The sequence below is a fragment of the Sturnus vulgaris genome, chromosome 4 (genome assembly GCF_052056855.1).
Source record: "Sturnus vulgaris isolate bStuVul1 chromosome 4, bStuVul1.hap1, whole genome shotgun sequence".
Taxonomy (NCBI): Eukaryota; Metazoa; Chordata; class Aves; order Passeriformes; family Sturnidae; genus Sturnus; species Sturnus vulgaris.
Window position 1 is genome coordinate 67638993 of NC_142246.1, and position 144179 is coordinate 67783171.

The following is a 144179-nucleotide window of genomic DNA, read 5'->3' on the forward strand; positions in this document are numbered from 1 at the left end:
CTTTACCAGTCATCAGTTGAAATGTTTCATTAAACTACTCTCATACCTTTGAAGCTCATCTTAAAATAAGCCATTGTTATAAATACTAATTACGTAATATATTTTGAGGGAAGGAGTTGGAAATGAGTACACAATTTCCACAAAAGCAAAAGATAAATGGTCAATTTACATTCAGCAGGAGGTGATGCTTGATGTTCCATTAAGAGACATTAAACTTCTTGGCTAATTGTAAGAATCAAGTGAAGGAATAAATTTTTTAGTGAGCTCAATGGGACATTGATTAAACCAAAATACTAAGATCTCTGTCCCCAGTGCGGGTGAAGTATTTAATTTCAAGAAAACGAGTGACTCTTGTTTTATTCAGCTGGACTCCAATAGATTTAGCTGGATTTCAATAGATTAGAGTGAAAATATTCATTCTGCTACAATTTCAAATTTAAATATATTTTCTTTTGTCCTTTTACATCTCTAATTAATAGGAATAAAAAAAACCTTGCAATTAACAGCACTTCTCTATTAAAAACTATGACATCAAACTCTTCTGCACAGAAGCTGTTTTGTTTAATCTAAAATCCTCTCTGTTTTTGGTTGTTTGTATTTCTATACCAACTCTTTATTGTATTTTACTCTGAAGATATTAAGATGCAAGAAATATGCCTCTTTACATTTGGCCCCTGCACAAATCCTTCAAAATATATCTAGAAGATAGCACGAGGGCTCCAGAAATCCCACTTTTCTAATGTTTTCTTTTAATTAGGATACATGAAATCAAGTTCTATAACCCTCAGAAAGTGAATGAATGGAAGAAATGAAAGGAAGAGCAGGCATTATATCTTGAAATAGAAAAGAATATTTAAAGTGTCTTTAATCTATCATTATGTTCAAACTTCAGGAAAATATTTTGTCTTCAAAATTTTGACTCTTTTCAAATATAGTCCTTAAACTGTTCTTTGTGGATCCTACAAAAAGCAAACAAAGAAAGTTTCATTTCCTTTGGAGTGACTTTCCTTTTCACTCTTTAAATAGCAGAGGAAAAAAAAAACCAACAAACTACAGAAAAGTATCTTGCTGAAAGTATGAGCAGAAAGCTTTTACAACTGGAAACAAAATGAGTACAAGTTTGGTTTTTTAGATGAAATGTCAGAGAGGTCAAATTTATTTTGTAGAAGCATGAGTGGATTAATGAAAAAAGAGTTCTTGCTTTCAACAGGTTTTCACCAAATGGTTTCCTAAATGCTACATTAGCATCACTAAATGCACAACACCAGCAGTAGTGGTGGCCATTTTAGGAGAAGTTGTACATTGATTTTTTTTTTCCTTCTAGACTTCTTTTACATTATAAGTGTGAGTAGGTCTATAACTGAAATATTTGAACATAAGGCACACAGGCATCACCTTCCTCTCTTACATAGAGACATAGCCCTACAAAATTTAGATGCTGAGTAAAGCAGAATGAGAAATCAGTAACATTAGTCTTATTAGTACAATGCAAATGTTAGCTGCTTAAAATGATCCAAGTGTTTACTTCCCAGACAGGAAATAAGTTTCAGCCTTTAATTATAATGATGCCACACCAGCAATGCAAAAATAAAAAGACAGGAGAGACCTGCATAGCATACACCTTTATTTTGACTTCCAATATCTGTGAAGATTTAAATTAGATGACCTCTTTCAAATTAAAAAACTCTTCTCCATTGGGAATATTTTGCTCATTAAATTTTTCTCATAAGACATCATTTTTGAATTTCTGTATTTAACCAATATTGGCTGTTGGCTGCCATAGATGTTACAAGAACTTCTTTTCATGTGAGGTTTTATTTTCATCTTGAATATATTTGGATAATCCTTCTAGGAATCCCACAAAGACCCCAAAAGGACATATAGAAGACATAAATCTTCCTTTTTTCTAACTGAGTGAATATTCTGACCACAAAAAAATCATATTCTCTGACAATCTATTAACTTGACAGAAAGAATAATATTTTTTGAGGAAGTCTCTCAAAAACAGAATGACTTTGAAGCTTCTGTCTCTGACCTCATTACATGAAAACAGGATATATTTCTCTGAGACATGCATATGGATTTTATCTTTCTCCCCTGGTAATCATTCAGAATTACAGTTTGCATTATCTACTGTAAATGTAAATATTGGAGAGCTTTGCTGCTCACGATAGCAAGAATTTAAAATTTGACATTTTATTCCTTCTTAACAACTTGAAAAACTCTCGGACTATGACTTAGCAAGACTTGCTTTTAAATGCTCAACATCTGAGACTTCCTACAGTAGAAAACATAGAGCAGAGACAGCTGTTAACAGATGTATAGAGTGAAACAAGTTGTAAGACTTGGAGAAAGAAGAAAGATGGATGAGTAATGGTTTATTTTGGATGTCAAACTGGTACAGAAAAGCAGAAATAAGACTGGGAGATTCTGGTGCTAGTGGTGATGGTGAAAACAACAATGGGTGTCAGGTGAGAGATGTAAATAAAGGATGCCATAAAGAAATGCTTTAGATTTGAATACTATACTCAATTTATTAAATTGACTCTAATGTTGAGATTTTTTGCCTTTTGAAGAAAACCATAATAATGGCAATTTCCCTTCAAGAAGAGGAAAGCACTGCCATCAAAATAAATGCTCTTGTTACAGAAATTATTGATTATAATAGCTTTGTCTAAAATGCCTTCTTATTCAGGACTGACTGATCAATAAATGTACCCAAACCACGCTAGTTCCCTTCTTTTGCTACTAAATTATTCATTTCAGACATCATGTTCCTTACAGAAGTTCTCATTTTTATAAAAGCCTTCCCTAGGACATTATCTGCATTGCAGAAAACTCTTCTGGTAGCCATGTGGTTTAGTTATTTTTATATTCTACATAGTCTAAGTATTTTCTCACACAGACATTGCATTACTTTATTTTCTGTTTGTTTGTGGGTTTTTTTTCAGTTTCAATACATTTAGATAATTCTTTCAAGAATATTAATTAATTACCCCTTCAGATCTCATTAAAATCCTTGTTGTGCCCAGTTTTTATGCCAATAGTGGTTCTGTGGATCGTATTTGTAATGATTTACATCCAGATATTTATATAATATATGCTGCTGTCAATCTACTTCATTTTCATATACTGCTGTTTTAATCAATAGATAAAATACAGATGTTAAAACATGTCAACTTGGACACAAAACACATTCCTAATTATATCCAGGGTTTCATGAACTCACCACAAAAACAGAAAAAGATGTATTCAAGGGGAACCATAAACAGTACATGAGTACTGTGGTTGATGATAGGAAATAAATGCTCAACTGAGTCATAGTCCTGACTCAGGTCACAAACGGATTTTGCTAAAAATGAAAATATTCCAAGAATAAAATACAGATTTAACAGAGAAAATAGAGAATCATTTTATACCAGGATACTTTTACAGAGGCCTGCTGGCTGAGGAGGGCAGTTAAGACTTTACAGCAACTGAAAGAGACTGCAGAAACACTGCTGGGTAATCATAGAATATCATGAGTTGGAAAGGATCCATAATGATCACCAATTTCTAATTCCTGGCCCTGCACAGGACAGCCTCAAGAATCACACCAAGTACCTGAGAGCATTGCCCAAATGCTTCTTGAATTCTGTCAGACTCGATGCCATGACCACTTCCCTGAGGAGCCCAAATAGGATAGATATAGATATATGTAATAGATGAAGAAAATATCAATAAGCCTAAATAGACAGAAAAAAAAAAAAAGCCAAACATTGTAAGTGCTTGGATACCTGTCTAGTCAACCTCTGACCCCAAAAAAGAGAAAGATATCCTTACCTCTGAGCATGACTGATGAACCATGGAATGTCAGCCAGCTGAGGGTGGCCAAAAAGTTATGACATTAATCAATAAAAGAGATCAGGATTTAAATAGTGTTTATTCTCCAGTTCAATGCCAAGCACGCTGAATTTTTTTGGTTGGTTTTGCTGCTTTTCAAACAATTTATCAAGACAAAAGTATCAGTAACAAAATCTCAATTTCACTAATAGAAGAAAAAAGTAATATTAAGGCTATAGATATGTAAAAGATACATAACACATTTTAAATTAATTGCATGTAAGATGTGAAACAATAGAATTTTAATTTTTTTGCCTAACAGATAAAAGGTTTATTCACATGAAAATCCAACATTGCAGTTTCCTTCTGAATAAAGAAGAGTAGTATTACAGCTTTTATAAAAAAATCTTTTGAGACTCTCAGAATCAGTAAGCTATCATTACGCAAGCAATTCAATTAAAGTAATCTTTTGAGATTTAATAACTATCTTCTGTAATAATCATAACTGTGAGAGAGAAAGACACAAAGTGTTTAATTTTATTGCAGTATTTATACTCTGTCTCACTCTGCTGCCCCATTAATTTATAACCTATATGTTCAAGACAGAATAAAAGGAAGCAAACTCAATTATAAACTATGCAGCACAAGGCATATTCTGTTTTATATTTATTCTTGTCTAATTTCAAATATAGAAAATGGGTTTTATATTCTTAAACATATCACACTCACCATTTAGGGCCAGAAAAATCTATTTTATGTAAAGATTGGGACTAGCCTTAGCCCTGTATTTCAACTACAGTTCTTTGTGGAAACTGTTTCAAGATCAGCAACCCAAGAAATCAGTTTGAAGAGAAGCCATGTGTGAAAATGATTCTCTGCAAGTCCTTAATACAGAGGAACAGAGCCTTTATTATAGACTGAGGTGGTCTCTGCAGTAGTTCTGGCTCATTCTCCAGAAGGAAAGATGAAAATATTATCTTATCTGTAAAAACCTATAGTTAGTTAGTGACCAGTTCATACATCACCTAGCCTAGAGTCAACAATCTTCTACATCTGGGATGTATTTTTTTCTCAAAACTATATGTGTAGAACGACTGCAATTAGTAAAGAAAAATTACATTACCATCTCAATACTGCTCACAGTTTCCTATGAAGCATTGTTACCTGAATTTGCCTTCCCGTGTCTCCTGCTGTGACCTTTTGTCCTTCTGTCCTTCACCTCTTGCTTTACTTGTGTCTCCTCAACCATAATACTCCTGTACCCTTTCACTCTTCAGCCTTCACTTTCCCAGGGGACTCTGTCCAGAGGTCCAATGGTGCTGATTTCTGATAAACCCCTCGTGCCAAAAGCTTATCCCAACCAGACAAATCCACTTATCCATCCTCACTGGACACATGGGATCTGTTCTAGGAACTCCTGCAAGCAAATGCAGCAGAATCACAGGACAAAAGCAGTCCCACAAAAGACTGTCACATTTAAGTTAGCCTTTTGACAAACTTTACTCTTGACAAATATCACAATTTCAACTAGACAGAGTCTGTGCTGCACAGAGACTTCTGGAACAGTATCTCTCATCCCCAGAATGGTTTCAGGGAAGATGAGGAGGAAGGCTGACGAGAAGAACTGATAATTCATTCAGACAGGGGAAAAGCTTAAAAGGTTTGAATCCAGTGAAATATTTGAAAAACAGTCCCTCCATACTGCTCTGTGCAGCTGTGAGCTGGAACAGAGGGTCCAAAGTATGGTGCATTCATCAACTCCTTTCTGAGAGCAGCAGTATCAGGCAGTTCTATGAGAGATCATCAATAAAACCCTTTGATGTGATGTCTATTGCCAGCAGCTCACTTAAGTGACTTTCATTCCAAATATCCAATAAGGGTTAGATTAGAATTAGATGTAGATACAAGAAATTACAGCAATGATTTTTGAGTGCCTGCCAAAAAAGAAATAACTGTAACTCAGAGAGGAGACAACAAAAAGAAATATGAAGTAAGGATTGCTCTCTATATTTTGTAGTAGAAAAAATGGAAGGTGTGAAAAAACATGGGATAGGTTCAAAATAAAATACATGAGCTGCTTCACGAAGCAGAATGTATCGCACTGTGGACCTCAATTCAGTGTTAGAAGTTGGCAGGGATTCAAAGAGCAAATAGACAAACCAACAGAATGTTTATCTGGGAAAGGGTGTTTAGGACAAGGGCATCCCCTCCAGCTCCAGAAGCCTTGCAGACAAGAGACTATTCTATGAGCATCGTTGTGTTTTGCTTGACTTTACAGCCTTCCCCAAACTTCCTGAACAGTTCGTTGCTATAGGAAACAGAATAGCCCAGAAGAAAGTCATTGATCCCATGTGCTGCTCTCACACTTTGAAATTCATCAAGATGAACTTACTATGTTTTGCACATTTGACACTAACAAGCTTCTCACACAGCAAACAAGTGCCCAAGTAGTTAGTAGCTCCTTGCCTTTTTATATTACATTTGCTCAATGATTTTGAAGCACGGTGATATTCTGTGAACAAATCACCCAATCTGGTTATCTGAGTTTATATAAAGTTATGCAAAATCAGGGCTGACTTGGCTTCATTATGAGACTGATGATTTACTTTTCAGAGCTATGATGGTACATAGCTTGCAAGGAAGGGAAATTCAAGACATCTTGTGTATCATCCCAGGTGAAGGATGATCTGCAAAGATAAAAAAATAATAATCCTACCATCAAATGGAGGGCAAAGGTATCAAAGAAGATCACAGGAGGATATAATCTTTATCACTAGGAAGAAGATATAATCTCCAATTATAGCAAATACAAGTTTAATGCAATCCATATGATTTCACTATCATTACCCCAACAAAAACAAAACCAAAGAGTAGCAAGGAAAGCTGAGGTTTGCCAATTTTGCTAAAGTTGTCTTTTCCCCTAGAAAATTCTTCAAACCTGCTGGCAAACAGCAAACATCCCTTCTGAAGAATTTCAAATGCCTCACACAGGAGGGACTGGCAATCCCCCAAAAGCAGGCTTACTTCTATTGTACTGGTTCTCTTCATTTCTAAGAGCAAAACATCCAACCTACAGACTATGTTGAAATCAAAGGGGCACTGAATACCAGGGGAAACAACCCCAGCTAAATGGAAACAAAAGAAACTGCATTTTCCCTCCTCAACTACAGGCAGAGAAACCTTGCTTTTCTCATTTAGTGTTGACTGCTTTCAGAAGTTCCCTGAGTCTTCTCAGCTGGTTTTGTGAGCATTCAGACCATCCTTACAGACTCATGTGCCACGTCAGGAAAGCAGACAAGAGAACCAAAATGGACAGAAAAGTGAGGCAAATCTCCAACGCTAAACCACGAGCATGCTATTTTACTTGATCAAGTTTGTCAAATCCTGGTGCTCCTGCATAGGTACAGAGTCAAACAGTGCTCCTTGCAATGGCAAAGGAAGTAAATGTGACCTGGTGTGAAGCTTTGGGTCCTTTCAAAAGTTGCTCAGACTATCAGTTCCTCTAAAGAATCAATTATCAATCTTCTTTGTGCATTTTTAATGATTCATCTAAATAACATATTCTGTAATTTAATATTTCATTTAATTTTGTGATCAAGTTACATAATGCATACATCGAATCACACTGTCAGATGATTCTTCATTGATTCATGTACAGATTTTTCTGTCTAAATTCTTATTCATACAATAGCTCAAAGAGTATATTTTAATTAAAGGATGCATAGAATTTTGTTTTGCAAATTTTAGTTACAAAGACGTGTGTTTTGTTGATACTGTTTATTTTTAAGACTTTCAACAGACTACACCTTAAAGGATGAGTTACACATTAACTGTTGACATTTTAGAAACCTTTATTTAGCAGAATGCATATTTCAGGATCTGGATGTCTCATGTTCTTGTTGAGCTGCATATCTCACCAGTTGAGCAGAGTTTACTAGTGGAGATTTCCAGCACAAAGTTTCCTGTACTTCACTGTGCAAATGCATGCTCCAGATTAAATTATATGTAGTTTAGGTGGAGACAGACTTTGTCAAGCAAGACTTGAGCTGAAAATTTAAATGCTATGTCATAAATTCAGAACAGAACAAGCTAGTTCTCATTAAAGCAGTGTTATTTTACTTATTAGAAATGGATTCCATCATCCATAAACCCATACAACCAACAGAGATTTTACTTGCAGGTGTCTTTTTTTCTTTTTTCTTTTTTGATTTGTGGATAAGTATTTCTCTATTGGTGAAGATACTTTTTGCTTAAGGAACACATGATGCAGACCAAAATGGTAAGAACAGCCAGCAATACTTCACTTTTATGTGGCCCACAACTGAAAATCTGCTCTTTCTCACTGATACCTTTGTTTATACATAACAAATTAATGCCTTTTTCCCTGAACATGGAAAACAGGAAATCTGAAGTTGGAATATCTTAACACCCCATACTCATCAGAAAAAACATTACCTCTGGTCCTGATCCAGCCTCTTCCCAGGACAAACTTATGTTTTCCAGTTTTTAACTATGAACAATCACTGCAATAGAAAAAAAGTTATTTCAAATGATGGTATCAGTAGGTTGCAGGCAAAGCAGTGGCACTTGAGAATTTCTGTAGTTTATTCATTTAGCTAAAATCCTGATTCATAGCATTTAAGGGATACTTTCTACATTGTTTTATATACCTGGTGAAAAAAAAGGAATTTCTTAGAACAAAGAGAAATGGCCTAATAGAAACAAGCACAAGCAAGCACAAAGAGAAAAGAAAGATATACCAAGAGTGAAATCCTCACTGTATCCTAAGTCTGCTTGGTAAACCTGGCCTAATAAATAATTTTTAGAATTAGGAACAGCTTCCACCTTCGAAGGAAGTCTGCAAAGCCTCAATTGGTACTTCCTGAGATCAGAGGAAAGGCTCTTGCTGACTTCTAGAAGATATTTTGGAGTGCCTGTGATTCTCTTTTCATGTTCTAAAGGAAGAGCCAGGAAATCGCTCTGCTTTTACCTTATGCTGGGACCAGACATCATCTAATGAGCACAGCAATTCTTCTCTTTTTTGTGCTAGCACTATGCCATGTACAATAGTGTAATTTAGAAAGAAAGCAAACTGAAGAATAACACCTCTCTTATTCTTCCACCTTGCACCAAATAACCCTTGCTCAAGCCCAATCCTTCCTTTCCTCAGAAGCCCTGCAGGTGACTGCAGCTGCTTTGTGCATTTGGCAGACAGCACAGTTACACAAGTCTGTGCACAAGCCTTCAGTGTACCTTCAGCTGGAACTGAGCTTGGCTGTGACACTCACAGGAGCTCATTCCTATTCTGTAATTGTTCATAGGGCTTGAACTGGGCCTTGGTAAATTTGTCAAGAAAAAATCCTTAAAAAATAAAATAAAATAAAGCACATTGATATAAGTCGTGCAGATATCTGTATATATCTTCACAACACAGTTCTAGTTTCTAATTCTACTAAATTCATCCCATTAATCTTTAGATAAAATTGATTACAGTTTTTTTTACTTTTTGTGGACTAACCCTTGTGAGCAACAGTGTTTTAAAAACTGCTGAATTTTTACTAAATTCCACTCCACCCCAAATCATTATAATTTTAGAATACAAGAGAATAATTTAGGAGAAAATCAGAACAAAAGGTTACCCAAACAAAGGTTTTGTCTATTGATTTTTTTCCTTTTAAACTAAGGGTACATTGAAATGCATCATAGAAATTGTAAAGAAAAAAATTAAAAAGCAAGTATTTTTTAAGGTTGTCAATATTTTTATCATCATATTTTCAAAATATATCAAATGTTTAAAGTGTGAGATTTCCCTCCATCCCCCGGCACCCAATTTGTTTTACGTTTTTAAGACAAGCTTCAAGACATGGACGATAACTTCTTGTGTAAAAATCATACAGACAAAGAGCAGGCAGATGACATCACAATTTCTATCTTTTTTCGGTGCTATTTTTAATTAGGTGATGCTCAGATGATGAAGTAGCACACCATTTTATTAATTAGGCTTATACATCTTTCTCCAAATTATTTGTCTGCACACTGAGAGGGCTATTAAATGTCTTTAACAGCCCACCCCATCATTGTATGTTGAGGGGAGAAAGAGAGAAAGCCTTCCCGAAAGAAGAAATGGGATGACGAAATATGAAATGTAAATGGAATTCCATTTTTAGCACGCGGTCAGTGATGTATGAGCTCAGAACCCAACTCACGCTGCATGAAAAATAGCAATGGCTGGAAATCAGCTGCACTACCAAATGGAAAATCTCAGAAGAAAGCACCACTATTGCTCAGCTCAGCTGATTTACATCAGGAGGAAAACATCTCTTCCTTCAGCAGCTTGCATCTATTTTGCTCAGCCTAACAGTATGCATTAAATATTTCGACCTTGGTGCCAAAATCACTTGAAATAGAAAACGTGGATGATAAATAACAAAAGGAAAGAGAAAAATTAAGGCCAAAGTAGGAGCCTATCTCATTTAAATAAATCAAACCACCATCTGAAAATAAAAGCATGCTCACTGGCTAAATGTGTATTGAGATATCTTAAATAACGTAGACTTGTTTTTAAAAAAACTGTAAGGATAACCTCAGCTGGAAAATTATAACCTAGATTTTGACCTTTGATTACTCAGCCTGAAAAATTGTGTGTCCATATTTATTGCAATTTTTCTTTGGAATCACTTCACAACCATTTTTCTCTCAATGAATGAAGATTATTTTAAACCTTTAGTCAAAATACTCATATTTCTTTATAAAAATACTCAGCATGAAGAATTCCTTATTAGCACTTCTTATTTTACTCTAACAATAATACCAACTTCTCTTTTTTCTTCAAAGGTTACAAAATACAATGCCTAACGGATCCTCCTGGCTGTTTTATATTTGACTGTACTTACATTTATCCCTATTTCAATACAAAGCTTGAAAGGCCCAAACAGGAACCTCTCTTGAGTTAATTTTAAACTGAATTTCTGTCTTAGGTTTTCAGTGTAAAACTGACAGCTTCACTCATCTTCAGAAGCCAAAGTTGAGAATTTATTTTATCCCCTCTAGAAAAAACTCTTCATTTCCATGACATTTATTTTTCTGGTTGCAGTCATAGCTTTCAAACGAGATTCACTATTCCAGGCAATGGAACCTTTGCTGCACACTAACCTGTACTAGAGTGGCTGCAAAACACATTTTCTGTTTGAAGCAGCAGACTTTAAAATATTGGTACATTTAACCATATAAATCACATGACTCAATACCTCCCCAAGATTCTACTAGAATCTAATCTCTAAATGAAGTTTATGACCTCTGTATTTCCCTGTCATAACTCATAAAGTCTTTTTTTTATGACTATAATTTTGAATTACATCATGATCTTTAATAGAGGACATGGAGAAGCTGCATGACCCTTGAACAGTGAATGATTTAAGAGTTTATTTTAGCTCCTTGGAAATGCAGAATGTATCAAAATACTGAGGTGATGTAGCATACATGTCCCCGTGCAGTTCTCTACCAGGAAAATCATCACTTCCCAGCATTTGCTGTAATCAGGGACTTGCAGCATCACTGATTGCTTAGCATGCAGAAGATCAAATACAAGAGGAGCTAAAAGACAGCAAGGGCAGCTAATCTGAACATGAAAGTGCACGTGAGATTTTATTTTTTTTTTTATATTTTCTAGGTTTTTACAAGGGCTAGTTGTCATCTGACATTATTTTCAAATTAAGTGATCAGTTTTTCTGTCGAAAATACCCCAGAGGAAGCAGGCAATACTTTAAAACTATCTTTCAAAGGAGCAAAAATAAGTTATACACATTTCAAAATTCTCAAAATGAAAGCAAATGAGGAAGCAGAAGCCCAGTTGCACTGGGTGTACTTACATCACTTTCTACAATTATTTTGTAGTAGTCTGTTTCCATTATATTACCTTTATATGTTAAGGCACTGTGCAAACAAAAGCTTTATTGGAGGACATCTATTTTAACATTTTTAAAGGGCTGTGGTACTTTTTTGGACCATTGTTTTTACTATCTGCACAGACTGAGAGCCTGTTTTTCATTCATATGTGGTGCTTACAGTGTCATAAAAATGACTCATGACAAGTCTTCAGAGCTATACAAAGAAATGATGTAAGCAAAAAAGGGACTACTAGAAAGAAAGTTTATTTCCGAATTCTTACACTGCTTAACAAAAAAAAAAAAAAACCAACAACCCTCCCCCACCACCACTTTACCCATGTAACAAAGAAAATAATTCAATATTTGCAATATCTTAAACTGCTTAGGACAAATTTCCAGATGGAGAGAAAGTAGAAACTAAATTTGATGAAACTTTGCAAATGCTATGTAATATTGAGAACAAAACAGACTGTAAAGGTGATATTCTGTTACATACAGGATCATTTAGAATTTAATGTTCAGCTCTGCAAATTATTTACCAAGTTATTTGATGAGCAACCTAAGTCACAGATTGGATTTCATTCTACCAAATCCTGCACAGGTTAATAAAAATTGAGTATTAAATGCAAGTCCTCTGAAACAAAGAATAATCAATCCTAAACTTGGTGAACAGCAGAGATGGAGTCAGATCAAGAAAAATCTGAAATAGTTGAAGTTCTGACTTATTTAGAAACTGTCCATTATCCTGAATCAAATGTTTTATCTGTGAATCATAACATTAAAATAATCTCAGCTCAGACAGAATATGCTATTATCAGAAAATTATACATATTCAAAATTTATACTCTATTGGTAGTTGTCATGCACTTCATTTCACAAATTTAATAGCTGTAGTTTCTCAGTCTTTGTTTTCCTCTCCCTTTATATAATTTCACTTTTTTTCCCCCCCAGTTCAGTTCTCTGATCTGTGGCCCATCCCTGCTCTCCTCTCTTCCATAATTAAATTCATGACTGAAGCATGACTATGTTTTCATTAGTGCAAGACTTTTCTTTTTAACTTTGCTTTTGTTGCAGATTCATGAAATGCCTTTTGAAACTTGTCAAGATGACACACACTAGAAGAACAGATTAAAAGCAGAGGAAAATGAACAGTAATGAGCTGATTTCCAGAGAAAATATCTCATTAGCATGAGGGCTATTTGATTTCTCAAGAAAACCCAAACTGGTCTTGGGTGCAGCTCCTTGCCTTGCATTCAGGTAATGTCCTGCTGTTGGGAAGGAGGATTGGAGACAGGGGGAGGAATAGAATCTAGTAAGTATCTTTTTATTACAATATCACTTTACCACTGAAAACTCAATTTAGAGGTGAATTAGGGGAAAAAGTTATATTACTGCTCCTGGTTTTTCTTTTTTCTTCCTGTTTCCAGAATTTGTTTTAAAGGATGACGTAGCAAAGGGTTTCATCAGCATTCACAGCAGGACAAAGAAGAGCTAATGCTTCTGTTCTGCTACTGGAAAAGTCATGACCTCTCCAAAATGTCATTAGTGTGTTACTTCAGATCAGTCAAGGGTCGAGTGGCTGTGCTCCTTAACCTGGATGCAAGTGTAGTGCCTGCCTGATACAGTTGGATTTTGGGTGGCTCCTTTTCTTCATTTAGATGAGAAATTGGTTTGTTTTTTGGTTTTTTTTTTCCCTCAATGTGTGCATCAATTTTGAATGTAGCACTAAAACAACCAGAAAAAAAAAATCTACAGCACCAGACCACAGGAGACCTTTTCCTCCTCATTCCACACAACAGTTCCCTCAGCAGCCCATGTAGCTGTGGGATGTTTCGTTTTCCTCTAAGGAAGGGAACATCCTATTTGCAGGAAAAAAGAAATCCCAAGCACCCTATTTTTGATGCCAAATACAGAAACATTCTGCTGAATTCTTCTACCAGATCTTCTGCCAGATGGATATTTTTTTCTCTAGGTTTTAAACATCAGACTGCAATCTTTTCTATTACCAGCAGAGAGCAATGCAATTAAACTGTTTTATAAAAGGCTTTACAAGGCAGTTGTGCAAGCTCCTCCAGAATGTCCCAGGTTCTGTTTTTGCTTTGGCCTTGGCCTCCCCATGCTGAATGTTTTAAAATTAAAACTTCTATTGATCTTATAAAGGTTCACACTGTTTATTTCTGTTTTACTGTCCAAAATGCCTAAGTACATTCTTAATGCCTGAAAATCTCTCTCTGGAAAATCAAGACAAAACCCTCTTTGCTACCATACTTTTCTTGGTCTCAGTCCCCCATCTGAACATAAATGTGGTTATGGTATGCCTTACACCCATTAAAAAAAATCTACACATTAATAAATAGTTTTAAAAAGAGTCTCAGAGGTACCTCTTGAAATGAATTAATGGGCAAATTGGAAGGAAATCAACCGAAAGTACATGATAAATGTAATTTAGTTCTTTCTACGGCTTTGCTGTTCACTCCTATTCATCTGTGCAGGTAGGCAGTCACATCCATATGAGAAGAAACCTCACTCTCAAAGTGTTACTGCAGAGAACTCTGCACTGAGAGCACACAGTAAAGTGTTATTTTACAGTATGCAGCTTTATGGGTCATGAGAGCCCACGAAATGTTTGTAAAGATTATCCCAACGATAAGGCTCTGTGGTTTTATTTGCTGAAGTCTAGATACATTCAGACACCTAGGAGTTTTTTTAGACAGATAACCAAGGCTCAGAAGAACAGAACAGCCATCTGTCAAACTCATAAAATCTCACAACACTACAAACTGCATTAGAGTTTCATAATTCATGAAGGAGTAATATCCCCTACTGAGATTATAACCAGTCAACACCAAAAACAACTGGTAAATCTGTCAGTGGGAGTTCCCTCTCCTTGACTGTAAGGAGAAAAAAGTATGAAACAGCTGGAAAATGAATTCAAAGTATTATCAGCACAGAATAAAAGACTCCATAAGCTGATTGGAAGTCAGTAGCTTTTGTTATTTCTCATCTAATTTGCAACAAGATCTGCATGAGTAGGGAAACAGTAAACACAAAGTGATAATTAATTTCTCTGTATCTATACACAGATGCCAAAAGGCAAAAAGAGTAGTCTTATGCCAAAAGTACTTAACTGTAGTGCAAAAAAAAAAAAAAAAAAGAAGTAAAAAATATATATATAAATGATTGAGACTTTTTCTCATTGTTTTTAAAGCAAAGCATTTGGTGTCTTCAGTTCACTGTGTAGGACACAGTATTTCCTGTACACCTGTGTATTTGTTGATGGTTTGGGCAGGAAGACAAGAAAAACTCACAATAAAAGGCACCCCTTGCCTGCTTATCCTGCAGAGAAACAAGTAGCTTATGCTTTTCAAAGTTCAGCTATGAGTTTTCAGTGGTATTGAAATGTAACCAATAAACAGTAAAATGCATCAGGAATCTGATATTATTAGAAAACAGAAAAACCTTTGCACAAAATGCACATTTTCTAGTAGACTACAGAAACCTGAGGGTGAGTGTTCCTACTGGTACATCACAGGATACACGAAACCACACAGGAAACAACATTCTCTGTCTCTTTGCTTTTCCAATTCATTTCCTCCTAAGAGTCAGGAGAAAAGCTTATTAAGAGAAGACTGGTATCATCTGCTTCTATGTCACTCCTTTGCAGCTCACAGAATCTAACTACCACTTGCAACTAGAAAATAGGTTATTTTTTTTCCATGTAAGTAGCTATTATAGAGGCAAAATCTCTTCCATACCCCTTTTATCTGTCATGTACTGCTGGCTTTTGTTCTCAAGAAGTCAGAAAGGATCAGATGACTCGGTGCATTAGAAGTTCATAGTGGCAAAAAAAATATTTCATCTTCTTTTACTAGAGAGTGACAGACAAGAAGACAAAATTACCAAAATGCTTATCAGAGTACCTCTCTAACAAATAGGAGTAATGGTGCCTGAGAGTTAAAAAGTTCTTGTCATTTGAGAAACAGTGAAGCACAGGAGGGAATGGTGACACTTTTATTCTTGCAGACTATTTAAAAGTGTAAATGGTTAAATAAACTACTGAGAGGAAAAAAAAATTGATTTAAATCATCATTTTTGTGGACAAGAAGATTAACTTGTTCTAAAAAGGACCAGTTATATCTCTCAAATTCCCATAGATCTGTCATCCAGCTGTATTCTTCTTTGATAAGATGCTAACTGAATGAAAAGTTTTTGGTTTGCTCCTGCTGGATACTCACAATTACACTCTTTCCCACAGAAAGATATTCTAGTATGTGTAACAAACCTTTTGGAAACTCAGTAATAGTTCAGACTTTAGATACAACTGTGTGCAGTCAACAGAGAGCCTCACATTTTTAAGTGTCATTCCTCTAGGAAATAACACCAATTATTCTTTAGACAAAATACTTTAGATTGCTGTTGAGTTGACCCTTTTGTTTCTAACATTTCCTCTGTGCTATCAGATGCAGTAAAAACTACTGCTAGATTTGGTTGTGTGTACACATAAAGATGATTAATGACTTCTGTTCACGTGGCATTGCCAAAACTCCACTTTCCTGTGCAGTGCAGCAGCAAAAAAATGATATATTGCAAGGAGTTCAGAGTTCAGAGAATGCCATCTAAATTAATTACCACTTTGGAGGGACTGATTCATCAAAAAAACCTGAAATATTTAAATGTGCACAGATTTACCTCAACAAGAACTACTACAAGAGAATAAATGAACAATCAAACACATCAACATTTTAACATCTATAAAGTGATCCCAATTAAAAAGTCAATGTTTGCGTATCTTGACCACATCATGACATCATAGGTTGTGACATTTGATTTTAGAGAGACCTAACTGCAGCCTAGAGGGTAGAACTATGCAGAAATGGACTGAGGAAACATCATCTTAGCATTAAAGAAATGCTAGTGTAGTTCTGATTGTGGCACCTTGGAGCTGTTCAGCATGAACAGTCACACAGCACCTGCCCATGCTTGCAGAAAGCAGCGGCTCCAGCTGAATTCCAGAAGCATTAAGAACAAAACTCTCCCTGCCTCCCCAGAAAGCAGCAGGGTGTATGATTTAAAAAGCCATCCCATTTTCAACATTTGAAAAAACACTTCGGATTACAAGGTAGAAAATTCACCAGCAATTCAGTGTGGACAAGGGCAAAAGCAAAAATATCTCTCAAGGTGGATGCCAAAAAAAGCACCCAAACCCCCAAATCTGAAAGAGCTGGCAAAACTTTCTTCAGGTATGAAGCACTGCTATGAACTCAGAAATATGAAAGATAATGAAAACATCTTTGCTATTATATTGTTTTTTTACTGAAATAAAGTTTCATGCGTTCATACCACAGTTTATTTTTATTAGCCTTAAAATGCACTTTTTTTTACACTGAACCAATATGATACCTTATATCTGATAAAATTATCAACAACAATGGTAAGAGCTAAATACACACCCAAACACATCCTTCTGGTACCATGGGAAACCATCCATCAACATTCAAAACAATTAAGTGTTTATCTGATTTGCTGCTTCATTGCATGTTTTTTTCCCCTTGTTCAGACACAAAATGTTTTTTACCCATGTTCATTTAAGTGATCCAGAAAATATTGCTCTGTTTTCTGCTCCCAAAATGGCCTAAGCAACTAGTGATTTTGTTTCATCAAACCATTTAAGTTAGAGCAGGAGATTTTGTATAGTTCCTGGTTAAACCCATCATTGCATTTGATGTCCATATATTTTTATTTTACAGGAGAACAAGTTGATAATTTTTGTATGTTTTCACTAAGTAATGTAACTTGCTGAAGTTTAATCGTTTGCAGCTTTTTGCATGAAGGAAGTTTATTTCTTTTGAAGAAAGATCTACTCTCAGTATTATAAAGACACACAGAAACTACTGTTGTTTTAAACAGAAACTTGGATAGTATTTTGAATATTAGAGTTGCAAGATTTGGATGCCTAGTTGCAGAGGAAGGTGGTAGCATTAAAATACTTAATTGGGAACATCATATGAACTTATTTCAGAGCATAAATTATCTATGGGTTATCTAACCAATATCAAGACATTCAGGTGTCCAGCTAGAGAGAACTTTGCTCCAATATTTCCCTCATTGCATTGCTCATAATTGTTAAAGCATTACCTAGACAGACAAGAAATTGTGTTCCATATATGCACACACACATATGTGGAATGTCACCTGCTGACAGCAAAAGCTTGAACTTAACAATCATAAACATCAGAAGCTTTTACTCATTTGCCCAAGTGCTCTCTAAAGTGGCTGATAAGAGGCACCTTTTAAACAGCATTCAATCCCCCCCTAAAATAATAAAACTTTGTTTCCCTCTCCAACCATTTTGATGTTTATAGAAAGCGGTTTATGCTGTGAATTTCCCTTCTGCATCAATTATCCACTGGAATGAAACAATCTACTGGAGGGAAAGAAAAGAACACACTTCAGAGTATTCTCCTACCATCTGGCCTTTCATAGACATGCTGTCAAATCACCTTCACTGAAGTACTGAGATGTATAGCAAAAGTGTCATTTTTTTTTTTTTAATCTTCACCTGAGATTAGAATGAAGAAATAACAGAGGGTTCATCAATAGATAACTCATCTCACAAGACTCCTCTGAGTGCACGGGTTTTTCTCCTTTCTCCACTGCTGAAGAATGGCATATTTGTTGAGATCATTGTCCTTGTGACAGTTACATGACTGAAACTTGTAATACCATTTAACTAATAACAGTAATGCTTTGGTTGTGATTCTTTTAAGCATCCACAATATGGAGAACTGGGCCAGGGCAGGCAAAGCAAAAATTGCCCTTAGAGACTAAGATCACAGAATGTCATTCTTTTGAAGTGTTCCAAAATAGACAACTAATAAAGTGTCTCTCATAAAGGCCAGAAAAATATTGGGAAGACATGAATTTTGAGGAAGAACACTACTGTCAGCATAAAATTATTCCGAATATCTAAGACAAAGCAATAGTATACAAAACACTCTGAAAGGATGCCATGTTCTAAACTGGAAAAATTGAATAAAATGTAGAACAAACAAGTACCAGGCAAGGAACACCTACATAACTATTTCAGCTGTTCAACACATTAAATTAGATGAAGCAATTGCCTATAGCACATGGAACAAAGTGATACTCAGCATTCAAAGAGTAATATCTACCAAGTAACAACAGGATTCCATTAAATAGTCAAATTCATATCTCAGTTATAATTCTGTAAATCTGGGGTGAACCTCAGAAACCAAATTACCCCAATCATTGTGATTGCATTTAATTGAGTGTTAACTGACCATATGTATTCAGTCAGCAATGATGTTTGAATATATCAGCCAATACACAGCCAGAGTTATAACATATAATAAAATGATTGAAATGTTACTGAGAAGAGATTGAGAATGTAACAAATGTACAAGTTTATTAATTTCATGGGCTAAATCCCTTATTAGTATAACTGAAAAGACAACTGTACAGGACATGAGCTTATTTTTGGGTCTAGTTGTTGCTTTTGGAAATGCAGTAACATGGTCATTGCTACCATTCTTTAGGAGGCTTGTTGGCAAATGCATTAACTTTGACAATAAAACCAACAGGGGACAGGCAGAAGAGGAGTTCAAGGAAATCTTCCCACCCCAAAAATTACTTTCTTAGCTTCCCACCAGTAGTCAAATACCTCATTCTTACCTCAGTGTTTCTCTTTTGATTGCCAGTTGTCTTTTTTCTTCTAGACAGGAAAACCCATAAGTGGATTCCAGTAACTCTGTCGTGCAGACACTCATCATTTCACAGCCTGCATTGGCATTACAGTTCCATTCTTATTTCTGTGACAGAAACTGTAACAAGAATAGGATTGGTAAACCAGGAAACTCTTATGATGGTGATTGTAATGAGGAAGGAGGGAAAAAAAAAAAGGCAATTTTCCCCTATTCTTATAGTCTAAAAATTACCCTTGTGCTTCTGCAATGAAATCAGTGATGTTGTTAAGAAGCAGAAATGTCTCAGAATATTAATTTAGGAAAATATCACTCCTCTTAAACATAGATACATATGCAACCAAACTGATTTTTAATTAACATTTTATATCAGAACTCATCAGAATAGTCAAAGTGTTAGTAATGTTAAATTTTCTCCAACAAAAATTCAAAGCAGAGCATCATCAGTGAAACTGTTGCAATGGAGCAGAAACAGGTTGGGTATCTTTTCCCCAGTGCAATTTTCTGCCTTAGTGAAGAAGCACACATTAAAAGCTGGTTCACAGCATTCCAATATCCTTTGTAATATTGTGAGTCCTTTTAAACTTGGTGTGATGCTTCTTATGTCTTTTTTTTCCCAATGTTAACAGAAATTATTTTCAGCCTAAAAAGTAATTGGGTATTGTCTCTATCCTGTGGCTTTTCACTTGGACTAGTGGAATAAGACAACATACTATGAAAAATCAATTGTAAGAGAATCAAAGAAGGATGTTTGATAAAGATCTTTGTTACAAGTTGGACCATCTCATGTAGCATGGAGTTTTCCCTCTGTTAATGAGCAATAAACCATTTTCACTCAACACATCTGATTTCACTGGTGATTCTCACTTTTTCAGTTTATAGAACTTTATACATTGCAGTTCCTCCCCTGAAACAGAGCACTGAATCAAATCAAGCATGACTGGATAAGTGTTTTCTAAATTTAAGAAACAGATCATGACCATTTGAATTACCAGCAAAGCAGTTACAATAATTTATTGTCAAAAGTTAGAAACATCCGTTCTCAGTCAGGTAATTAGCAACATGAGCATCAAAGAGTTGTCAGCTGCACTTCAAAAATGCAACTACCCCTTCAGGTATCTACCACGGGCTGTGATCTCATGAAATGTGATAAGAATTGAACATCAGATTCAATTACCACCTTTTAATTAATTACCGTCGGCAGGATTTTTAGACTTCTCTTGATGGATTCCTGAAAAAGATTCAAAACAGCAGGATTCATCAGAGAATCCAGCTCTGACACATGGAGAAGCTCATGATGCATTGTTCATATTTTGAAACCCTGTGTTCTGAAATAAGATGCCCACAGCACTGATTCTGTGCACGTAATTCTAATTTATGCTAGAATTTTGCTGGGTTTCCTGAATTAAAAGCTGCTCTCCCTAGGAGCTTGATCAAAAACATACTTTTGTAACCCATCTCCATGACCTCACAGAAACAGTTAGTATATCATCTAAAAATAGCTTTCTGCTACTGTCTCCTCACCTGTATGGTTTTGCTCATGAATTCTCAGATGATGGATATAAATACAGCCTGAATTTTAGATATATCAGATCCCACATCTACACTTCTGCAGGAGGCATCATATTTCCTACCAAAGATCTAAGGAAGAGACTCTACAGCCTATACAGAATTACTAAAATAAGTGGAAATCAGGAAATAAATTTGGATAGTTTTCATCTAGTGCCATAGGATTTGTTACCAACATAGTTGAAAAACTACCTAATAAAATCAAGATATAGTTATAAAAAAATAATATCTGGGTTTTACAAAAATACCCTCTTACCAAATTAAATAATTTGACTCTTCAGTATCACAAGTTGGAAGAAGGTTATTTTTCTGTTAATATTGAAATCATCCATCAGATACCTCTTATAGCTCACAAAACCTTTCCATGAACTACTTGAACATTTGATTTTTTAAAATCTCAATGCATAATACTTCCTGCCAAAACAGAAGAAAAAAAAATACAGTAGCTTTCAAAACATAAACTCTGAAAAATACTCAAATGTTTTTGTATTCTGTCACCTCCCCACATTGCCCTGAGCAGTTTATTTTGAACATGGCATCTGTAAGGAGTGTAAGAAAAAAACAGAATGGATTCAACTTGCCTCACTTTGGACAACAATTCAGCAGCAGGGAAACTTTGAAACTTTTCTAAATGATATTAAGATGGATGATCACATTTTTACCCTCTTGTCTCTTTCTTTTCCCTTCTTCAGGTATATTCACCAGAGCTTTTTTGAAAGTCTAGACGAAGTGTATGTAATATTTCATTCCAGTATCTATCATAAAAATGAACACTTTTTTTTTAAAAATCATATATTATGATCTGTTGTGTGGACATGAAAGTCTTTTGGAATAGATTTTACTTCTCCTGAAGTTACATGTTACCTCTCTTAACCTTGGAAAAGCTGTATGCTATGTATCTCAGAACAAATAAGAATATATTAGTTTGGAAGCACTTTAATTAGAAAATTAGTGTTTTTAAACCCAGAGGCACTGTAATTAATTACTGTTCTCTACACGTTTGAAAGTTTTATTAATTTCTTTGGTTTCAAGTGAATAAATGCATGGGGTTTACCACTTCAAAGCTAAATGAAAATATCTTAATTTTTGAATAATTAAGTTACCTTACCCAGACATGTCAAAACTTTCTAGGGTAAACATGTTTTGTGCAGATGCATGATAAAAGCAATGGTGTACCTTAAATATTACAGTAAACATGGAAACTGGGGGAAAGCTACTGGAAATGAGGTATACTTCACATGGAAGATCATTAATGTTTTTCAGTTCTTTTTTTTCACAGAAATAATATTTCCATGATATAATGCTAGCAAATTTAGTAACTATTGGCCTATTACACCTGGATTTATTTTTATTTTTTGCTATATTTTTCATTAGACTGTGATTTTCACAGGTTTATAGAAAAACATTACCTTTGCAGATTCTGTCCTGAAACCCAAACTGTTTTACAACTAGAGACAAGAAGAAAACAAAAAGTAGATTTCCCACTCTTCTGTATATGGAGCTATTTGATTCTAATTCTTTCATTAAGACAAAATTTCATTGAATGGAACAAAGAACAAACTGACAAAGATGTATAACCAGAAAGCTTCTGTATCTTCACAAATGCTGTTTTCACACTAGTCTGACAATTTTGTGCTCTGCAATTATTTAAATTTATTTTTTAAAAGTGGTAAAAATTGGTTTGTTGAATGAGCTTAAACACTAAGGAGCAGGACATCTGTCTCCATAAGGTTAAGACAGGCTAAACAAAAAGGATAAGATAATTCATTTATAATCACTAGAGCAAGATTCACAAAGCTCAAGTGTATTATTTATGCTATTTTTGTAGCTTATGGGTCAGTACTTTCTGATTATATTACAAGCTGTTTAGATACATTGTACACCATGAAAAAAAAAAAATGAACCTGCTGCTTCTAAGGATTTTTGACCAATATCAGATATCAAGATTGCAAATACTGCTCCTCTAATAGAATTTTTTTCAACATACTACACAATCAAGTAAATGCAGGCTTTGTTTCTTCTTCTCTCAAGAGACTCAGAATATTGAGACATCAGAAATTTAAATCAGATGTCTTTTAGGTTTACGCTTGCATTTTAATATTCACTCAGTGCATCCTGATGTCGACACGATGGGGAATTTCTTACCCACCATACACCACCTACACCATCCTAATGCAGGACTCCCTTTGCCAAGCTTTCCATACCCTTTTACATTCACATCATGGGTGACTCAACAGATTATCCACTTTGCTGCTCCACTCAGCAAGATCACTGCAGTTTTCTCCTCATTTGTCTGCACTTTATCTCAACTAGAATAATGAACCAGGGCTGTTTTTCTCATACAAGTTGCAAGCTCCTGCACACACATTTCATAGAGTTTAACGTGGCAAGAAGGTTTTGAAAGAGTTGTGATGCAGAGATAAAACAATCCTAGAGAAAAAAGACAGAACTTGACAGACTGTTGGTTAAAGATACTTTATAACAAATATATCCCAAATGTAAGAAATACCCTGCATAAAAATTATCAGTGTATTACTGAAAAAGTGTTTTATTAAAAAAAAAAATCAAATACTAACAAAATCTTTTCTTATGCTCAGACACTCAGAATGTGTCTTCTAGGATCCTTTCACCTATGAGAAGAACAGTTCAGGGAAAATTAGTGGATGGTGGAATAAAAGTTTATTAGCTAATGAACCTAACTTCCAAAACTGAATATCATGTCCCCTTTGCAAATAATTTAGAGCATGATTTAAGAGTTTTTTCAAGGCAAGGCATGAAGAAGAACAATTGCATAAAGTTACTCAAATTGCATGCAATCTTATTTTCATTTGGGAGTACAAATAGAACAAGTCCTATTTCCAAAAAGGCTGTAGGGCAAACCAACGTGATTTTTAGAAAATCGTGTAGAAGAAGATGATTTTATAGGTGTGTCTTTTAACTTCTGTGTAACAATAACACTACAATATTTATTTTGCAAAATACATGAACCAGGATGGTCATTAGAATAGCCTGCTGACACTCAGTCTTACTAAGAAAGAAAAATCCAGATATTTTTCTATTATTATGGGCATTATTTCATTTTTTTTTACATCCTTCTTTTGGTTAGAGAGAGAAATATCCTGTGAGTTTATAGGCTTTAGAAAGAGCCAGACAATATCCTCAGGTGGTTCTAAAGAATACATAGCAGTTCAATCAACAGTATTTTTCTCCTAGAATACTAAATAAATAAAAAAAAATTATCCAAATAGACAGAGAAATACAAACTCACTTTTAAGAATGAAGGTTTTAGTTGACAAGGGAAAAAAGAAACTTTTCAAATACTTCCTAACATGACTTCTTTCTGGAGCATATTGGTTTACCAGAAATTTTACCCAGAAGGTATTTTTAATGAGCTACTCAGAAGATTTTTGTGCAAGAGAGGTTTAATACAAAGGCAATTTGTCTTAGTAATTCACATCTGTTTTCTATACACTGAGACTGAATTCACTTAAATATTTATGTGTCTTTTATATTTCCTTTTGGCTAGAAATAAAGTGGGCTAAACTTATCTAAAATGCAACTTTACTCAAAATCTGGGTTTCCACCATATGTAAGTCTCTTGTTCCAATACCTCTTCAGAAATGGTTCCTCAACTTCAGAATTAAACACTGTGAGAGAGATACATAAATGATAAATTTTAAAAAAATGTAATGGAATCAAGACAAGGAAACAAACTGCAGTAGGAAAATCAATCCAAAAGAGACATTTCTGGCTCCCAGGACACTGTTGAGCTGATTCTCAAAGAAAACACTTAAATTTTTAATATTAATGTAGATGCAGAAATGGGGACATCTGGAATAAAAGCAGTAAGTAAAAGGATATGATCTTTATTTTTTCTCTGTACAGGTTGCAAGAGAGGAAGAGTAAAAACATAGATATTGACCAACACAGAAGATTTCTATTTTATCCTGTTCTTTTGCCAACGAATTTGAGACAGGAAAGCCACACTAAGACAAATCAAAATGTTGCTATTGCTCTGGTAGCCAGAGTCTGATCAAGATCAATTGGCTGTAACACCACAGTGCATTTCAGGAAACCATAGGAGACAACTGAATTTGCTTCTGTTTTAAGTTGAGAACAAATCACAGGAGTCTGACCAATATAAATAGAAAATTTCTGCCTAAATATTATCAGAAATGAGGCTCATTCAGTAGAGGTAGGGTTCTTCTGCACATATAATTAAAAAAAGAAAGCCACCAAGCCCATAGCATTAGAAGAATATTTTGGAAGCATTATTTATCAAATGGTAAAATGCATATTAAGTAAATTTACCAAGCTGTAAAAATTAAGGAAAAAAACCCAAATCATGCTGATTCATTAAGCTCTGTGAATGTGCATGAAAATTTAATTATGAGAAACTGAAGGAAGTCGTCATACTAAAACAAATCATACAGACAAATCGCTATCAAATTAACATGTATAAACATGTCTAGAATTTATGCTATTGGCCCATTCAGTTTCAAGTTTACCCAAGGGAAACCCTTGAAATTTTGTAGCCTGAAGAGAAGATAACAATTTTCAATGCATGCACTGTGAAATTTTCAAAGATGAGGTGTTCATTTTGCTTCAAGTTTTACTTTGAGCTTTGGAATTTAAAAGACAAAAAATTTGTATTTAAAATTCAGTAAACATGAATGGTCTAATGTTAAGAGCAAAAAGCCTGCAGTTCAGTTTTCAACAAAACTTGCAGTTATAGTCAATCAGCAGGATTATTTTTGCATGCAAGATTATTATAGGAAATGAATAAAATTCAATTAAAATTCTTAAGCTCTTCTGTTACGAGACAAAGCTCATAACGTTACTGAGGTATAATCAAGATACATCATTTAATTAAGAGCTGAGTAAGTGCATTTTTTTCTAGATTTTTTAATCAAGTACACACTAAATAATAATTTATCCTCTGCAGTTTTACAAATCTAATTTTTACATGTCAGATTTTGATAGCAAATAGAAACAATCATAAAGAGGACATCTAATCCTAGATTTTGGGTCTCATGAAGTCCTCTGTGTTTCCTTTGAGCAGCACGAATCTAAAAATATTACTAAAATTCTACAGATTACCAGGCTAACATATTTTCTTGATAAACCATGAGTAGAACCACAATATCTGGAACTACTTAAAATGGCAAAAGTTATTATGATTACATGCAAGTAGATCATATATTCTAGAAAAAAAAAGCATAATGGGGAGTATGAGTACATCATCAGAAGTAAACAAAGGACTAGAAGTATTTGCAATAGCATATCCATAGATGTGGTAGAAATTTCTAATTTGCCAAGAAGCTGATTATCAAGAAGAATGAAATAAAATGAACCTAGTGCTAATCAATTAAATACTCCAATTATATGATAAAAAAAAAAAGCAGACCCATATATTAAAGGCATTTACAGTGCTTAAAAGATTACAGCCTGTGCAAGAAAGCATGTCTGATGCTTTGTTTGATTTAGGTAAAGAATATCAAAGGATCAAAGATTCTGAAAGGTTTTAATGGAATTGTAAAAGATCTGTCAAATGCCACAGGAAAAAGCCAACTTCTAGCTGTACATCAGCAGCACCTGATTTTTAAGGAGGTGGCAGACATGTAGAAACTCTACCTGTGACCCTACACATTAATACAAGTATCCTCATATCCTAGACCAAACTGTCATTTGATATTTATGCCACCAGACCCAATCTTATAAAAATAATACATATGTGCAATCCAGATATATTCATGTAATTAAGAGTAATAAAATATCTTACAGTGAAGAAAACAGTAAGTTAAGCTAAATCCTTATGGATTAGCAATAAAGACATCATTTTCATCTCTGAAGAGGTGTTAAGATATTTATGGCACTTAGAATGCAACTGACTGTGCACTCAAGTACCCCAACACAACTGACCAAGATGCTCTATCGATTTTTTTTTTCTCATCTTCAGTTAAGGTTTGCTTCACTGGCTTTGTTCCATGTCATTAAAAATTACTGGGCAATATTATGGGGTTTTTTCATCATAATGGTTATCACCCAGCAGTTCCACCTACCTGGGATCAATCAATACTCCAGTTTCTATTAAATCCTGAAGTACATTAGTCACCCCAACTAGAACTATATGCTGGGCTTCTATACCCTTACATACCTTCCTAATACACATCGAAGGATACTCACTAAGTGTTACTCAGAATTTCATCCTTGAGATGCTCATCAGTGCTGGTGAAGCCAGGAGCAGATGATATTTCTTAAATCAGAGAACCAATGCAGGCCTTTGCTTCTTCTGGCCCATGGGGCAGCTTCATAAAATGCATCAAACAATTCTTTCATTGGCTTTATCTGTATGATTTGAGACATCAGCAGCTATGTCTCCTCACTGCCTTGCAGTGCACACATCTTTTTCTTACCTTGCCCTTTCCTGACCCTTTCAACATCTGATAAAGAAATGTTGTCTTCATTTCCTTGGTCTTTTCCAATGAGGCACCACCTGCTTTGCTTCTTTTCCTACCTACTGTAGGGTCTTGACTAAATTCAACATGCCTGTCTCTGCAGCTCTAGGATATGACCATTTTATCACCCTGGGAACTGGCTCCAAGCTCGAATGCAGACAAAGCTGGGGGGGTCTCACAGGAGCTCTTCTGCTCTGAATCCAAAGCACTGCTCTTCCCCTCCTTTAACTCACAGTCTCTTAACTGGAATTATCTGCTAGGCTGTGTTTCTCTCAGGCATTGTGTATCAGCAGCCCTTTACACTGGGTTTAGTGCTTGTGTTTCTTTTAAGGTCGAGTGTTTTTTTGATCAGTAAAACACAGTTAATGGTCAATGCAACATTCCTTCTAATTTAGTGTCATTTTTTCAAAGTTTGGGCAATTAAGTACAACAAGTCTGCTCCAAACATTCCAACACAATTGTTGAATAATAATTCTTGCATAACTGCAAGATTAGGTTTCTATATTTATGAGTACTGGGTTTTTACCCCAAATTATTCCCTATTTTTCATTTAAAAAAATACTTATGCTGGTTTCAGAAACCTGAACAGGTATGGAAACCCCTTTCATGTTCACTGAATAGCTATACTATTTCTCTCTTGAAGGAACACAAAGAAAACTACAACCTTTACCCTTTGCCTGTTCTTCATGAATTCTCTCGTGCTGTGAATTCAGCTGTACATTTATTGTGAAATACAAAAGTCTTCTACAGCACTGCTTCCAGGCATCTTTTAATAACTGAAGTGTTTGTCTGGAGAGGTACTATGCCATAAACAGTCCTTTCCCTTCACCTCCTAACTTTAAATACACTTTTCAACCTTAACCCACACTACTCATGAAGTTTGGTTTAATTGTAAAGATATACATGAGATCCAAGGAAATAATTGTCTTAAGAGAAGCGAGATTTCATTTTAGGAGTTAGCATCTAAATGAATTTTATAAACAAAATAAAACTCTTACTAGCTAAACATTATGCTAAGAATGGGGTGGCTACATAGACCTCTTATCATCTTCCAAATATTATCAAGGGCTCCATCAAACATACTTTATATTAACCAAAATTAAATTTATATTAGCCAAAATTAAAAAATAAATTACCATTTCTCTATTTTATACAAGTATTGTGAAGTTTCACTGAATTATATTTACAAGGCAATTATTTACAATGTTAGTGTTCCAGTGCTTTAACTTATAGAGCTTTATTCATAATTTATGTTCATTACTGTTCTTCAATACAAATTTTAGTGACATGAATAGGTATGTTTTTATTTTGAATACTACCAAAAAATATAACTGTACAGGAATATTTTTGCAGAAGCAAAAAAGTTTGTAAGGCTATTTTATAGTTTGCATTTTTCTTAATATCCTGTAGTGCAGTAATTAAGAGTTCTTCAATCTCTAATTATAGCTACAGCAATTCTGGACAGTTGGAATTAATTTTGGTGACATTTAAGAGACCACGTACAAATGCTGAACCTATTAAACCACTATGAAAAAGGACATTGCACATACTGTATCCCATAATGTATCCATATGATCCATCCTATAATAAAAGGGACTTTTTATTTGACAGGGATGGGGTGAGGGGTGTCTAACTTTTCCCATCATAGGTTTTTCTTTGAGATGTTCCATTAACTGGTTTCTACTTTACAGCAGATACTCTGAACGATGTTCTTTGTAAGCTCTGCTGTCTGACTAGAAGTTAATCCTCAAGAAATAAAACTAATTCAGTGAAATACCCCTCCATCTCTCTGTTTTTAAGATACTGATGCTGAAGATTTGTTTGTTTGGTTTAAAGGTTTGGTTTTAAAACTGGATATTCAAAAAATCCCACATCTCAATGGCAGTATTTTTAAAAACTACCAGCAATGACTGCACATACACTTCATAAAAAACATTCAATGCATTTACCTCTTCTAGTCAAGATACTTTACCATCTTGATATAACAAGAGTTTTCACTATGTCCTTATGTAACCCAGTCCTAAGTAGGTTGTATGACATTTATAGGATGGCCAAGATGGAGACAGATATTTGGCCATATGGATGTGTGCATCTTCTAACTGCATTTTTTATTCTCTATAGGAACAAGAAATAAAATATTTAGTATTACTAGAAAATATATCTATAGGTTTCAAAATAACAAAATTTCAGAAGAAATACTTTCAGAAAATCACATAAGAAAACGGTATTAAGAAAAGACAGAGCTCATTAGACAGAAAAAGGTGATACAGTTCTTAACTTGCTACAAATATCTGACTATGATATACTCATATACTATGATATGATATAGATGATGAACTAAGTTATAAATTTAAAACCAGCACAGCTGAACATACTACTTTGCTTCAGGCTGCAAAACAAAAAAAATAACTGGCAAAAAAAAAGAGTTGAAGAGAAGATTTTTTTTTTTTTTTTTTTTTTTGTAGAGAGACTCTTCTTTTGATTTTGTTTCCTGCTAATAGCATCTTCATGTAGTGCACTATGACTGTTTATTTGTAGCAGGTGTCTCTCTAGTGTCACATTTGACCTCAAATTTATTGCAAATTGTACCTACTAGCTTTCATTCTTGAAAATGAAAGGCTACAAAAGGTTCATTTTCTAAATCTGGATTTGTACATTAGAAGTTATTGAAACTACTGGTGAGGAAAAAAGGAAAAGTTCTTGTCAACAAAGCCTTCCTCTGTCATCACAAACCCAAGGAGGGTGTTTAGATTAATCGAAGCAAAACAGAACTTTTAGAATATATATTGATTTCTTCCTCTTTAATGCTCCCATAAATCATAATCATCATGTGCCCTTGATTCTGCCAGCCATAATCTAATCTTATAACTCAAGCTCCCCAGAAAAGAAAATTTTTCTTAGGTTTTTTTTCTTCTGATAATATGCATTTCCCTGCCACTCTCCAGGAACATAGCTGATTTGAGTTAGGGTGATAAGGTCATTTCAAGGTCACCCAAGTGGATTGATAAATAGCAGGATTCCTGTGAACTCTAGGGTGCCTGTAGAGGCATCTTTAGAGGGCTTTTTAAAAAAGGTGGTTAGAAATACTTTTTTTTAAAAAAATTCTTTTTTTTTTTAATTAACATACTTAAGTCTTAGCACCTTTTAGAGTGAACAAACCAATTAACAATCTGAACCTCAGACAGATGTAACATTATTTTTTATAGTCTGAACTTACATGTTTCAGCTACCCAAGTCCACGAGAATTTGAGAGATTTCTTCTTTTTTTTGTTACAATATATTCCATTGGTTTGATATTGATGGCAGTTGTGAGCTCTGTTTTTGGCAATATCATGACCTTCCTCATATTCCTTGCACAAAGAGAAAATCAAAACAGTAGGTGCACAACAGTTCTCAATTGTTCTATTGAGAAAATTAGACTCTCAGTAAAGTGGGGGCTAGACTATTTATCAGCTTTACTGTAGAGAAGGTTTTGATATATGGTATATTTAGGAACAGAAAAAATGGGAAAAGCAGGACATGCTTAACCAAGAACACACTGAGATTGTTAACTTCTCGAATGCATACTTTTCCCATCACCTAGCTCACTTTCTCCAAGAAATAACTGATGTTTAAACTTCTTTCTTTCACTTATATGCTCAACTTTTTCCCAAAAGCCACTGCAATCACTGGTACCCTCTTCTCCATCAGCCACCAGTGCCAGAACGTGCATTTGGAGTAATGGGAATTGCAGTTTTTTCTAGTTTGTGGGTACTCTGGACAAAGAGCTCCTGGATCCTGGACCTTATTCACCAGCGCCCCTTAGGGTGTGTGAGGAATCTGCCAAGCCTCAGGCTCATCACTGCAACTCATCTCAATTGAATTCTATCAACAGCCTGACACATTTCTTCTCACCAACTTTGAATTCTTTAATGGAAATATCATGACATTATTCAAAAGCATTCGCTAGCTGAGCTGAATGAAGTAGATGGAAGCCAAAGACCCCACAGGAATTTGAACAGAGTAAAGGCTTCTAATTTATGCAGAGATTAAAGTATGACTTGCTAGGAAGTCAAATTCACCAAAACAATTAGGATTTGATTTTATTCTAGTCTGCAGCAGTGCCATTACCTTTCCATCAGGCTACAGAGATGTTCAGCAGAGAATTGCTTTTTATTTTCCCTCAGAATAACAATTGTTGCATTATGAGTTGCTTAAATATTCATTCAGGTTCAAGAGGTAGGAAAAGTTCCCAGACTTAAAATAAAATCTGATGAGGCTCCTTTCATTTTTGTGGCAGAGTAATCAAAGATGTAGGGGAAAAAAAAAAATCAACCACCTGACTGCTAAAGAAGGGCAGAGCCAACAGTGTGAGCCAACACAGATCCACAGGCTGAAACAATAGAAATAGAAACGTAACGAAAAATAATTATCTCTGACTTGTTCACATTATTGATTCATTTTCTAAAAATACAGAAACAATTAGGTGCCTATACTTTTCTTGCTAATTACAGAATATTAAACCATTATAAAATAAAATGGTGTGTTTTCTATTGTCTAAGGTTTCAAACTTGATATTTACTCTTGAGACATACCTTTTCTTGAAGACAGAAGAGGCACAATTCATTTAGTATTTCAGGATCGAGTCTCCCAGTGCCTAATATCTTTTGTGGCTGCTCACTTCAGTTGAGCCTAATATTATTCAGATTCAGTAACATTTTCAGCCTGCTCTCCACTGATAAAAAAACTCCACTCAAGAGCCTGTACAAGATTTCCGAAAGGAGAATGAGAATGCTCATGAACAAAAAAAATCATTGTTCTGGTAATAGAAAATCCAGGTCACACATTTAGAAATATTTCATTCTTGGTGTTCATAGGCATTCTCTATCACTGGTCTGGTTTAAGGATGAAACATATTTCTGTGCACATTGAGGTCTGCCTGGCAATTTTTTCCTGTGATATACTCCAACTTGAACAAAATGTATTTTCTCATATATGAAACACGATGAATTAGAGAGAGAACTCAAACAAGCCATGTATGTCACACCCTTTCTCAGTTTTATCTCATCACAACTACTGACAAGATAAAAAGTGCAATTCCAGAACAACACCAAGCACACCAGAACACATGAAAGGAGAAACAATCTCACAGTCATGGAGCTGATGAGGAAAATTCACCCTTGCTTTTCCATCTATTCTCTTTTTTTCTCTTCTTTTTTCTTCCCCTGACTCCAAAGGGCAAAGGGGAAGAGGGAAGAAGTAAAAGTGCTAAGAAGAGAAAGCAGGATTAATCTCAAGGTTGAAAGGACTGGAAAATTTTCTCTTTCTTCCCCTCACTCTTCCTTTTCTTCTTCCCTGGGTTTTCCTTTGTTCCTCTTTCTTTCCTCTCCCCACAATTCACCTTCAGTACACATCCCTAACACTGTCAGCTCCCATTACCTCAGGAACTGTTCCTCCATGCACTGTGGCCACGATGGCTCCTCCACACCAACTTTTCAATGACACCCCCATGATCCTGGGAACAGAGGAACACAACAGTACACGGTGTGGGGATAATCTCACCTGAGTGAGGAGGGCATGGATTTAAACCAGGCTCATTAAAAACCAAACCAAAAATAGCAAATAAAACATCTTCACGTGATATGCAGTCATGTATATTCTCAGGACCATTTGAAACAGGGCTGGGGTTTAATCCCTCATGCCATCTATGAAAGACAACAGATTAAATCACTGCTTTGCTTTAAATAATTCGGGGTTTGATTGGTCCCATTATGCTTAGCAATTAGGAAAGTTATAAATTAAAGAACTATAAAATGGATAGATCAATCAAAATTCAGTGTGTAAACAAAGTGGGAGTACTTATGATATAATTTACAGAGTATTCAAGACATTATAATGTTGACAATTCATTCAAATGGCAAGGAATGTAACAAAATATGAAAATGGCAAAACATCAATCAAGTCTCTTGAAAAGACTGTAGCTGAATAAAGGGAAACCCATTAATTTAACCTCATTTGGCCATTTTTCTCCTGTCTGAAAGAAAGATCTACTCAATGATTTCACAGGGCACAGCAGTTGAAAAAGAAAGAGGGAATTAACTAAAATAAGCCTCCCAGGGAATCTTTGAAATAGATGATTCCATTTGATTCCTTAATTTCTTCAAATTAAACATGCCACACCTCAGTATCTGGAGATATTTTTAAAAACCTACAACATTTAAAAAGGAAGGACACATAGCTGTATTTTTTTATAGCCCAAAAATAAAGACAGCATTATTGATCCAGGCAAGTGTTTGCACAGATATCATGTCAAGGCTGGAAACAGAGCCCACTTTTTTTTTTTTCTTTTTTACAATATGAGCTAAAATATATGCACTGGTAAGATTTATTTTTCATCTAAAATCTTCATCATAAAAAAAAAGTCTCAAATAAACTCCTAAAAAATAATCTATGTTAAGTTTGGAAATCAAAGATTGATAATCCAGGAAACAGGAGAACTGATGCTGTCAATTTATGTTTTCAGCTGTATTTTAATCATTTTAAATGAACAATTTGTACTACTTTTGCTCCTCAGTCACGACTGTATGTGAGAAGTAGAACTTAACCAGCACCTCCTGACAAGGTGGAGCAGGTGTTCTTTTTCAAAAATGACTGAGATAAAATGAAAGAAAAGGAAAAAAGCACATTTAAAATTATTGCTGGAAGTAACCCGAAAGCCAACATCACCACCCTCGATACACAGAAGAATGCAGGATTCTGGAAATCACTGCTCTCACAACTGCAGGAGAGAATCTCAGAGTCTCACACCTTAAACAGTCTCTGCACACAGTTTAAACTGCTAAAATTCAGGTTTCACTGAAATCATGTCATTTCCTAACTTTGGAGAACTTGACTTGCCAGTTTCATTTTTTTGGAACATTGTGGCTACTGACATAATTTTTAAAAGTTTTAAAAGAAATTTTGACAAAGCCTGTAAAAGATTGAACGAGCTGGAGATATGAGTCTTTCCAGTGTCCCACCATAAATTAGCAAAATTCACACTAAGGGTTTCAAATCTTTAAGGAATTGGATCCAAGAAAGAGCATCAAAGAGATGGCTTTGAAGTCACTCTTAAAATGTCATTAAACAGGAGGCTACAAGCTTACAAATAATTTTTGTCAACCAGGATAAATTAATTTTCTTAGTTTTTAATTTTACTTCACTATTTTTGCATCAGAATACTCTATATGATTTTTCATATGATCTTATTGAAATTTAAGCACGTACTTATACATGGTGGAGCATCCCAAACACAAGTGTATAAATCAATCTGCCTAATAAGAACTAAGTTTATTTGAACTGAGGTTTCTAAAGTCATAAACATTTTATCCAGCTAACCCTCCTCTCTTCACCTCCACTTTTTAGCCATGCAATTGTACCCTGGAGCTACAAAAATGGCAAATTACAACTCTGTTTGACTAGAGAGCACTTATTACACTTTGGCATAATTTCTCATGTTTTTCAGATGGCTACAAGAAGTTTTAAAGGCATAAGGAATCTCTAAAATTTATGTAACAACAGAAACTGCTGCCAAATGAGGAAATTTTTACAGATTTTCAAGTATGGTTGCTAATAGAAGGGATAGCAGTGCTACCATGGCAATTCCTGAAGGAAGAGAAATAAGACAAAGGTTAGGCAAAAGTACACGAGTTTATCATATGAAATTATATTCTTCCCTGATTATGGACTTTTTATCAGATAAAACAAATTGCTGGCCATGTGTGCCAGTGCAGAAAGAGCTCTGCAGAGGAGAGATTGAGCAGATTGGGCAAAAGGAACATCATCAGCCATGAAACTACTACTCACTAAGCCTGCAGAAAATCAAAAATCATCCCTTCTCTTCTGCAATATTAGACGAGATTATTTATTGTGGCCATTTAACATATATTAATGAACTAGTTCATTATGTTCACTTATGTGAAAAAAAAAAAGAATCCAGATTGTTTTCCCCAATAATAATAACAGAAACAATAATAATCCTTACACTTAATTTTTACATGACTTTTTTTCTTATAGGTTCAAATAAAAACTGAGAGTTTAGAATTATGTAAGTTTAGAAAAATTATTTTGACCGAGGAGCAGATGATCCTGCTATGGTATCAGATGCACAGCAAAATACTTGCAGTGGAGTCTGTATAAAATAAATTTCACTATTTTCTTAGAGTTACAGGATTTCATAGAACAAAACACTGACCTACTGTGGATTTCAACATTTTGTTCATGTTGAACTTCTTAAAAATTTGCAAGCATTTAAAATACTACAGGAGACTACGCTGAAGTGAACACAAAGGACACTGCCATTTCATTTCCTAGTTCTGAAAACCAACATTGGGTTCTGCAGCAGTTTTATCATTTTTCTGTTGACTGACACTTCGAAACACCCACTTCATTCCTAGCAGCTTCACTCACTGAATCATTTTCAATTGAGTTGAAGAAAAGTGCAGTGAAAGTCCATAGATGAAAAATCTTATCTGACTACTGTGTGACTCCTTTTTCTTTTTTTCCTGTTCTTTTTCCACCTTTTTTTTTTTTAATATATTCCCTGCACTTCTGTCAGACTCGGAATTTTTTGTAAGGAGTATGTGCAATTTCTTTCTAATAATAATTTTGAATGTATAAGGTAATTTCAATATTGAGTTCTCTTCTTATAACAAGTTCTAGTGTGACAATCTACATGCAAAAATGTTCATACAGCTTTCATTGTCTGAAGTCATACTTAACAGTAAACTATAAAAGGAGTGGTTGTCTGCAACAGATTTTTTTTTTTAATAGCAAATGCAACATATGCCAAAGCCTCTAAAAACATTTGGATAATTTAACAATTATCCAAAATTGTTAAATTCAGTGTTAATTTTCCATAGTCACAGTGCCAGAAATATGTTTCGATTTTTCTTGCCATATTTGTGTATATATACAGCGTGGGAAAAATAAATGCATTCTTTTTTCTAAAGTAAAAGCAAATAGGATTCCTCAACGATTAGGAAATTGGAATCCATTTGTAAAATCTGTTAATTGTATACATCTATTACAAGTATATGGTGGGTTGAGCACTGGTCAAACACCAGTGCACCCACTAAAATTATTTATCCATTTTCTGCTGTAAGATAAGAATTAGGAGAAGGGCAAAAGTAGGTTCTAAGCCTTAAAGGATATAAAGAAAGCTTTGTTAACAGAACTAAAAGAAGAATAATAAGAAACAGAATAAATCTTTAGAACACTTTTCCTCCCCCATCTCCTTTTTTCTTTCCCACTGACAACATAAAGAGACAGAATCTGGTATTTTCAGTCAGTTTACCACTTCTAAAATGATCTTTCTTCCATTCACTTAGGGAGAGGAGTCTCTCTTGCCATGCCATGGAGATTTTTCCAGAAAAAAACAATTCTCTCATGGTTTTAATTTTCACAAATAGCAGCCACCCAGAAATCTGCAATCATGAAGTCCTTCCCAAGCATTGGTAGCATCCCAAACTACCAACTACCACCATGGGTCATCTCCACTTACTGGGGTGTAATTTTTAAGGATGAGCTGTTCTGGCATAAAAACAGAAGTTCTCTTCATTTATCTCTAGGAACAGAGGTCTTCTTCTATCCCTGGGGCAAGGTCTCTCATTTCTCTCATCTTTCTATTCCAGCTTTTCATCAAATCACAGCTGCTTCAACATCTGCTTGCTCCAGCACGGGTGCCTCTGCTCATGGCTGTGGTCAGAACATGACATCCACCCAATGCATTTCATCAGTTACAGGGGAAAAAAGAAGTCTGATATATCTGCACCATAGCCTTACAGGAGAATTTCAGCCCAGGACTAGGGTACCTCCTCATTCTCCTGCCATCTGGGATTTGACTCCTCCTTCACTGACCTTGGTGTCTCCATGTTCTCTTCATGGGCCTTCATTTTTCCTTTCCTCTGATTTGGCAGAAGGGTAGGGGGAAAGCTTCTCTCCTCTGCAGAAAGCAAGAGAGCTTTTTTGCAGTTTTCCCTTCTCTTAAATAAAGTGATTTGTAGAGGGGGTTCTAGCTTTTCTAATTGTTCACTTGCAATATCTGGTTTTTTTTAAGCCAGCCAGTAATTGGCCCTGCCAAGCACACAGGAAGGGCATTGCTCCTGTAAAAAGGAAGCTGTCAATGATGATACTGCAAATGTGCACAAAGCTCCCATCACTATGTCTGTGCCTATTTTTCAAAACTTAAAAGTAAAAACCAGGTTTTCAGATCTGAAGACTGACTTAGAGCTTTCCTCCTTCATTTTGTCATTACACTTGGGTAATTCTCATCAGTATTCCTCATGAGTGAAAACAGATACATGCTTGTTGAGCCTTTCCTTTGGGGATTTCCCAATAAATGCTGTGGGAAATGTTGTATTCTGAGTACTGAATAACAGCCAGTGTGGAAAGATGAAAAAAAAAAAAAAAAAGATGAAGAAGATGCCTGCCATTTTCTTCTCAGGGAATTCAGAAGACTTGTAACTGTGTTACACTAAGCTTCAGACTAATCTACATGTTTAAGCCACAGAGACACTGTTTTATAGATTGCTTCTGCCAGAGGAAACCATCAGCAGCTGTGGAACAAATCCACATTTCAGAACTGCAACATTTTTGAGTAGGTGACAGTAAAAGAGACTAAATAAATCTTTTTTTGTAATAACAGATGTCCTCGCCTTTCTTCACCATAGTGACAAGTTTCTCGTGTGTTATAAAACTTTGCCAGACATTTCAAATATTTCTCTTTGGCAATAAACACATGCTCCTGTTCATCAAAGGGAAACTTAAAATTAGGAAAACACCATGAATAACAAACACCTGAAAGTCACTTGGGTATGGCTTAATCCTAGCAATCAATTATATCTCAATAACTCTTAAAGCAATAGCATTAAGAAAAAAAGGAAAAACATGTTTGGACAAGCTGGAAAAGAATTGAAGCTGTTACACACAAATAAGCAAAATAATCTATTATTAACCAGTCACCTATCAGCAAAATACATCCCATGTAAACTGAACAAGACCAAGCAAAATATAACTTAAAAGAACACAAGCCTGGTAGTGATGGTGCTCTCTACTTTTCCCTCTGAGACCTACAAGAGAAACTTCCATTTACTGGGTTTCAGCCTTGAGTTTTAGTCCTGTCACTTCAGTACACACCTTCTCCCCCTATAACATGTCTTCCCTCTGAACTGAAGCCACTTCTGAAATCTCATCTTCTCTGAGACACCTGGAAGATATTGCCATACCTTATAACAAAACACTCTTAGTTGATTTTTTTAGTATTTCTTTTACAAGATACAAAAGTTGCATTGGATGGATATGCTCTTGACCAAAGGAGCATTTTGATGTACTTTATTTACTTACTAGAGGTGTAGAAACCAAAGAATGTGAGCTGTGAGTATTCACTAAGTGTAATAGTTTCCATTCTTTGAGTTTTTAAGTCTCTCAACCTTCTCCATTATTTAAAAGACCTTTTTTTTCCCATCTGATCATGTTGAGCAGCATAAAGATACTATGAAAATTTCTGTGGCATCTCTACATGTGAGCAAATACTGCCCTCAGTGAGTGTGGCCATAGATGCTCCTATTAAGTTTTCACATAAAAATCCAATAGCATCCATTCTTCTGATTACAGATATTGCCATAATCAGTATCATGGACATAGCTCATGTACTACAATACTGAATCTGCCCTTCCAAGCCCTTTCTAAACTAAAAATTTCTTTTTTGTTGTTTTAGTATTAATTAATACTAACATAATAATACTAATACTAGCAGCATCTGACCAAAGAATATGTCAGTTTACGTGTATATCCCAACAAACTGGGGAAAAACTCTCCCTATTACATTTGTCATAAACATTTTATCTGCCTTTCCAATTAGAGTGTTGTTTTCCTAACACTGGCACTAGGGCTTCTTCTGTCTAGTATAAATACAATAGAAGAGGGAGCAGATATTACTGCTATCAGAAACAATGAAAGTGAAATAATTTGCCATGTTTTAGAGCAGCATTAGAATGTATAATAGACTTTTTAATAACACAAACTGAGACTGATTTAGAAATCTCTAAAATGACATCTGAGAAGGACTTAGAGAAGCTGGTAAAAACAAATGACAACTAATGTATCTTTCACGTTGGCTGTGGCAGTGATTTAGTGTATTGCCTGTGATGCTAAATATACATCATAAATCCCTCCAGCAGAAGTGTTATTATATCCATCCATCTCTACCCTATGAGCCAGTCATTTTTTTTTCTTTCATAAGCTTGATTGTATAAAAAGGAACTCATTATATAAAATAAAATGTAGGCCAGTGATCTTATATTACCCTAATGAGAATTTTATCTCAAGGAAACATCCTGGACAGACCCTGTGGTCACGTTTTATAGTTAAACACTATTTATTGAGTGACAGTGGGTAAGCCCTTTTGTGGAAGATAAAATGATACAGTGGTCTTAATAAACCTACATCAGGTGCTCAGTTTTCTCCTTCAGTATAAGCTATTGTATACAGTTTATCAACAATATGAACTGGAAAGAAAGCCCTCAACAGTTTGTAAAAGAACATGACAAAAGCAGGCATCATTTTGCTGCCTGAGACTATATGAAATAATTGAAAGATAAAAGAAAATCCTAAGGGAAAATTAATATCAGTGTGAAGAGGGTCTCCTTTTTAGTCAGCTGATAATAAAAATTCAGATAATTCAGGCAGTTTGGTGGTTTTGAAGTACCTAGTCCACAGTTCAGCCCACTGGCAATAGCAATAAAGCACTGTGGTGGGGATACACTCACTGCCTGGATCTTCACATGACTTCAGGATTCAGCCTGAGAATAATTCAGATGGTGAAGCACTGCACTGAGGATTAGTATCAAGAATATTATATATCTGAAAAATGCAACTGTCCATCAGAAAAGTCAGCGGGCAAGAATCAAAGTGAACATGGGGCTATAGTTTCACATGTGGTGAGTTTTGGTTTTTTTGATAGTCATGGCATTTGAATTAAGTTATTCAATCATTAACAGCCACTGAAATTTGCCTGCACATACAGAGATGCTTCTGAAACTGTCATGATAAACAGTATGACTAGAAGAGGCAAAATTCCAGGTTTTGAGTGATTTGCAAGGCCAGCTTTAGCAAAAAACAGGGCATTCCCTGTGAGAAGCTACACAGTGGAGATAAAACACCATTTTCTAATGAGAAATTAGAGGGTTTGACCCAGCTTTAGTGGCATGTGGTAGAAAAATATTAGAATAGTTGTTAAAACATCCTTGTTGCAAGTACAGGGGTCAGGAATGAAGAAATATAAAAGTTTGTTCAACAATTGGAGGGAATGGAAGTTTGGCAATTCTGTGTTTCATTTATTCAATTAATAGTGTGTTGTGATTTATCTCTTATAGCAGATATACAGCCACCCATTTAATCTAACACGAGCTTTGAATGCACTTTATAATTGTATAATTTATCAACACTTAGCTATTTGAATAATAAAGCCAACTGATTGGTTTTAGTAGAACATCGATTATATGTCACCTCCAATATCTCAGTTTTGAGAAATGTTGTCTTCTGTTGCAAAGCATTAGCATGCCTTTGATTTTATGATCATTTCTTTAGCAAGATCAATGAACCTGGGAAAGCCTACAAAATATTGGTACTTCAGGAAAGTCCACCTTGCATCATTTGGCAAGACTTAATCATCAATGCAAAATAAGCAGCTTTCTGTGCCAGAGTAACAGGTATTTCCTACATGGTAGGGCATGGGCAGCCATCCTCACAAGGGTTTTCAGAACGATTCCTGTTGTTATTTCAGCTGATGCTAAGTAGCTCAGTTTACCTGCTGTCACACAATTCTGTGGAATAACATGCAACACACCTCAAAAACAAGGACAAGGAGTTTGGTTTATGTGATTCCCACTGAGAACTAGAGCTGGAGGTGTCAGGCTTTCTTACATGATCCTTTATATCACAGAGGTCAGCTAAAAACCAACGAGGTACTTCACATTTTGTGCATTATGTTTACTGAATACATTTTTTTATCATTTAGTCCTGTGACCTGAGCGTCAGGGACACACAAACCTGCATGATTTTAATTTTCAGAGTAGCAGCTTGCATTAGCAGGATTTAGGGGAAATGCTCCAAGACTTATAGCAGAGTACCAGAGACTTCTCCCACTGTTACCCACCACTGTTTTGGGACTGTAGCAGTGAAATTATGCAGCGAGCAGGAAGGAATTTGCCAGCCAAACTGAATTCCAAACTAATTACAACCACCTGCTACATGGGAACTTTGCTCATGTTCTAAGAGAGGTGAAAAAATGTGCTGTCTTTTTGAATGCAGTCAGCAATAATGGGATTTTACTTGCTGCTGGCTTATACTAATAAATTGACAAAAGCAAGTTTTTGGGGAATTTTTTTTTTTTTGAGAGAAAAAGAAAACTAACACTGCTCACGTAAGAGAGAAAAATCCTTAAGAAAATCAATGCAATAAATTGATGTCACTGAAGCAAAGATTTTGCATCAGAAAAGGAAAAAAGAAAGAAAAAGTTAAAAGGAATAAGAGTGTAAACTAGCAGCATAAAAAAAAATCCTGACACAACAGGACACAAGGGATTCTTTAAATCACTCAGCAAGCCTTTCATTTATGTAGTAAACGCTGAGGGTCAAGATTTTTCATGCACAGGATGTCCATTCCAGCATTTAGCTGCTACATTATTTCAAAGCTGTTAAAAGCATGTAGACATCTGTGTCCTCCTGCAGACAGGGCAATCTTGGCAGATTCCCAGAATAATGAGGAAGGAAAAGTTGGGAGCAAGAAACACGAGCATTGTGACTATTCCTTTTTGCTCTTGCCTCTTGCTGCATGTTGGGCTGGACAACAAAACAGGTTGTGACCACATGGAAGCAGAAATGGAAGAATGTTAAACAAACCATGCCGAATTCGGGTTCAGTGAACAGGCTGCAGAGTTTGTCAGCTGTGGGTCAGGCAGCCAAGGTGCACCAAACAAAATCCATCCTGGTTTGCAAGGTAATGCTCCTGCCACTGACTCAGTGGGAGCCCTCTCTGCATGACTGGAGATCTCTCCTCAGCCCACACTGGGAAGTGACCCTGAAAAAAGCTCTACAAAAAGACGATCCAAATATCAACTGGAGCTGAGGCATTTCGAGAAACCCCCGAGGCGTCAAATTAACCAACATACTTGGAATTTCAAGTCTTGTTTTCACTGTGAAGCCTTGTAAAACAGAAGAGATTTCACAACAAAATTACAAAAGTGCTGACCTATCTGAAAGGTGTATATGCAGACATTATGCCCTTGTACATCTATTTTTTCCTCTCCTTTTTCACTGTGACGTGTGAGCTCAAAACAAACAATCACACTAACCACAGAACAAGTGCATAAAGAAGCTACACATTAAAATCGGCACATTTTATAACAGTTGAAGAGTAAAAAGTTTTTTTAACAAAGAACACAAGAAATATCCCATTAAGAACACTGGTTTATCAAGAGCACAGTTCTGACAGAAGCCATAGAAGATTCCATTTAGGAATAGCACACATTCTCAGCCACTTTCCCTGATATATTTCCCTTTGCATATTCGTGGTATCCACAGCTGTTGGATTTGTGATGTTATGGGGTTTGTATACACTTATTTACCTTATATCCTCATTCAACTGCTTTAAAGTTTACTGACTATAAACATGTGTATGTCTGAATAATCTGATACATATTGCTTTGATAAATGATGTTTAATTCTGTAACTGATGATCGAGTTGTGCATTAATTAACTCCTTTATGGCTAGTGAGAAATTAAGTATTACCCCATCCATGTATTAAGAAATTAAAAGCTAGAAATGATGGTTGAGGTCTTTCATAAGCATTCATAACCTTTGGGATATAAATATTAAAACATAAATGGTCATTCCATTCCACGTTCTTCTGGTTTAATTTAGGGGTTTTTTTCAGATTAATTTTAATACATTCATTCAAACAGATTTTACTCCAGTTACTTTGTACCAAAAATGGGTGTGTATTTGATTTTTTTATGAGGAGAAAGTTGTTAGCTATTTTTCATAGAGGGCTGTGACTAATTTTATATTATAGCCTTGGCTAATAGATAATTAAGTGTTTCACTCAAATTAGCTATCACATAGCTAGAGGCAAAGTGGGAGGAAGAAAAAACTTGGATTTTGCAATAAATTTTGTACTACCAGCTTCTGAACACCTCTGTGAAGCAGCAGTTAAGAAATGTCATACTGGATAAGCATAACCTATGTTTCCATTTTGTTAATAGCAGTCTCAGAAGCTTAATTAAAAAAAAAAAAAAAAGGAGAAGTTTAGTAAGAAAATGACAGGCAGAGGAGGAGGAACTTCTACAAACATCACTGAAGCTGTACAGATTTCAGAACAAGTTTCCTGGGTCAGGCTTTTCACTCTCCCCATTACTGTTATTACTGAAATGGAATCTCCTCACAATGCATTGCCTTGGTCCATCTCCCTCCAGATCAGCAGAATTATTGACACCTGCCTACACACATTCAGCTGCAGGATTCCCTTTCACCAAGCACCTGCCTTTGCAGGATTGTGCTGGGTGTCCCCAGGTAAACTACCACCACAAGATGTCAATAATCTGTAAGAGCAGTTCTTAAGGCACGTGAACCAAGAGATGGGCTCCTGTGTAAGGTGCTCAGCACGGTCCCTTGGGTGCCAACAATGGGAAGACACCACACCAGCACAAGGCCTTGAGCAACAGGGCACTCAATGGCATCAGCTCTGGGAATAAACCAGAGTCGCTATTTGCATAAAGTTATTAATATCTGAAATATTTATTCTTCAACTATCACTTAGAAAAGAGAAGCACCCATATATATCATCACAATTGCTTTACAGTGGTGGCCTCAAAACCTTACCATGATACATTGGAGCAGACAGCCAAGAAAGAAGCATCTACATTTTCCTGCTATTTATCCAATGAATAGAAGCTTCCTATCAGAGCTGAAGGACATACTGTCTCTTTTGTCTCTTGTCTGCCATTTGGATTAAAGATATTGCAAGTTTGTTTTTATATTATATTGACATGAGCATGAGGACTTCAGCTGAATTTAGAAAGTTACTCAGATGCCAATATACAACTTCTTATTTATGCAGCAGATTATATATTGTGCTGATTTATCATGCATTTTCTGTCACAGCCTGGTAGCTTCTTCACTAATTCTTTACTGGTCTTCTGCAACTCCTAATTCTTTTCTTACCATGTCTAAAGACAAAGTATTATTAGTTTCCTAGCAAATACAATAGAGACTTTAAAATTAAATAGGGAGTCAATACATCAAAAAAAGGCACCTAACCAACACAAAGAAAAATAGAGGGTAATCATGATCAAGTGCACACTTCTATCTAATTGGGAGAGACACAAAGAATGTGAAAGCAGATGTCCTTCACTCAGTTTTGGCAACCTGGTAATTTCTGCCTGCTCAGGAAGGCAGCAATAATGCAGATAGGGGGAAGCCTCTCTTCCACAATAGGTGCTGCTCCAGGTACAGAATTTGCAATACCTCAGGGTTTTAAGGTTAGTATATTATGTAAAGTGGTGTAAAGTTTCTGTATGGTCAAGGTGAGAGTCATGTCTATAACCAGCAAAATATTCTCTGAATTCCTTTCTGCTTTCTGTACCTTATTTGCAGTCAATAGCCCAGTAAGGAGGAACCCAATGTGCAAATGCCTCTTTCTCAACTCTGTTCATATGTATCCCTGTTCTACCTTATCCTGTTTTGGATATTCACAGAGCCAGAAATTTTCTATCAGAAATATCTCAAAACTTACAGCAATGCAATTATTCACTGGATGCAACATTAATGATACAGGGAATGAAGTGTTCATCTTTGAACTGTACATTATAAAAGACTGACTAAGAAATCTCAGCTGTCTAATCCCTGTGTCCAACTTTGGTATTGTTCCCACTGGTCCCAAAGGGTGTAGCCTGAAGGGTCTTTAACCAGGAAACACTGAAGTCACCAGAGGGTGAGTTCTGACCATGATCATACTTTCTACTTGGATATAATTACAAAACAAATTTAAACCTACAAGATTCTGTTAATGAGTCTATGGTTCTAAAATGCGAGAGCAACACTAAAGAAAGAATTTCCATTGTTCATGTAGTGCTGAGTCAATAAAAACTCTGATTGTTCTGGATGGACAAAATTAGATAATAATACCATCACTGTTTAATTAAAAGCTTATCCAACTTACTGCTAAATTTCTTCATAAGCTTAATATAAAAACATTTCATGTTTTAAATTTTTTAAAGTTAGAACACTCTTAAATGTACTTCTAAAAATTGCAGTAACTGTTGTCAAGCCACTATAGGGTTTTGGAGCTAACACAGTCACACAAATATTCCTGTTAGAATTTAACTCATCTTATGCTACGCACAAAAAGAACTGAGCTGCTAAAACACCCCTTGTAATAAAAAAATCCTTCCAGAGAGAAGAGGTGAGTACCTCTCTACATCTCCTCCTCAGGGAGCTGCAAAGAGCAAAGAGGTTGTTTTCAGCGAGGACAAACACAGTATCCTAAATCACTCCTCAGAGTTCCTCTGATTCCTTTCAGCAGCTTTGTTGCTGTCTTCGAGGTACAGTCAGGCATCTCAATGTACTCATATGCTACTTTAAAGTATATTTTGGTAATCATTCTCTTCAGTCTTCCCATTTTGCTTAATTGAACCCCAAAACCCACAGAATTAGCGAGATGAGGAAAAGAAAATCAACTGCACAAGTATAAAATAAACATTATCAGACTAGTGTGCCCTTTGCAGTTGGAAAATAAGTGGATTATGAGTTGGGAATAAACTGCTCCTGCAGGAAATCAGGAGTCATCTTAGCAGGAATATTACAGGGAATATATTTCGGCAACTCAGGACTTTTAATCCTACTTAGATAACTATGCTTCAGCTGGGTAGGGCATTTCAGGAAAAAAAATAAGGATCGGGCCACAAACAAGCATTTTCAGGAATACAGTAAAACATATAAGAGATGTTTGGTTTTTACTCACATATGAATAAACACGGAAAGATTTGGTCTAAAGAAACACACCATCAAAGGAGCATCCACAAAAATATCCCATCATTGAAAGCCTGTTATAAAAACTGCAAATTTATTGTTCTCCATGGCCCCTGGAGAAAAAAAAAAAATACACTGTGACTATTAGAGAGGCAGTACAGCAGGCTATCATTATTTAAGGGTATGGAGAACAGAGTGGACACATAGGTGGTAGGGATAGGGTTACATTTAAAAAATAAATCCTGTTTAATACTTCTGCAGAGTGGGATGCACAACCCTTACTACTATATATTTCAGTGAGTTGCATGACTGCAACACGAGTAAAAAAATATTGTGCAGAAAATTACCACAATCCCGGCTTTGTTTTCAATTTTTGAAGTAGCACACTGCACTTAAAGTGTGTACTTCGTTTTCCAGCTATTAGAGAAGAAAAGATGGTAATATATAATTTCTCTGAAGTCTACACAAGTTGACCAAATTATTTTGAAACAATTCTCTGTTTTTCCATGTCATCAAATCACATATTGTTATAGCATGGAGTGTCTTGGGGACAGAGTATATTTTGCTATAGTAACCATTATTCACACTTTTAAATTTTTTTTTACACTGTTTTCATTGGCACCTTAAAAAGGCCTCTGAAATGTGACCACTGTATTACTTGTATTTATTTTAATACTCTTAAGAATCCCTTCAATAAATGTTTTTGCAACCTATGTGCACACATTGACAAAAGTATTAAACTCCCATTAATATTAATACCAACTTCTAAAAGGCTTTCTGTTATGTTTTACAAGAACTCTGGGTGCTATACTATAAACGTTCAGTTCAAGATTTGTTCAGATTCTGAATATTCAGATACAACCTACAGAGAAAGGATGACAAGTAATTTAAAGAGAATCACCTGAAATCAGATGTTGGCTTTGTTAAAGACTACTGGCACAACAATTTAAACACACAATGCCATTGACTCACATAATCAGCTGGGCATGAGGAAACACAGCTCATGGAAAGAAAAGCTAAAAGTGTTTTCTGTATTTTTTTTTCTGCTACACCATTGAAACCAGCTGCAATAAAATGCAACAGTTCTAAGGCAGGATAACACAGAATCCCAGAGAGGCTCGGGCTGGAAGGGACCTTGAACACCCCTCACTGCTCAAATCAGGGCAAACTCAGGGAAGTTCTGAATCTTCAAGGAAGGAAACTCCAAAACCAGCCTGGGAATGTTGTTTCAGTGTTTCACTGGGCTCTTGGGAACATTTTTTTCCTCAGATTAAATGGTTCTTATAATTGAGTTGATGTCCCTTCAGTGGATACCACTCCTCTAACTCCACCCTTTCAGCAGCTGTTAGGAGAATAAAGGAGATGTGATTTCACATGCACAATCATTTGTTTTCAGCACGAGAAGAGTTGAGGATGTTAATCTAGAAAATTATCTTTATGAATTTATATGTCTGAGTCAAAAAACTCCCATGATATACAAAGACAGCACTGCTAGGCTGAGGCAAGCAAACAGAACCATCATTCCCATTAATAATGAATACATAATTGAAAAATTAATGGCACGAGTTTCAACCATAAGCAAGAGAATTTGATTTGACTCCTCATATATATTGCTTCCTAGTTAATGTTACCATGATTAAGCTTAAAGAAGTTGCATCTACTGAGCTTTAATAATTTTTCTGAGATATATAAACATGGGCAAAATACATCACAGTTCGAATTTATAATTCCATACCCAGCTGAAGTCAATCTATATCACAATGGCAGGATTTGTATTATTTCACAGACATTTCAGAGCTATCAACTTGCCTTGATGAAAGAACTTTAAGATCTGTATTTGGCTAATGCATGAAAATGCCATTTGTATTCTAAATGTGGACTTTGACCAGAAACACAAAAAGAGCTGTCTCCAGATGCCAGCTGGGACAATCAAGAACCACTAGCAACCTGTGGAGATTTCAATCACTGAAGCAATTGACAGGTTAGTTGGATCCTAATTATTTCTGAAATGAGAATAAATTTCTGCAGTTTAAAATGAAAGAGGTAGTATTTTTTAAAAGGAAAAATAATCTAGATAGAATTAGGAAATTGTTCATTTTTATCCAGAAATCATTCATAATGAATAAGGTAACATCAGACTAGTGACCCTGTCATTAGTGGGGTTCCACAGAACTTCATTTTAGGCCCTTTGCTCTTCAACATCTGCATAAATGACTTGGACTGAAAGGGATACTGAGCAAGGTCACAGATGACACAAAGCTGGGAGGAGAAGAATCTCTGGAAGGCAGAGAGACCTCGACCAATTAGACAACTGGACAAATGAAGTTCAACAAGGAAAACTGCCAGATTCTACAGATAAGCTTGGACAACCCTGGATATTTGTAGGCTGGGCAATAAGAGGCTGAAGTGCCAGAAAAAGGAAACTGGGGACCCTGGTCCATGGAAAATGGAATGTGAGCCAGCAGTGCCCTGGCAGCCAGGACAGCAACCCTGTCGTGGGAGGCATCAGGGACAGCATCACAGCCAGGCAGGGAAGGGGATTGTCCTGCTCTGCTCTGAGCTGGAATGGTCTCACCTGGAGTGGTGTGGGCAGTTTGGGGTGCCACAATATAAAAAGGACATTAAGTGTCCAAAAGAGGGCAAGGAAGATTGTGAAGGGCCTTGAGGGCAAGTGATCTAAAAAGTACCTGAGGTAATTTGGTTTGTTCAGAAGAAGAGACTGAAGGGGGAACCTCATCACAGTCTCCAATTTCCTAGTGAGGAGAGAAGGATGGGCAGACAGTGATCTCTCCTGTGCTGACCAGTGACAGGACCCCAGGGAACGGCCTGAAATTGTATCAGGGGAGGTTTAAGTTACATATTAGAATGAGGTTCTTCACCCAGAGGGTGTTTGGGCACTGGAACAGGCTCCCCAGGTTCATGGCACCAAGCCTGAAAGAGTTCAAGAAGCTTTTGGACAACTCTCTTGTGCACATGGGTGTCATTCATGGGGATGGTCCTGTGCTCTGATTGCCTCCCTGGGGAGCCTGTTCCAGTGCCCATCCACCCTCTGGATGAAAAACCTTTTCCTGATATCCAACCTAAACATCTCCTGACTCAGCTCCCTGCCATTCCTTCAAATCCTGTCCCTGGCCATGGGAGTGAAGGGATCTGTGCCTGCCCCTCTGCTTCCCCTTGTGAGGATGCAATGTCTGCCCTCAGTCTCCTCCAGGATGAACACAAATCTCAGCCACTCCTCACATGGCTTTCCCTCCACATCCTTCACCATCCTCCCATTCCTCCTTTGGATGCTCTCTAATAACTTCACATCTTTCTAATATTGTGCTGCCCAAAACTGGATGCAGTACTCAAGGTGAGGCTGCACCAGTGCACCATGGACAGAGGCAATCAGAGGTGAATAAAACATGATTGGGCCACATACACAAAGGAATACATGAAATGTAAGACCTTGAAAATAAAAACTAGAAGTCTGACCATGACAAAAAGCACAGAACTTTTTCAAATTTCTGAAGAATAATGCACTTCTACAGCTATCACAGACCACCTGATCGAGGTACTCATTTCTCCACCCAATGTTTTTGATACTGGTACTGCACTCCTCCCTGAGCTTCATGTTTTTCAGCTTCTGGCTCCGAGTTTTCTGCTCTCACCGAACTAAAATAAAGAAGTAAATCCAAGAATTGCTCCAAACAAAAGCTACCAACAAAAGGAAAAGAAATGTGGCTGGCCTTTACCTCCCCAGACACAAAAATAAATGGCACAAGGAGTGTTTTCCACACTCAACAGGAGATACCCTGATGAAAGAAGAACAGTAGTATTAAGTCAACTAAAATAAATGACTTTACTTTCTGTTTTGGTTAAACCCAGTCATACAAGAACAGGTAAGTTCTTAGGGTACTTCAGGTTCTACTTTATACAACTGGGTTTTGAGTTTGTGAGTGATACAGGTCAATGGCTCAATAATGTACTTGACAAATAGAAGTATCATCTCAGCAAATTCACAAAAGCATAATTATAGATGTGCCAAGAGGAGAGATAGCAAAAATATGAATCAAATCCAAACCAAGTATTCATCTTGTTTGCAATTGTCTTTTCCACTTTGCAAATCACCAGATTAAAGTACCACAAAAGAAATTAGTGGTGAGAAAAAGCTTATTAGATCATATTGTATTGGCCCTTGGCAATATAAAATTGCTCTCCACAGCAGGTACCTCAGTGCTCAGTTCCAAATGACCAAAGAGAAAGATGTTACTGCTCCACTCTGGAAGAAAAATGCTTTTATAGAAATAAAAGAAAGAGTTGTGACTTTATATTTCATCTAATGTTTCCTTTGCTCAGCTTAAACCTATCTTTCACATCTCCTCTGATTCCTCTGACTTTCCACAATATTTGTCTTGCTTTTGACTGGCATTTATCTGATGTAAACAGTTTCCATCTTACCCTCTTACCAGATGAAATAATTAAGTATGTAGACTTTTTTTTTGGGGGGGTGCCTATTAATTTTTAGACACAGATGGATCTATAATAAGTACAATGGCAAATACAATTTTTTTCTATTATCTTAACATTTTAACAGGGGAAAAACTATTAATTTAGAATTCGAATATCTGTGTGAATTATAATTTCCTCAACATACATTTGAATTTTTTGTGATCACATCACAGTGGTAATGCACAGTCATCCTCACCCACCCCTTTAGTTTTCTAAGGTACTGACTGCATTCAGTCAAGGCCACAGAATGTTATCTGATCTTCCTTCAAGTTATTATTTTTTCCATTAAAAACCATTTTTAGGCTTGCATTATACTAAGATCAGACCACCAAGTGTGCAGTTACTCAAACCTCATTGACTCTTTCATAGAGTTAAAAAGGTTAGTAACATGAGAGCTGTATTTTTACAGCTTCAAGTTGTTAGATTTTTAAATCTAGTTTTTAATTTTACAATTAAAATATAGATCATGTTACAAACACAAAGTAAGGTTGGCAAAGTTTGATAATCACCACATAAATCATATGCATAATCACATTATATTTTAATAACTAGCATATAATTACTTTTTAACATAAATTTCCGCTGGTTGCAAACCATTTACTGAAGTAGGACTTGAATTTTAACAATCCAATAAAACACACAGATTTTATTGCTCATCCCATTTTTACCCTATAGAAGCTCGGCTCAAGGAAAAGATGTTATTTCTTCAAAGTGGAAATATTTTCCCCATCAGCTATTTTTTTTTTTTTTTAAGATGGGGCAATATGACTAATCTACTTTAAAAAAAAAACTATTAGCCTGTGACTATCCTTAAAGGGAAGGGTTTTGCCCTTCTGTCTCCTCAAAATGAAGGTTAAGAGAGGAGCTTTTGGCAATGCCCACGTTACTAGGTCACCATCAGATGCTGAGTGAAGCATTTTAACCCCAGTCCTCCAGAAGGGTTTGTCTAAACTCCTTGCAAGGATTTTGTCTCCCAACTGCATGTCCAAGGCACACACAGTAACAGAATTTTACAGAGTCTATCTCCCATCTGTCCTTCTTTACAGAGCTTTGCCTTGGTCTTACATTTAAAAACCTATTAAAAGGTTTTTTTCCTGTAATATTTTTGAGTATAAGTGGAATGATTGGTAATGGCATGCTGTTCAATACTTTGAACACTATTTTTAAAAAGTCATCCAAATTATAGAAATATCAGTAAATACTGATGAATCACCTGTATTTTATAGCCAAATAAACAAACTATAGAAGGTGAATAGCAGTTCTTAAAGCATCAGTGCAATTAACAATATTTGTAGTTATTTTTCTCACTGAGACTGCTTCTGTATCCCCATTTTACATGCAGTCAGGCTAAGAGAAACATTTGGGAATTAAGAGAGTTCTAAGAGCTCTGTAGGTAAGTCATACCTTATGGGCTCAGATTCTTGGAACAGCTAAATTCTACTTGAAATAATTGTGCCAGTACATACCCAAGTGTGTCTTCAGTCTGGCCCACTTCTCTCCTGTCCTGGGTGTTCTGCAGTGTAAAGTATTTTCTGTCATTGCACACAGCATTGTCTGTCATTTCATCTCTACAGAACTTGGCATACATATACTGAGCCCAGCTTCGTGTCTCCTGCCTATAACCAGGCTGCTTCTGACAAATCTGACCTCTGGGTAGTTAAAACTGTCATCAAATGATATAGAAAGAAAAGAAAAAGAGTCTATTAGAAAAATAAGGAACGTTTTTTTCTTCCCTATTCAAATATGGAGACACCATTCTATACAACCATGATGAGAACAGACTTCACTTTACCAGCATTCTCCCATTACCTGGGAAAAGACCCAAAAAATAAAAAATCACATCATGGGTTATGGGTTTTTAAACTGAGAAAGAGTAGTTTAATTCAACTGGGACTAGGTACACAGCTCCTGTCTTAGTGAAAATCTCACATCAGAGCACTCAGCTGGAGAGTCCTCGAAAACAGAGACAACTCTCATCAGCAATCTGCCAATAATATGATCACTCTGACAATTTTTACAACACTGCTCTTATATTTGGAGGCGTTACTAAAGCATCAGCTCTAGGAGTTAGATGTTTGGTGAGGCTCTCAGCTTTTATTTTTAAGCTAAGTTTTCAAATCTCACAATTCATGCACTAAAAAGCAGAAGGGACTGATGTGATCATTTGTACTCCTCGCACATCATTACAGGATTTCCCTTAACTTGTTCAAACTTGAATCAGAGAATTATTTTTGAAGTGAAAGTGGCTGTGATGGAAATTCCATCACTGCATAATTTCAGACACAGTTTTGAGAAGATTGAGTTCATCTGCCCAATAAAGAAATGAGAAAAATAAATATGAACATGCAATTTTGAAAAACAGAGTGTTTTTTAATCTTACATATAGATATTTATTTTTGGAGGCCGATAAAGTTAGGGAGATTTTATTCATAATTTGTTAGTGTTGCTAACACCAACAAATTGGTTTGGGTGAGAACCATGTGCTTTAAGCTTTTAAGAAATATAGTCAAAATATATTGGCCCTGTGTCTTAGTTCTTCTCACTAAAATATAGGCAAGAGGCATAGAAAAGATAAAGATTTTTTTGCAAGTCAAACCTTTCTGCATTTGTGGATTATCATATTGGCTACTCTGGTGTTAATGAGAGTATTTGATTGCTAGCAAAATTATTTCTAGACAATTGACAGAAAATGGAAGAAATTTCAGGGACTTGTATTTTCCTCATTCAAATCTAACAGGTTATGATGATGAAGAAATCGACTCAGATATGTGGTAAAAGATTCAAAGCAATTAACAAATATTCACTAAGTGAGGATTTTGCAAACAGTTTCTGCAGCTCACATCACAATTTAAAGAAACAGATGTTAGAAGAAATCAAAACTTGGAAGTAATTAAATCCTTGATTTGAGCTTATGTGAAGTCAGGAAAACATCATTGAAGCAATTGGTTTTTTCCTCTATATTTGGTCAATACCAGGATTCTGTCAGAGCCTTACTTAACAATTCCCAAACAGATCCAAGGATCTACAATACTGACACCTTCTTGGTAACTTTTGATCTCTTCCTACATAGGTTCCAATCTCTTTTTTGGTTTGGACTATTTTATCTAAGTCTAGAAGTGTTTTTTAGTCTTGCAACTCGTGGAGCTTCCTGCATAGTTGCCTGTGATGGCAGCAGATTAGATTCTATAATGGCTTTTTTTCCTCCACCAGTCCAATATTATTAATGCAGACAGGACTATTGGGATAATGAAGGTCCTAATATTTTAAATGGTTAGTAAAGAAGAAACTTTTTTTCCAGTTTGCAATTAACTGTGAACATATTTTGGTGTGAATTATCTATTCCTGCATAATTTGTCATACAATTGTAGCAGGTTTTCCTTACACAATAATTTTCATCACAGACTCTGACAATCCTTTAAAGTACAAATAAAATCTTAGTGCACTGAAATTTCTTCTGCTATTTTTACCCAATACAAAGAATCTTTCAGTCTGTGTTCTGAGCATCCTTCTCAATAGACTATCTTGAAATTAAAATTAATGCTATATAGGTACATGAAACTGCTGTTCAAACAAGGCAACAGCTGTTTTGCCAGATTACAACAAAGGTAGGATTTCAGCTTGTGTAAGTACAGCAAAAAAGTAACTCACTGATCTCTAATACAGTTAACTTCTCACATTTAGAGTTAAATTAAGAAGAAATCACAAGAGGAATACAAAGAGTATCTCTAGAGAAAATTCTAACAACTCAAACATGAAAAATTGCTTTTCATAATTCTAGACTTTACCGTATCAGCTACTTCAACTTTATGCTCATTAAAAATATATAATTCAATATTTCACAGCACACTCCACTCTGTTCTTTGACACATAACCTTTTGTAAAAACAGGAGGACAAAAATCTGAAGATATTAAGGTGATGAGTCAGGTGTTTCTCTATTGGAGAGAACAAGATGCAATTCTTCACATATATTGGACACTTCTAATATCTAAAAGCTTCAGAAACTGGTGTTACAGATAAGAAAACGTGACAAATTTAAGCAAGTAATAATCCATCTCAATTAATGAGAACTTTAATTAATATTTAATAAAGTCCACACACTTGATGACTTAACTAGATCTTCTGCATCTTTTCTGTAACAATTAGTTTGCCATGACAGTGATTAGAACACCAGCAGCTCAGTTATTCTAGCTATGTTACTGTAAGGCATTTGTGAAAGTCATGCTCTTCAAATGTATATTATAAGGGCATATAATTTAATTAAAAGTCAAATTTAGACTGAGGGAACATCTTAACACACAGTCAAGCAAACTGTGTGATAACTGCGAATTTCATATAAATATTAAGACTTACTTATCTTAGCTTTCCTTTCTAAGTATTTTTTTATGTATAATGTTTCATTAAAAGGTATTAAAATAATTACACCTTCCTAAAAGCACACATAACTGCTGAGTTTGTTTTCATGTTGTCACTCCACCTTTCCTATGATGAAAAAATAGTAGTCTTCAGATCAAGATGAGTACTGACTGGAAAGAACTTGATGCTAGGAGCTAGTTTATAAGCCTTTGGATCACTGGAACTATGTAGAGTTGGTTAAAAACCAGTTTCTGTAATCTGCTCTGTAGAGTTTTGTTATATACACACATAATATACTGTCCAAAGTTGCTTGCTTTTTTTCTTTTCCACCACTCCTGGAATTTCATCAAAATTTATACAAGTTCTCCTTATCTATATGAATGTGAGATGCATGCAGTAATACCTCAAGTATTTCAGACAACGTGGTTTTCTTTATTCCATAAAATCACAGATCTCCATCACTGGTCAACAGTCTCAAATAAAACAGCTACTTCTTTTTTTATTTTGCAAAGAATGTCTGAAGTAAAAAAAAAAAGAGCGTTTGGAGCAAACACCTTTCATCTTGAACCACGGGCTGCCGGGAAAACGAAACCTGCACCATTTTCCTTGAGTCACTTAAGTAAAAGTGAATGCTCCTGATGTGCCTTTCAGCCTTATGAGCTTTAATGATGCCTAGCACAGCAGTGTAATTAACAGTACCATTGATATATCACAATTCTCTGCTTTGGCAGTGGCAGAAACAGAAGGCTAATGCCAGATTGCTTATTAAAGGTACACCCGGGCTGCAAAAGTGTACCAGATGAAACAATCCCCCAGCAGCCATGTAATGAGGTACAGACATCTGTAAGATTATTTCACAACTCTGAATGTGAAGATTAAAATCTGGTGGTGCTGCAGATGTTTTTATCATCTTCCCCACAGTCGTTGTCACTGAAAATAGATCAGCCCTCCAATGAGGCTGGAATGCAAATGGCTCAAACCTTGTTTTTCCTTGAGTGCTTTAGTGCATGGTTATCCCTAAATTACTCAAAGGCATTCAGACTAAGATGGCAAAAAATAAAATGTTTTATGAAATTTTTCAGAAATATTTCAAGACCTAAATATTTTTAAATATTTTTAGAAAAATCTGCTAGAAGTGCACATTTTTTGGCTGTTTTTCTTTCTGGCAGTATCAAACCTCAGTGTATTGGCAGAGGAAGAGGAGAATCTATTTCTCATTTGAAAAATATCACATGTTGCATCAGCTGTGGTAGAATAACATATGCCCTTTTCCAGACCTCTTCCTATAGGCACTGGGATGTAAAGTATCTCAGAGCCAGCATGGGACAGGGATACAAAAATGTTTCCCAAGCAGGTAGGAAACTTTTACAGGGTTGTAGAGAAAACCAAAGAATATCTGACAACAAATGAAGTTCCCGATTCTGGCCTCTCTTTCTTCTCAAACAGGTGAGACAGTTTTCAGCTAAATGAACTGCTGACACTTTTTAATACTTTTTAATGCTGGAATGAAACATAAGCAACAAAACCTTTCTTTAGGAAACCACTGGACTCTTCCTTGCTTTTTGTCCTGTAAAAAGACAAAAAATGTACCTTTTTTTCTTTTTTTTTTGGTCCAGCCCCTTGACGTTATTTCCTCCTGATTGCACAGGCCCACATGCATCAGCTGAAAGTAATGAAACAGCTTCATTTAGCTAAAAGCAAGAAAATGCTCGTGATTGCCTCAAGCAAAATTTTTTTGTTGAGGCACGAGCAAAGGGACCCCTTCAATCGCCAGTGCCAGGAGCAACGTGAACAATCACATCATCAATTTCTGGGCTTTCACTCTGGAACCCATTGTGTGTCCTAGCCCAGGTACTCCTTTGACTGATTCAGGATGCAATTCCTGAGAGAGCTAAAATGCAGAGCTCTGTTTTGCATTAACAAAAATATTTTGTAAAGATTTATAAAAGAAAACCTTTTCATGACAGTGTCTACAAAAGGACTCAAAAATAATGCAAGATTTATCATATCAAATACCAAAATTTAGAAGAAACAACTGTAACAAAATCCAGTAGCATACTAGTTTAAATAATTGCAAAAGAAGATAAAAGGGTTTTTTTGCTTTTTTTTTTTAAAGGGGGAAGGGAAGAGAACAGCAATTTGTTAGCTACTCTAAAATACTAAAATTGTTACCTCTGATGTTATCCCTTCAATTATTTTTATATTGCACCCATCTCCCATAATACCTTCTCATCTGTATTCATAATTTTTTGGATCATTTTAACAGAATTTTCTCCTCCAATGCAAATTTCATTTTGCAGAAGAAAAATATTAAAAATATTCAAAGCTGTATTTTATCAATATTTCTATATTTTCAGAGGAGTTTTTCTTCATTAAAAAAATTAAATGTCCACATATTTCAAGTTTTGCACAGAACATTATGGAGTGAAATAAATAAAAGCCAACAACAACAACAAAAAAGAGAGAAAAGTTCATCACCCTGGATGTTACTTTCAGTTTTTTAGTGTTCTGAGACCTGATCAAATCTCAGCAATTTTTAGAGCTGTGGAATTTTTATGGCTTGGAAATTTCCTTATTCGTCAAAAGAGGAGCAATAATGCAAAAAGCCTCAAAATAAAATCCTCTGACTTACCTAACAAAATTCACTTTCTTGAAATAAAACATTGTAAAAGTTCTATATTGATTTTCTGAGACAGACATTTCCTCATAGTAAACATGCTGATTTTTTTTTGTTTAAATCTACAATTTTATTTTCTCTTTTCCAGAAGTTTCTGTTTCAAAAGGGGAAAAAAAATAGCAGTAAACCCCAAAAACAAGTTGGCAGAGGAGAAGAATCACATATGGCTCCAGACTGCAGCATTCATCAGGGAGTTATATTTTGGTGTCAGAGGAACAGAAAATTATCAGATAGCCTATCCCAAATTTCAGTGCTGTGATATTCCTGCTTCTGTAAGAACCACAATGGAATTCATTTCTTATATCACTGGGACTAGATCAGGTCTACTTACACCTCACAGCCTGCACATCATTCTTGGTTTATTCACATCTATTTTTCATAGCAAACCAAAAAAACCAAAACAAACAAACAAAAACCCCCCAAAAAACCCACTCCAGAGAAAAGTTACTTAAGATTTATAAACGTGGTCCTTCCACCGTGTTCAAACTCAGCTGCACTGAAACCAAACTTTGATTTCAGGTGTTTTTATCCAAAGCAATTAAAGCTCTACTGCACTTTTGAGAACAAATATGTACATATCAAAATACTTAAAACTGAAGAGAAAAATTTCCTCTTCACAGTAACAAGCAATTCTAAATTGCTTTGCCATTTAATGCTGCCTCAGTTGCACACCAAAATTAAGAAATCTACTTTCAGACATCCTTGTTATTCTTCATAACAGTCCCAAAGATGTCTCAGTGAAACTGGAGTTAAAGCATGCTTAGTGCTGTACAGGAGATCTGATCCCAAAGACACATCCAATTAAAGGCCAAACAATTCCTTCAGGTGTCACCCATGTAAACCATACAAGGCCATGGAGATTTTTGCAGTTGAAATTTAATGCAAAAACCCCCAACATTCGTTATTTGATAAATCACAAATATACTCTTTTTTTTTTTTCCTAATTGAGTTCTTCTCATTTTGAAGTTTATCCCTATGCAGCAGGCTGAATTACCAATGGAAAAAAAAAAAAAATCTCTGTAAGCCAGGAATTGGTGAGGGGCATGAAGGATGAACAGATTTTTATTGTGGGATTAGACAGACAGAAAAACATAAAGTCATTCCAAAACAAACTGTGGTCTAGATTCAGAATGCCTTTCTTGAGACTTCAGTTTGTGTTTCCACCAGCTACTGTTTTAATAAATTTCCTTAACACAGACAGATTTGCATACAAACACAGTAAGAGAAGTATTTTGCCTCTGGTTTTTTAACTCACCAGGGAGTCTTAAATATTTGTTGCCCGCAGATCCAGTATTGAATTAGCTCGAGAACCCAACAGAATTTCAGCTTAAATGCTGACTGATCATCAAACAAATATTATGCACAATAAAAGTTGATTTCTAAGATGCTAAAACCCAGCAAGCTATAAATGCCTAGTCATCCCCTCTTTTCAACTGCTTCTTAAACATGTCCTTGTGAAATTAGGAATTGCTCAAGTGTTGAGTCTTGCATGGGGTAGCAGCTTTATCACAGCTCTGACCATCCCTGTCACCTTTGGTTTTCTGAAAGGGATTCTTCCAAATGCCATAATGAGCAGCAAGCTGCTCACAACCTGGTTAAACCCTTTTCCAAAATCCACTTTTTGATTAGTGCCTGATCTCTCAAGCAGTATCTGCCTTGGGCATGGACAGTGGGGAAGGGTTTCAGTGATATTTGAAGTCTTTCAGTTTAGGATTTCTAACATTTCACCTGGAATTTGTCACCAACTCCATTACATAAAGATTAAACACAGCTTGAAAAATTATGAGTCTAACAGGCTACCTGACCTATTTAAACATCTGTAAGAAAACAAAGAAAACTGCTTTGTACTTTACCATGCCATTATGAAGGAAGTCTATGAAAGCACTGCACAGAGGTGTCAGAATAACTCACAAGGAGAGTTATTCTACCAAAGCACAACCAGAAGACTGTTCACAATGAAATCTGCCCCTTACAAAAATTCCAGCTTAATTTCCGGGCCACAGAAGTCTGAGTAGTTTTTAATAAGGAATGAAACCCTCGAGGCACCATCCTTAAGTGGGTGCTACCGAAATGAAGGTTGTGTCACTGCAATTTCCAGCAATATCCAAATGGTAAGCATATTCACTTTTATAGACATATTTAGAACAAAAAACACATTAAAATCTCAGTACATAGGTTGGGCATATTGGAATTAAACTGCAGGAATAATCCTCTAAAAAAATTTTGATAAAATTTTGGTCTCCACTTCTGAGTTTGCATAAGAAAATTGAAATCCATTTATGTTAACTAAATAGACTCTGCATTTTGTTGTTTTATCTCAGTTCAAAGCCTGTGCGACAATGCACAGCCTGTAAAATAAACCACTTTCTCCATGCAGAGATGATTATTTAGCTTTTTGTTCCTCTATTTTCTTCTCCCTTTTGTATCCTATCCTTTTTTAACTGCAGGAAAGATGAATCATATCAGGCATTCTGCACTTCTGCAAAAGCAGTGATAGCTATGCCCATTCTCACCTCCTCAACACTCAAACCCATGAGTGGTTGTGGGGAAAAAATTACTCTTTGCAGTTTTCTCTGTGAGGTTAATAACTCTAATTCTTAGGGAACACAATACCTTGATGAAGTCCTAGTCATTAAAAGGGACCAGAATTATTTTAGGTCACTTCCATAGAGAGCTAAAGAATTTTAACATCTGTAATATCAAAGCACAAGTTCATTAGCATAATCAAATAGGCTAGTTCAAGTAATTACTGTTCAAAAACCATAATAACAATCCTTTAACTAAATCTCAATACCTCTATAACCCACACAGATACAACTGTGGCTCTCTGTCCTATTGTGGCTGGACCATAAAAGTCATTTATGGGTCTTTTGCTGCGTACAAAACATAAAATTCTAAGTTGAGCTACAAAATAAAGTTTTTTAAACAAGTAAGAGTTCTACAATGCTATCATAAACTGAAGCCATGATTTCCAGCTCACAGTCAGTGTCCACATTTAATAAGCATGGTGGCTTAGTTGAGGCAGTGGAAATGAGCTGCAGATCTCTTCATTGCTGTCAAACAAAATCACTTCAAATTGCAATGCAATATACGAGTTAAAAAATTCACCTCGTTATTGTACATAAATCTCCATGCTCCAAATTTTAGGGACACATATAAGCCATACCTCATGCAATTGATACTTATACTGTTAAAAATCTGGCATTATTCTTAGATTTGAAGAAGGCATTGGAAGAATATCACATTGCTCAAGAGAAGACAATAAATGTACACTTGAATGATGGATTCTTTTACCAACTCCCAGTTTATATTTGGTTGGATTTTCTAATTCTCAATTCATTGGAAGAAAAGTATACGTCCACACAACAAAAGTAAAATCTTCTCCCACATCAATATTAATAAAAACCTTAGAAAAAAACAAATTAACAAAACATAAAATTATTTGTCTTACCTAATCCTCCTAATATTTGGTCTACAAGCAAGTTGCTCTCAATGAACAGAAACAAATCACAAATATTTATAAAAAAATTTAAAAATCAACTATGGGGACAGTTAAAAGTTCCATCTGTTCCTGTTATCAGGTTCCTATGAAAGAAGAGTGAAAACTCAGTGTTCATTTTGTTCTTATAACACAAAAGTAACCACAAGTTAAAAAGTGCTTAAGGGAAAAATTATTACCTTGTGTTTCTGGCTGTTTTCTGTGAGTTTTCTCATGTAAATCTGTCAGCAGCTTCCCCGTTTGCAACTCATTCCTTTGATCTTGTGTGATGGAGGTGCTGGCACTCCTGGAAAAAGACACCACCACCAGCTTCCCTGACAAGTTATGCTTTAGTGATTCAAATTGTTTAACAGCTTGGGATTTCTCAGGTGGTGTCCCAACTTTTTTCATGTTATTTAATGCATGCCCCACTGCTATTACTTCCCCTATTTTCTTTCCAGGGGGGTTTCCTCTGGTTTGAGGCAAGCACAACAGTAGTTAATTAGAAGTGTATTGCCCTTTTCCCACCATGCAGGTAAAGGCTAATTCAGCCTTGTCAGGTTTCTGGCATGGAATCATAAAAGACACTTTGTTTTCACAACTAGGGTAGCCATCCATGAGGAAGAAGCTCTCTGAATTCTAGTTACCAGTTCCACAAAACTTAACTCAGCAGTGTTTAACAGCTAAGTATTGCTATTCAATTTCCTGCAATAAATTGGCCAGATAAGATAATTAGAAAGGAAGTGTAGGACCATCCCTCTACTGTTGAAGCAATGTGTGCTACTATGAGGAATTCTAATGTTAGGTTTGCAATCCTTAATACTGCAGCTCTTAGTAGGTCCAAATCAGCCATTACTTTAGAAATTCTATTTTGTGTTGCAACAAATATCCAGCACTTTGGTAGCAGAATCTCTGGGTTTCCTTTAGGGTTAAGATTGGCAGATTTCCATTTCTCACTTGAGAGCCATAAATATTGACCTCAGCAGTTTGTCAAATAATCCTTGCTCTGGTGGTTTTAACTCTTTGCTTCTTGAGAAGCACACACTGCCTTTCCACATTCCATTGTAAAATCAATACTGACTGGATTTCACTATCACCCAATTCATGTCCAGACTTTGCCATTTTGGTAGCTGCACACAGCACCGTTTCAGTAGCAGTTTGCTGACTCTGACAACCATTTGGGGTTTAAATTTTAATTAAGGGTTACTTAAAATGCTACTTCTTCATCATCAGATGCCAATGTAAACACATCTCACTCGTTTTTTAGAAAGACAGATTATCTCACTGATTCCCAACTCCTCCACACAAAAGGTCTGAGTCAAAAGAACATATCCTTGGGAATGTTACTAGCCCTACATCTCCTATAGGATTGTCTACAGTCCAAAGCTGTTTGAGGCTCCCTAAAACACAGGTGCTCAGCAGCCTCTCTGCAGCCTTTTTTAGTTTTCTTCATTTTGCTGACACTACAATTCTTTCACCCAATCTTATGAAGATAGTATTATCTCATTTTCAGATTTCTGAGTTACCAATCTGTCATTATCCCCATTTCCTTATGCCAACTCCACCTTAGGGGTAGAGGGTTGACTTAAAAAATTTTCAAGAAAGGAAAACAGATTATTTTCTTTATGCTGGCCACCCAGGATAGCAAATTTCAAAAAAACTACACAGCTTCTCTTACAAATTGCCTCAGAGGGAAGGCTGTAGCAAAGTTGCCAGAAGTTTCTAAGAAGGAATATTCAAGGTTTCTCTCAGAGGGAAATGTAGTGTCCAAAGGCACTTCAGGTCAGAGGACAGCATCCACTTCTGACAGAAGTGGGGCCATGTAGCCATTCAATATAACACTACAAAAGCTTTAGAGAACAGTAGATATTGAGCAGAAACATGGGGAAAAAAAAAACAGTGACCTTAGGTAGATAACTCAGGTAGTTACTTAGGCAGCTCCTTAGGAACATAAAAATTGAACAAAAGATGAAGGCCAAGTTTTTCAGATACGTAAAGCTGTACAAGTTTGGACTCTTCAGGATTCTTATTCTCTGTTCATGAGTGAATACTCATTACAAGGTTATGCTTACCCTACATCTCAAGAAAAACAGTGAAGGAGTCATGCTGTTGACATCTGCTTTGATCTCACTTGGTAGAGAGGTGAGCCTCCCCAGGGAAGCCACAATTTGAGAACTGCTGGTGCTGAGGTTAAAAGCACTGAGTACATCAGTTCCTTAGAACAAGCAAACACGTTGTGCTCTGATGATGCATTCAGTACAAAAGAATTAAATTTTTACAGATCAAAAAACCTGATCTCTACCCTTAAATTAAAAGCACTATTACATGAGTAGTGTAGGTTTCTTTCTAAACAGCAGGACTCAAACCACAGCCTAGGCTTCATCTCGTCCCTCACCACAGCCCTGTCATTCTCCTCCTTTTTATGAGCTTACTTACATAAGCCTTGCATAAAAATCCGTCCCTCTAATGCTTTCAGATAAAACTTCACCTTACAAATCTCTCTGCAATATACATCATGCTGATAAATGCACGTGACAATGACAATTTACAGAGGATACAAACCCTGACAGCTCCCAGCCACAAGGATGTTGCTCAAAATGCACCTCTTTATGCTGTTTCCTCCAGAGTCATCTTGTGTAAACTTCAGAATTTCATTCCAAAACAAGGCTGATACATGCACTGAGGAGTGCATAAATGTCTTTTGTTTGCATTCTCTTTTCCCTAGGGCAGTAGCTCAGTTACAAAACAATTCTCCCCACTTGTCAAAGAGAAATCCTTCACCAAACAGAACAGACATTTTCTGTAAATAGCTCCTCCCAATCTCTATATACAACAGGAACATTTCCTTCATCTTGGAGGCAGTGCAAATCCAATGGCTGACATTTTAAGTCTGTGAAGCTAATAATATTAAAATAGCCATTTACTTAGGGAGGTGATTACAAGTAAAATAAAATCTCTACAGATTTTTTTTTTTAAATTCCCACTTCTGCAAAGCCCCTTCCTTGAAAAGTTGTGGTGTTTACCGTGGACAAAAATCTTGGGGGAGAAAAAAATATTCTAGATTATTTTTGTCTTCTTAAACAAATGTGGGCATATGAGATTCTAATCAGAATGGTATTAGGGGTAGCTACCACCAAACTTGCTCCATTTCCAAATTCAAACCCAGCAGCACAAAAATCTCAGTAAAGTTCTAAAACTGCAGAATAAACATTTCTCACAAATTCCTGGGCTACAAGTCAGTAGCCCAACTTCATATTTCCTCCCCATCCCCCAAATATAGAGAAATTCCAGGTAGGAGAACTTGTCCTGGAGTGAGGACTGCTGGTGCATGTTTTGCTTGCCTGCTGCTTACTTTGTTCTGCTTTTTTAAGATTGAGACATTTTCTTACTGTCCCTGACCTTTACTTTCCATGGTTTCTTCTACTACAACATTAGCAAGGATGATTCTTTCTAAAGCCTTTTATTCACCTTTATTATCCTGCAAAGTTGGACTCAGTGATCTAAAGCAGATGAGTTCAGTCTTCCATTCTCATTTTTAAACCAAGGGTATGTAATGTGCTGAGTTCCACTGCATAGCAAGCATCATACAACAGCTCTACAATTTACATGAAGAAACATATGAAGTTGAGTCACATGTGCAGAACAACTCAAACAAAGTTTTTAAATTGGAATAAAAGCATAAACTCAGCTTTCTGCACAACAAATGCAAATATTTAGCGAGGCCTTCCCGCTGTGTGTTTCTAAGGAGCAGACTCCCTTCAGCTATGATGAACATCAAATCTAAAACAAGTCTTTGATAATGCCATTCTTCTCAGAGAAGGACAGGCTGATGTCTCAGGAAATTTTGAGACTTCTTTTTTCACCACTACAACTTGTACTTTTGTTTGCCTATAATTTCCTATCCAGCAACTGTATTCCTTCAAAACAAAGCACTTATGCTGTTTTATCTCTGCAATACCACTGAGGGTTTTAGCAAGTAGAATGGAAAACAAGTCAGATGAATTTATCCCAAGTGTGCTTCTTCATGACTAATAAGGCTTTCTACAAGGTTTTTGTCACACTTTAAAAACAGGCTTATCCCATCAATTTGCCTTATATAATGAACAATAAACCACCTTGCATATAAAGCTATGACACCACATAGGAAAGATTGATAAAAGACAAATGTCTCATGATAATGAGCAAACTGAATATATTGCCTATTGGAGTTCAAAATAATATAAAGTACTCTTATTTTAATATGCAAATTTCCTACCACCTACACATCTTTAATTGAAATTGCACCCAAGCTTTTATAAGTCATTACCATGTCACAGCTGAAAAACGCTGGAATTTAATCATAAAATTGATATTTCTTTCCTTGAAAAATGCAGTTCTTGTGGTACTAAACTAATCACCACCAACTCCCCTTAAACACATCACGTTAATAATTCCATAAGGTCACTTCTCTTTCCTTTTTACCCAAGAATTTAATAGGTTTCTTTCATCAGTCTGTTCTGTTTTGGTTTAGTGTAATGTATACAGCACCTGACAATTTGTGCCTTTGCATGACTGCTTTGATTTTCATCCTGTGGCCTGCACTGACTGGTTTTCTTTCCAGGCACAGTGAGAAGAGTGGTTGAGTTTTGTTGATAGCAGGTGTTGTGGCAGCCTGCAGTGGGCAGGAGTTCTGCTCCCTGTTCTTCTCCTCCACTGCTGCCTGGTGATGCCTTGAGGCTCTCTTTCAACTCAGTCTACAGCTGTCAAACCTGCAGAGCACAGCCCCACCAGCCTCTCTGCACTCTGACCTTGATTAGAAAGATTTCCATCCATTTCAGTAATCCTTCACTGTCTTCAACTGTTTCTTGCTCCCAAGCAAAATTCTCCTTCCTTCAAAGGCAGACTGAACATTCAGTTTGAAATATCCAAATCTGAGTAAATTTATCTGAGCATAAGGACTATATCTTGTACATATTGTTAAGCTGATTTTTGTTTTAGTAGGTGGATATCAAATCAACACCTCCCACATTTTAGAAGGGACAATAAACTAGAGAAGAATCTTGCCTGATGTTTTTCTCTTGCTTTACTAATTGACTACAGCTTTTGCTCCTATAATCTTCTGGAAAGAACATTAATTTTGAGTATTACCCTGCACATTGTCAAAATGATAAAATAACTCCAGTATCTATGACTGACTTGCTGACAGATGCAAAAGAATTCTCCATTTCCCTCCTCTGTGGAAATTCTAAGTGGCTGGAAGGAAGAAAAGGTGCTCTGGGCTGTCACTTCTGCAGTTCTGTGAAGTTTCAACTGGCACAAACCCTGTAAGCAAGGGACTGGGGAAACCAGAAGAGGTAGATTTGGCAATTGGGGTAGATCAGCCCAATAAATTAGAGCTCCTTTAAAAGGACTGTGTCATCCCCATTTGTTCAAGGTTCATTCTCAGCCTGAAATCTGTGGGCTGCAGACTTAACCAAACTCTGGATATCAGCATCAAAAGAGAGGTGAAGCAGGAGTCACTATCAGAAGTAAATACTATATATGCTCATACTCTATCCCTAAAAGTCAGCTTCAAATGCAGCTAAACCCAGGGGAAATAAGAAAGATAAGAGCAACAAAGCAACAGGAAAACTTCAATGGAATTGCATTACATTGCTCCTAAGTTTTGTTCTTCTATTTTCCCCAAAAACTTGATCAAAGCTATCACATATCGCTCTCATTTAAAAGTGTTACTCAAAGATCTCAACCATTTGACAGTGATCACTTCAATAATGAATGAAATGTAGTTTGCACACAAATTACTCAATGCAGTAAGTAAAACTAACCTGTGATGTGAAACCTCAACTGCTACCTAAAATTCACACCAGATGGTTTGTTTTGAGAGTGCCAAACCGTTTTTTTCAAATATCTATTTGTAAATTGGAACAGAATCCTTCTCATTAATGCCATGTCAGGATGAACAATTATTAGCACTGACTGAGTAGAACACTGCCTTTACCCACTGGGGTACAGCTCTTTACAAAACTGATAGATCAGCATAAAATGATCTAAGGAAAGTGTGAACCTTGCAGATTCATTTAACTGATGTTAAATGAAACTGAAGAAAGCACACATTTTACATTGAAGGCTGTTTCATCAGAAGTGTAATTATTTACGTTTTAGTTTTGTGTGTCAAAGTATAATTTTTCTTTACTTGCTAGTCCTTTCCAGTTTTTAACATATGTCTTGATCATAGCAGACAATCTTACTAATATCCCTTTGAAAACACCAAAAATCTACTTGTATCTAATAGCAATTTATAGAGGAGCACACTCACTTTTCCATCTCAGACAGCAAAAATCCTTTAAAATATTTGTAAGCTGCTTAGAGTTTTCAGCCTGAATTTTACAGCACAGATTGAGTTTGTCATATTTTTGATGCATGCCTAAAGAAATTCATAAAGGTTTGCAACACCCCCTGCCAATCACATCATGCAGCAGGAACCAACAAAGTTGGTTTGCTTTATCTGGGGTCAGGATTATGCCATCAGAGGTAACAAGAGTTCTAAACATACTCCTAAATACCATTCTCCATAAGTGAAGATTCTTCCTGAAGTATGCCTGTGGAAGGAAATCTTACAGCTGAACAGATAAGTTCAAAATTTTAATATAGTTTAAAGTAACACTCATTTTTGAGAAGTCCATTTATATGCATATTAAAGTATAATATTTTCAGTCATTGCCTGTTTTTTCAACATGTATCATGGCCAGAAAATCCATATTACAAGAGTGTATTTACTAGCAGAGATAAGAGACATAGATAGGTTAGGTAAAACTAACAGTTATCAGTTCTTACCAAAAATGCTTAAAACAAGACCAAAGACAGATCAAAAGGTTAACATTAACTATCATATTCATATACAGATTAACCTGTGAGGGCAAACTGATACTTTATCAGCTTTTCCTAGCCTCTGTCAGATTTTTTTAACTCTTTCAAGCCAAAACCTAAATGTTATATCCTAATTTTCACATATTTACTAGTAGGTGTCACAGAAGCAAAAGTCATGTGTTTAGGTAGACAAACAGACATACAAGGAAAAAGCTGTCACTCATCTTTCCAGCTGCAAAGAAAAGTCATTTACGAAGTAGATTAAGTATATAAGCAGAAGATAGGATACCATTTATTCACTAACCTTGTAAGTTATCAAATGAATACTCTACTGAAAATATAACAACTGATAAATGTACCTCAAGGTCAATTTACCACTCTCCAAGAGGTTTCAGGTTTTCAGCCAAATCTAATTTTGTCATTTTTCTCTCACGTTGCAATAGGGGTGAGGAAAGGCACATCACAAGGGACCCACTGTTTCAAATGTGCACTCACTTGGCACGGCTCAAGGGTAATGCTTTAAAAATCTCTCACTCATTTCAAGCTAAAGGCTAAATAAAACAATTATGGGTGTGGGAGAAGAAAAGGATTGTCTTGTTTTGCCTTTATCCCAATATCTCTGGACAGGCTTCTGCACAATGGCACCAGCAATACTTTGCTCTGTCACATACCCCCAAACATTTGTACTGGAGGACTAATTTGCTTTCACCTTGAAATAAAGCCAGAAAGATGCCAATTCTGTAAATGATATAATGCAGTCTACTCATGAGGAAAAAATAATGACTTAGCATTCAGAATTAACATATTATCACATTTGACTGTTCTGTTTTCTCCCACACTCCAAGCTAGCAAATATCAGCCATTGCAATCAAGTAAGGTTAACTCATGAGGCTGATCTTTAATGGTGCTGACTCAGCTGATGCTGATGAGTTTTTAAACCTTGGAACTTTCTTGATTAGGTTGCAATGTTGAAGCCTGTTAGCATCACCAGAAACCTTGTGTCTAGACACAGAGCCATGTTTTATTTTATTCTTTGTCTTCTGTGCTGTCTGACCCCGCTATTGTCATACTGAAAGCAGCACCAACCTCTTCTCTATGGATAAAAGCACCTCCTTTCAGATTCCAAGAAAAATCCAGTCACTACCAGAGAGGTACAAAAAAAAAAAATCAGGTAGGTTTAGAAATTCTTTAACATGAGGGTGGTGAGTGATTGGAAAGGGTTGCTCAGAGAAATTCAATGGCAGGTTGGATGGGGCTTGGAGCAACCTGTTCTAGAGAGGTGTCTCTGCCCATGACAGGCAAATTGGAACTAGATGTTCTTTAAGGTCCCTTCCATCTCACTTAGGTTCTGACCAGCAGCAGAATGTCATACTGCTCATCTGGGGTGTAATCCAAACATTTAAGACCCAAAAACATGAGCTAAGTAAAGACCTGTTCTTAATAGTGAGATTCTTTCACATCCCTTACCCAGCCAAAAAAAAAAGTTTCTCATTGTAATCTGAATCCTAAATGTATTTTTCAAGTTACCTGTAAAATTCTGTGTTTTGCCTGCATATTTTCACCATTCTTAGATCAATCTATACTTTAATGGTGTTACAGTGACACAAAACTGAAGCAGGCAGAATTCATGGATCCTATCAACTAAAGGAATTCTCCTGAGACACTGATATCAAACCAAGGATTTGCACACCACATACAGCCTGTTCTGTCAGTGACAACAGCTTATGAAAGGAAAGGTTTCTTGTATAGCCTTAGTGTTTTTTCATTGCCATGATATAAATAAATGCACAATAAGTGGTATTAAAAATCACACTCTTCCTAGACTTAGGAGTAGATAGAAAGTATTCTTATTAAGAAAGTGGTGGGGGGAAGGGAAATCTCACCTAATCTGTGGTAATGTAGGAGATATGAATAGCAATATGCACCCAAAAGAGATCAAAACATTTAAAGAAACCAAGTTTTGTAGAATTTAAGCTTCTAAAACATAAACTAAAAGACAAAACACTAAAACCCCTCAAACAATAAAACCATACAAATCCATATAAGAACTTTGAAATAAGTTTGAAGTAAGGAGTTTATGAAAGCAAAGAAGAAATGTTTGTTCATAGGGTATTTCTGCATAATATGTTCAGTCTTTGTGCATTTCATTTGGCTGAATAGGTGAGAAAGGAAAGAGGATCCCAGCCTGGATGAAATCAGACCTGCATAATGTAATCAAGGATAGAAAGGCATTATATGTTAGATATAATATAAAACAGGTAGAAGCTGAAATGAGGAAAGATGACTCACAAATATGGAAAATGGACATAAACTGTACAAGAGGCTGAGGTAAGACTTTTCCCCAAGTACATTAAAAACATTGTGAAGAAGACAGATCAGTGAGATTCAGAGAGATGGTAAAAATAATGTGCTGACAGCAAAGACATGAATGAAAGTAAATGCATTCCTTAATTCCATATTCACAACAGGCCAGGGTCATAAAGAGGTGTCATTTATAAAGGATGGAAAGTTTTTATTTGGGATGATATGACATCAGAGAATGTTAAAAGAACCCCAAGACATACAACGACAAAAAAAACCTATAGGGCATCAGTAGAAAACAAATCATATTGAGATGGCCTCCCATCTTTAACTCATTCAGAGATTCTTCAGTAATATACTGAATAATAAAAGGAAATCACCTTGAAAATCCAGTCTTGATAGAAATAAATGAGAGTGTACATTTAAAACAACATTTTTCTTGAAGAAATCAAGTGAAAAAAGCTGTCATAGTAACCACTGAGATCTCAGGTTTGTTACATTGTTTTCTAAAGAGGATGGTTCTTCTTCCTAATGTATGTTTCCATACTATCCCAGGCTTTATGAACAATGCCTTAGAAACAAATATATATTCATTTAGGATTGCTCCATGTGCATTAAAATATGAAATGAGGGTATAGAGATTGATGAAGCACTAAAATAGTATTGTATCTGGAGTTAAGAAACACTACCTATCAAATCAAGATTCCAGCAGTACAGGAGCAGCCCATCTGCCCTCTGCTATGATCATTCTCACAGAAATCCCAATGCTGAACAACACAGCACAACATAAATCATGACATCTGCCAAGGGAAAGCCTACCCACTGCTTTTCCCTGATTTCAATTAGGAGCTTTATCCCCTAAAATACACAATTAGTGTCAATATCCTTAAACACTCAGAAATTGTATTTTATTGTTTTCTGAACTAATTCCTAGTGTGCCTATGTTGTTTGTGGTTTTTTTTATACATGGTCACAGCCAGCAGGAACTACAACTCTCGATTAAATAACTGCATAAAGAATTACAATTTCTCTTCTAGCACTAAAACAAATGAGAACCTAAGCCTGGCAGTTTTGTGGGTTGCAGAATTTACCAGGGAGGCTGCTGGCCCTGTGCACACATTTCACTGAAAAGCCCCCAAATCAGTGAAGGATCAAGCACACGCTTAATTACACTTAAGTGTGTGCTTAAGCATGTCTTAAATTGGCATTGTAAGTAAGATGAAATTTGCTAGGATATCAGTCTGACACTAATTGTAATCAATGCAAATTTATTCTCTCTGGTATTTGTTCACAGAGCAATCCTGATTTCAATTGAATGCATCTATTGCTCTCATAACACAGCTCAGATATTTTCTGTCTGAGGGTTGAACTCAGCAGTTACTGTTGGTGAGCATTTCTGGATTCCTTAAATCTCACTGAATTGTTTTGTTCTGCTACAAAACAAAAATTCTAAAACGTTAAGCTGGGCATATGGTATGAATACTTAACAAAAATATTTATCTAAAAGTAAAGGCGTGACTAATAAACCACAATTCTGCCAAAACAATTCCAATCAACAGGTTTTAACTGGAAGTCTCTATGCTGTATTTGTGCTAGATAGTTGAATCTGTCTCCATTCTGTGCTGCCTGGGTGGCTTAGCTGAAATAATTTCAGTGCACAAAGACAGATGTTGAAAAGCAATTTTTCTTCTCTCTGGCTTGGTACTATAGACAATGCAAAAGCCAGGGATCACTAAGTGACTTTTTTTCCCCTTCCTGCTCCGTACAGTTGAGTTACAATGCCTCCCTGCTCACCTCACCAGCTTGAAGGCTTATCTCTTCCATGAGTAAAAGGCCACACTAGGGAGTTAAAAATGGGGGGAATTGAGCTCCCCTGAGAGTACAATTATTGTCTATCATGCACCACGGGAGAGCTGCTTGCACACTCCCCTAGCATGCTGATTTTAGAAGACAGGGAATTAGCATTTTCCATCTTTAATGTTTTCATCTTTAATAGCTCCCTAAATGTGAAGTGCCAAGTAGCTTTGCCTGCAACAGCTTGCAGTTAGCTGGATTTATAAAATTTAGAATTATTTCCTGAATGAAAAATCAAAGAGCCTATATGTGTGTGTGTATGTAATTACTTCAACTCTTTGATTTACAACTCACCTTTGGAAACATACCCAGTCTTCAATTTACAGAATTCATATATTAAAATAAACATAAACACTTGACCACATCCTCAAACATACTTTCAATGGCTGCAGTACTTTAAGTTAAAAATACACATTTAATTCTAATTTTAAATTGCCTAACTTCAACTGCAAACCGGATCTTGCATGACTTTTTTCCTGTACCATGAAGAATTTCTTGCTGCTGGATACTTATCCTAAGTACTCAAAATATTTCTATACCCTCATTTCAGTAACTTAGATTTTGTTACTAATACAAAACTCTTCTCTTCCTGAAAGGCTCATCCTTGTATCTGTTTCTGAAATCTTCCTTGACTTTTGCAAAATTCTTTTAAAGTTCTGGGCTGAAAAGAGATTCTGAAAATGATAGTCTAGCACTACACTCAATAATATCAAATAGCAAACTCAGACTTGCTATTCTGAGCCTATTTCATATTTCACACTTTTAGCTTCCAGGCTTTAGTGAAGTTCACATTCATTTGGCTAAGATAGGTTTTAAAATCCAAATCCATACATTAAGTCTAGAAGTGCGACTTACAGATGGCTCAAAAATTTAAAATTGTAATTTCCACACAGCTACATTAGCCTAGAAAGGTTAAACCTCCAGAGGCCTATCAGCTTTCAAAACTCACATTCTTTATGATTACCAAAACTCTCGTGGAGAAGACTAATAGTGGCTTAAGTCTTGACACAGCTGAGTACCTTGATGTTTATTTCATACTTACCTCCCATCACAGTCAAAAAACCAAACTCTGTGTGCATCTTGAAATGCAGCAGAATTCTGATTCCTTGCAAACATGGCTGAAAGATATGACATTGCCTTTTTTTTTATTTGTAGTTCATTTAACCCACTGAAGATGGGAAACATTAAGACTTAGTCCTCCCTCTTTGAAGGAAATAGTCAAAGACACCTCTGGAACCACTCAGAAATGGGTATGTATTTTTAGTCTATAGCTGGTTAACCTCCAAGTATAAACATATATAGACATATATATGAATTTTATTGAGGGTCTGAAGGATTACTCTATAAACACCTCCAGGAAATGCTTCATTTGGTACCTGTGGTTTTCCTTTCTTAAGGATCAGAAAGTGAACATAGTGCTTGCCTTGTTCCTAATTTCTTGCACTAGGAAAAGACACCCAAGACAGCTTTCAGCTGTATTTTCTAATTTAGAGATGGATGCTTGTATTCACTTTCTCTAGACCAATGAATCTGCCATTACACCATGCTGCCTCCCAGAAACCTGCAGAGAACAATTCCCCATATCACTGAACAATTCCTCTAAATCTCCAGCAGATGGAATGACTTAAAACACAGCACGTGGCAGCTCCCAGGAAACTTTTTGTACTTTATGCATAACCTGCATTCAACTCTTTTGTCCCTATTTTCCACAGCTTCCAATGGGAACCATGAATTTCAGCTTTGCTCAGCTTCAGCTCTGCAAGTACATTCCCTTTCTTAGACATCATTTTTATTCCCATATTACAAAAGCACTTCATGTTTTGGAACATATTATTTAATTTTTCTATAGGAATGATCTTTAAATTAGTCTGATAATTTATTTAAAATTCCACTTTTGTTTTTTTCCAATCTGGATATCACTGCATTACATGCTAGAAGTACGTGTCTCTGAAAACCCAACAAAACATCTTTGCTGTGTACCCATTTTCCCAGTATTTTGAGATATACTACTTTGCTCCCCAGTAACTCACAAAGTCAAGTGTAGCCAGATATATTTCCCCCAACAATTTGCATTACCCCAAATTTAATGCAGAACATGTAAAACCAGTGTTGATTGTACCAGGTGACAGGCACTGTCATTTATTTGCTACTACTCCATAGCGTGGATAGGCTCAGACTTCTCTTTAAGTTCTTCCATACAAAGCTACTCATTAAAACTGCTACAGCTACATGAACATAAAACTTTATTCTAATTTCTAAGAGATATTTCTTCAGCATTAGGGGCTCCAGAAAGGGTAGTGTTGGACGAGAGGAGGATCGGCCTCCAGAAATAACAATTGAACACCTTTCACAAGCACTAAATTCAGTTGAATAAAAGCTAAAAAGCAGAAAATAGATTAACTTGAATTGCAAATGTAATCACTGACGCCAGACACTAACCTTAAAGCTTTCAAGGTGAAATGCACCCATCCCTGCACCATGCTGAGGACTCAGAGCAGTGCCCTGAGTAGGCATTGTGAGAATGGAAGTCACTGACCCCAGCTGTGTACATGATAAAGACTTGCCTCAAAGCCCTTCTCACTCCAATTCTATCCATAAACAGAGAAAAGCTGCATTTTTCTCCTTCCTCCTATGTGGTCAGGAACACAAGTTGTTCATAATCTTGTGGAAATGGAGGCCTCTCCCTCCTCCCATCAGGATAACTCTCAGTCAAACAGCCAGCTTGGCTGAGTGGCAATGACAAGCCAGGAGTCCAAGCCCTCACATCAGGGTTGCATCTTATCTTGTGGAAGATATACTGTGCTCCAAAGAATAAACACATTGTCTCTTCAATCATTCAGAAACAGAGAACAAAGCTATTTCACTTCCAGCCTGTGAAGCCACTTGTTTCAAGTAATGAATCCCAACAGCCTCTTTCTTGTTTTTCCTTTTTTTTTCCTCAGTTTTACTCATGATATCTCGTAAGTGGCTCGAGCTGACTGCAGTGCAGCTAAGGATCAAACACTTAAACTTTACTTTCAAGCATCACACACTAGACATGCTTATTAATATTCACCAGATAATTTCCTACTTTGCTGATAAAACTTCTCTCAAAAGACATTTCTTTGGTGAAAAAAAGTAAATCCATATAGAGTAAATGAGCAAGCAAACTATAAATTATTTGAAGGCAATCATATGGAACAATGACCTTGAAAACCAAGAGACTAAGCACTCAACATTCAAATAGTTTAATCCTGCTCTCTCTACAGCCAGCATTCAGAGGGTGCTGCTGACCTGTGGCATATGAAATAGGGCTCAATCAGCAATCCTTCCTATGCAGGCAGATGGATGTGAGTGCACCTTCCAGGAAACCACAGCTTTTTACAGAAGATTCAAGGTTCTGAATGAGACTGGAGAATGCCCTCTGAACATAAGTAATATTCTTTTCCACACTGAGGCTTGAAGACTGAAATATTTGGTAAATAAGGCACTCTCAAACAAAAATTGGAACTGTTCAGAGGTTAACACCATATCCAATCCAAAAACTTTTCCAGCTGTACACCATTCCATCCCCCCCCAAAAAAACCCCAGAGTGACTCTCTGAACCATGATACAAGATTTGATAAGTGAAAGCAGACTTTTGGCATTACATTTGCAGAATTCAAGCAGATCAGTAGCTAAAAGTATTTGAAGGCACTTTTGCATATATAGGTTCACAGTAAGTGTTCTGGGTTTAGGGAAGGCTCTGATTAAGCATCCAAGTGTAAGCAATAGAAACTTGTCTCGATCAAAGGTAACAAAATATTCCACTTGTCAGTGACTAGAAAACAGTCAAATGTACCAAATAAGTAAGAAATAATATATTTTACTTTTGCTGCCCTCTTTTTATTAAGTGCCACACAGTAAAAATGGATAATGGAGGAGTTGATGAACCAGAGAACCACGAAGATAAAAGGCCAAAAAAAGGAAGAACACATAAAACATCAGAACCATACCATATCACACACATATTTACAAATCTTGTAGCTTACTTTTGGTAAATCTTAAAACTATGCAAAGCAAAATAACCCTTTCCCTTTAGCCAAAGTGTTTGTGTTAGACAGCCACAGTCCCATTAGCCACAGTCCTTTTGCTGAAGAGATTTTGTAACATTAATTTTATAAACAGATTTAGTAATGCAACTTTGAGGAAATACATGTAAAGCTACAAACAAAAAAGAAAAACTAAGGACGTTTGGACATGATTTGCTTAATTCCATATATTGTGTTATGACATTTATGTGAAGTGTGCAGATGTTAAATTTACATCGGACACTTAAAAGGAGGGCTTGTTTGAAAAATGAAGGTGAAAAATGTGGATTTACTCAGAACTGTTGCTGCATTTTTTATAATGGCTTTTCTTATCTGAAATAGTACAGCAGATTAGTATGGCAGAGAGTACAAAGCAGTAATTCTAAACACCTTATTAATAATAACAAATGGTTAAGAGAAATTGCCTTCATATATTCATGATGATGTGATGTGCTTGGTATGTTGTGAGAAGGCCATTGTACCTCACTGTGTTTTCCAGTTTATAAGTGGGTCTTAGATTTGAAGAGGAGGAAAATAGATTTTCTCTTAATATGTGATTATGAATAAAATTACCTCAAGTGGGAAAAAAAGGGTTTAGAAACTAGGAGGCTAAACACAGATGCACGAACAAGAGTGCCACAGAAAGAGAATATCCTTGTTCTCCAAATGATCTGTCAAGTTTGGTTATAGGTACAACAGAATTAGAAGACAAAGAATCTGTGAATAAAGAAAAAAGAGTTGGTTGTGCTGAAAAGGACTGAGTTCATGGAGGACCCAACTTGACTAGGAGGGAGGTAAAGTTTACTTAACCAAATTTAACCTGAGGAAATGAAACCAGTGAATAGAGAGTCAAGGATAAAGTCTGAGGAAAAGCACTTCAGAGCACAGATTGAGTTCAGCTTAAATACAAAAAGGAGAAATGTGGATGCTGGGCATATAGGTAAGTGGAATAAAGGAAAATGCTGTTGTTCTTAAAGGTTGCTGTTTAATTCTTTATGTATGAAAAAAGAGCAAAAAAGTAGACATTTGCAATAAAAAAGGAGAGCAAAATTAATGGGAGCAGAAAGAAGATGGAGCATGAGAGAAATTTAAATTACTGAGGAAAAGCAATGAAATAAAGGAGAACATACAAAAACTTCAGTATTTTCACCAACAAAAAAGCCTGGAGCTCTGAGAAGGAGGAAGCTCATATGAGACTTTCCATGTAAAATTATTGGCACTCACTTTCAAAACTTTGGCATCGAAAATAGATAAAAGTGATCCACAGAAGTCTGCTATAGCAATATAAATTGTTACAAAAATGACTACCAGCAAGTAAAATTAACAGCATCACCTGAATTGAAGAATAAATTACATAATGAAGTGTTTGAGAAATCTTTTTAGCCAGAACTCTTCTATGGGAAGAGCAGTGTTACATAATCCTTACAAAAAAACCTGGCATAATTTCCTCTACCAGTATTTGCAGGCAGACATTCTTCTATTCTGCTACACCACCAAGAATTTTACCATTGTTAGCATTTTATTGTTTACATTTCTTTATTTAAGCATCCAGTGACCTTAATTCCCATTGTCATTTAGAAATGGTTTGCTCCACTTTAGTACTCCCACAAAAACCATGTGCTGTTTCCCCTTTCTCCTCCAGCTGGAGGCACAAAAGGCAAAGATCATGAGCTGAGAACAATTTGCAGCAATGAGAAAAGAAAATTATTTGCAGCAGCAACAGTACTAATGACAGAGGGTCTAAGAAAAGAAATTATTGTTATGGAAAAAACCACCCTTCTCCCCTGCCCAATAATCACACAAATTTGTGTGAGGTGGTGAAAAACATGTCCTAGCCTTGCCCTCTCTCAGCTAATGCAAAATATTAACCCCATCCTGGCCAGAACCAGGACACTTGGTGGCAGACAACAGTGTGCTGTTAAAACAGACCAAGTCCAGGCACATCAGTGTAACTCACATTATTCTCTTCCTGACTGTGTGCTTAAATTGCATCAATAATTAATAGTGTCACTTCCATCTACATTTGAGACCGAGAAATCGAGGCATCAAGAACATTTGTGCTGAACTTGCAATCAAATTTTTACATTTGATTTGACTTCATTTTGTCACAAACATTTTTTTCAAATGTAAGGGAAATTTCTTTTGTTCAGATTTTGAATTTTTTTCCTTGATAAACGTGAAGTCAACAAAGAGTAGTGACTAATGGTTTGTTCTAGGTCCAGAAATCAGGTTCCTCATAGATCCATCTTAGCACCTATTCTGTGTAATAGCTTTATCAATAAACTGAAGAGGCAAACTGCACTCTCTCTGTCAGATCCCTTACTAAGAATTCAGCTGCCTCAAGGCCAGCACTGATAAGGTACAGCCATGTAACCTCCTAAAAAAGAGCTGTGAGAAAAAAAAAAAAACAACTCCCAGAACTCAAAGAAGACTCACAGATTCCCCTTACAGTCTTCACAGAAGGAGAGAAAGTAAATGAAAAATCCTGGCATAAAGCTTAAAATGTCAGATATATATTTATCTAAGTTGTAAAATACTTCTGCAAAAACTTCAGAAATTAAAAGCTTGTTAAACTGATAAAAAGTCACAATATCAGCAGAGTTTATCACAGGATATGTCATGGTAGAAATAATTAGGGAGAGAGAGAGAGACTGGAATAGTTATGCATTCAAATGTCTTCTGAGATATTATATAAAGTGCAAATCCCATATGATTGTATGCACTGAGGAACTCGCTCTCAAGATTAACAAAAAGGTCTTAAGCAGATAAAGAACTGCAGTACAGCACGGTTCAGTAGTGTTAAAAAGATTACCAAGATGGATTAACTCAGCAATTAAACTGTAAAAGAAAATACTCAGGCACCTCATATATTCAGGACAACCTATAAGTCCCCGATTCTGTCACTTATAGCCTGTCACCAGTGCATGTCACATACCTGAAATTTGTTACAAATACCAACAAAACACCCAAGTAACTGTTTTAGCATTATTTGAAAAAAAAAAAAATAACCCATCTCTTCGAGTCTAGATACTCTTCAGAGCAAAAACTGTCAGAAATCAGTACATGCAATACTAACAAGAGCAACAGGAATCAGCCATCTTCAGAGACATTACAGGACATAGCCAGAGTAGAAAACAGAATGACAAAAGCCTAATGAAACAAGAGTACAATCTGCACAATTTCATGCAAAATGTCAATCAGCATACACTAAGCAAGTCACTTTGGTCACACCTTCAAAAGAGGAGACATCAAGTTTGATTGGAAAAAAATGCATCAGTTAGAGTCTGCCAGGATCTACAGAAATAAAAGAATTCTCATGACAAAGACTGGAGTGTGACAACTGATACTGCAGGTACTATAATAAGGTATACTTCAACTAATGTACCATCTCTCTAGGTAGTACAGAAACATAAACTCCCATCTGGATTTTCATTCTGATGAACATGTGAAATTTGATTCTGATGCAAAGTGAGATAAATTATTTGATGAAGATTGTAAAGGAAGAACACAGAAGGCATATGGAACCCAAGCCTCGGCCATACACACAGAAATCCATTTCTTCCTTTTGGCCATGCTCAACCTGAGAGCTGTCAGCATACACCAGAGATAGAAATTCCACAAAATTAAATTACACAAGTGGCCAAGAGGCCATAATTTGACCAAAAATCAAAAATTCTGTTGTTGTAGCAAAGCAAGGAGGAACTTGGAAATGCAAACTGCAGATACACAATTAAAAGTCTCAACTGAGAAGTAGTGCTATGTTGCACTGGTGTGTTCATCCTGTCTTCTCTTCTTACAAAAAAAAAAAATTGCACCTCAAACTCAGTGAATTCTTACCACTATTTTGCAGATGAAAATACCTTGCAAGCAGGTAGCTATTCTTACTGACCTTTGACACTAATTTCCACTTTATGAGCTCTCCATTAGCTACAGAATAAAATAGGCTTTTAAGGGGCAGAGTGTGAAGCTTCAGATGGAGCAGATAATCTCAAATTTATATTTTTTTTTCCCTACAAATTCCCTAATGACCAGACAAAGAATTCGGGAAATATTGTAAAGGTAAAGATTTGCTTCCCTGAATAACATAACCCTGGTGTGATTTTTCTTTCAGTGAAACTAAAGCATGTACATGTTACTACACCAGCACCATCTACCAACACCTACTTTGTACTAGGTGATGAACCATCAGAAATTTTCATCCATCTCTAAACATGCCAAGTCACATTTGTTCAGGTACTAAAGGCCTGTTCATTTGTATGCAAAGTTCAGGCTGATTGCTAAAATCATAAATACAGAGGGCACAATTTGTAAGTATGAACATTCATATTCAAAACAATGCTACCAAACAAATATTCCAGATATTGTATATTGTAGGTAACTTGGGCTAAGGATGCCAGATTTAGCTCCTTTCTGATCTAAAGGAACAGTGAAGCTCCCCTGTGTGTAAGGAGTATAAATATGCTCTACAACCCTTAAATCTGTGAGTTTAGAAGAAAAAATTTAAAAATCACATCTTTGCATTTTGAAAATAAAAAAATATATATACCAATCTGCAGAAGCTCTAAAACTTCTAGACTGTAATAACCTTCCATTGTTATGTATTGACAAAAATATTTTTTCTCTAATTAAAAAATTTAAAAGGACATATTGTTTGTATATTGCTTACTACAAGGTTTACCTCAGAAGTGTTTATCAAAACAACATGTCATACATTTCTGGAGCAATTCTTCATGCATATGAAAATATGCCTCATTTTTAGTCTTTGAAGTGAACCCTAAGGGAATATTCATACACATACCCTAATGCTGATTGTTTTATCAGCCATTGGAGCAAAAATGCTTTATAACAAAAATACTAATTAAGACAAAAACAAAAAGCCCTTCACTTTTATGTCTGATGTTGAAAGAAACTCAGTTACAAAATAATTAATGAGAAATGTAACTTCTGTAATACACATTGTGAACACATGCTCCCTGATGCTTAGTTAAAAAAAGCGCTCCATTAGGATTACAAAGAAAATATGTTGTTTTTCTTTGCTGCTGCTGAAGTATTGCATACGTATCATTATCTTTTCATGTGCCACACTCTGCACAGCATTTTTATGAAACAGAAAACCTATGGAGTAAACGGTATTGCAGCCAAATATGAGCAGAGATTAATTTTAAAAAAAGCTGTTGTAACATTGTACTGCTTATTCACTTTTTCATTCTAGAGACCCATATTAGCATTATGCTAATTGTTGAGTCAAATAGACATATATCTCCAAACAGACAAGTCTTAAAAACATATACAAAGAAACATTTTCAAGTTCCAGAAGAGTCAGTGCAATTTCTGTTTTATTTACGGCTGTTCAGATTTTTTAGGTGACTGCTTAAACTGCCCTCACTTAGGATTTTTCTGGAGTCTGACTCGTCCTGAAAACTTCAGCTCAAGGACAGCAAACTGCTGTGAATTGAAAATGAGATGCATATCAACATAGTTCAGCCAAAGCACAGACTCCCAAGTTTGTCAGGGGAATGCTGTGTCACACTGCTCGGTTTGTGGGGGAACAATTCGCCATGCGTGTAACAAAGTGATAATTTGAATAGTTCTTTGCAGTGCCTTGGGAAAAGAGAAGGCTAGCCAAAGTGCTGGAAATGCACTCCACCTTTCCTGCTGGAAATCAGTGTGTGCACAAGTCTTTTCCTCGTGTACACAAAGTGGCAGTAACCAAGTTTTGAAGGCTCCATAGAGGTTTCAGTCCCCATTTCTGTTGCTGATCGTCCTGAGGTGCCAACCAGGATCAATAAAGTCCCTTGTGCCAGAGCCTGCACGCCCCAGTGCTGCTCCATCACAGCCTGAGGGTTTGCCTTGTCCACCTGACCCTGCTGGTTCTGCTGCCTGTGATACAGCTTGGACTGCAAAAAAAATCAAATGGCCCCTGCCCCAAGGTGCTTCCACTGGCAGAAATGTGAAAGGTGTGCCTGCATGGCACAGGGGTTTTGTAGAGACAGCTCCGAGCAGAAATCCGTGTCACAACTACTGACCTCTGCACAGCCAAGCTGGGGTCTCTGAACCAGCATCCTTAGGATGATTTACAAACAGGCCAAGACAAATTCATGGCAATGCTGAGGAGAATATGGATGCTGTCACAGCATTTAGATCTCAAATTTCTCTCAGCTGTTTCTATATGAATCAATTTTCTAACTCTGGGCAACAGCAATGCATAATGTCCTGAATATAAACATACAACATTTGCTTGATAAACAGCTAGGAAATATAAAGAAGGTTCATATGTTTACACCCATTAGTTCAAGATATCAGATGACCTTTATGTTATGCTCAAAAGGTCAAGGAAGGGTAAAAAGGAAAAAAAATAGAAAGAAAAATAGCTCCAACCAAACACCAAACAGATTTCGTACAACTTACTAACTAGGACTCTACTGGTCAGAATGAAAGAATTCATTGGATTAGCCCCCTGGCAAATAGGCGGTTTTGTTGGTTTTTTTTAGAAAAAAAATAGATTTTTCAAGTTGAAAATATCACGGTCGCATACACGGAAGCAAACCAAAATGAAGTAGGTTTTATCTTTCTCATATATATGTAAGTAATGACATTGACATCACTGTTATTGATCAATAATATACAGAAAATTCAATCATCACTAGCTGGAGGGGAGAATCTCTATAAAATTATTATTATTATTATCATTATTATTGTTATTACTATTATTAATTCAAGACAACTGAACGACAATTCAGATTTTTAGTAAAGTTACAGTATTTTAGTCAGAGCAGAATAGCATTCCAGACCACATTGAATTAAATAATTTGTATTGCTGCTACACACTTTACCCTGTAGAATTTTTACTGAATTAAATAATTATTTTAAACCACAGTTAGTGCTTACAAGGATCAGAGGAAAAAAACAAGACATCATAATAATCTATTATGTTGCACTAGAAAATAAATGCCAAGTGAAAATCTGTTTAGCAAAGCATACAGAGTAATAAAATATTATGATTATTTTGCATTTACAGTCTTTTAGTGAAAGTGCTGTTTCCTTAGTTAGAATACTTTTAAAGTTTCAGATTGAGATAAAAGCCTCAATTGTTATGAAACCATCACAGCACTTTCTTCTCTACTTTTGCAAAACTTTGTGTGTCTCATGTTACAGAATGAATTTTGCAGCCATCAGAAGATTGCTCATCTGCTGAATAAAAATGTAACTTCCAATGAGTTTCCTACACCAAAGAATAAATTACCTCTGAGTGGTTAGTCTTGACTGGCTGATTGGTTGAGAAGAATATGCTATTAGTCTGCAACAGAAATATTAAAATAAATGATCTCCAGCACAGAACTACTTTAAATTCTAGAAGAACAGCATTTCAATGCTTTGTTGGGAATATTTAACCATTGGGAGCCCTAGTCACGGACATTGCTGGGGAAAAAAAAAAAAAAAAAAAAAAAAAGAGAGCCTTTGTTTCAGAGACTTCAAACCTGACTTCAGGCTAAGGCATTATAAACCAAGAGAGTATAAAGAAATGAAATATTGTGGCCTTTAGATTTCATCTTGAGCTGCAACCTTATGAAAAAGGATTGGTGAAACTATCTGGGGTGCTCCAGAGGTGGCTAGATATTCTAGGAATGAACAGCTGTAGATGTTTCCACTCTAGACACTTGATTTTTATTATGGTAGACTTGCCATTCTGTTTTAATGAATGTGTCTCTGAAGCTTGATTTATCATCAAAGCTTCATATCCATCAAACTTATCCTTGGATCTGTTTCAGAGCAAATTATTGTCTAAAAGAAAAATAGAAAAGAGGAGTTAAAGGGGGGTGGAGAGACACTGGTCACCCAACTGTTCTCAATGCATATTCAGTCAGATATACATTATCTAAACAAAGGACTCTAAGTGTCTGAGCACAAACATCTTCACTCCCATAAAAATAAAGGTGCACAATCAGGAACCTTAGTTTTGCAAAATTACTACTTTCCTTTGATTATTCAGAACTGCATTGCTGGCATATTTAACATGATTCTTCATTCAGACAAATTACCATTAATTTGAAAGCATAAGAGATTTAAATTCCATGAAGGAGGCTATAGGTCAAAATTAAATATGTATTGGCCTATTTCTGTTGATTTCTTTATCCTCAAATTGCTTAAGAACCTACAAGTAATCACAGGGAAAGGAGAAATAAAGTAAGTGAAGTCTAAAGAAGCACACTGATATAAAGAAATTGAGAACTGAGTCCATTTCAATTACTTTTTGATGGTCATTAGTTAAAGACATCTGTATTCTTGTAAGGGACTAAATGATACTGACATATCAATTAAACATACATGATGCCAGAATGGCAAAGTAGTTTACACAAAAGTGATTTGTGAATATGATCCAACTTTGCTTTTTCTTTTGTATTAATATTTTAATTACCAAATGCAAGTTCATGCAATTAGGTCTTTCTGAAGTTAATCAAATTTTACTGATACTACAATCCAGGATGGATCACTCATGCTTTCCAGCTAATGATTCAAGAAACTTTGACTAAATATTGCAAAGGTTCTTCTGGAGATACAATGTTCCAAACCTAACAATTTGAAGTATTTCCAAAAGTACCAGACAACATTTCCTGCAGCAAGTTAATCCATCTATTATGCCACCTGGACACTAATGCATTAGGTCTGTGACTACAAGAAATATCATTAAAAATGTGAATGTGAGCACAGAGTCAAGCTCTACTGAGATCTAGACACTGGTACTTTCCAGCTATGAAGTAAGGTGAGGCAGGCAGGCAGAAATGCAATGTATGGACCAGGGGGCAACCAGTCAGTATAGTACAGGAATCCAGGTAGATGAACTGTGCAGCCTGATTTCTTACTCTATTCTGTGTATATTCATGCAAACCCACCTTTTGGAGCCATAAACAAAAAGTTCACTAAGTCAAACTAAAGTGTAAACTATAGGTGGAACAAAGCCTTGGCCTAAGGTGCTTTGAAATCTAGGCTCAACAAAGGAATGAAAAAGATACTTCCCAAAATACTGTAACCACAAAAAAAACAGTACCAAGTACACATCTCAAGAGACCTTTCTAAATAGGAGTGGGTAGGTGAAAATAATATTTCACCTTCTGCAGTTGCAGATATTCAAATTAAATAATTCTCAATTGCCTCAATGGGAAAATAAAATAAAAAGGAAAAAGCAGTGTCTAACTTGAGGTTCTTTCAACAATTTTTTCATTTTTTGAAAAGTCACACATTTATACAAAATATGTATTTAGTTTCATCTTTTGTTAATGGAATTTTCTGTGAAAGCTAGTGGAGCTGGAAAATAGAAGCAATTTCCATAAATTTACTTCTGCTTCTTTTGAAAATAAACAAAGCAGTATTTTTCCTTATTATTGCATATAATTTTCACTTTTAGCTACCTAATTTAATTCATAAAATAGTTGTGTATGTTCTTTTTTTCTTCATACAGTAATAAAATGGAAAATCTATTGTTTGGCTCTATAGCCTCCCACAAAAGCTCTTGCTATTGTGCTTAAGCAATGCGTGTCGAGGCTGATCTTGTGTAAGTGGATTTTCTCTCTCTTGTGCTCCTATGTTTTTTTTTTCCCTCTCTCTCTCTCTGTCACAGCTCACTGAGAACTTCATGTTGAAAAGGTGAACTGTGGGAGAACACATCCTTGTCCACTCAACATGCCAAGACCCACACAAGCACTATGGAAAGCCAGAGCAGGGAACATACCCTTCTTACTATTAGTGAGAACACCTCTGTCAGACCAAGGTGCTTGCTTCCAGGGGCAGTCTGGAATAGCAAACAGCAAAAGTCTGTGCAGTTTGTCTCAGCAAAGAACTCTGGACAGCATAAAAGAATAAGGAGGGACCAAAGGAGTTGACAAATCTGTGATGATGCACAGTCCTCATGCATGCTCACCATTCCTGCTGTTGATTTTTTTGTCCTGTACACACACGTTAAGTGAGCACATCTGCTCAGACACCTCCAGCCACCAGCATTTCACAGACTTCTAAGATTCATTCTTCTTTATGCAAAATAAAGCCCTGAAAGCAAACCATCTGAAAAAAGCCCACTGGCACTACAGGGGAAATACTAGATATGGTGTTTGGTATGTTAAAAGACAATTACTATGGAAATGGGTGTTTTATCATCACAGTAAATCCATTTCTCTTTTTTATAAAACAGTGGCATAATAAGCTTGAAAATACAGAACAGCTATGATTTGTATTTAGAAACAATGGGAAAGGAATAGATATCAAAGAAGCTGGCTTTTCAACCTTGGATTACATTAAAATGGCATTTAATAATAATAATTATTTAATGATAAAATTTAAAATGCCAAAACGAAACTGAATGGAAATGAAAAGTACCCAAAGCACTATAACTCATCAGTGCTATATATATTGCCATCACAGGGGATGAAGTGCTCTAGTTTAATCCTTCTCTGAATGAATTTGGTAATTTAACCAAAAAAAACCCAAAAAGCATAGGGAAGGAAAGGTCTATCTTTACATTAATATGAAAACTAAAAATATTTTAGGATAAAGAAATTGGTCACATACACCTTAGACTCATAAAAGCACCAGGATGTGTAAATTTATGTGCAGAAGTCTATACACACACATAGTCACCTTGTAGGAGAACAACTATTTTTCTTTTTTACACAAAGTAGCAAATGCAAAGTCTTTTAAATATGAAACAACTGAGAAAGAACACGTACTAACTGAAAGAGATAATGTACTGCAGCAAACTAAACACCTGCAAAGCACCTGAAGACAAGATATGCAATTACACATTTCTATTTTAAGCAGAAAAAGGTCCCACTAACTATGCCCCCACTGCCCTCCTGTCTCCTCCTTGTGCCTTCTCATTCTCTCAGCCCTATCCAAATTGCCCTCTCACATTCCCTTGGAATACTTGACCCCATGCTCTCTAAATTCCATGCTGCTGTTATTTCAAGCTAATACTTTAAGATGAAAGTTAAGCCAGAAAGAAAAACTACAGACGTCCAATTGACAGAAACTTCATCTGTCTTGGAACTAGTAAAGAAAACATCTTTATAGAGAAGTTTTACTAAGCCCTACTTCCAAACAGCAGCACAAAAGCAATCCTATGAGCTCTAATGAAGACTTATAGACTTTGATTTCTTATAGATTTGTGCCCTGTGGTTGATTGACCTTGATGTGTATTGAAGATGGAAGCTCAACATAAACTTCTCCCAAGCCTAGGACATTTATCACATTTTTACTGGATATCTCTCATTTGGGCATGAAATCCATCTGCTCATTTCAATGTGATTTTTGCTTTGACACCTCAACAGACTGACAGATACGCTCAAAACAAGTTCCTATGACCAAAATGCATCCAAAAATTATTAGACAAATATCATGTGACTGCAAAAATTCTGCTTCTCTGGCAAAACAGAAAAATCACAAAGCAAACATTTTTTCTACAACTAAAACGGTGTCTCCTCAGCAGGCAAGGTCATCTGGAGTTCTTTCTGATTCTCACAACACATTTACTCCATTAAATAGTCCACATCTTATTAATCCTCCAAAATTCATATAATCTATATCCCTTTCTTAAGTTTAAATACATACAAAATATCATAGAACCATTAAGGTTGGAAAAGTCCTCCAAGGTCATCAAGTCCAACCCTTGATGGATCACCACCATTTCAACAAAACCACACCACTAAGTGCCACATGCAGCCATTTCTTGCACACTTCCAGGGATGGTGGCTTCATTTTTCAGTGTGATCTTAATGTACATAGCAAAAGAAAAAAAAAAAAATCTGTTCTTGATTTTTATTTTTAAATATCTAGAAAAACCTTAGCCAGCATATTCAACTTTTAAGAAGTCTTAGATCAGTCACAATGTTGAGCAGGATCTGAAAAGCAAGAAATAAAAGACAAATAGCTACTACCCTTGTGTCCAATCTGTGTAATTTTAGTCCCAGCTTGATAAAGCCTGACTGGCAACTTTTTTCTCATTTTAACAAAGCACCAACTGTTGCCTAGAAAAATGAGATAAAATAAAAATGCTAACCACATAGCAAGATCTAGAAACAGAAAATCAGCAAATCTCTATTTGTCTGAAAATAGTCATAGCACATTTCAAACCAGCTACTGGAACAGGAAAACAATGTGCAGTAGGAAAACACAGAATTGTCAATGAATAGGGAAAACTTGTCACAGGTTCATGAGAGAGAACTACAGGGAATTATTTCTCACTAACAAAAGTAGCAAGTAAACACTATTGAAGCTATTTGAAGCTACCTATACAAGTCTTTAACATAAATGCTGAAAAATAAGAAAAATTCCTAGAGAATCTATTATCCTTCATTCAAGTAGAGCAAGGAAAATGATAGAAGAGACATATACACATGTTGATTTTTCATGGAAAAACTAACTTTATGATGCATTCCCAGCTATTGAGACTTTTTTTGTCCCCTCACAGTTGTACAGAATATTGTTTTCTGTCTTAAAAGCTTTTCTTTTGTTTTCAGATCAAAATCACTGTATCTCAGGAAACACAGGGCTGTAAATCCAGTTCTCCATGGGTGCCTAAATATGCAGTTCAGGAAAAAGTTACATATCCAGTGACAACTACAGAAAGTACAGAATATCCCATTGCTCCCTTTACAGAGTTAGTGTAACATATGGTTATCATGGGGCTTTTCTCATCAGCTCAGACTGAGGCAGAAAGATCCAGTTAGACTCAATTTGCATGTATAATATCAGAGCAGAGTGTCTACAGATCTGTATGCCAAAAGAAAAAAAAAAAAAAACTGTTCACAACTTTAGGAAATTAAAACTTGGAGTTGCAGACAGCTTTAGCTGATCTTAAGTCCCATACAGCTACTAACTAATTCTCAGTATGGCACAGAGGGAATTAAACATGCAACTCTCATCATTATCAAAGATTGCAGCTATTCAGAGTCTTTATATGCTGCAAACCTACCCTGTAGTGTTTCTAATGACATCCATTTTTGTACCACAGGTGAAATGCTGATTACTTAATTTATTTCTTAGTCATTTGAAAAACTCCCACTGCATTTATTTAACATACCTTGCTTTTCTTCTTCTGTAGATGAAGGCCACTGCAGAAATTCTCAGGGATACAACAGGACTATGGCACAACAAATGAGCATCGCAGTATGAACGCATTACAGGACATCAGGGTGCAACATAAAAATCTTCTCAACAGTCCATTTACACACTGTGAACTAAATTCAGTCACTGTATTTGTATATGAAACTTCTACCTACCCCTGCAGGGCTAATACAGGCATGTTCAACAGCACACTTCAACCTTTGATTGCTTCAGCATCTAGTTTGTAATTTTGACAATACAAAAATACACCGTACAAATATTTTAGAAGCATTACACCAAGGAGAGGGGCAGAGAAATAATTCAGTACATCAAGTTTTAATAAGTGGCTTTCCTGAACAAGGGGCCAGATCCTGCACATTCTCTGTTCCTGAAAAAGCAAAGTCAATTTGTTACTAGAGAAAAATAAAATCTAAGTTATGCATTATTTCATGCATTCCTGGTTCCTGCCAACTCTTGAGAGCTGCTTTCCTATTTCCTTACTAATGTTTAGAGAGAAACAGCATTAGTCAAGAATACATATTGAACACAGTTTCCACAAATAATGAATAAGTTGACCTACAGAGAGAAAGGAAAAGTGATGTTGGTGGTTGGATGCTGTGGCTCTTTCAATGCTGACTTAGACAAAACAGAAAGGAATTCCTTATGCATGGAATGCAGTTCTTCATTCTGCTTTATGCATACAGAAGTGCAGTGCTCGAGAAAAAAAATATGCAAATTTAAACTTTCCATAGTACTCATCAGTATATTACCCTAAGTTCCTCTCAGTTAAGAATTTCAAGGTATTTATGCAGTCTCTGGTCCTTCCATTTCCTTAATTACAAACAGTTAAATTAAATGACTTGTAGCTCCAGACATCCTTTTCAAAGATAAATCTCTTTCTACAGAAAAGGCTTTTTTTATTAAGCATTTGCAACACAGTCCCTAACCAAAAATCTTACAGGTTTGAGACACTTGAAACAAATGGATTTACTAATAGATGCTGTGGTACAACTCAGATATAGCAGAATTCCTTCTTTTCTCCCTTCCTAAAGGATTTCATCAGCTTTTTCCAACTCCATCATCTCCACGCTCCTGTTTATTTTATAATTAAGTGGGAAAGATCTGCTTACCTTTCAAATAGCTATTTTGTAGCCTGGCATGCAGCATAACAGAGGTTTCTTAGCAGATTTCTGTCCTTCCTGTTCTCTGATGGCTAAAAACTAACTTTGCTGGCTTTGCTAAGCAGCGTAGGAATGCTGTAAAAAAAGATGTGATCAAATGAATACCTTTCAGGGACCATTTGGCACCAAATTTATTTTATAATTCATCTGTTCTCTTATACCAGGACTTACACCATCCTGTAAGGTACAAGTGTACTTCCAATGCAGTGCTTAAATGTTAATGGAGTGAAATTGCTCCCATCCATATTTTAACAGGCTTAAGTACATCAGCTCACTCACTTCTGTAACAAAACTCAAGAGAAGCCTACCAGAGAAATTCAATGAAGAAGTTAACTCTGAACAAATTATATAAGGTAGGCTCAACTTTTAGGGTTGGAGGTGAGGTTTGGTTTTTGGTTGGTTTTTATTTTTTGGATGTGGATTTAAATACATTGTCATGTTATGATACATTTCTTACTTTATTCCTTAACAGTTATAGTACATCGTGAAAACCTCTGTTTTTGAAAACTTCTTGTGCTGTGAGCTACAAGAAAGTTTTTCTTGCCCTCTAAAGCCACTGTTTTATATATATAATGCCTATTCTTTAGCTTCCAGTTGATTTAATTAGACTGGATTATTTCAGTCAAATAATGGTGTAATGCATGTGACATTTTGACATGAATCGTTTGTGTTGGGCTTTCAGAGAGAAAAGAATGGAGAGACTTGGGGATGTTGAAGACCCTGGATGCTTATAAATAAATATGCAATATAAAACTCTGAGGCATTTAAACTCATTCAAAACTTGGGCAAACCCCTCAATAGCATCAGCACAAACAAGTGTGATCTCAGCAGTCAAATGACAAACAGATCAGGAAGAAGCTAACGCAAACAATGGGTATGAGAAAGAACTTGATTTAAGATTTACTAATTAAAATATAACCAAACTTGCAGTAATGCTAAAGCTTCTTACTTTTGTCATTCCCAAAAGGAAACTAAACTGTACTGTCCAAAAAGCCCCAAACAAACAAGTCTACAGTCCAGAAGAGGGCAACAAAGCTGGTGAAAGGGCTGGAAGGAATGCCCTATGAGGAACAGCTGAGCAGGTTTCTCTAGTTTGGAGAAAATTAAGTGTGACAGGAGACCTCATTCCTTCCTGCTGATTCCTGGGCAGGGAAGAGCTCCAGCACAGAGAGGGAAATGCTGAGCTCTTCCCTCTGGTACCCACTGACAGCACACAAGGGAAGAGCTCTAAGCTGTGCCAGGGGAAGCTTAGACTGGACATCAGGGAGCATTCCTTTAGTGAGAGGGTGACTGGACACTGCAAGAGGATCCCTAGAGAGCTGGTTGGTGCCTCAAGCCTCTCAGTGTTCAAAAACCATTTGGACAGCATGCCCTTAACAACATGTTTCAGCTTCTGTTCAGCTCTGAAGTGGGCAGGCAGTTGAACTGGATGATCATTTTTTTTGTCCCTTCCAACAGAAATATTCTACTGTTCTATAGATGCATTAGTTTAATAAGCTACTAAAAATAGGAGTCAATGATTTTGCTAAGCAACAGCATAACATTAGAAGGGAAGGTGGGCCAGGGAATTATTTTCTGGATATTGCAATTTTCTGAACCATCTTATTTCATCAGTTTGGTTAAATTCCTCGTGGTCCTTAATTTCCTCTTGTGCTAAGCCAATTATTCTCCTGACTCAGTAGGAATGGAATACAAACAATTAGCTATCCACATGGACAAGGCCCATTTGACAAGTGTTTCTGAACCACTGCTATTGCAAACAAGAAAAGACAACATAAATGGGCATGCTCTGCTTCTACAAGAGTCACTAGACATTGTGTCAAATGTGAAGAAAGCAGTTTCAGAGAAAACTTTCAATTAAATAGATCAAGTGAGCCTCACAAATTCACATTTAGAAGATACAGAGCTTCCATTGAATTAAGATGGTATGTAACCAGAAACAACAGCAGTAAGTGGTCACCTGGACAAGGCCATTCAGAACATGAAAAAGGAAGGAGTAAAGATTTCATAAAATCAAGTTGGTGTTCTAAACCTTCCTGTATAACAGTCTAGTGTGTTTTAAACTCTATATAGCACAAGGAAAATAAAAATGGAGATTGTGCTGACATAAAGCTCAGATCTTCTTTATTCTTTGGGGCATCCATAACTGTTGCTGAAGCTGATGAAGAATGCAGCAGAAAGATGAAAATAGTGGAATAACCATAGTAACAACAACAAAAAAACAATGTTTCATACCAGTCAAAGCAAGAAAATAAAGGACTTTAGACACATTATTCAGCTGAATTACTTACTCATTTTTTTAAAGAAGTACTTCTTTATTCTGTGCCAAAAATCAATTTCTCTCCGAGGTCCAAAGAATTCCTATAATGTATATAGAAGGGAAAAATAGTAAAGGATATATATTTTAAAAAATGTGTGAGGGTATTGGTTTTTACTGGCTGAGAAATATATATTGAAATACTGAAGAAGTACCTTCTAAGAAGAGCTTGAGCAACACATACACGAATGGACAGAAATGATTAAAAATATACCAAAGACAGATATGCTTGAAGAAAAATACCAACTTCAAATAGTCTCAACCTATAAAGTCAGAGAAGAATAAAATCTTTATTTTCAAATGTAATGCATTACTTTGGAATATTTTTCCATAACGAACTGTGGAATTCATTTTGCAGATGTTTTCTCCTTATTTAGTTATTTTGTTCTACAGATGAAGGAATAATTCTTGACACAGAAGTCCATATCATGAACTTTGCTGCAATTTAAAGACTGACCAGGTGCATACATTTAAAAAGCATCTGCCCTGCTTAGGATTTTTAAATCCAAGTATTTCTGTCTGTAACAGAGAGATGAGTCTGAGCAATGAGCTCCTTAGAGTTTTTGAGTCATTGAGAGACTCTTTGATGATGAGTACTTTGAAAATAAAGAGAAAAATTTACATTTACGGTGTTGTTTCCTCAAGACAAGCACACTCCACACACAACTTGAGGCATTTTAATTGTCGACCTCAGCTCAGCTACTCTAAAGTCACAGAGCTGAAAACAAGCAGAATTTCTTGAGATTTTGACAAACTTTCACCTACAATGTTTGGGTCAGACTTCAAAAAGCACTTAAGCTATCTAATTCCCATTACTTTCAAAGTGAGGAAAATATATAAACAACTTTCATAGTCTGGCCTTTTACATATACCAGGTAACCAGGGTTTTCTTGCTTTGTACTTTTTAAACAAGTTTTACTTTTAAGCAAGTTTCAAAGTCTATTTCAGAAACTTTTTATCTTCAGTGGCTCTAAGGTGTTTAAGGCAACAATAAATGCCTTTTCTCCCTCTTTAGCTGCAGAGGACAAAGAAAAAATGAGAGTTGTCCAAGGTTATTATACTATGTTGATTAATGATGAATGAGAAAATATGAAAAATATGTGTCACAGATTAAAAAAATATATATTAATGATATATTAAATAAACAGTAGGATACAAAAAGAGCAGGTGTCATACCAAAACATTTTCAATTTTGCATATAATACATTAATGGGCTACACATATTATATTTAATAATTTATCCTTCCAAAAGCAATGGCACATTCCTCACAGCTGTTTTTGAATTAGAGCTGAATGTCCTAAAGGCAGATCCATGGCAAGATTTCCATGTGAAGTCTAGAACATCATAGACTTCATTCTAAAAGACAGAACAATTTTTTTTTTCTCTGTATATACTTGAACTTCTCACTACTCAATTTTTATTGATAAAAAAATTTCCTCCTACGTAGCAAATGACCCAGCATACTAAATATATATATACTATATATGACCCAGTATACTAAATATACACCAGTGACCCTGAAGTGCTGTCCTTGCCTTCCTCTGTGAGACAGACAATATTGAATATCTCAAACACAGGTAAAAAGCCTAATTTCCCAGCATCAGAATTTTCCAGCTGCCAGGTTACTGGTATCATATTTGGAAATTTTTTCTAGTTTTTATCTAAATAATGTTTTGTTGTTTTAATAGACAATATTCATATATAACTCAAAAAGGAAAGATGCCTGCATCTATTAGAAAATATTCTATAAATATTGGAATAGCATATTTAGATGAAATTTCAAAGCCTGATTTGAACAGTTTCACTTATATCTAATTATCTCTGTTACCTTCTGTTAACTCTTAAAACGTGAAATTTTTTGCTCACTCTAAGCTGCAATATTTGAAAAATCAAATTTTATGATTATCAATCATGGAAATGGTGTTTTAGGCATTATCCACCACCAAAACCATTTCAAACTACAAGTATATTTTCTAAAAAAAAAAAAAAAATTTCAAATATTTCTGAAGAAGAAAAGTATGGCAAAATCAGGACAGCCTTCCTCAATACTCATTTTCCACATAACCTAATCTTTTCATGAACTTTTCTCTGAAGCCAAAGAAATTCTAAGGAAAATGAACAAGAAATCACTTAACAAAACTGAAAGTAGAGAAGTTTACAGAAGCACACCAATTCATTTCTTGACATGTGCTAGAAGAAGAAAGCACTAGTGCTGCTTTTAGATCCTAGGCACAGCCTACATAGCTCCATTTTCTGGACTTGGTCCTCTTCTCCAGACATATTTTAATAATCTTCTATAGCTTTATTTTCTGCTTTGATTAAAGGGGCCATAACACTGATTTGCATGACCAGCTATGGCATCTTGAGCAGATTTTTGGCTTTCTCCTGATCTTAAGTCCACACAGTGAGACAGAGTTGTGATCCTACCTTTGCAAACTTGCAAAAAAATTTCAGATCAAAATTATGAACTTATTCTATTTGTCTATCTCGTGGTTTTACAAGCAAATTTCAGAGCTTAATCGATAGCCAAATGTCTGTAGAAGTGGAAAAGTGTAAATGGGCTTGGCCCTATCTAGAGATGTATGACATTATTATCTGCATGGTGTGCACAGAAACATCAATTAAAACTACAGGGAGCACATATAACATTGCTGATTTCTTCACTTTTTACACTTACCAAACAACAGGTGAGCTGTATTCATATTTCTTTGTATGGTACATAAAGGAATATACACTTGGCAGAAATCCTCAGCCATGTTCTGGCTGTAACAAGACATTTTTCCCCAATACACCTTTAGGCATTCAACAGTGTCCATTCCCCTCGTGAACATTGAACTTAGCCTCATACCTGCCAGCACAGCTTCAAAACACAGTTTACCCAAAGAGCAGTACCCCACACAAGATCCAGGAGTAAAAGCCAGGCAAACCCTGCTTGTTTTGCCACCTCACTTGAAAACTTTTAGCACATAGAAAATTCATTCAGAACAACCCACTTATGTGAACCTCAGTTTCCTATACTAATTTTCCAATTTAATTACCTTTATTTCCCCAAGACAAATAATTTCCATTGCATGGAAATGTAGTCATTGTTTAATCAAATCAATAAAGGATTAAAAAATATATTTTTGCCAGCAGGAATAAGATGAAGTTTTATTAATGCATATTTCCAAGATCTGAAAGTTCCATTGTAATCATTAGTTTATGTTGTCTCACATTGTGGCTGTAATTTCCAGCTGGATAACATAAGCTAATGAGGACTTTGAATGACTAAAACCAAATGGATAAAGACTTCTTTAACTAATAAAACTAACAGTCATAAAATTAATTTAATTAGAACAAAGAAAAAAACGTCTTAAATGATCTAAAGTAATCATTTATTACTATCGGCATCTCAGTTATTCCAAGGAAATAAATTAATAATAAAATCTGTGAGTGCTCAAAGAGCTCTGCAAGTTTAAGCTGTCAACATGTTTCACTATTTGTATTTGTTTGTTTTTATTTTGCAGTAATGATCTTGAATAAAATCTAAAACTTCAAGCTGTGCAAACTAACAGTATAATTGAATGGGTATTAATTTAGATGAGTAAAGCTCCTTCAGTTTAATTTTCAAGTTTCTTCTTGCTTTGTAACTGCTATAGGCTTAAGCAGAAGAAACACGTTTCTTCTGTGGGACTAACCTGATAAAATAAAAATAGATTGTGTTATAGGAGTTTTAATTTAAGCTCTTTGCATTAATGCATGCATAACCACAAAGGTAAGTAGAAAAGCAATGCAGTGAAGAATGGTTTATATGGACAGGCTAGGGTGATGAGCAGGAACAGTCTGGTAGATTTATTTTCAGGAGCTAACATTGTTTATATAATTAACCTGAGATCCTTACAGAACAGTATCTTTCCAGAAAAATAAACTCTTGATACCTTTTAATGTTGAAAAGTATTCCATAATTTCAGGTGAGGTGGCTGAGCCCCATGGTATTATCCTCTCTGTTGTTTGGGTAAACCACTGTGGAATCAATTACTCGTTACAAACTTCATTCAAAAGTCTTTATTTAAAATTCTTTCTATTACCTGTGACAAGTTCCTTGTTTCTTCCTACACTCGACAGCTTCTGCTTCCCTGTGCTGGGAGAGCAGGCAGCACAGCACAACTTGCACAAAGCTCCCATTTCAAAAACGCCTGGAGGAGGATGACTCACACTCCTGCTGCTTGTCCTCGGGATTTCCTCCAGCGAAACCAACAAACCCAAATTCAAGAGGGGTTTTGGAAGGAGAACTCGTTCTCCACACATGGCAAGCAAGCACACTAAGAGCTGCTAGACAGATGTTGATCCAAAGGGCAAGCAAACCAACAGCAGCCAAGTGGCTGAATGGCAAATCCTTATTGCCTAACAAACAATCACCTTCAAGTACATTTTCTTCAGAACTGGAGAGGAGGAAAGGGAAAAGACATACACAAAAAGAAACAATGCAAACTCTAAACATTATTTATATTTTCATAAGAGTCATGAGGGGAAAAAAAAACAAAACAAAACAGAATGTTTAAAACACTTACCATGGCAGGATTTTGTCTGTAAAATCAGAATGGAAAGAGTGCCACTTCATTTCTGAGCTCAATTGTTGCTGTCCTGCTTTCAGCTGGGGTGAATTTCTTCTTGGTACCTTTTACAGTGCTGTGTTCTGGATTCAGAACGAGAATGTCCCTATCACACCAATGTTTTGGGGTCTATGTTAAGTTGTGTTTATCCTAAGTCAAGGAATTTTTCTTTCCTCGTGCCATGCTCTGCCACTGAGGAGGTGTGCAAAAAGAAAATCAAGAACAAAACCAAAGAATCCACCCCACAGAGCACCACGGATTTATATAAACTGGGGCTGTCATCTGGAAGAGAGGCCAATCTCGGCTGGGGAAGTGAGGTTTGGCACCACTTAACAGGCAGAGAGCAACTGCATTGTGACTCATTTGTTCGAGTTTTTTTCCTTTTTATTATCATCATTATTATTATTACCATTATTATTGTATTTTACTTTATTTTTAATTATTATACAAGTTTTACTTTAATTCTCCTCCCACTTCCACTGAGGTGGAGGGGAAGAAAGAGGGCAGTTGAGTGAGCATCTGTGTGGTTTTTCATCTCCAGCTGGGTTTAAAACCATGACAGGCACTTAACACCATTCACAAGAAATGATGATAGGCAGTCATAGCCACACTATACATTATTGCCATTGGCACAGCACAGTGAGACTACATCAGTTCAGACATCTGATTTATCCTCCTTATCATGCTCTTGATAACCTTAAAAAGTTTTATTAAGCTGTTGGAGAAAAAAATAGTAGAGAAATATGAATTTACAACAAAAATTTCCTGCATGTTTACACTTCATTCACACTTCTAGCAGTTGCATTGTAAAAGTATTCTCTTGTAAGTGTATTTCTCCATCTGATTTTTTTCCATTTTGCCTCCCTGAACACAGCAGGCCTTTGCATCAACAGCAAAATCCTTCCTTTGCTCTTTCTTATAAAAAGTTCTCGCTTAAACAAGTCTGAAATTTGTGTCAAGACTGGCACTGTCACTTGGCTGTGAGCTCAAGCCTCGAACTCAGCATCCTTCTGCTTTCAGAAAATCTGCTGTTCTGTAATATAAAGAAACCATTTTCTCCAGCTAATCTTAACATAAAAAACAGAAGCATCAGAAGCACTCACAGCAGCATTAACCCAAAAGGAATGCATGGAGCTCTTTCATGTGTGTCAGGTAGTGTGAACACTTCTGAGCTGTGACAATATGGAATTGTCACAACACACCTACCTGTAACATCTGGCAAGTTGTTAAACTTGATCCCCACTACAGGAAGTGTTGCAAGCAAAGGTCAGAAGACCAGGGAGACCACACGCTGTAAAAGAGGCAGTGAAATTAAAATTCAGAAAATCCACAGAGTCAGAACAGAGTTTGTGTGATCAAACCAAGGTCAAAAGATGCCTTTACCATGAGTTCCCTCACTCATGGCTTGAACAAAACCTCTGAGGATTCTCATCCTGCCTCAGCAGAGTCTGTCAGTGCCCTGCAAGGCTCAATGGGCATGCAAAATAGTACATTCAGAACTACAAATTTTGATTCAGTCCATCAAAAATTTCTCGTGAAGCCATAATAAAGAAATCTTTTCTGATTTCAGAAAATTAGCATTTCCAAGGGAAAACTTAACAGTGCCTTTAAACAATTGATTCTACTGCAGAGAATGAATAGAAAAAGCAATGAACTGCAAGAAGCAATGAGAATTACTAGTTTCAATTCTGTCAACACAGCAAAGGTGACTGAATTACAATATACATTAACAAGATAGGGGAAATTCTTACCTGGTCAATATAGATGTTAGATATATCCAGGCAGATACATACATACAGCACACATATTATTTCCTTCTCTCTTACTCTGTGCACACATATTATTCAGAGATAAATCTGAAGCTTTTTTATACAGAAAGAGGTTCCAGATGCTGTAAACTACTACAAAGAATTCACCTTACATAAAAGATGATTTCATGGTTCATGCATTTCAACTTTGAAGCACACATTATCAAATTTTATCCTCTTGGAGTTTTTACTACTCACATATCAGCCATGGATGCAGAAATCATGCAAATAGGCTCTTATGAAAGGTCTTGTGAGCAGAAAAAACTTGTGATTTGGGAGAGCCAAAGGTGTGGATTTTCCTCCCAAAATACTTTCTGCATAGTTAACTATTAGTTATAAACTGCAAAATGTTTTAGAATCTCTGAAAGAGGAAACAGAATTAGACAGTGCACTAATCCAACCACTACACAATCAGTCCAGTTAAAAAAAAACCAACGAAATAAGGATAGAATTGGACATTCTCATAAACAAGTCTTCCTTCACAATCAGACAAGTTAAAATATATGAAAACAAAAGTAACATACATGCTATGTCACACATAGGGAGTGTACATCAACGTGTACAAATACCTGAAGGCAATGTGGCAAGGAGACAGCCAGACACTTCTGATGGTTACCCAAAGACAGGACAAGGCAAGGGGCAAGAAATGAAATAGAAGAGGTTGCTTCTGAACATCAGGAAACACTTTTTTGGTTTTTTTTGCTGTGAGCATGAATGAGTACAGGCACAGGTTTCCCAGAAAAGGTGTAGGGTCTCAATCCGTGCACATACTCGAAGGCCATAAGAAAATGGTCTGGGCAATGATGTCAGGGTGACTGTGCTTGAGCACAGGGGTGGGATCAGAGGACTCCTAGAGGTCTCCTGTAACCTCAGCCTTACTTTGATCCTGCATCAATCACAGAAGCATTCATTCGTGCATCTCAAAGTATCAGAGCAACAGGCTTACAGGTGAAAGCAAATGAAGGAAAGGTGACACTGAAGGAAAACTTGACCCTGAGACACCACTGAATGCACAAACATACACATCTTTAATCAGGACTAAAATCCAAGTGCTTGGACAATGTGACTTGGACAATTAGGTAGAGCATTTGCTGACAGCGTGAATCAATCAAACATTTTTTTGAAATAGTTAATCAAACACTATATACAGCTGGCTATCTATTTTCAAAAGGTTTCTTAAATCATGTCTTATCACCCTGTTAATAGTCGTTCAAAAGTCAAAGAGTGGTGAGCAGTTAATGCCCACAGCAGCATCATACACAGACAGCCCAATGCATTACTGGGTTAGGTAAGGCTGTGAAGTGAAGTAGGCTCCTGTGTCATTTACAGACCCTTCACAATGCCAGGTGTTTATTTTTATTAGCACCTAACAACTCCAGCCATCCTTGGACTCTTGCATTAAAGTTGGAGAGAATATTGAATGTCCATTTTTGCTATGAAAATACTCAGGAGACAGACTGAAAGCCGATTAAAAACACACAAAATAATTTCCAAATACTTAAGGAGAAAAGCTCAGGAAAACTTGAAAAAGCAGGTAGATAACCAATTTTGGTTGTTTGGCATGTTTTGGCAAATACAGGTGACAGGGAGGGTCATCAGGTGACACACTCTAAACATTCATGTTCCAAGTATACACTTTTGAATATACACACATTGTACACATTTTTCTCTATATAGTACATAGCATAATATACTCCAGCAAATGTTGATTTCTACAGTCGGTCTAAGAGTCAACTTGATAGTGTTCTAAATAAAAAGAAATTTTATATTTAAAACTTTTAAAAATCTACGTATCTCTTTATAAAGAAATATTTAGAAACAATATTATTTTTTCTAAATACTGCTTCTTTATATACTACTCTATTTTTTTTTTGTGCTGCCCTCCTAATAGTGGACTTGAGTTTGGCCACACTGAAGCAACAGGTGACTTATGTTAAGATCAAGTAATCAATTTAGAAGACCTTCCCATAGAGTATTTTTCTGAAATAACTATATACATAATAAAAATATAGTCTCTAAAACTAAGTTTAAAGTTTTTTTAAGATTTAAAATTATATATAATTTTAGGTTAAAATACATTTCATTTCCATCTATAAATTTTGTAAATATGTATCATCAGTTATCCACTGGTACATTAAGCAACAGAAATTTTCCCTGTTTACCATCAGCTATCCAGTACCAGATGTACTCTGAAATAAGCTTTTATGCATATTACACATCTGTAGTCCACGTTTTATAGTGATTAATCCAACAATTTTTTGCAATCAAACATTTGGTTGCCTTTCACATTTTGCAGCTTGCCTTTACTTTTCTTGACTTCTCCTTTTAAGAGAAATTAAAGAAACCTATTTTCTTAAGTGTTTTGACTGAGAAGTCTGCATTTTATCCTATAATATGCTATTCATTTACACTTTTGCAGCACACACAAACCTCAAGACTGCATCCAGTTGGATCCAAGTCAATTCAAATTATCAACACCTTACTTCAAAACCCCTATCTTCAAAAATCAATATTCATAGCACTGTGATAAGGTTTCTAAGCAGATAGCATCGATGAAAACCAGTCACATTAACAACACAATTCTCAAAGCTTGCAACAGTATGCAAATATAAAGGGCATCTAAATGCAAAAAAAATAGAGGCAGCCTTTAATGAATGCATCCCTTAATGTAACACAATAATTTCAAAGTGTATTTTGTTTAGGCTAGATAGTCTAATGAGATCTTATTTCTTCAACTGCTGTAATTTAATTTTATGGAAAATTATCTCCAAAGCCAGCACCCATAAAAAAATTTAGCATAGAAAAAGTTCTAGATAACCAGAATAAACCAGCAATTATTTAAATAGTTCAACTTCACTATTTACAGGACTAGGTGAGGTTTTTTTGTTCGTGTATTTCCTGAGTGGCAGAGAGTGGCATGGGGGCCAAAGACCAGCAGGGCTGAGCTGTGACTCACAGTAAATCTGATTCCTTATTTCCCCAGTCCCTTATCTTCAGTAAATTGAAGTAAATTTAACCTCCTCTGTGAGGAAGGTGACAGTCAACCGACCATGAACAAACACATTGACCCCACTTCTTTCACACAAAGAAAAACTTCTCCTATCCCTTTTAGTTGTCAGGCAAGACATAGTCAGTACCTCAGCCTGATCTGGTGGCAGCACAAAATTAACACTTTTGCTGCAGGAAATCAATTGTTTCCTTCTCTTTTTGATTCATATAAATAGAATATATTCTAGGATTTTTAACCAAGAAAGAATTAGAAGGTGAATGGCAATGGAATAACTGCATAAAAAACTTGTTTCGCTCTTTACAAATGCCACATATATGAAAAATAAACAAAGAATTATAACATCTACATTTTGCCCATAATTTTTCCAAAAGTTAAACATGGAAAAGAAACACAAAGCTGTGGTATTATCCAGGCTAAAATTCTTTTTTAGTGACAAAGGCTTCAGAAAAGACATTCCACACAATTTTGCAGAGATACATCCCTGGTATGAACATTTCATTTGCTCTGATCATCGTATTATCTGCATGCTTAATCCACTACTCAAACCAGCAGATTGGTTTCTGAAAGTCAAACAGGAATGGCCTACCAAGTGAATGCATTCAAATCCCCTGCCATTTAAAAATCAATAAACTGACCGATTTTGAAGCTGAGCTGCTTTATTACACAGTAATGAAATTTAGAATTTTGTCAACCAACATGTAGTGCTGAGCCCTAACAAGCTGTTAAGGGTAAGGAGAGCATATATTAGAATTCCAGCATTTATTACTGTTGGACTTCTCAGTGCTGACACCCAGTGTGTCACTCATCCAACTGAGAGGCTGCCTCTTCCTGCTGCCATGGAACAGGTCTGAAGGTATTTATATTTCTGATGCCTATGACAAAACATCAACAAATTCATCCTATCCCACGGCCAAAGAATAATAATTAAGGTTTGCTTCCATTTGATGGAAGATAAATGTTTCTGCAGGAAGACTCTGAAGACAGATGTCTAAAGCTGCTTAAAATTTCACAATGAAGTCGACATCCCATCTGTGATGGGCATTCTGATGATGCTCTGGGAAACAGAGTAGGTTATTTATTCCATCTGGAAAATTTGTTTTCTGAAACTGTACCATTTACAGATCCATTTGTCTCTTCTTTCTTCAATTGCTCATTTTATCTTGGTATATACCACCAGTGACTTACAGCTTTGTTTTGAGGTTCTGTGGCTACCTCCATGCATAGAATTACATTAAAATTAAAATAAAAAATTACATTATATTCAAGTTTCTCCTTTTTCTCTATGACAAACCTGAAAATGGAGAACACTTAATGTTCCTGTCTCCCACGACACTCAAGCTTTTCCCAAATTTAGTTGCTGCTGCTTGCTGCATTTGCTTTCTTTGCCTCATTAATTTCTGATATCTGCTGCATGGCTTATTACACAATAACACATGCTCTCTGATATCCCACTTTCTCCTGCAACCTTTTCAAGTACACTTAAGCAAAGAAAGCTATTTTGATTGTGGGTTACCTCTGGAAGAATTACATTACATTTGGCAGGAGCGTGAATGCTCACTCAAGGCCAAATGTTATTTGTGCAACAGAGTGAAATTGAGTCTCACCTGATTTGATGGTGCATTTGTAAAGGTTAGGTGTATTTTGATCACTCTATATGCCACACAGATATATGAATAGCATACTTTTCAGTTACTATTTTTGCATGTTCAAAGATTGCAGCAATTCTCTCAGCTACCCCACTGCTTTTGTTAAGTGTTTCTGATGCTCTGTATTTTACATACCAACTTTCAATCGTTCACATGGAGGTTGGTGCATTTTTGAGTTTCTGTCTCAAAAATACTTCAAAAACAACTTGAGAGACCCAGAGAGTTTAACAACAATATGAAATGTTCTGAGAAACACACTCAGTGTTAGCACTTAGGAAAGCAAAAGTGAGACTGCAGGATCTGCTTGTGGGTTCAGCAGCCAAACCCTTAAATTGGAAGAGAAAATATTCAATATCACTAAATTTTATGCTTTTCCAGTGAAAAAGGGTTTTTTTAAAATTTTTACATCTTAAATAAATATGTCATTAAATCACAAAAATATATATCTTTAAATAAATATATGCATACACACACAGACAAGGCTTCATTGCAAACACTTATCAGAATACTGAACCTTCAGTTTCAGTAACTTCAATTACACACACAAAAGACCCTCAGTTTTTTACCATCATAGAATAGAAAAGATAGTTACATATATTTACTTTAGACTGTGAGAGATTCTAGATACTAAATAGAGTTTACAGCACCCCCCTCCAAAATAGAGAGTACTCTCTTCTCACGGTCAATTTACAGTCTCTAAATATTTGCTGTGCTTCCAGAGCTTCTGCCCAAAATTTTATTCAGGGCTGAACACTTCTAACTAAAATATCTGAATTTTAAATCAGGTTCATAATTTCAATGGTTTGCTATTGCTAGAAATGCTAAAATATTCCTCTTCTAAAAGATTAAATATATATTTTGTGCTAGACATAAAAACCCCCACTCATCCTCTGAAACAAAAGACTGAGAATTTTTAAATACTTTTTTTGCACACTATTAATACAGAAAAGATGGTTGTGAATTTTTTCATCATTTTGGACCATCAGAGTAGTAAGAGACCATAGGCTTTTCCATTATTTTTTCCCAATGTGAATGAGATTTGAATTCTTAAAGTAAGCACAGAAAGCCTCACAGTGCTGCCCATACCTCTCTTTAGATGCTCTAACTGAAATCAATAACAAATGAACTTCCTCTATAGCTAAGAAACACATTTAAACCTTAAAAACCTTAAAACCTTCTTCAGGTAAAGCATTCCTTCCCTCTGTGATAGGGGAACCATATCAATCCTCACAAAAAGTTGAAGGGTTTTTAGCATGACATTCCAGATAAAAAGGTTCTAAAGAAAATATGGTGAAAAAAGGAGAGAATCTATTAAGGAAAAGAAAACTACATAGCACATACAGAAGGAAATGGGATGCATTTCATATTTTGCCATCTATAATCTTTGCTGTTTTGATACTTTAGCTCAACATTTCATGAGCGATAGTTCACACACCAAAAAAAAAATTCTGATTAAAGAAGGAAAAAATAGCCAGAAATATTTCTTGTAGTATGAATATTAAGTTAAAACAACCAAACAGTAACCCTGCAGGCAATTAATTCCCCAAAGTTACTTTAAAGTGTGTTGTGAGAGCATTCACCTGCAGTGACTGAAGGAACCAATGACAAAGCTTTTGACACCTCCAACACCTCAGGGCAGCCTCTGTTTGCAATCACTTCTCCCCTTGCCTCCCTGCAACACTTAAAAATAAATCACAGGCTGGATTCCCACTCATATATGTCAAAATATCTAAGAGGAAAGTCAGATAATACTAAAATATCTACATATATAGATATAAAATACCGCTAAAATAGTACATAATCAAAGGAGTAATGATAGACAAAAGGCATTATTCAAGCAGTGTCACTATGTCCAAAAATGTAATGGTGCTGCTGGACACACTGCTGGGGCAATTCTTATCAATAGTATGGAATATATTTTCACCCTTTTAAAGCCATTACACCATTTAGCTTCTCTCCTTCAGGAGTTTTATTCAAAAGAATGAATACAGTATTTGAGGATTTAGGTTTCCACTCAAGAACCACATCTTAAAATGTGGTTATAAGGAGGCATTTCACTGTAAAAATACCTGGAGTTTGGTTTTTTTGTGCTAGAATCGTATCTTCTCCATAAAACAGAAAAAAACAATGAGAAAAATCCTCATTTAGTTCAGCATGAGCTGAAGTAGTTTCTGCAAACCTTGTGAACTCTATCAACCTAACACACAACTTAAAACCCAATCCAATTGCAGCTGAAATACTTGGTTTGGTTTTTCTTCTCATGTCACTGGGTTGTCACACAAATTCTAATTCTGGAGTCCCTACTTTATTGAGACTCAAGGCTGAAGAACTCCAGACTAACGTTGATCAGAAAAATCAGGATTGATCCATAATTTAAGCACATTTAATACAAAAAGCAGCAGTAAACTGAATGTCCTCTTCCAATGATTTTCTAAGCAAAACTTTACTGCAAAGCATAGGATTATAAAATAAAACAGCCACAACAAAACTTAAAAACGCCTAACTCATTAGAAAGTTCAACTTAAAATTACACAAAATAAGCAATAATAAAAAACTTTTTTCTCTTGATACCACCTGTATCTGTCTTGGAAATATTTTAGGTCACTCTGTTGCTGCTCTTTCTCTGACTTACACAGAAATACCTCTGTAGCCCAGTTAACATTACACCATAATTAGAGCAGCTATTCCATTAACTCCTTGCCATTGCTATCTCAATTATCTCAGGGAGATTTCTCCCTGTGTGCACAGGATTCAGAGAGGGAGGCATGAGAAACGAGTTAGGAACTGTGAACAATGTAGAGACCAAAAGGCTTCAGAAGCAGCACAAGGATGACAACCAAAGATGTTTGAAAATGGATAAGAGATTTACAAAGGGAGTAAGAACCAGCTGGCCCCTGACATAAATGGGCCTAAATAAAGAGGCATTTTTTTTTCCTTATATTCCAGAGTTGTTTGTGGAAGCATTGGCACCATATTTTTACTAGAGAGTAATTACATAAATTAGTAGAATAATGATCTAAGGAAAACCTTTGTTAAATACAACATTTCGCAGGAAAGCTGGCTGAAATCTTTACACTGCTTAATACAGAAAGCAAAGAATATTTCAGGGGAAAGATCATTCCATATTTGCTTTTTTTTTTCCTCTACTATTTTCCTAATCATCCCTTCTAACCACTGCCAGAAACAAAACAGTGAGTTAGGAAGGCCTTGTATCTCATCCAGCACAATCCTTGTCCTCAGTACAGCACACATGACTTCACCTGCCATGTGACTGAACAGGCAGGACACTGCTTCTATTCTGGTGCTTTCTAACTTCCAGTCCATGAATTCATTACCTGTGCTCCTTCTGGGTTCACACAGAGCCCAGACTAGACCAATGTTAATTACTGGTATGAAGGAATATATGCAGCTTTGGCTGGGCTTTCTCCTTCCTTGTCATATTCAACTCTAAGACAAGGAAAATACTCAGCAAACAATCCACACCCAAAGAAAATTATTATTATTAGTTCAGTTACCATAATGCATAGTCTCATATAGAACCTACCTTAACTGCCAAGCACAGAAAAAGCCCCAAGAGGAATTAAGTTAAGGGCTTTGTAGAGAAACACCAAATGGTACCCACCAAGTTTTCCAGAGGGTTTCTCTGGCTCATGCCATCATCATCAGGCTGATGCTGCCAGGATTCTGCAGATGTGGGCAGAAGTATCACCAAAACATCTGTCTGTTGTCTGCAGGGGACAGCAGGTAAGGACCTTCTGCTCAGTCTTGGGATGTGCTTGCATTTACCCAAATATGACTTCTTAATACAGCCTGTTTTCTTTTCACTGATTTCCAGTTAAGGTCTGGAAAAAAAGAAAAAAAGAAGGTGGTATGCAATTTCCACTTTTGATGCAAAGCTTTATAATAAGCAGATTGCTTAATCTGACTTTCCATTCCTTGACTACAAAAAGGCATTAAAACACTGTCTTGGTTTAAGACAAAGTAAGAGGTGGACACTGTGAAAAGAGTTTTCTCCCCCTATAGTTTAACCCTTTCCACCAATAAGGAGAAACAAATACAAGTAGATAAAAGTGATTTAAGTAGATCTAAGCCTCCACCTGTGCTGCCTTAGCTCTCCTGGTGACAGCAACAGGGAAAGGCAAAAGGCAAGAGAAAGAAAAGAAAAACAAACAAGCAAAGAAATCCCATCATAAAACAGAGCTGCTGCCTTAGAGCAAAAGCCCCAAGGCAAAAGAGGGTCTGAGCCTCTGAGCTGTATTCAGGATGCACAGCCACATCTCACATATGCATAAAGAAATCTCTGTGTAGTCTAGAAGAAAATATTAACTCAGGTGTCTGTGGCTTTATTCCCTACTTTTCAAGATGTATCTTACTAACACGTTTCTCTACAGAAATGAAAAACATCAACATAAGCTGGTTAGTTCATCAAAGAGTCAAAGACTAAGACTGCAGAAACAGAAAGGCTCAGATAAACACCGTATGAATCCTCACTTTGCAATTCATATCCAAAATTTTGACTTAAGATTCTAGATTATGCAGAGACTATGAATGTGTTCTTTCCAGCATGCACTGTGCACCTGCAGGCAAGAGTGATTTTCTGATTCTTTCCACCTGAAAAGAATATATGTGACAAGCTCTGAAAGAGTTCACAATTGTCTTTGAGAAGGTGGAAAAAAAAGCAAAAGGGTGTCAGATCTCTGCACAGGATACCAAGTGATGCATATATGAGGTGGGAAGGTGCAGATTCTTAGTTGAAAAAGTGTACATTGGCAAAATGATTCCTATCATTTTGTGCATAGCTAGGGAAGCATTCCTGAAGCTTCCCCACAGTGTACTGGCATTCTTTTAAGTTTGCTGGATGTATAACAGTGATCAGAGAACCTTCAGCATGTAGCTGCAGATAATAATCTGAACATTAAGGTGTTTATGAAAATTATCACACCCTTTGATACTCTTTTCACCGAGCTGTCCCTTTCCTGTTTCCCCATTTGCTGTGATCGCTGTTTCCATGCCCTTGTCTCAGCACTGTTCTCTGCCCGAGCCAGCAGCAGCATTTCCCTACAGAGCTGACAGTCCCCTGGTCTCCTCTCCTCTCCTAACTCCTTCCTTCCATCTCCCCTTCACCCCTGCAAGTTCACACAGCGAGATGTGTAACCCACTTCAGTCTCTGGTTTATTGTCCTTCCTCACAGGTCTCTAGTTTGAATTTTCAAGTATTCTGGCATCTAAGCAAGACAAATCCTGAAATGTGTCAATTATCTTGCTTAGTTCACAAGACACCGAATAGCTCGAGGGATTGCTAATGGCTAGAGAGCCTTTTGTTGACAGGCTGTGGTTTTGCTACCAAATCATGTCCACGATGGCCTTGAGTCAGCTTTATCTGATGCTTGTTTCACGAGGATACATAATATGAGTTGTTGAGCTCAACATCCGTTTTTGTAATAGAAGATGATCACAGCCAGCACTTCTGCTGTCAGTCTCGGGGGGAAAAAAAGGCTGAGTGCAGGAATGGAAAGTAAGAGAATGCTTTACAGGTGCAAATGTCCCTGAAGCAGCAAACACACACATTACTCATACCACAAGGTGCAGCACACTCCAGTGCCACCCGAAGTTGCCAGCTTGGTCCCAGAAGCGATACACAGCTATAAATACAGAGAACTGGATTTATTAACCCAGGCACAACATCTCCCTAACAAAGGCATGCTTCTTCAAAGCCTAATCTGAACCCTAAGCCTGTGTATTTCTCTAGAAAGTGCAGGCTCACTGGCAGGTGTGAGTCACTGCAGGGAGTGCTGTCCTTATTTTGGGAGGACAGCTGCCTTTGGATCTGCTTCAATTACCCTCGACGGCAGCCTGGAGCTCTGGCATCACCAGGACTCAATTCACCCAACACAAACAGTAACATCATCTTTACTTAAACAGCTAAAACAGATGCATCTTATTCCTTAAAACACATAAAAGGAAAAAAAAGCCAACAACATACTCTCCTACTTATTACCTACAACTGGTTATTGAGATGTCCATTTGCTTGTGTAAGAATGCACTGGATCAAAACAAGGCTCTGCCAAGTTCACCATCACAACTCCAATCGTGTTAGGTGTTAGCACCAGTCATTAGGAAGGAGTACAGCCCACAAAAATATAGAGGGATGCTTCCCTTCAACAGTCTGCCCTTCCTGAACTTCTACACATGAAGATTGCATCTGAACACTGGACTGAACAGCCACTGATGCAGCTGCTCATGTACCTGTGACATCCCTCTTTATAAAATTCCATTATACAAAAAGGTACAAGTGGCTATGTCAGTAGATTTATATATGTATACTAAACTCTATACCAAGAATGAAAACTAGAAAACAAAACAAAACAAGCCAACAAAAAAAACCCAAACCAAAACCATGCAGCATAGTTGCTTAACTTAGAACAAAATCAAGAAGCTGACTATATCCCACAGGCTCTTCCCAATCCAGGTGCCTTCAGTCCTGAGACACTGCCCAATAAAGGGAGAACTGAATTTGTGTGCTAAAGAAGTGATGGTCTTGTCACTGGGCCAGGATCAATTAAACATGGGGGATAGGGGAAAGGTATGTACAGCTGCCAGGAAATTTTTTTTAATACTTTTCCCCAGTTAGAGTTAACTGGAGGAAGGCACTTTATTCAAAGCAGAAATTTTTAGATGTCTCCTGAGGAGAGAGTATGAATAGCTCACAGCTGCCTAAAATCTTCCTGTGATATGCATAAACTACATTTTTATTAGAACTGGATTATACTAGCTGCTATCCAGGAGGTTCAAATGCCTAACCACTGGAGACAATCAGAAGCACAGAAAGATCTCTGCATAATGAACATAAATATCCTTTCAAACAGAAAATCATAATCTACTCTGCTGTAATCAAGTCTATATTGTTGTATAAAGAATTTTAAGCAGAAGAGCAATAGAACGGACAAGAAAAAAGAGGAACAAGAGAAATTTGAATGTTTCTTCATGATCACTTTGGTTTAATTTTTTTAATAAAGTAGTTATATATGTTAATTTATTATTAGACAGTTTCATAAGTCTGATTCTAAAACTAAAAAGGTTGTCCTTCATCTTCATGTTTTAAACCAAAACTTCTTTCAGAAGTTTCAAAGTGGGATTTCAGTCTCCATTTTTGAGACCAACTAGTGTCTGCAATCAGACAGTCACTGCTTCTTGCCAGCACTAAGGGAACTGCTTTAAACAAATTAGAAACCTTTCAAACAAGGACAAGCCCAGTGACAAATTTCAGCCCAGGTAAAGACTTGGCTATCAAAGATGCCTCAAGCAGTTCTGTATTTCTTCTTCCATTATTTGTTCCCCTTTTCTCTTGTATAACAATTGAACTGGTGGTAGAATTTGTCAAGTGATGTTTCAACAATTGAGTAATAGTATCACCATTTTCAATTTCAGATGTCTACTTTGCAGTGTTCAGAAAAAAAAAGGCTCATACAGGAAGTCTGGGACCAACCTGGAAAAGGCAGACAAAAATGAGTTTATTTAAAATTTTTCAATAAATTAATATCCTGAATATTCTGAGGAATGGAAAACATATTCAGTTATATTAATTCAGTACAGATGCCACCTTGGTTTCTTGGCAGCAAAACCATTTTAGAGGTGTCCTCTTAATTGGACCCCATGAGCAGGAATTAAATAAAATGGAATGGGATGAACAAAAACATCTGCATTTGTTCCTAGAAAGGCTCCTGCTTGCAAAAGACAGCATCAATTTTTGCATTTGAATGTGCTCTAAACAGTCAGAAGAGCAGCTGGAAATTTTTTTACAAACTCTCGTCTACCATCACCCTAAGAATTTTCACAAAATCAATTGTTTGTTGAATATCTCACGTTTATTATTCATGCCTATGAAGAACACATAGAATTTACTTCTTTTTCCCAACACTCCTGAACAGAACCTTTAAGTACTTAAAGAATTTCTACTACATCACACAGCTTTGCTAAGGATAGGAAGAGATAATTATGATCAAATGCAGAACTGACCATTTAGGCCATCTACAAAACTAGCATCAACCTCTTCCCACTTGTATTTAATAGTACAGTTGTGGGAAGTACCAAACCTTTCATTAAGGGATAAACATTAGTAGAATGTTTGAAACATAACCATAATCTTCATTAAGGACTAACTTCTACAGAAAATGGAAAAGTCAAGAAAATATGTAAAAAAAAAAAAAAAAAAAATCAAAATACAAATAAACAGAAAAAATGTAAGCCAAAACTGAAGTTCAGGTCAAGCTAGTAAAGCATCTAAATTATATATAAATAAATAGGCTGCACTGCAAATTCCTGAACAGTCCTTAGTCATCCATCCATCCTGCAAGAGTGGCAATACTCCCACTACCCTGTTACTGACAAATCCAAAACCCAATTTAAAACAATGAGGTGTAACCCTATATAGTTTATGGATTTTAAGGAAATGCTGCTCAAAGGAAACTTTGCAGAAAAAAACTGAAAGAGAGTGAGAGAAAAGGACAGAAATTTTGGCACAAAATAAAAATATCTTAATAGTGGGACCCACTGGGGTCTGGATTACTTTCCCAAGATAAATTCTGAAAGCCTCATCACTTGATTAGTTTAAATAAAGCACTGAGAAATATATATCATAAATAAACCAAGACAATCTTGCAGTGGATGAGACTGAATTGAATGGCATAAAAGGTATTTTTTCAATTCTAATTTCCATGACTATGAAAAAATTGCATTTAAAATAGAAATTAATGGCACATACAAAGTTTAATAATTTAGTATTGGTTTTTATGTTGCCTAAACAACCCAATGTATCATTTTATTAATACATGCAGATCCTGACAGAAACTAATCAACAGGGGGAGGGGAAAAATATTCTAAAAAAAATCACTTTGTTCTTCAATAATTTAATACCTATTTACAGTCATAAGACACAGAGTAATAAGGAACAGCAGGTTCTACAGATTATTAGAAAAGAGCAAAACTCAACTTGGAGAAGGGGATTAAGAGGAAAGACACACAGAATTGCTTCAAGATTAAAAAAAAAAAAAAGCAGTCTTAGAAGAAAAAACCACAAAAGAAAAGGTAATGAGATAAAAGCTGGATATAATTACACAGCAGCTGGTACCCAATACCCAATATTGTTGCAATTAATACAAAAAAGAAAACCACTTCTTCAATAATAGACTCGTGCATTTACAGCATGTACCTGAGACAAGACTCATGGTTTGGGCACTCATCACTTCTGTATCCATACACTTGAATTTTCCATCATGTTCCACAGAAGATTTCCTGACAGAAAGGAGTCGAGCCAAACACATCATGTTTGCCTCTTAATCAGAAAATAACTTTCTTTAACCACTGTCTTAGACAATTATGTGGGGTGGAGACTCCAAAATTACCTACTTTGAACCACTTCCCTTTCTTCAGCAAAGAGAGATGAATGTGAGAAGATAAAAGTGAAAAAGGTTTGTTAAAAACCAAAACAGCAACAATCGAGATAACAGCAAATACCCTCTAGATGTGCAAGTGCTGAATCCCATGGAGTCTCCAGAAATGAAGAAAATGAGATGGAGGAGAAGCCTCTCACCCAACACATGGCCCAGAGGACACAGACTATGTGGTGGAGAAGCCCTGCCTGGCTCAACCTCCTCCCTGAAACAAAAAAGTGGCAAGGCAGGATCTGACAAAGCTCTGCTGGTGGCAGATGAGGGATGCTGGCCTTGTCTAGGGCAGCTCTGCACCTCTGGTGTCATTTTTTTCTGCTTCTGCTTGGCTGGCTAGACCCCGTTGGTATTGGCACTGCAATTCCATGGCTCTGCTGCATCACAGGGAAGAAGAAGTGGTCCCACCAAGCACTGAAAACCCACCACAAACCCCAAAACAGACTAACATAACCAGCAAAAAAGCGAGATGTTTGCTTCTTGAAGAAGTGATAAAATCCAGAAGATTGGCTTAGTGGCATTCTCTGTCTCTGAGATCTTCCTACAGCAGCCTTGCAGAAAGCACTGAATCTTTAATGTTGGCAAATCATTTGCATTTGAACTAAAATTTCCTTATAATTCAGCAGTCTTTCTGCATAAAGTAGTCCAGTGGGACAATCACATAAAAGCATCCATTCTGTTTTGACACTTCTTTTTATAGAAAGAGGATAAAAATATATAAAAAGAAACCAAGTAGTTAAAAAAATCAGTAAGGAGCATTAACCAATACCAGCATTTGTATAATTTCACTCTAAAAACATGACACTTCTTGACTGAGTACATCTCTGTCCTCATTCAATGCAGTGGGCAGAGTTTATTATCCCATGTTTCAAAGATAAATGCTGTCAATGAAGTGAAACAATGCCAGATTGTCAAATACCTATTTAGATTACATAAATTACACCTCCCTCCCTGCTGCTCATCAAGAGAGTATTGTACATTCTGGAAAGGATGCATGTGATGATATTTTGCACAAATGGAGCACATTCATGCTCCCTGCTTCACACCCCAGCAGCTTGACTAACTCAAGTTATTTCAGATGTCATCCCTCAGTTCTCATATTCTGAAGAGCCTTCTTGCAAGATCTTTTTCTACCCTTTCTATCCTCATTTCCCTTTGCACACTGACACACGTTACTGTAGGGACTGGAGGACAAGGACAAAAGCCCTGAGCATGCATTAAATTAGCTCATCTTAAATTTTAGAGTTGCATGGACACACCAAACTATCTAAGTTTTTTTTTTCTCAGGGGCAACATTTTGTTCTGCCACAATGTTTCATTTTCCTTGTGGTATACTTGCAGTTCTAGCTCTAACCTGGCATCATACACTTATAATTAAATGAAAATATTTAATGAAGGATGCAGAATATATTTTTTTTAAATAGTGAAATGGGCCTACTTGAGAAGGGCGTTTTTATGGAATAGAACCCCTATCAAAGTATTTGACAGATAAAAACTTTTAGTTTTTTTCTTTTTCAAGCCAGGATTATACTTAATTAAGTGCACAAGATGTTCCAATAGTACTCTCCTCAAAAAGCTAGAGAATTCAAATGACTTAATACAAATATACATATCTAACATACACAGACACCGAAAGTAAACACTTTTTAATACAAAGCTGATTTTTTCCTCCAGACTTATGCAGCCTCTGAGCTGCCAGAACTGCAAATGGTTCCCAGTAAGCAAAATGTGAAGAAGTCATCTGTCTCGTTCAGGAAAGTTTTAAGCCTGCTATACTGCAGGTTTAAAACTGTTCCCACAGACAAAAGTAAGCTTAAAAACTGGTTAGTGCAGTGTCACAGTTGTGACACTTTGTTTTGTGATGTCAGAAAAATAACATTTAGCACAAAACTTCTTATGCTTGATCTTCTTGAAGCTATTTGTATTTACAGATTTCTGTTTGCTTGAAGGAAAAGGGAGAATTTGGAAGGCCAGAAGGGTAAAAAGGAAAAAATCAAATGAAAACAGTAGGTTTCAAATGCAGCTTTTCTCCTTAGGGTTAACATTCCCAGAGTTTTTAAGTCTAAACAAGGCAAAATTCATTTCTGGTCACAATTCTACCCTCACTGTTAATCCTACTATGCTTCTCTGGACAGAATTCAGACACAGAATTTGAAAACTGGAAAGTGACTTCTGTTTTTAATGTCACATTGTGCTTTTACCTTAATTTGATGAGCAAACCCAAGCTTTGGAAAGCATTGTACTCCTTGTCCGTATCTTTTCTCTCCTTTTTTTTTTTTGTTTTGCCTTCTCCTAATTCCCTCTTCTCCGAATTTTTGAGTAACTTAAAATCGAACAGCCTTAGGGTTTGCTAAGGTGAATGGGCCAAATGAATGCTTTGAGAAGTGTTTCATGTTGATTGAATGCTGCTCTAAGCCTTTTGCCAAAGTTCTCTTGATTTTTCTGGGCTTGCCATTAAAGTTTTTTGTTGTTTTGTCCTCTTGAGAATATCCTCAATTTTTCCCATGTGTGTAACTCAGAGTACATGAACCAATATAAGCTCATAAAAAACCTCATTGAGTCAGTTTTTGGAGCCTTACACAGCTACTGACAAGTTACACTCGTTGACAAGTTAAAATTCTAAACTACTTACCTGGCATATAAGGGCAATATTACTAGTTTCTAATTATACATCTATGGTAATATCCATGACTTTTAAATATTACCATAGTGGCAATTTCTCCATACTTTGCATGAAGTCCAGTGATTTTCAGAGGCTCCTGAAAAAGCAATATATGTTACCATGCATACTTTTCAACACAAGCAAGTGTAGTCTCTCTAATATGATAGTTACAAAAATAGGCAAAGGAAACTCAGCACCCTATTGACACAGGAATGTTCATTGTTCATACTCTGTTAAGTGTTTAATTGTTAATTTTTGACTTGTTTCTACCATTATGCCTTAAGTTAAGGCAACCAGCAGAGTTGCTCTGTAAATAATCTTGTAAATAAAGCTTTTTTTTTTAGTATTTATGTATTCATGTGGTGCAATTGTAAAATAAAGTGGTGAATACACTCTAGGGGTTGACGATAAGGTTGTAGTGGGAAATTTAACTGTGAATTTCTTGACTTATTTAAAATAAAGTATCAATTTTTATTTGTTTTCATTGACAAAGACAAATTATTGAGGGAGAAAATGCCTATTAGCACACAATAAAAACAACAGGGATAAGTACTTAATTTTGAAACGATTTCTCTGCTGGTTTTCATTGCAATTTCTACTTAGAGAGACTACGGACGTTTTCAATCTGCTTTTCGAAAACTGAAATGTTCGTCAGTTATACCACAAAACTTGAGGAACTTTCATGCCTCTCTAATTTAGGAGAAGTTATATGTTTGCAAGAACGTGCAAAATTCAAAAATGCTGATATTTTAAAGCCTAAGTGACATCTGCTAGGTGCTTCACTGTTATTTCGTTTAGCCTCTGGTAACTTACTGAGCAAGCTATTAGGAAAAAAACAAGCTATTAGAAAGGGAGAGGTGGCACAATCATGTGAACAAGCACTTTAACAATCTTGTCGTGTATTTTATTCTCCCACTTGTCTTTTCTTCAGCAGAGACAAAGTAACAAGAGCAAAACCTTGCCTGAAAATTGGCACTCAAGTTTTAACAGCTAAAGTTATTTTCTTGGCAATAATTAATATTATTACGTGGGGTTACTTTCAATGTAGGTTCATTTATATATCTGGATTTAGCCCTCACAGTTTGTCCCCTATTACCTCTAATGATGTTTCTGCTGTAAACAAATCCTCAAGTGGAAAAGTATCTACAGGAAACACAGAAAATAACCCCCATAATATCATTTACAGAAATGAAGAATTACCTATCCCATAAATTTATGAAGACCACAAAGAAACATGCTATTAAATGCCTAGGGCACAAGGAATAACATTAATGTACCCTTTGCCAGAATCTTCAAAGTTACTTTCTATCATGGGTTATTTGGACTTTTTGAATAACACCATGATTTTTACATGGAAGAAGAAAAACAAAGCAAAACAAACCACCCCAAAAAACCAACACCAAGTGCAACATGCATAAGAGCATATTTATTTAAATAAACACCTGCATCACAGCAATGTGTGAACAGAAAAACAAGTCTTGAGAAAGATATTTGAGTTTAAAAAAACCCCAATTATACTAATTTCTGACAACTTAAAAACGTCATGACTTGCTAATTAGTAATGCCAAAACCAGATGGATGAAGCTGTGACAAGCTAATGTCACAGCCCTCACTCATAAAACCTGTCCATTAGTCTTCCCTAGATCCATCTTCTCATGTCTTCTCTGCAAAGCACCTTCAAAGACAAGTGCTGGCTCTTGATGACACTTAGATGGAAAAACGCATTATTTTTAACTGCAAAGTTTGCCCACAAAGAAAGAAGGGCTGCCTACTTGGAAGAGGTGGCAAAGCAGACTAAAAAATTTTTATTCTTTTTATTTTTAAAATAAAAATATTTTATTATTAAATGCAAGTGCTTAATATTTTAAAACAGTAAGAAGTACCTTACTGCACTTCGTTGTGTGTCACAATTGATCTTGTATCTTAAAGTGATCACTTTGTATAGAAATTTTATAAAGAGAACAAAAGGGACACCAGCTTTTAGAGATGTTCCTTTACATTGGCTTGGGTTGTTTCCTTTATTTCAATATGTTTTGGTTTTTATTTAAGAGAGCCTTCTATACTTCTGAAAAATGACAGGAGATACTGTGTAACTGATGACACTGAAAAGACACCTTTAAGAATGCTAATATAGAAAATAATATTTCTCAACAAAACATAAATAACCTTAAAAGACAATGAAGGAAAGGATGACTTGATAATGGGATAATGATAAATGCTGCATCAAATCTGTTAATTGAAGGTTTGCCATGACCACTGAACAGCATTTGTTGGAAGTATCTTCAGACATTCAGACTGCTAAAAGGAGAAAATGATCAAGAGGAAAGAAGATTGTAAAGGAATGAAAAATCAGTAGACTTTACATAATAAAACATAATGGTAGTTCTCACAGTCTAGAATGGCAGGCTAATTTTGCAAATTAGACTGGTTAGTTAATTGTGCACTTCAGTGTGCCAAGCATCTTTGAATAATATTAAAAATGATCACAAGTTTGATGGGGAATAAAAATCATCGAAGAATTAGACTAGCTTAAAGACTCAAATACACAAAAGAAAGATGACAGAAGCCATCTATCAAACACAGACCTGCACTGTCAATATCACAAATCATCTGTGGTTCAAATCTGACTGCAGGTTTAAAATTAAAAATAATTTTCAAGTGCATTTATATCACATGATAGAATCTGACCTGTAAAATATGAAAAGCAGCAAACACGGTGATGACATTGAATACTGAGAAAGTATCCATTTGGAAAAAAGTTATAGATATATATGTATATATAGACATAAATATCATATAGCATCCAGTACTGTAAAAAATTAAACCACAAGTACATTTCCTTGAATTTGATTTGAGTTATTGCAAATGTAGCCTTCACAATGTGATACAAACGCGATTTTAAAGCATACTGCAAAATATACTCTTTGTTTTGGGACAAGTTGCCAGAGACAGAAAATATTTTAATTCTTAGTGATTGGTATTTAGAAATGCGACAAAGAAAGATAATTATATATTTGGAAATGCTACAAAGAAAGATAATGATATACTTAAAAGATGTTATTAAAGAATAACATATGCACCAAACCCATAGATTTTAAGCATTTTCTAAGCTTTTTACATTTAAACAACCCTGGCATCTGCTCATTACTACAGAAGAATGAAAGGCTGCTTTTCTGCAGTGCCCTACAGTACACAGAATTGAGAACAAAGAATGGAGGAGAGCACATGGCTGAAAAAAACAGTGTTTCGAGAAATTATGTGGTTGTGACCACTTGGGAACCTTTAAGATAGATAAACTAATCAGATCTGGATACAGCAAAATTAAAAAGGATGCTGAAAACCTCCTTAGAATTATCCAGGCAGGAAAAGAACCACTCTGTAAGCAACAGGCTCTATATGGCTGTCCATCCATGGCAGAAGACATGCAAAAGATGAGGAATTAGCAAATTGCTCTAAATGAACCAATTCAGAATTGCAGACCACCAGAAAAGGTAGTTTCAGTGAAACTGAAAAATATTAAGAGGAAGAGCTTATCAATATGAATGGAAATAGCTTTTGGAAAGCTTTTTCACAAGGTATAACTGAGGTCAAGAGCTTAAAAGGATTAAGATTATTAATGCAAATGCATAGAGATAATGAAGGAATGCAGAACTACAACAGCAATTCGTGTTTACTTCATGAAAGGCATTTTTCATCTTTTAAAACTCAACGGCATAATTTCTGCATGTGTTGGAAAGCCAACTTTTTTCTTTTCCTGTGGTGAAGCAATGCTAAATGAACCAAAAAAAAAAAAAAAAAAGCTGAGAGGATGCTTTGCAATAAAAGGAACAAGATAGGAACTGAACATGGAATAAAAGGAGCATGTCACATGCCTATGAACTGCTAATATTTTCAAATAGATTCTAATGCAGAGACTGATGGACAGGAAGAGACTGACACAGATTCCTCAACAAGATCCTGATGTCTGTAATGCACAAGATCAGATTAAATTAAGAAAGGGGTCCCTCTGTGTCTTTAAAACCTTTCAGTATAATTAATTCCAAGGCTTCATAGATGCAAACTGGAGGAAGACATCAAGGATTTTGCATTCCCTCCTCCAGCAGCACATGGCAAACATGTGACAGGGAACTAACCACCAGTTTGCTCCCAATACCCACAGACATGAGGAATTTACATTAGGACTAAGTATTGGCTGTGATTCTGTCCTGGTCTAGCCAAAGGATTTTTCAGGATAGGCATGCTAAGATGATGAGTATTACAATCACCCCAGGAATCCAAACTGTGACTGAATTGTCAGTTCATGTCTACTCAAGAGCTATTGAGCTTTTTCCCCTCATTCTGCAGATTTCTAACAGTTGCAGCCAGGAGTCTAGGCTGGACTTGGATAGTACTGAGACAACAATCTCAATTATCAGTTAACCATCTGCTCTTAAAACACATTATATTTTATGTTAATTATCATAGAGTGGTTTCCAAACTGGATATCTGTACTAGGCTCCAAAGGTGAGGATTTTCTTAAGCACCTTAGTGGTTTCAAAGTACGTGCATTTTTAGGCACCTAAATAGAATAATTTCGTTTTTAGACCCGAAATTAAAAAGTAGATCATTACTCTCTAGAAAATGCATGCTTGTGCGTAGGAAAACAAATCAAATTAGGACAATTATCACAGAGCACAAGAATGTGATTTTATATCTTTTATTTGGGCTAGTTACTCATGAAATCAAGAACTGTTTGCAAACTTCTATACGTTAAGGCTTGGAGTGTGCTGCAGTTGGTTGAGGGGTGGGAAAGAAGAAGTTTCAGAACATTTCCTTCTATAGTCTGAAGTTCAGATGTGGTTTAAGGTTACCTGGAGTATTGTGGAGAATACAGTTTAAGATATGAGATTAGCGAAACATTAAATAGTACACGAATTTAGTTTTAAGTGTCCACAGTTCTTGCAGTCTCTACTAAAAACAGCTCCAACAGCAAACTAGAATTACCTGACTTCATGATTACTCTTCTACATTCAGAATGGAAATACTTTGGGGAAGAAAAAGGCTTACATAAAGTACTTATATAATTAATCCAGCATCCATTAAAGTTCCCCACAGTGTATTATTCATTAGAAAGTTGTCTAGCCTTGATCCTACGTATATCAACCACTCAGTTCCCAATAATTTCCCCTATAGGGATCTTTTAGAATAACTATGAAACCATTACAAAGGTTTTCTTCATCACATTGTAAGTCAGTTTCAAGTAATTGTAGTATACATTCTGATATATATTCTGATTATATTCTTTCAGGTTCGTGACTCTTCCTACTCCCTGTGATTATTATCCATCAGAAATCACTTTACAAATCTATGGGTGAGGGCAGGGGGGAACAGTCTGTGAATTTTTCACCTTCTTAAATCTACATTTAAACTTGCATTCCGAGGGTGGAAAATTCAGATAGATTAGCCTAGAAGGCCATCTATTGTGTTCCTTGGATATGACTGTGACTCTTCAGGGACTTCCAGATCTGAAAAAATATAATGTTAACTAGATGGGTGGAATAAGTACAGAGACACTTGGAATTCCTGTCATAAACTCAGTTTAAACTGATAACTCACATGAGAGCTTTCCATGGAACTTTTTCTTGTTTGTTTGTAACCATAGCAATTGTTAGTGCTTTCAGGAAGATAATTATTGAATGCAAAATACTAAAAAAAAAAAAAACAAACAAAAAAACCAAAAAAACTTTTGAAAACAGATCTAGAAAAATCGATCTGTAAAGGGTATGGCTATATTCTAAAATAAACATTTCTCAGGATGTAAGGTTTCAAAGAACAACCCTTCATCCAGCTCTACCCAAGCAGCACCATTATCTACTATCAGAAGCTTAAACCAATTCAACCCACAAATACAGAATAGAGGTCTGAACCAAATGAAAGCTAGAGGAAAGGTCAGAGGGCAGCATGAACTCAAGTGATGATCAGTTAAGGATTTTACTGCCCTACAATATGCAGGTTCCTCAGCAATGCACCATGCACAAATTTTCCTTGGCTTGCTGTGGAGAATCATAAAGAAACTGGCACAAACTCTTGACCTAACATCAGCTAATACTGGGTGAACCCATTTCCATCCTTTAACACGTGCTGATAAAATCTGCTACTATCATATGTGAGGCAGAAGTCTCTTATCTTGGAGGTGATGAGAGCTGAGGTATTCATCAGAAAAGATTGAGCTCTTGGTCAGACTTCTCACAAGCAAATATTGATGGGAAAAATGTGTGTTCATTACTGGCTCGCTGATTTCTGAAGGACTAAAAGAAACAGCACCCACCTGTGATTTTTAACGTTCTCAGGCAGTCACCAAGTAGACTGATAAAAAATATTTTAAATATCAAAAATCCCTGCTTCAAAAAGGAACATCTGGCTGATGTTGCCCTCTCTAGCACATGCTACTGAACTAAAACCACCATGCAACCAAAATCCTACTCAGTAAATTAATAGGATTCATATGCTTGCTCTTTTGGTGTGGAAGAAAAGAAATAATAGATGATCATATAGAGTGATGCACAAATGAAAGCTACATGGATAATATAGTGATAAATTAAATAGAAAATTTAATCTTCCTACTATTTTAATACCTCTCCTCCAGTATCTCTCCAAAGTGCCAATCTTTCCCCTCAGAAGTATCAATGTATTAATGGATGAACCATCTTTTATGAGACTGCTACAGTAAAAATATAGAGCACGGCACAGGCTCTGGAGCTTCCCATAGCTACTTCAAAACAAATTTTAATAATAAAAAATTAATCTTTTGAATAAATATTTTTAAACAGGAAAATAATTTGATTTTGATAAACAACAAGAAAGGAAAAGGGATAATCTATGTCTGTCTTTAAAAAACAAATTAAAGTGAGTCTATTTTGTAATATAAGAAAAAACATCCCATTTGAAAAACATTGGTTAGTCGAGAGAAGCCTCTCAAGCACACAGTGATTTCAACAAGATTTCCACCAAGAAAGATTTACTTTGACTTACTGGTCAAAGGCAACTGGAGAGGGGCAAACAATGGGTGTTTCCTTTTATAATAAAAAGGCTGGGAAATCCAGTTGCTGAAAGTTTTAGAGGGAAGGTTTTCTGTCCAATTTACTAGTCTACATATTGGCCTTGGAGGTAAGTTTACAGCTAGGCAATACATTTTTCACTTAAATATTATGGCATGACTGGTAATTTCAAGTATTGCAATTAAGAGTAATAAAGAAAATGCACTGCTGTTGCAGAGTGAACAGATTCCTTGGGTGACAAATAAAAAAAGAAGGGCAGAGAGTTACAAGACCTGGAATAGAGAGATTCGTTCTACTTGACTGATCAATACAATTCAAATAACAGGAGTTTGATACTGTCTGTCCTCAAACTACAAATATAAATAATAATAATTATTGCACCAAGAAAAACAAAGACACAGAAAGTGAGGACTGTATGTACAGTGGAAATCAGCATGCACAGTGAACCTGGACAGAAGGCAGAACAGCTGATCTTTCCCAGCTAAGAACAGGCTGCTCTGTGCCACGAGGCACTGCAGATCAGGCCTGCAGAACTCGTTGGCTCTGAGCTACCTGTGTTTCCCCTGATCTCATTCTGCCTTCTTGTCTGACACAGCACAGAGCTTCCAGCTACTGCCAGCCTGAAATGCTGCTCATGAGCCTTTCTCTCCTTTCCCTCCAAGACTTCTCTCTCACACATGCTCTCCTCACTGGGAGAGGTGGCTCTGACAAGCTAAAGACCAGCAATATGGCACTATATAAAGCTTTGTTCCTGTCTCCCATCACCCTACACCTCCTCAACGCATTTGCCAAAGTTAATCACAGGGTTGAGCTAGCAAAAGTAATTTATTCTTCAATAAAACCACCTAGGATCTTATGCAATCATAGCCTCAGTTCTCAGACTAAAATTAAGGTGCAAACAGTAAACTAAGAATGCACTTGTCAAGAGCAGGTTAAAGAAAAATATGCCCATCTAAATATTGTGGGAGTGTGCCATTCCCACAACAACCTTTAGGAGTTTACAATATTGCATAATTATTCAACTTTCAGATTTTTTGACCCAGGTTCTGTTACTCTCCGAGTCAAAGTGCTAGACTTAATTTATGTTCTTGATTCTCTAAAAACAGAAAGTAGATTCTGTCAAATAGAAGATGACATATTTAAGATTTTTTTACCTGAAATTATGTATTGGGATTGAGAAATATGTCTGTGTATACATTTTTCTTTTAATTTCTTTCTAGTATATATTTAGTAATAAAATACAGTCTTAACATCTGTCCCCTCCATGGCTTCCTCCTTGCTAGTTTAAAGCAGAAATAGATAGTGAACTTGAAAAACCGCAGCAGAACAACATTTACTCGGATAATAATTTTCTGCTAAGGTAATTTACATTAACCCTAAATGGCTAAGTATCTTACATCGGTCTCCTGAAGAGCTATGCTGCCATCTTTTGGTGCTGAAAATACACTTCAGCTGTTTAGCAGCTTCAGAAAGCTAATGCTCTACTTAGAGCCAACTTTCCTGCATTTATGTATCATTCAAGACAGTGACTCTCCTCCCCTTTCTCTTTGTGGCTAAGCAAACAAGTAATTTGGATCGAATCATTTGTACAATATATCAACAATGAAAGTGTCACAACACTTAACACTTGCATGAAGATTGTCTCACTCAGCTTGTCTAGATTTACATGCATACAGTCAAGGCACATTTTTTTTTTTCTTATAGATGTGATTGTGTCCAGATACATTCAGTGCTAAGGGGTAATGAAAAGGTCAGTGTGAAACAGGTGAATAATCACAGCAATCAGTCAAACAAATACATGCACATGAGAATAAGTGTTTAATAAAAATGAGGCATCAATGTAAGTTATTTCTGCAGCTGTTAACTTCTCACCAGGAAAAGTATGTAGCCAGGGAACTCCTATGTAATTCACCTTCCATGATAACCCTATAGTGCCTGCACATCCATCAAGACTCATAAATCCTGTGAATTTCAGCAAAGTCCTGATACTGGCTGCCATATTCTTCATGTTAACTATTGGATAAAGATGGATAAAGACTCAGTGAGTTATTTGAAATTAGTAACTGGTTAAAAAAAAAGAAGATATTAAGGTGATTTCTTCTATGGGTATAGCAACTCATTTGCTATGTCTTGCCTAGGATTGTTTTTTTGTTTTTTTTTTTAATCAGACCAGATGCACTTACAGGGAACAAGACCAGCAGCTGGCAGCAGGGATCCCAGAATACTTAGGAAACATGGAAGCTACAAGATCAATTCTTTCCTGTCCTAGAACCAATATGATCTTAAAATCTAATTTTAGGACAGAAAATAGACATTATGCATTATTCCTGAGCAACTAAGATGCCTGATTACTTGCAGTCACCTTTGCTAAAGAAAACATTTGAAAATATTTCCAACCTAAAAGATTTTTTATTTGGTTTTAGAGACATCATTTGTTGGGACCAAAACCACTGTGCATCATTCAGGACAATTCGACTTTGAATTCCAAACCTGATTTACAAGGCTGTGTCATTCTCTCTTAGTTACATTTCCAGTAATATGTACACGTTATTTCACTGACGTAGACCTGCTCATCTGCTGTGTGCCCAACTGGTTTAATAAGATCATGCAAGTCAGGATATAATCACTTCAAGAAAGAGGAAGATGCAGTCACACACACAAAATGTAAGGGTGTTTAATGAAATTTTGGTGGCGTATTTCCTCAACCTTGGGAGGCAAAGGTTCTTTAAAGCCATTTTTCACCCTTTGAATGTACACACTGCAAGTTATTATTACAAAGCAAGACAGGGGAATCTTATTTGATACACTTCATTGTGCTTTATATTAAAATTCAGGAATTCTAAGCCTTTTTAATGCATAGAAATGTGGAAGAATTTACATCTTCTACTTAGTAATCAGCCATGTTATTGTCTGTTACCCTTAGCTGAATCTGATGTCAGAAGCAATACCCTTATCAATGAATCATTGGGGATGAAACCAGCAGTTTTTACTCATGCAAAACTACCACTGACTCCAATGTCTACAAATCGCTGCACAAGAAATATGCAAAGCTACACAATTATCTAAGACCTTTGCCAAAATTCTGCCCAAGAAGCATACTTACTTCTTTTTTAATATACATGATAACAATCTCACTATTTTTAAACACATTTAAGATATTAAATCCTTTGTTACCAACATTAAAGGGATCTTTGCTTAAATAAAATTGATCTCTTCATACTGAGTTTCTAATCCCATTTAAGTACTTTCTTCAATGAGCCCTCTATTCTTAGGCTTTATGAGATAATAATTGATAGCACCACAGCATTTGGCATAGTATACCATTGTTTCTTCAAAAAATCCACATCTTGAAAGAAAGAACTGGCTTAATTTACAGCAGATTGGAACTGAAAGATATAGGTATAGCAGCACCTGAGAAATAGAAATAATTACTTTTTATTTTTGGTCTCATTCTAGAAAACACTATTAGTCCTACATCACTTAGACTCTTTAGGGGGTTTTTAGACAAATATTTGCCTGCAGCTAAAAGATTGGCAAATCCTGGCCACAGAAATAAGAAAGAGGCATGTAATACACCACAATATGAAGAGTTTAGAAGGCCAAGACACATGTTCCAACCCATGGAAGAAGAAAGGATGGTCACTGTTACTGATGTAGGCGTGCTTCTTTTTTAGTCAGGTCAAGGGATGTTTTATTTCCAAAAAAGCTTTTAAAAGAACAGATCAAATGGACATATTCTCAAAGCAATACATGTGGAGGATTAAGGGATACCATGGAGCTTTGAAAATGTTCCTAACTCACAGATTCTATTTCTGATAAAATGATTTTATTTTCTTCTTTTTCATGTGTGAGCCTTCTTTTCTCCCTGTTATTCCAACCCCGTCTTTATCTGGATTCTCTCACTGCACATTTTTCTTCCCTATACCAATTTGGAGTTACTCATGTCCCTGTTGCCTCTTTTCTCTCTGTTTAATCTGCCCACTGGAAGCCATGCTGTACTTGTTAAATTGTCTGTGTTGTTCAGCATTTGAAAACACTTCCAGATTCGTGTTTCATACAGAGGGGGGTCCAGTAGCTGGAGCCAAAATGAAATCCCCCTGAGAAGGTCAGATATTTCAAAAACTAGTTTGTCTCTAGTGACTTCCACACACTCTGCGTGGTGGCTTCAGCTGGCTGTCACAATGCAAGTTGTTAGCACTGAACACCATTACAACAAAGGAATACAACAGTGTTGTGGGTTTTTTTTCCCCTACTGTGGTAAAAAGAATACATCTCAATTGTATTTTGGAAACTTTGTAAAGCAAGTAGCAGAATTCCCACTACTTATCATGTTTGAAGTTAGTTGGCTGCCTGTGAGGACCCAGATTCCAGTTTAAGCTTCTGTTGCTATCTATACATCTCACATGGAATGTTAATTCAAGCTGTTTTCTTAAACTTCAAGAATTAGTTCTTTCTAGAGTTAATGATCACGTTCAAGTGGCTAAACAAAAGCATCAGAATATCAGTAAATCTTGGTATGTATAAACGTGCTAGGCTTGAAGGTTGCTTCAAACCTACATGACAGAGTGGCAAGGCATCCAGCATCCTAGACTGTGATCTCTCAGTTCAGAAAGTTGTTTCTGTTCCTGAGCATTTTGGGAGATGACTCCCTCTGCACTTCAAAAAATTACATTTCCTCACAGCAGAAACCAAGGTGAAAGGATGAACGAGCTGGAGCAGGGAGAATTTAAATCAAGCACCAACCTCTATTTCAAAAGGCTTTTAAATCAAAACAGTTTGAGTACAAAATGGGGCTTTGCATAAACCTTTGGTGAACATCCATTCTGAATATTTCAGTATGCTGCCTCCCCATACAGAAACGGGTAAACTGAATATTTCACAGGAGTTTGAATTCAAATGCTTCATACCATATTTTCTAAAGGCGAGGCTGCACAGCAATGCACAGAGCATTTTTTAGCTCTTCCTGCAACAGGCAAAGTATATGATGGTTACACTGTGCAATTAATGCTTTATTGTAATCACCTCACCTCAAAAGCAGATCTTAAAGTGCTTCAATTTATTTTGCACTCAAAAGAGTGGCTGAATAGAGGGACTATTTCACCTCACTGAAGCCAAACACATTTGACACTTATCACTGGAGGCTTTTCCAAAGGCTGGTGGGTGGAGACAGGGGATTGCCTACTGTGATCTGTCATGCTCTAATTAAGTACTCATGCTCCATCCACAGGGGTTTTAACTCACCATGCCAATGCTTTCTGCTTTCAAACTCTGGACAACGTGTCAGAGCACTGCTTTGTCAGTATCTCAGCTGACAGGATCATATTTTAATTGGCAAGAACAGTCTCTGGGCTGCTCAGCCTTTTACCTTTCTTCTAAAAGGCTATGACTAAACAAAAGTATCATTTTTATTCTAGTCTGAGCATGTCCACTGACAGTTTCAGATTCTTCTACCTTCCCCATGAAGATCTGCTGTTCCTTTTACAGAAAAGGTGGAACTTGCACCAGATCTACACCTTTTCCTTTCCACTCTTCCTCTCAATGCTCTAGGAATACACAGTTTTATACACTATTTTGATATAGAAACATTTTTGAAGCGTCCTACAATTGACAAGGCCCCAGACTGAGAACATGGAACAATTTCTGAGGAAACCACTGATCTCTTCCAATTAACATTCAGTAACAATTTTTTTGGGAATAATGCCAAAGACCCAAACTGATAGGTTTTATCCATCTGTAGCATGAACACAACATGAATCTCTTTATTTGTCTGACTCTAGATCTTCTCTCCTTTTTAGAGCAGTTGATTTCTTTTTTACTTAGTTCTTCCTTTCTACCCCTCCTTTACCTTAAAATGGTGCCTTGTTGTATCATCAGAGTGATGGCATGTAAGAACACTCACTGTAGCTGAGAACTTCAAAAAATTTAAGTTATTTTAAAAAAGTGAGGAATCAGGCTTCATCAAATAAAAACGTCAAGTCTTATTATAGGTCTAATTTAATCTGCAAATCACATTTTAATTTCTATGTATTTAAAAATTTTTATATATTTAGCTCATGTTTATTTTCCCAATTATCATGCATCAGTCAGAGATAAACAAGAACAAACATTAGGTGACATGTAGATTAAAGTTGTCTAAATAATTCATCCTTAAAATTGGTGCTTGATCAACTCAAAAGCATCATTTGATCTTCTCAGGGAACTGAACAACAGAAAAGTAATTTCAACATTAAATTAGTTTAAATATTTTTGAAGTTCTAGTCTTTTCAAAGAAAACTTCACAGGAAAAATAATGTCATGTATCATCTCAAATACCTCAGAATATTTAAAATTTCAGGAGAGAGGAACAAAGCATTATTTTGCATATGAACCTGAAAAAGCCAATGCTTGTTTAACTCAAAAGCATTTTTCTACAGAATTATTCACTAAAATAAATGTTACTTGGTTCCAATAGGAAAAGTTCACGAATCAGGATCAGTTCACAAGTATACAGAGAAAAATTTTAGAATTGAAAAGCCATGGGATATGGAGAACTAAAAACAAAGAGCTACTGAATGAGATTACAGCTGTTCTTCGACCATCAATTATGGTTTTGAGGCATTTCTTTCAAATTTAAGTCATAATAATAATTGATGGAAATTATAGACAAATACTTGATTGCAGATTTAATATAAAGAGTCCATTCAATATATCTCCATAAATAACAAACAGTATTTGTCTAATTTCCAGACCACAATTATGTATTCCTACAGCTACATCCAAAATATATTAACTATAATAGAAACATTTAGAAACAAGTTCTGAAGCTCATTTCATTCATGGGAATGTTTTCCAAAATACACTTTCAGAATCCCATCAACATGAAGATAGATGATAATAAACAGTAAGCAATCAGTATTTAGCCTTTAATATTGTAATTTTTAGTATAGCAGGTATACAGTATAGTAAAGCATATCCTCTAAATCGAACATGTCTGAATACAATCAAAGTTACACATCAAAGTTAAAAAATGCAGACTGTTCTGTGGCAAGGAGGCCCATGGACAGCTAAGGAGTAAAAAGGTCCTTTTATCTCTAAATACACTATCACTTGGACCAATGCTGGAATACAACTTCTCCTGATACTTTCACAAGTGGAATAAAAAAATTAAAAGGGAGTGCTAAAAAAAAAAGGAAGAAGGAGCATCAAAAATTATTCAAGGATTTAACAAAACATCTTAAAGTCAGAGAGTGAAATATCTCAACCTGTTTGGCTTATCAAAAAATAGCCTGCACAGTGATTAGAGTGTGTAAGAACATTCATGGGTAGAAAGCATTGGGTACTAAAGTGCACTTCAGATGTAGCAGAGAAAGACCCAGTAATAAAAAAAAAAAGCCTTGACATCAAATCCAGACAAATTCAAATGAAGAGTAAGTCATAAATATTTAACAGTGATGGTGATTAGCCACTGCTTCTACTGAAACCATTGCCCTTTTCTCAGTATTTCAAAAAGTTTAAACCTGGGTTTAAACCTGGTGGCATTTAGAAAATATGCTTCCATCAGACAAACCACTGGTCTCCAGGCAAAGACATCTGGGTGAAATCTATTAAATAAGAGGGGAAAAACTGAACTTGTTTGCCTTATGATGGGAAAAACATACTGGTGTTCCTCCTAAGAGCTCCATACAACCTCCAATGGAACATGTTCATCTCAAACATTCCATTTCATTGTCAAAATAAAATTCAGTTTTCTAATTCCGCTGGAGAACTCCATGAAACCCTCTGGGCACGTGCCAGAACAATGTACACGAGCAGTTGTACCTGAAACTTAACCCCATTCATTCAAACAGAACATTAAATAGACTTTATATTACCCAAGCCAACTCAGGAGTCCATGCCTGCACAAGGGTTGGCTCACCTTTATAAAATTCACTTGAATTGACATAGGGTTAGGCAACAAAGAGGAGTGGGGGGAAATAAAAATAGAAAAGCACAGCAGTTGCCCCCTCAGCATTTCCACATTTTGAAATAAATAAAACTGAAAGCAGGTTTTCAGAATGGATGTCAATGAGATCAATAACCAGAATATAAATCACAACAGATACTTTTACTGGACTGTAAATCTTTTTTATACCACTAAACCATTGTGAGCAGAGCCAAGTAACATGTCACTTTCCCTTTCTGCATTCCACATGATCTATTGCAGCACCCACGAGAATCACATGGGTGTGTACATGTCTGCATGGTCACACCTAAAAACTCCTTCAATTTTATTGCTGAGCATGACATTATATGGCATTAAATATTCCACTGGTCAATCTAGATCAGCTGCCCAAGTTGTGCACTGTCCCATTTTTTTGCCCAGAGTGCTCACTGAAGGAGGTGACAGAGCAAGAGAAAACCTTGCTGCTCTGCAATTACTGATCAGCAACAGCCAGAACACTGGTTCAGTCACAAATCTGAAACGCAGCACCGTGTATGGGACTGGTACCAACTCCATCTCTGACAGGTGCATTTAGTCTTCAGCAGGCAAGAGCTGGAGATCACCACTCCCACTCCTAAGAGCTCACCAAGAGACACAGCTGAACTCAATTGAAAACAAGAAATAGCCCAGAAAAGAAATAATGGCTATAAAATAAAAGAATAACAGGAATTAGTTATGTATTCAGAAGAAAATCTTTTTCTTGACCTTCCCAATAACAAATCACTCTTGCTCTGCAATAGCTTTGATTTGGAAAAAAAAAAAAAAAAAAAGGTGCAGAAGATGAAAGTAACTGAAATTCCATACATTTTTCATCTCTGTCATATCTACACACAGCCACTCTATCAGCAACTCCTGATTTTCTCCCACACAAAACAGACCATGAAATTTTACTTTCCCTCAACTCCTGCAACCACATCTGGCAGGTTTTTTTATAAATCCATACGGCCAAAATATGTTACTGCTGTTCATCAGATCTGCGACCATTAAAATGATTCTCCCATAAATAAGAATAAAGACTCCCTAGACAATACAGGAACATCCTTCTTGCCTCTGCTATGTCTTTCTTGCAGACTGAGAAAGGACTTCAATTCTCCTCTGGCTGTCAATCTGGTTCCTTTCACAAGCATTAAAATTCACTTCAAAGACTGAATAATAAGGATTGCTGACCCTTCCACACTGATAAAAATAAATAAATGTCAGTCAGACACCAATGTAGTCACACAGGTACAGTAAACTTTTTTCTAACTACGCCACACAGATTTATTCTTCAAGCTAATCAGGATTCAAACAGAACAGAAATCAAATGTCACCCTGCCACACTAACATCCATCAACCACAATGATTACATCTACATCAATCATTTGATATAATAGGAGTAAAGTCATTATAACAGAACCTTGTCAAAAGATCTGGAATTGGTCTTCTATTTAGTATTCCATCATGTAACAGCTACAAGATTATTTCAAAGGCAGCAGTATCTGCTTTGAAAATATGAGACAGTTTGCTTCAGCGTTTTCCTGGCAGCAGACTGTTATTCAATGACAAAATTCTCTATGAAGAAGTAAACATTAGTGATTTGAGCTTTAAAAAAGGGAGAGCATTGGATGTTCTGTTCCATCAGTTTTTAAGGTAGAACTGAAAAGTCAACAATTGCATTACTCTTATGTATAGAGCCTACAACTTATCTGAAACCAATCCCATCATTCTGCTGAACTGTTGGTTATATCAAGATAGTTCTGTAATATCATTCCTTTACTTTGGAAGTGCCATCAGCTTTCTCTCCCCTCGTGTCTAGTTCAGCCTGAAACACCTCACTACTTCATTCCCAAGCCATGGTGTTCTGAAAAGCATAGTCCTATATGAAGGTTACATATATAAAAATAAAACATGCTGCTAATTCAAAATCTGGAGTTCACCTCCCGCATGGGACCGTGCCTTTTCATTTCCAGACTGGAACAGTGTCTTGATGTCTGCTTATGCTTTGCAGTGCTAAAAGCCAGTCCAAAATTCTGCATACAGCCTGCATCTGTCACACTCCATGCTGCAGCCAGCCACGGAGAAGCAAAGACCATAACAGAGAAAGAGCACTAACACAGAAAAGTGCTCCCTTTCTGGACATGGTATATAATGTCACAAAGTCATTACACCACTGCTGCTTCAATCAAAGGAAGATCTTACTCACAGTGACCTTTCTGTGCATTGATCACTGCAGTGAACACGAAATCCCTTAAGCACAGCTAAAATTATGCTTCCTTGACGTGAGAGGTACTGCATGGGAAATTATAAAGGACTGAAAAACAGTCCTTTAGATCCACCACTATGAGGAATGAAGACCGTGGAGACTTGATTCCGCTTGGCTTGGAAAGCAGAAATATAGAGAAAATATAAAGAAAAGCATTTAAGGTTCAGACAAAACTAGCAGCGCAGAGCAGACGTGCAGAATGTGATTTTATCAGTCTAATGAAGTTTTTACAAAAAGTACTGGAAAGCAGTAACAATTTTAGTCAGATGTGGCCATTCATAAAATCAATTAATACACTTAAAAGAGATTTTGAAGGAGCTTATCACCTGGCTTCCTCACAGGCCATTTTTACCTTGGCCCTCACTGGTCATTGCTCATTTATTCATGACCAGACTCATTCACAACTGGATCATTCAAGAAAATAGGATCCTGTATCAATATGTAAACTTGGAGGGGGTTGAGAACAGCCTTCATTAATAAGTCAGACTTGTTGGTGTCTTCGAAAAGCTGTAATGTCCAGTTACATCTCCTGCTGCTTTTACTTCTAGGCAGGTATCTCTACCTAGCTGAGAACTTGATCTGGATGCCAGTGCATACTTATAACCACTTTTTGACTAATTACAGTACAGCAACAAACTTGTCTGCAATACTTTTTCTAATAAATAATTACTTAGATCATGCTTAGAGATCATAGTTTTGTAAATACATTAAAAATATATAAATATATTCTTTCAGATAAGATGCTTTAAAAGGATACTAGTCACATTTACTAAGTACATGTTTAGCTGGCTTATAAATAAACGACAATTCTTTAGTCTAAGTTCATATTTGCAGTAAGTACATTGCATTACTCTCTTGGGAATAATAATAAAAAATTCCATCACACAAAAATCCCCCACTAACTTAAAATGCAAATAAAACATTTTTTGCTAAAGGTTATGATACTGCTAAATATTTGATCATCATTTCCAAAATTATCAAATCACATTTTAATAGCTGTGCTTCCATTACTGAACAAAGCAAAGCTTGGCAAATTCTTTTAACATATTTATTCTGACGGTCATATTTTACATGTAAACAGCAATGGTAGTCTTATATATAATTCCAGAGAATTACCAAGATTTAAATGGCAACCACTGTATATTTACTTGGCATTTCAGTGAACATTAAGGTTTATAGTTCTGAGGAAAAAATTGACTTTGGCTTTACTTCCGTCAATATTTATTTCTCTGTTCAATAAACATTGATGTTTGCCTCAAAAGAAGTCAATATCCTGTTAATGTACATTACTTGAATAACATTTGGGAATTACTAAACAAATGACTCAAATTCAGAGGATCAAAGATAGTGGGACTAAGAAAGAGTTGCAGGGTGTTTGTTTAAACCTGCAGTCTTAGCAGAACTACCAGTACATGACGTGAAAGAGCTCTGGGAACAATCCCTCCTCTAATCTTCAGCATGCTGGAATTACAGTCAAATCCATCTTGGCTACAGCCTGCTTCAGAAATGTTTATGTGCAAGTTCATCTTCCCCTTTATGCCCTTCTTCAATGCTTCCTCAGCCAGCTTGTCCTTGAAATATGTTTTGCTTCTAAGATCATGCAGATTGTGAAAGCATATACTTATGCCTTCCTCATTTAACCTGGGTTTCCCAATTTGTCATCCCTGTTTTATAGCGGAATCTAGAAAAAAATTCCAAAAGGAACTCTGTTTACAGTACTCAGAATTTTTACTGGTGGTTTATGCTACCAGACTTTCTACTTTCCCATATGGCTACAATATTTTAATACTACTAATTTTTACCACACTTTGCTACTTACATGAGGTAACAAAGCCAAGAGAAGCATCAAATTTTAGGCGGAAAAGAGCAAAAATATTTGAGGCTTGTCTCAGATCTTGGCAAAGCTGTCCTTTAATGGACAACATGAATAGTTGAACGTGTGAAATTAGTCATCATATTAAATATTCAAAGGCCCACAGTAATAAGCCCAGCAACCTGACATACAGGTGATGCAAGCAAGCCTATGTAACAAGTTGTGATCAAACTTGAGAGACTGAACTTGCCATTATCTACATCTATCTTTGTTCCTGCTTGAGGTCACCAGCCACAGTTGCATGGTAGATGACTAAATCAGTAGAGAGAAAAACCTAGCATTATCATATTTCATCAAGTCTGTAATGAAATTCCATTTGTAAAGGAAGGCTCTGACTATCTCCAAGTCTTATATTGCTTTTTGTGAGTGTACTCACAACTTCATATGCAACACAATCACCTGCTAGTGAAAACGTGGAACCTTAAAATGAAAGGTGAAAAAAAAAGTTCTTAGAAAATTACGTAACTCCATAAACTTTATAATTTTGGAGTACTCCAATCCAAAGATGTGAGGGGGAGGGTACAGAAATAGATTTTTTTTTTCTGTTCATTTAAGTCCACAGAGAAACATCCTATTTCTGGAGATCCAGACTTTATGAGAAATAAATACCAGAGACTTCAGCTACTGTATTATACTTGCACATACCATGAATATAAGCTGCAGGAAATACTGTCTAAAGGTCAAGTTATTAAGAGCAAAATTATCATAAACAGGCTCAAAGATTAGAATTTCCTTCTGAAAAGCATCTCTGGAAAGGAAACATACATATGAGTAAGAGGTACATCCTTGCACAATTACCTGCCAGCTCATGTTTGTGAGCTTCCTTGGATGTTTTCAAGCAGCCCATACTTAACAGGCAGAGAGATGTGGAAATAGAGGACATCTCAGGGATCAGAACAATTCAAGGGCAGCCTTACCACTTTTGAAGAAAGAATTTTGCTGGAGTTTGAATCAGAATATTCCCCTTGATATGTCTAACAAGTTTTTACCACTTCAGAGAAAAAAAAAAAAAAAAACAAAAAACCAAACAAAACCTGCTGAAGGTTTAATGCTTTTGGCCTTCTCACAGAAGCAGCAAGGATCAGGTGGCTGCAATAGCATGGTGTATACGGCCTCATGAGCCAATTTTAGTAGGTTTGGAACATGGAGACTCAGCTGTCATTGTTTCCCTTGTGTTTATCCCTCTTGCAAGTAAATTTAGCAGAACAGACAGGATTTGAGGAATATATGTCAGAGATACAGGTGAACTCTGGATGGAAGCAGGTGCACCACTGGGAAGGGATGGAGCAGCGAGCCAAAGATGGCAGCAGCACTGTCTGTGCTGCTTTGGTTCTTTGGACAGCTATTGTCAGATTGTCACAGCTGTCAATCCAGAGGTACTAAAACTTGCACAAGTCAACCCTTAACCTAATCTTTCACCTATCAACCTTTCTCAAATACTAGTTTCACATTAAGTACATTAAGAATGACAATAACCCTCTATTCTAATAACAAGAAACTGCCAATTAAGCCCATAATGTATGGACATCTTCCCCTTACCTGCCCTTTTTATGCAAAATAACAATGTAGAAGGCTGCATGCAATACCAACATGTCCATCATTTTAATTATTTCTGGATATTTGTCCATACTGCATTAGACTAAGAGAAGCCAAAAACTGATTTATTCACTCACTTGTAAATTGCATCTTAATGCATTCACAACTTGCTAACATTCATACATAAAAGACTTAAATTAGAGTTCTTGCCCAGGAAAAAAATAGGCTCTTATCATCAGAAATTATGAGGACACACAGTTAAATGCAATTTTTAAATATTTACTCCATATTTGCATGCATCTGTTCTGCAAGATTTTTAAAATGTTAGTGAAAGCTGTCCAAAACTCCTACTGTGCAGCCTTTTAAACTTTCTAAATACCTACCCCCCAGTAAGATTTTGGTACTTACTGCAAGCTGGTCTCTGTAACATGCTTGTGATAAAAGACAATTTAAAACAAAAAAGCTTAAAGATACAGATTTAATAATTAGCAATTTTATATTTAGATGAAGATTCATGCATATGTCAACATTTTCTACCTCTCTGTGTGGAAAAAAGTGTCGTAATATTAAAAATAAGTTTAAGGAAAATAATTTTGACTTTTAAGACAGTCAACTATTGCATTTCTTATTACTGTGGTTCCATAAATGGACCACTGTCAGGTAGAGCAAATCTGGTTGAGAAACCTTCAGTAACAAATGCTTAAATCCAAATAATTTCTCTTATTCTGACCATGTTTAACTCAGGCAAGGGCCTAAATATACTTGGCTTAGGTGAAAGGAGATCAGTGTCAAGTCCACTAAAACTGGGAAGTTACATTTTAGCTTTTCATATCTTCCAAATCACAATTCCTTTTCTTTTTGCATCTCCATAAAAGACATGACCAGACAGAGTTGAATGAAGAGCAGTATTAGAAACAGACCAGTGGATTGATCTTGATTTTTATTCACATTTGCAAAAACACATTTCTTATAACATGAAGCAATTTTTCTTATTCCAGGAAACAAGGCCCATGTCTGATATCCCCCTCAAATAAACCAGAATCATCTGCCTCTTAGAATCTGTACTTTTCCACATTATTTACAAGTCTAAATACTTTGCTATGTGACGTAAGACCTTGATGAACATGCTATCCTCAGGTTACACCCTGCACGTGTGATAAATCTGTTATAAAAGCATCAGATCCAATTCACTCACTGCTGATCAAATATTAGACTAAATCTATTAATTACAGATAAACAGCAGGTACTATGATACATACATCAATTAACTTACAAACCAGAGGATCCGCTACAGATGTGAAATTTGGAGCTAGTTTAAAAGAAGGCTGGCAGTCACCTAACAACTCAAAAATCTTGCAGGAGTTTTATTTATTTCTTCTCCACTAAAATACTGTAGCTTCACAATGAAAAAGCTATTCTCCAGTTGCCTGAGGGCTGATGCTCTCATACAGCACCCTTACATTATCTGAACACCTGAGTTTATGGAATAAAGGGATAAGAATCAAAGTCATGACACTGAATATTGTTATAGTCACGTGGGGGTGCTCTGCTCATTACAGCTACTCTTTTTGGATAAAAATAGCAGGTTGGGGAAACAAATGCCTCAGACTCCCTTAGTTTCTGCTGTGAAAGCTTTATTGCTAAGTATTTCCTCACCTGTGGTCAAGCATCCAGGGTTCAAATTGGGTTTCACTTGTCAATGTATCAAAACGTTTGGATTGGTACAGATTCATTCTGGGAGCGTGGCAGAACTCCCTGCAAGGAAGCTGCAGTGGGAAGATGACACTGCACAGTGGACAAAGATTCCCTCAGTGCTGTGCCTGGCTAAATCCCGAGCCCAGGAGGGACCTGAGACAGCTTGAAACTCACATCAGGCAGAGTTAATGTTGAAAATTCAAGTTTTGAAGAGAACTATCCTGTCCATTGCCTGTGTACCTTACCTGGCGTAAGAGGATGTCAACTTCAATAAAGACTTTTAGATAAAAGTCAGATTACATATTCTGAAGGGAAAGGATGAATCTGTCACCTTTATTTCCCTAAGAATCCATGCAACAGATGTTTCCACCTGAATGAGGAAAGTAATTCTTCAGAAATTACCTGAATTGCACAATTGCTGTGATTTGCAAAGGATCTAATATCAAAGATTATGGGAAAATTTCTGGTTTATACCCTACCAGTGCCAGCACTAGAAGTAAGATTTCCTTGCTACTAAGAAGTTTGATACTGTTTTTCACTCAACTCAAAAGGTTACACGAGCATCTTAGCTAACAGCACCCCCAGGAATCAAACAAACCCTGACTTAGGAAAACTTGCACAAAAATGCAACTATTTGTTGATATGGAAGGGACAACAGCAGGATGTTGGAGACTGAAAAAGAAAAGGACAAGCTGAATAAGAGCACTTAGTGCTCTTTTTTCTTTGACTTTCACTCTTTTTGTATTCCTACAGGTAAGTAGTTACTGCAGAGTGTTTATAGCCCATCACTGTGGTTCACTGGCCTTTCAGCTCACAGGACTGGGCAAGCACCCGGGAGATGTGGCTCCACCAAAAAACACAGCAAAATTAGAACTGTTTTAGATTTACACTGTTTACAAAATTAAATCTGTTTTCGATTTTAGATCCGTAAGCCTGGATATCAGCATTAGACTTAGTTTGCCACTTATCAAAATTCAATCTTGACAGGAAAAGCTCTCTCCCATCTGCATTCACCCATGCTTACTATAACATCATCATTTTCAGGAAAAATAAAGCAGAGTAGAAAACAAATGCAAAACCACAAACTACTGAATAACCAACAATATAAATAATAATTACGTTGACTACATTTCCTATAACATATAAATAGTGTTATTTCAGCGAAGCACATTCTCCTTACTGAGAATGGAACGTTTATAAAACACAGTAAATCAATGAATTATTAGTCGAAGTATACAGAGAAAGATTACTCAGACATTATGTAGGGTTTTTTCCAGCCTTCTTGAATATCACAATATGCAATACTTTCTACACTTAACCAGAGGTATGTATTCAATTAAGGCTGTATGCTTCCAACCTTCTGCTTAGTAGTTTGAAAAATATTCAGTAGCTTTCACATTCAAGGACCCATACTACATCTTAGAAGTGAATTTTAAGATAAATACTGGTAATGAGAGTTGCACAAAGGTGTTAGTTGTATCATTAATCTTGTCAAATACTCTGCACCAACAGCCACGAGTAATCAGACAATGAAATAGAAGGCAGAATAAAATACTGGTTACAGCTTTACTTGTGGAACTGGATGTAAGATTCTCACCTGGGAATATGTAGGAGGACAGAGATAAGAAAGGCTTGCTTTTTTTTGGGGGGGGGGGCGCTTTTTAAAGTGTGAGAATATTTAGCTACTTGATGGCATCAAAAACATTTCTTTAGGTTAATGTGTACTCATTATAGTATAAAATAAACATGTACTATGTGCACATAATAAACCAATCACTCACAAAATATGAGAATATTCCAGACATCAAGATGTTGCAGTTACCCCTGCAGAGATTCAGTACTTCTGTTTTAAATCCAGAAATAACAACTTACTAAAGTGAATCCACATGGCTAATTGCAAACCACACAGGAGCTTGAAAGGGGCAATGATCAGGCTTTTACATGACCTATTAAAACACAAACCTTCTCAGGCTCCCTTGGTCACCACTACTTGTCTAGCTATGAGGAATTAGTAACAATTCTAAGGCAGCTCATTGTTAATCAAAATAACCACTTACAATTATTAGTGTTTGAGCAGAGTATTTGCTTTTTGCAAGTATCACAACTTCCTAAATTTCTGCTGTTAACACTTAACTGTGTTCAAATTCAAACCAGAATTATTTTATCATTACAAAACGCTATTTTCTTCTCCCTGGTGTTTTATGACTGGCTTTATGTCCATTGCCTTGCCAAGCAAATCAGTAATACCCAGGTACCACCTCTTTTCACAGTACTTGCTGGTGTAGTGGGAAAACGATTGTGTGTTCCATGCCTCAAACTCCCTAAAAATCAAGTTTTAGTAATGTTTTTAAGAAGGTAGGTAAATGAGGTCAGTAAAAGGGCTCACTGATGAAATAAGTTGATTGGAGCACTTCATTAAACATTCTAGCTACAGAAACACAAAATATGTATTCAGTCTTCTGTGTTGAGCAAATAATTGACTGCTACTCTATTCTGACAAGCAATGCATGCCAAAACTATACGTTTTATTAATCAGTCTAATTTACTTAACATTTCTAACACTGCACAGAAGGTAACATTCTTCAGAGCCTATTCATGACCATATTTCAAGCAAGACCTGCAGGAAATGACCCCTGCTTATGGTGGAATATTAAACTGTCCATTCTGCTGTGTAACAGTGGGTTTGGTCAGTTGACAGAAACACCATGCTTCTTTTCAGCTGTTGATTTGAAGATGCAATTTACACAACAAACCAAAACAAAATCCAATCCCCATCTTTTACTTCGGTTCCATTTACTCACTAATATTAAGATTGTGCTCATCTAATCACTGTCAGTAACAGCACTATGTTTAATATGATGGTGTACAAAGTCTACAGTCACACATCCTTACACTGCTCTGAGCTCTGGGAATTTTAAATTTAGCAGGGTTGGGTTATTTAAGCAACACTTGAATAAGTTTCCACTCTCTAGAATTATTTACTTGTCTTTAAACATGAGCTAGAATTTCAAGGCAAGCACCCAAAAAATCCATAGTTGCCACATAGTAGCAAGAATGAAACTCAGCTTTTGTTTCAGTAAAAAGATGTGCTGTAATGTTTTAGAAGCAACAACAGCAAATCCTGCTGTGTGAGCTTGGCTGCTCCACTTAAGAGCCTCCCCCCACACCTTACAAACACATGGATGCTGAAAAACACTTTGCTGCCCTTATAGCAGCAGCCTAATTTCTATGAAAACAGGCCCATGAGTATGATTTCCTGTTTCAAGTTGCAGCTATATTTCAATTTGTTTTATTTCCATTCACAACACTGTATTTTCCTATATTCAAAGTTGCTTGCTGCATTGTGAATTTCTTTTAAGTAAACTAAAAGGACATGAAATTTGCTGTGATGCCACTAGAGTATCATATACAGTGACACTTGCAGTGTTTGACTGTATTGCCCCTTTCAGCACAGAACCAAGCAGAAAGCCTTATTTCACCAGTTTTTGGATGCTATTACACTTCAAAAACACAAAAACCAATTGCCTGATGATTTGTTCAACTGAAAACACTCCAGAGAACTGCATTCAGAAATATAACATTGAGCCAGTATTTTATAAAGTCATTGCAGCAAGACAGAAGAAAAGAATTTACTTAGCTACTTGAAAGCAAGTTTGCTTTGCAGTATACATGAACACCAAATGTCTGGATATTAACCAAAACCTGAAAAACAGTTTCCTGACAGACTCACTACAGTCAAAATCTATGATTATTGGCAGGGAATCTAATGAAAAGAGAGAGAGGGACAGACAGGACTTGAAAAACATACATTTGTATATCAAAATGCCCCATAAAAACAGAGCTCAGGCTCATTCTAGGAGATAATGGTTTTACAAGATTTCAACACGTGGATTTCTCTACTACTACACAAAGCATTCACCTCTTCACCTTCCTTACTTCTGGCAGAACTACTCTTCTATTCATGGGGACTATCTAATAAAGTAGCAAACAGTGGAAGAAAGATAACCAACATACTCATGCTCACTATTGCCTATTATCTAATTTTTTTTTTATGGTAATAAAAAGTACAGTACAAAGAGTACAGTCCTTGGTGCTACTTCCTTTTTGGCTTAATTTTTAATAAAATGCAAGTTTTTGTCTATTGAGTAATTTTATTAATAGCGTCTCTGGAAGCACGTATGAGCTGTTAAAAAAACCTGGTTACACATTTTAAAACAAAAATAGCTTCGTGTTGCTCTCACCTACTGCTTTCAGGAAAACCATAATTAGAGCTATGGGGAAATAAATTCCTTCTTATACTATTTTTAAACTTGACTCGCAGCTTTTGATTATTTGGTATTGACCTAAATTAACCTAAACCTGGAATGCAGTAGATCAAAGTTTGTGGAGCCTTGCTTTTCTGAAATTCCCTGTAGTAACAAAATCCATAGATATTATTTTGTGTAACAGTGTGTATAACAATGTATATTATATACCACAATATCCACGACATGCAGTACATATAGATAAGACCTCAGATTTATGCATTCCCTTGTTTTTTACTTCTTCACCACACTGTTCATTTTTCTCTCCTAGCCTCAGACTTTTCTTTCCAAACCAGTATGTAAGATCTCCATTATGTAGATGCAGCTAATCTTAACTGATAGAAAAATTACTGAAGCATAAAGGTGGACCCTGCAGAGACTGCAGTGATCTGGGACTCCTTCAGCTTTCCTGCAAGTACACATGCACATTGCCTTGTCCCTGCTGTGCCCAAAGTCTGCTTCCACATGGCAAAGTCAGGTTTCATGCTGTTAAGAGCAGTTAGGAAGGCAGGCTACTGAAGCTGCTCCACAGGAGAACCAGCAAGGATATTTTCATAGAAGCCAGCCACTCTCAGAACTGCTAATTTCATTTTGTACAAATTGATACTCTTCAGCCTTTTCAAATAGCCAAGAGCAAAACTAAAATAAATAAATAATGACATAGTAGGAATGCTGCCTTCTGTTCTGCAACTTCACCCTTCTTTGGCAGAGACAAAGTGAGGCAGCACCATCATCCAATCCCTCCTTTATCCAGTACTCTTGATGGTATTTATTCCATGGTAAAGACCAGTTTTTGCACTTATTGAAGACAAGACATATTGCCTAAGCTGTCAAAAGAAAGCTGGAAGTTGTGGCAGCTGAGACTTAGAGGACCTAGAGGAGACACTGAAACTGGGAGTTATTTCGTGAACCCAAGGGACACTTAAATTGCTTGTCCTTGAAGAATGCATCCATTTACACTTATGAACAGCAGAAATTTAGGGGACTGATTTGGGAAGACTGCATTTTTAAAGTAACTAGCCAGTCACAACATCCCCAAACAAATCCTTCCCAGATTACCATCAGGGTGAAAACAATACTTCAAGGGTGTGCAGAAGCAGTCAAAGTTTATCTCAGTGTCATGTTTCTTATTACACTGAAACAAAGCTGCTATTACCAGTATCAGAAAAATCATTTTATATTAATACACTGCTTCCACACTGCCTCAAAATTCATTATTCACATGAACTTT

At 36.1% G+C, this 144179-nt stretch overlaps 1 long non-coding RNA gene across 2 annotated transcripts; it reads right to left on the reverse strand.

The window, feature by feature from the left end:
* Positions 1–3903: 3903 nt before the first annotated feature.
* On the reverse strand, positions 3904–99798 carry LOC148224071 (uncharacterized). 2 transcript variants are annotated; one of them, XR_015803419.1, is made up of 8 exons: positions 98940–99798; positions 97692–97925; positions 93115–93184; positions 90773–90898; positions 46493–46613; positions 19401–19549; positions 8278–8345; positions 3904–6509 (listed from the first exon to the last, which is right to left on the reverse strand). It is a non-coding gene; the product is annotated as an uncharacterized LOC148224071 (long non-coding RNA). The 2 variants fall into 2 exon arrangements; XR_015803420.1 differs by lacking the exons at positions 97692–97925; positions 98940–99798 and adding an exon at positions 97209–97581.
* Between the last annotated feature and the right edge of the window lie 44381 nt (positions 99799–144179).